We start from the raw sequence: 144179 nt of genomic DNA, 5'->3' as shown, positions 1-144179 counted from the left end.
CCTTAGAAGGAAAGATACGTAGTGAAACAGACTTACAGTAGCGTACAGTATAATTCATCCCATGTTGTTCTAAAACTGTGTGGATTTCTTTCAGGATGGCGAATGAAAACTGTGGTGCAGCTCTCAAGACATAAGCAAACTTGCTCTGTCATATTAAATAGTTTTTGGGATTTTTCAGAACTTAACATCCTATTTATACATACATACTCATTAAAGGTATATTCTTAAAGGGGACCTTTTATGCAAAATGCACTTGTTTTTGAACATAATCATGTGTCCACAGAGAACACAACCACCCTAATGTGGTAAGAATCCATCCACTCAGTTTGTTATTTTCCCCATGAATCTGAAAGTCTCTAAAAATGTTCAGTAATACACTCCAATGTAATGTCACATTGGAACAAGCCCCGCCCACTGCTGCCAGATTAGCATAGCTCCTCCCCACAGTGAGCTGTACACAGCCCGCCATGTTTATAATCCTCGTCTCAAGTAAAAAAGCAGTGAGTGATTTTCCGTTTTTCTCTTGTTTGATTCATATTAACAGCACATATAGCAATAGGTACTGTATATTACACTGCTGTCACTTTAATACACAGATCTAATACACACATGTGATTTCTTTCCCTGCTGTTTACGTTCAAGGACATAACCGACTGTGTTTATGTGAACTTTGTGTGTATTTGACAGTTTAAGCGCAATAAGACGTGAAAGAGAACTTAGTTTAATACTTGCTCCATCTGAACCAGCTTTCTTTGCGCGTGCTTCAAGTGTGTGTGTGTGTGCTCAGAAAACCATATATCAGAAGTTTAGACTGATATAACTTTAAAATACATGTAGATAATAAACGTTCATGATGATGAAGAATTGTAATGTCACGTGAGCGCGATAGAGATGATAATCAAAACCAAACAGATGTTTTAGTTTTTGCCAGAGTATAGGAGGCACAAGCTGTACAGGCTCCGCCCTCTTCTGGAAAGTGGGCGGGGCAGCAGATAATTTACATTTAAAGATACCTGCACAAAAACAGCATGTTTTTCCTTCAACTCAAAAATGGCAATCTACAGCATGGTTTTTTGGAGCTGAAACTTCACAGACACATTCTTGGGACACCTGAGACTTATATTACATCTTGTGAAAAATGGGCATAATAGGTCCCATTAAAAAAAAAACGGGTTTAGAACAACATGGAGGGGGGTAAATGATGACAGAATTTTTTATTTCTGGGTGAATGATTCCTTTAAAATTAAGAGAGCATGATTTTCAAAAGATGTGCATAAAGCCCTTTACAACAAAATCTGGCACCATGCACACACTTTGCATCAAAACAGAGAGCAGCAAGACAAGCAGATAGTTTAACACAACTCAGAAGAATGTGTAAAGAAAAAACATATGTGATGGTATGCAAGGAAACCTATGGCTCATACCAGCAGAAATACAAATGCCTTCACTTGTAAACATGCCATTCACCCACTGACACACACTCACAATTACACACACACACACACACACACACACCTGCATCAACATCCCACATTCAGAGCAAGAGACGGTCATCTGTGAAAACAGTCTCTCCTTTAACCCAGAGCCAGTTCTGCATTCTGGGAGCAAAAAACATGGGGTTTCATAACCCACAAACACACAAGATCACTTCATCATGCTCACAAACATTTGGCAAAGTGTGTTTCTGCAATGCTTACACATTAGTGTGTACAAAGTGTGTTTCTGCAATGCATAACACACAAATATATCCAATTCATAAACATATTTGAACACTTAGGTCCCACTTATGAATGTCATGGCATCAGATATTGCAGCTAAGTATCATTATTTTACAGAAAGACATCACAAAAACATTTCAAAGATATTCGTTTGCAAGCTCCTTATTGTTTTATTGTTAACGATAAAACAACAGATGCAAATGGTGTGATATCTTCTAATGCATTGACATTAAGTCAGTAAGCATGACATTAAGCGTCCAAAACTGTTTAGGGCTAGCGTGCATCGACAGAAGCATCACATATAACATAAATGCTCATAAATTCACAGCATACTGGCTAATTAATGCGAACACATGGATGTGCTCATTAACAGTTTGGTGTCGTTCACATGCTGATCGTGGCAGATCTCAGTGGAAAGACCCTCGGGGATGTCAGTGTGTTTTCTAGCAGATCTGAAGTGCCCTCTGACTGTGTCTTTAATGCGTTTGACAAAAAGAGATATTTATATATATGAGTCATTCCTTGCAGTGCATTTTCATATCCCCATCAAATATGATACTGAATAAAGGAAGAAAATCGTATTAGTTACTTTTCTTTTATTAGAATATAGTAAATAAGAAAACATAGGAGTACATTTAGATGACACGTTTTGTCATGTCTCTGGATGATAATTTTGTCATATAAAAAAGCTAGTTATTTATTAAGATATATTTCAGTATATCAATATTTTCACTGTATAGACAAGAATAGTAGGAACATTCTTCAAAACTTCTCATTTTGCTATGTACAAAAGAAGAGACAAAGGTTTGAAGTAAATATTAACAGAAATGCCATTTTGTTTGAATATTTCTCTAACAATTTCAGTAGAACCGCTCAACACTGTTCCATTTGAGCTAGGGCTGCATGATATTGGGGAAAAAACTGACATTGCGATATTATGTTTTTCTGCAATATATATTGCAATATGGAAAAAATACAGGAATTATCACCAGATGGCTTGAATAGCTCCCTAATAATGAATTAATCATTTGTAGAAGGATTGGGGTGCATTTGTTGGGGAGAGAAAATAATGAAAATGATTCGAAAACGGACTTTTTTGAGTGCAACCCATCCTTTTAAGGTTGAACGATTTGAGAAAAACCTGGAAAAGTTGGGTGTTCACATCTGGTGTTCTCTACAAGAACCAACTCAAACCATATACCATAGTTAGTAATCTTTAAGTGAAACGTTTGATGAAAAAACACTCTTTCCACTTGAGTTTTCATAGGCCACATTTCCACTGTTTTTGACCCATTCAATATGACTAGAAAATATGGATTTGCTTTAAAAAAACAAAACAATATAGTACACTGGTAAAATTGCAATACTAATATTTCCCTACTGAGCTTTTATTTTGGTGGTTTGCAGGCAAATAAATGAATGCACTGCCGGTTTCAGAGAGAAGAGGCACTGTGTTAATTTACACGCCTGCAGCTCATGATACAGTCTTTCGATTGTCTGTAAATGAACCGAGGCTGTCTGAGATGCTGAAACTCAATTGTCCGATTTCACAGAGAAGGCTTAAGCTAGTCCCAGACTAAAATGCATGTTTGAGCTGTCTTAACTGAAAGCAACTTGACAGATCTTAAAATACATTAGTGCATTGTTTTGTTTTTTTCTCAAGATGCACACCAGTAATGCATTTAAAATGCCCTAATTTATCTAAAGCCTAACCCTGGCTTAATCTAAACCTGTATCTGGTCAAATAAATTCTAAAGCAATTTGACTATTGAATAGTTTAACCAAAAAATAAAAATGTATTTACTCACCCTCATGATGTTCCAAACCCTTAAGACTTTGGGTAATCTTCGAAACACAAATTTGTTTGTTAATGAAACCTGAGAGGTTTCTGCTTCTCCATTGAAAGCAAAACTGTATACCTTATACGATGAACACATCTAATTTAAGCTTTTATTTACATCTAAACACATAGAGCACATCACGTATAAAATAGAAACTCAAACGAGAACCAATGAAGTTTGTTCTAGCATGTGACAAACACACAAGCCATGTTTACCATATGTGATGCACTATGAGTGTTTATATGTGAATAAAATCCTACAATAAATCTGTTCATATCTCTTTAAACCGATTCATTAAGCTCGATTCAACACCTTTATGACTTTTTGGATCTTCTAAGTTTTCATCTACTATCAATGAAGGGACAAAAAATCTTCAGGTTTCATTAAAAAATACCTTATCTTGTGTTTCGAAGATTAACCAAAGTTATATAGAGAGAGTAAATGATGCCAGGATTGTAGTTTTTAGGTGAAATGACTATTTGTGAGTGAACGTCCTGTTCAGCGGTTCATATGGCTTTATGCTCCAGCATGCAGAGCCCTGTGTCTCTCCTCCTCAGCCTCTTACACAAACACAATGCCACATTCAGCAGACGGGCACACTGTGCATTTAGGTTTTTTTTTTACTATAGATTCACACACACTTGTGGGCACACATCCACACACGTACGTTTACACGCAGCCACTCATGCATTTACTGTAATGCAGCGACACGCTTTCGCACACGTTTTTAAAACCGGTGCCAGTTCTTCTTTCAGCTCCATTCATGTGCAAATGTGCTTCCATGGGAGCATTCTGAATAGCCATTTCTACCTCATATTAACTAATGTTATGGTCAGCTCAACATAAAAACAGAGTCATTTCTGGTTTGACAAGATGACACAGGAAGTCATCAAGAGTTTCATTTGGATTAGGTAGCATTAGGCGTAAGTGGGGTCTATTAAGTATAACCCTATACCGTATAATCCACCTACAGTCAATTACACTAGGGCGATCTGGCTAGACTACAAATGCGATGAGAAACAAGCACTGAGAAAGGGAGAAAGACTCTAGAAACAAATACACAAGGAGATGCACGTACAGGAAAAACCCACAGGCGTGCGAGATGAGAGCCGTATTCGGTGCAAACACGGGGACCGGAGGGTCTGATAGCTTGGGCCCTCGATGGGGTAAAGACTGGGACCGTAACTGGATCCACGACCTGCGTGTCAGCACCAGGAACTGGGCTGCTTTGTGCTTCTAATGAGACGCTCTGGCACGCTCTCATACACGCATTCCAGCCAAAGAGAGAGAATGCATAAAAGAAAGAGGGATGGGGGATTGGTAAAGCTACTTCTGCAGAGAAAGTGAATGGGGGGAAAGAGGGAAAATGAGATGGAGGGAGGAAGAAAGAGACATGAGAAATACAGCTCATCTGCCAATAATAGAAACCCCAAGTTCCTGTAAACATGCCCCCCCCAACCTAAGTCATTATTAAATTTTCTACAACTCACACTAAAACTTTGTGTTTACTGCAGAGACCATGAAATCTGCTTCTGTCTTTTAACCTCCAGAAATTCAATTAAAATTTCTGCAGTGTTTCCCACAAATGATTTCTATCATTCTCAAACTCCAATCCTGACACCAGAGTTCCTTGCTGAAAGGAACCAGGAAAACATTCTGTTTGACCAGCAGTCAAAAGCCCAAAATACATTAAAAACCATCAAAACTGACCAACCTAGGCAGCTTGGACAGTCTCCCTGATTTTTTACACTCAAACCTGCAAAAACTGAATTTGCCGTTCACTTAGTTAATGGCTAAAATAACATCTTGTTTTATGATGCAGGGAGATCTGTTAGTAACCAGAACACCTGAGACATTTAGGGCCCTATCATACACCCGGCGCAATGCGGCGCCAGGCGCAACGCAAGTGTGTTTTGCTAGTTTCAGCCTGACGCAGTTATCATTTTCACGTCTAGCACCAAGTTGTTTAAACAGCAAATGCACTCGCGCCCATCTGTTCGCCCATGGGCGTCTGGTCTGAAAACCAGGTGTGTTCAGGTGTATTGTTGGAGCGCTGCTATTTTGAGGAACTGAAAACGACAAAAAGTCAATAGCGCAGTATTTTTGTGTTATTTAAAGGGTGCGTTAGTAATATTATAGGCGGTGCACAATGCGCGTACACTTATTATACACACAGGGATGCGAAGTAGCACACACATTTTCAAATATTAAAAATAAAAGGATTCCCCTATGTAAATAGCGAATCCGTCATGGGGCGAGCGCAACTGGCTTTTAAAGGGAAAGGGAGATGAGACTCTGGTTTATTGCACGTTACACCCAAAACACACCCATGACTCATTAAGAGAGGAGGTACAACCCTTTTGGACCATGTGCCTGGTGCGCAAACCGTTTTTTTTCCCGTTGTTAAACTTGCAAAAGTGGATTCGGACACAGCCTAAGTGCATCTGCGCCGTGAGCTTCAGACCATGCGCTCAGATCGTTAAAATAGGGCCCTTAGTTTCATTATCACTGGATTTGGAGGATTACCTCAATAAATCATTACAGTTGCATCAAAAAACAAGCTACACTGGCTGTTGCTTGGCTGATCAATTCTGATGCTGGTTGTTTCTGATTGCCAAAGTGTTATTATTATCGCTTAAACTTAGAGTCAAGCCATGTGCATACTATACATTATGGCCACAATTTGGCCCTCTGAGACAAATTTTACGAATGCTAAATTCCAATGATCCTAGGCCAAAATCTGAAGTCTTTGATCGCTAGTTTGGCCGATAAATGACTATTGCGATCAAATTTTTCCTCAGATGAAATTCTGGCAGTATCAGATTTGACGCATAGCCCTGCAGTGTTTTGACATCAAAGAAAGTGTTTCTCATTCACAGTTATGTGGTGTCGTTCATTTGTGTTCAACTCCTAAATAACACACAATTGTGAACACACAATAATGACTTGCCAAGAAGGAAAAACCCAGAACACCCAAGCAACCACTAAAATTCCCTAGAAACCACCTAGGCTTTCCTGTTGCTCAAACAGTAGAGCCATGGGTTCAATTCCCAGGGAAAGCAAGAACTGACAAAATGTAAAATGTGTACCTTGAATGCAATGTAAGTCGCTTTGGATAAAAGTCAAAAACATAAATGTCAATGCAGTGCACCTCAACTGCATAGCAACAACCTAGAATCGTGGCAGTAAGTTTTGCACAGGCAAACAGTAAATCTAGTTCACGTTTACCCTCATGATTAATCCAGTAGAGGCAAAGTGGAAACATAAATTGAGCCACTTTGGCCAGCCACGCGCACTTGATTCAGGTGTGAAGTGTCAGTGGAAACAGGGCACCAGCATGTGCTCAAAGTGGCAGAACTCCCTGAGCTTTCTGACTGCTGCGTGACCTCAGCACTGAAACAGAGCTTCTCTGGTGTCTTTGACACCTCTCCCCACACTGCTGTTTCACGTTTCTCTCGTGCAGCACTCTATCCTCAGAGAAACTCTGCTGGAGCCCAACCACGCTGTCCCTGATCTCAGGTGTATCCTACTGACAGTTTTCATCTGCCATCATAGCTAGTGCCACCTCTGCCCTCCCGCACAATCACAAAGAAGCTAAAATTAGTCGTACGTTTAAAAGTGCTAGGAGACGCTTTTAACAAAAGCAACTTCTCAGTTCATGCATACCCTGAATATCAAACCCATGCTCTACTTTCTAAGCTACAGGAATCTCTACACCAGTTGTTGGTGTAACCCCATGGAGTTTCCGGCATGGGAGGCAGGCGTGCTAACAAGGACGCTAAAGACTGCAGTCTCTAGTGTCTGTCACTAGGGGCTTCTCTTGAGGCCAGGGGAGTGAGGTTTACCTGCACAGCTCTTACTAGCTGGCCTCTGTTACACTCACCCCCCAAACATTACTCCCATCCAGGGTCAAGGCACCAATGTAACCCCTCCGGTTCTACGGCATGGGAGGCAGGCGTGCCAACAAGGACGCTAAAGACCGCAGTCTCTAGTGTTTGTCACTAGGGCCGCCTCTTGAGGCCAGGGGAGTGAGGTTTACCAGCACAGCTCTTACTAGCTGGCCTCTGTTACACTCGGGTGAGTGTAAACCTTACTCCCATCCCAGGTCACGGCACTAACGTCACCCCTCCAGTTCTACTCGCACCCCGACAAGGGGGATTTGAACCAGCGTTTCCAGCATGGGAGGCAGGAGTGTCAACAAGGACGCTAAAGACAGCAGTCTCAAGTGTCCGTCACCAGAGTGCCTCTTGAGGCCAGGGGAGTGAAGTTTAGGGTGCATTCACATTTGTCATGTTTGGTTCGATTAAAACGAACCCTGGTGCAATTGCTCGTTAGTGCGGTTCATTTGAACATATGTGAGTGCTGCCATCCGAACCCTGGTGCGCACCACACAAGCGGACCAAGAGCGCTAAAAAGATGGGTCTCTGTCCGCTTCCAAACCAACTCTGGTGCGGTTCGATTGATATATTTGAACATTTTGTAAGCTCTTCGTGAGTTCTCAACTGGTAAAAATAAAACCATATGTACACGCATAAAACGATCGTGTTTAATCCAGCACACAGCATTGTTTTGAATGTTCGGTAAGCAGCTCCGTCGTGAAATATACGTCATAAAAGCCGACCAATCAGGTTGTGACCGTATCCCTATGCCTTTGGTTCGGTAACTTTAGGTTCGCTGTTAAAAATGCCAGTGTGAACGCTAAGCGGACCAGGACTATATGTTTTGTTTTTTGGTCCGGACCAAACGAATCAAACGAACCGAACTACAAGTGTGAACGCACTCTTACACGCACAGCTCTTACAGGCCTACGTCACATTGGCAACGCCAACCCTTTTGACACCTAAGGTTGCACCAGCTGAAATGATGTCTCCTCTGCCTGACATTTACACAGTTGGCAGATGCATGACCCAAGACCTACTTGAGCTACAAAGATACCAGTTCAACTTCCATTAAAAAGTAAGGAATGTGTTTTCTGCATTTCATACTGCATACTGCATAATATTTTATTGTTCTAGTAACTCCTCTAGTTCTTGCGTACCTTTGGCGGCCCAGGCCCGCATTGGGCTGTTGTCATCTATCACGTGGTAGAAAGTGAGGGGCAGAATGAGGAAGGGACTGTCAGTGGACGTGTCCACTTGGAAGGCTACATTCCTCTGGTCTAGACGTACCGTCTCACCCTCTTTAGTCAGTGACGTCTGCAGGAGCTTACCTGTCACCTGAGAAATCAGAGATATGATGAGTGGCTCATACACTATGAATATGAGATTCAGCATTATTTAATCTGAATTTCACAGAGATGTGTTTACCTGGCAGCCCAGAAGGAGACTCTTACGCATGTTAGCAACACGGATCATGAGACAAGGCCGGCCCTCGTGGTTGGCGACCACAGCATGCTGACTGAACTTCACCGTCTCGCCACGTTTTTTCGGTCGAGCTACCTATACATCACAGGATACATGTACAATTTAAATAAGATATTGTTCCAGATGAAGTCATTTATTTAGTTCCAGTAGGGCTGCACGGTTAACTGCAACAAAACCTGAAATCACAGTATGGCTCAGTGCAATTATCAAATTGCAAAGGCTGCAATTAAACTAAAGACATATGTGCAGTGTGTGTTTTAGAATAAAGTACAGTTATAATAATTATATAATTATATACGAGACAAATTATATAATAATTATAATAAATAGTATTTATTATTACTATTAGATTTTCGTAAATAGCTATAATAATACAGCACTGCAAACTTGAAGCTTTTTTTATCAAAAATGTTGTTAAAAATATAACAAAAAAAAAAGTATTTTACGGTCTTAAAATATGGATATCCATATAAATACGGAAAAATCACATCCTTTTTAGAACGCTGTGTCATGCACAAGATGCTGCAAAAGATGTGAGACGTGAGCGCAGCAGTTAAACACACGTTTAAATTGAAAAATGTAGTAAAATTAGCGCAGTGAAATGAAAAAAAAAAATGTTGGGTGTGAACGGCGCCTTACAATTACAACCTAAATGCTGTGTTTACCCAAATTTCAAGGGTTGTACCTTGGCAAGGAAGGTTCCAGTGATGAAGATCTCCATCACCATGGTGATGACAAGCTGGACAATAAGCAGGATGATAGCAAGTGGGCATTCCTCAGTGATGCAGCGAAAGCCGTAACCGATCGTAGTTTGGGATTCCAGGGAGAAAAGGAACGCTCCCGTCAGAGTTTGGACCTGCATCACACACGGCGTGTGGTTGGATGGAGGGTCAAACTCTAGTGAGGAGGGACGAGACCCAGAAATAACAGGGTTGCAATTTCATCTGAATATTTATGAAAATAAATATAGTTCCGCCTGTGATTTAAGGCGCAATCGAAGAGCATCCTCACCTAGCAAATCTCCATGCACAAGCGCCACCAAGTACCACAGCACTCCAAAGACAAACCAGGTGCCAGCGAAGGTGGCGGAAAACAGGAAAAGCTTGTAGCGCCACTGCATGTCCAGAAAGGTCGTCCACAGGTCACGCAGGTAAAGCGCCCCTCGGCCGGTGACGTGTTCGATGCGTACGTTGCTCCGCCCATCTTTAGATAGCACCCGTCGACGACGTCTCAACGCCGCAGGTCCGTTTCCTGGTGAAGCCCCGCCTCCTCCACCCAGGAGTGGCTTTAGAACATCTGTCTGTGTTTGGGAGTGGCAGACCTTCTGTGGGGAGGGGCTGCGGGAAGAAGGGGGCGTGGCTGAGGTCATAGCTAGGAGGGAAGAGAGACATGCTTTAAAGTGTGCATGTTCACTGAAATTAAAGATATTTAATATAAAAGTCTGCAAAGTAATTCCTTAAAAAAAATATATATATATATATATTAGTATATATATATATATATATATATACAACAGTGGCTCTACAATAATTTTACGATGCGACGACAATAGTTTTTGTGCGCAAAAAAAATCAAAATAACACCTTTATCCAACTTGTTCTCGACTTCCGTGTATGCCTCCACGACGCATGCGCGAGAATATGACGCAGATCCGGCGTTCGGACACATGACCCAGAAGCGATTTGTTTACGAGCAGAGGAAGACGCGCGTTTCTAAGCTGTTGGATTCTACATTGATCGTGCTTTAGGTCTCGGCGTAGTGCTCAAAATGGGGTTAAGTGTGCATTTCATGGATTCCCGAACGCCGGATCTGCGTCATATTCTCGCGCATGCGTCGTGGAGGCACACACGGAAGTCGAGAACAAGTTGGATAAAGGTGTTATTTTGATTGTTTTTTGCGCACAAAAACTATTGTCGTCGCATCGTAAAATTATTGTAGAGCCACTGTGGTGAGATTTTGTAACGACGTTTTAAGTGCCTTTCATGGATCTTGGAAGTGTCAATGTACTGAATGCCAATGGAGGCCTATCTGAAGCCTTTCTCAGCATCAGCTTTCAACTAAAATATCTTCATTTGTGTTCCGAATATGAACGGAGGTCTTACGGGTGTCCAACGACATGAGGGTGAGTAATTAATGACAGAATTTTCATTTTTGGGTGAACTAACCCTTTAAAAACATTTATTTTACAGTTCAAAACCGTGTAATTGAATGGTTAATTACATGTACACTGTAAAAATGTATGGTAAAAACGTATTAATTGACTGAAATAATGTTAAATTACCAACCTATTGAAATACTAATATCTGTTATGTACCTTTGATATATACTGACAACCACCAATCACAGTGGTGATGAGAGTCACATGATGAATCAAAGCTCATCACAAGCAGCTTTTAGGAGGTCAAAACTAACAATAGAAGGTGTCATTCACACAAACACTAAACACCATCATGGTAACACACATGAAATTTTAAAAATGCAATAAACATTAATTTTATTCAGCATTAGATAGAAACATAGTTATTTAAATGAAAATACATTAAATATGAAGTGTCACGCAGGGAATGTCAATTTATGGTTTTTCACTGTAAATTACACAATGACTTTTTCACTTCCAAAAACTGTAAATGTAACGGTATTTTACTGTAAAATTAAATTAAATGTAAGGTTAGGTCTATTACAGTTATTCACCGTATATAGTACATAAACTGTTAAAACCTTTAAAATCACAATAATTTTTTACAGTTTGCACTTCAGTTCTAAGTCCTTCATACATCATCTCTGCACTAAAACATCCATTAAATCAGTTGTTTGTGTTCAACATGCAAGCAAACACAAATGCACAGGTTACAAGGCTTTCTCCGTCTAAAACTCTAGATAAAGATTGCTAAAGCTTAAAGCACACTGGTTGTGATGTGGAAAAGACAATTATTATACTTTCCAATTATGCAAGTAACATGTTTTTCTGTGACGAACACTGACGATCAGACAATGATCAACAGCTAATACTGTGCCTCATAAAAGTGACACAGTTAGAGTTCAATGGCATGAATTGTATAATATATCTGTAAAGACAACAGGAAATCAGTGTATTTTGTAAGTGATTGGCCATATAAAGCAGTTCACACAAACTTCACAGAGCACAATACTTACTGCCTTCAATACAAACAGTGCACTTTTTCCCCTCACAATTAAAGTGTAAAAAAGACAGTCAACATGGCAGGTTTTCATACAAAAGTCATATTTTGCGGAAAGAAAATCAACCCGTTTCCACCTTTACAATGTTTTGCATTGTGGCCTTATTTTCGAGACATGTTTTACCTCACAAATCTTACGAATGTGTCTGGTATTGCCACAGCCTCATTATCTTCAATGATTTTCTTTATAGCAAAATGTTTTTTAAAGATATTTTCAGTGTTAAATGTAAGCTAGACATCTCTTTGTTTGAGTGTTCAGGTTGATAACAAGTGCACTACAGCAATACTCTTGTGATCTGTCAGTTTCAGTTTTCATATTGCCATTTATATTTTGCCAATAATTCCATTTATTTCTCTCTTTTTTCTGGGCAGCATTGGACGTTATCAGATGGGACTCATACAAGCCACAGTAGGTTACAGAAACTACTAGTATCGAGTTACTCTGACATAAAAAGTAGTTTTTTTTAATGAAATAACCGTTAGGCCTTCCCTGTGAGAAAGCTGTCACCTTATCGTTATCTGTAAAAACTAGGTCGTCTCGCAGCATTATAGAAGAAATGGCACATGGGAAGAGCGAGGGCTTTATCTCTTTACTTTATCTCTTTATCTCTTTACATGCATCATCCGAGTAAAGAGAGACACATTAGGGACACATTAGCGACGCTCAGCCGTATCTAAAAAAACGGCTTCTCTAAGAGCCCAAATGGGTAAAGTAGCTTTCTCAGCGATCTTTATCATGGACACGTGAGCGCATCCCTCTCTCCCGAGGTTTATGTGTGCCAGGAAGGGGTACAGGGCCGGGTTTGGGGGGCCGACCCCGGTGGTCTACATTCAGACCCTCCAGCTGCCCAAGCGCATTAAATGCCCCTCATTCACACAGTGGAAGCAGCTGCCCTTTCTCATTTAAAGGCTGGTCGTCACCGCCGGCCGCCTCACATGCCGTGCTTGCTTGGCCCGGGTGAGCGATGAAAAGGGTGACTTATTATTCATCCGACAGCACAAAACCGCAGGAAGGAATCAGAGATGAAAAGAACACCACAATATTCTCTGCATTCCTCTGTTACACTGAGGATGACGTTCACCTTTATAAACTTTGTTTCAAAGTAGATGCTGCTTGGACAGTTTTTCCAAAGGTTCACTCACTTGTTCTGCGGCTTTAGCTCGGACGTTTTTTATGCAAGCCACACACTATCTATCTCGATGATGTTAGTGCAGATGTGCAGAAAATTTGTGAGCTCAACACAAATTACTTTTCTTTCTCTAATTCTTTAGAAATACATCTACGATGGCCTCAGTATTTGGATTTTTAGGGCCAGATTTACTAACAGCTTGTGCCAGCGCAAACCCTCTTTTGGTGTTAGAAAACTACTGTCAGGATTTACTAAAGACGAGCAGTGAAACATTAGCGCTGAAAAGGTGTGGACAGGGTTATTTTTGCGGCTGATCTTATTGCATATGCAGTTGTAAGAGTTTCCCTTTCAGACGCAAAACTTATGGGAGTATTGAAATGAATCACGCAAAGTGATTTACTGAGGTTTGCGCTCGTCAATTTACTGGTGTTTGCGCCATTATTTAACACACAAAAAAGAGCGTCTTAAACCAGATGCTAATTTGCGCTGCTCTTGATAGATGTGTTGGTCATTATGGAAATGATCCGGCTGCGTCTGTGTGCTTTGATTTGCTCATTGTCAGTAGATCACGCGCTGAACTTTACACTCCCATTGGCACTTTTTTGGAATTGCTAATTTGCCCTGTTTAGTAAATCCGACCCCTGAAGGGACAGTTCCCCCAAAAATGAAAATTCTGTCAAAACCTGAATGAGTTTCTTTCTTCTGCTGAACACAAAGGAAGATGCAGTATTTTGAAGATATTCTGTTTGTAATCAAACAGCTGATGGAAACCATTGATTTCCATAGTATTTTTTTCATCCTATGGGAGTCAATAGCTGCGTTTCCATTACACTTCAAATTGTGTAAATTGAAAATTGAAAATATGCCCAATGGAAACACGTACATTTCTCAAAAACTCCCATATATGGAAAAAAAAGTTTTTACGCTCACATGAGGTGTTTTTTCAGTCAATTCGAAAAAGGATTTTTTTCTTCACATTTACAGGTCGCCTGGCGTATGAAAAAGTCTATCATTCTTTAAAGATGGCACAGTATTAGGGATGTGACGGTGAGGACATTTTCCCACCGGTTTATCGACGTGTGACAACACCGGTAATACAGGTATCACCGGCGGGGGCTTTTAAATTGCTAATTCTAAACTGAAAGTAAAATGTTTAGAATGCCCAAACAATAAGGGCAACCATAATCAAAGTACTATCTCAATATTCAAAGTGCATATAGAGACCTTTTTTTTTCTTCAAGTATGATACAGAGCTAAGAGATGGTTACTACACAGCCCAGCCTAAGATAGTTTTCATATTGGGAGATATTCGCATGCCTCAGGGAGTCTCTTTGAAACAGCGGTAACTTATTGAAATCGCATTTGAGCGCACGCTCACGTTTACTTTCACTTTCAATTTCGCGATCGTGCGTACGCTGTGAATAGGGAGCGGTGGTACTGAACGCGCATTTTAAAATAAACATTTGTCTGACGCTTCTGTTGCGCAACGAATCCTCCGCCACTGTCCTGTCGCTCTTCTCGTCAAGTGATCAGTGCTGTGCACTACGTACGACTCGAACAGCTCGTATTGATGAGCTAATGGAATTGAAGCAACCGTTATCCACTGGAATCAAATAGTTTTTATTTCTATAAAAAGCAAAACGACAGTGGAGGCGTAATGCAAATGTTGCCGTGGCATATTCTATCCTAACTTCACCCTCACACTCCATCATGACAATATTACGCAAGACAGCTTTTCACCTCGACAAGAAATCTTGTGACACTTTAATCTCGCGAGATCTCGTGGCATCTCATCACAACCCTACTAATTAGAGCCTATTTGCATAAAGTGCCAAATAGCCCACCTTGCTGGCAGAGACTCCACCCACTGACATCTGATTGGGCCAGACATAATTACAAAAGACCTGGAATGTCAACAATAGCAATAGTGTAGGTGCGAAATAGGGCTGAAACGATAACAAATATCTTTGTTGTCAAGTAGTTATTTAATCTCACGTGACCTAATGTAAGGGCCTGCAATATCGCGATTTGACCGCTACGGCACTGTAGCGCTAGAGTGTAATGCAGCCCTTACAAATGCTATTGCGGTAGAAGAAAACACAGCGCAAATTATGACAAACGAGTGCAAACGAATCCAAACTAGCAAGATGTGGGAACGTTTCACAAAACTTCAAACTAAGAATGCTGTCCTGTGCAATACATGCAAGGTGCAACTTTTCACTGGAGCACAACGTGCATGTTGGAGCACTTAAAGAGGAAACAACTAACTTGTAACTAACTAGCAGTAAATCTCTTTATTAGAGAATGCAATACTACTAATAATTGTAATAATATTAACAAAAATAATATAATTACAGTAATTTGATGATTTATTTTGCTTGGAATAAAGCTTGATCGAGCTTAGGAGCCAGGACTGTTTTTATTATTGTAACACTATTAGGTATTATAGTCTTATCACTTGCCTGTATTTTGTTCCATATGCATGAAGACTTACAAAAGGTGATGTTAGGAAGAATATCATGTCAGTTACTTTTTCATACTGTTAATTAAAAGGTGACTGAGAATCTGTCAGCTCAATTGTCATGTAAAAATGATTGCAATTTTATTGTAATAATTATTTTACCATTCTTTGTGTCCTGTAAATGTCCTCTTTTTCTGTTTCAGTTCTAAGAAAAGCCTATTATTGATTACTTTTTTCTGAGGAGGAATTTGTGTACTCCTCAGTAAGCCGCTGCTCTTACAGAGTCCATTCTGAACATGATATTAGACTGTTAAAGACATGAGAGCTCTTTCCCTGGTGGATGGGGAAGGCTTTTTTAAATTCAGCACTTATTTGAAAATCCAAAAAAAGGCCTGTGCAGAAAGGACCCTGTTACTTACTGCTTTTCATTTAAACTGAACACTTGTTTTACAAATGAAGCTCTTAATACTGCTGCCAAGAGATGTTTACATTCAAACATTTTTTTTTTGTCTGTAATGCAGCTGATTAATTTTGTTTTTTTTTTGTTTTAATTGAAAGAGAACCGAATATTTAAACAATGCTTAGAGTGCATTTGTGTGTGATTTGAGTTGGACAGAAATTGAAAAGGCTGAATAATCTTTCAAAACGTACTGATTAGTCGCCAATGGCAATGGTAATAATCGATGATTAGTCGATTAATCGTTCCAATAATCGTTAGATTAATCGATTATCAAAATAATCGTTTGTTGCAGCCCTAGTGCGAAACAAAGTTTTGACGCAAATCGACCCGAGTTCGAATCTGCCTTTTGCAGAACTCGCTCTACTCCTGTTTCCCTGCACATATCAGATCAGAACAACATTTATTTTCATTAAAAACTAAGAAAATATTCAAAAAGTGGAAATAAAGTGTCTAACGTGTGTTTAATAATAAAGTGTTCATCGGTTATCGGCTTTATTGTCCCAATAAGGCGGCGTCCATTTAACAATTAATCCATTTTAATAAATATAATTATTTACACTATATGTTGTTATTGCATACCATTTAATGTACAACAACACTGAGGGTCAAATAGTATCTGCCACTATTTATAAGTATAAATAGCATCTAACTACTATTTACACTTATATATATATAGCAAAGAAAATACTGCTATTTTTACATATTTTCCATATATTTTTTGTGTATATCTATGCTATTTTCACTTAATTTTATTGCTCTATCTATACACTTGTTGGATGTCAAACAATTTAATAATTTGTGCTTCATCTGTGATCTTTAGGACAAACAGCAAAATCAAAGTTAAAACTCAAAGAAAAACATAAAATAAAATCTTATGCAACCTCTAAAATGGTCGATACGGAGAGCGGCGATATCTTAGGGAGGTTACACAAGGACTGACTTTTCCTTCATTGACACTGTCCGATCTCCCTCTCTGTGTTCTTGTTTAAATGTCTAAGTGGTAGTTTAGTCTCACTCAGCTTCTGCCTTCCGCAGCAAATAAAATAAATAAATGAAATGAATGAGTACCAGGGCGATCTGATACGCTCTCCCCTCTCTGACCTCTCTCTCTCTCACTGGACTCACACTGAGAGTATGAATAGGTATCTGTCTGGATCTCTGTGCTCTGAATACTAACGCCGGCCGAGAGGGAGGAGGCGGTTCCTCGCCAAGACACGTGTTAGAAGCAGAGTGTACACACAGCTGACCTTTGAACTCCGGCGAGTACGCGCCCACACGCGTGCACACAGATACAGTACATACAGCAGACGAGCGCTGACACTGGATGTGTGTTTCTCATGCTCTCAAAGACCTTTTGATCTAAAGGCTTGAAATGCATAAATATGCCTACGCGTGAATATTTCACAATGAATAAGGTGTTCAGAAAACATGCAAACTCCTTCAATACTCGACAGAGAATTCTGCAACCATTTACATGTTTCAATTTGTTATTGTATGACTAAGAATAAGGAGGCGTGTCCAGGCTCGTATTATACTCAGATATGCGCCGATGCCATGTCGTGGCGAGAGTTTCACGGCGCAGTTTACAAACTCTCTTCGACTTTTTTTGTCACTCTTCCTCTCCTCCCTCAATCTCTTTCTTTCTCACTCCCTGTCCTGTATACACAAGAATCCTTTTGTTTGGAGATGAGATGAAAGAGACAAAAGCCACCATTGAAAAATACAACACTGCATGTGTGTGAGAGAGAGAGAGAGAGAGAGAGAGAGAGAGAGAGAGAGAGAGAGAGAGAGAGAGAGAGAGAGAGAGAGAGAGAGAGAGAGAAAGGAAGGAAGGAATGACATAGAGAGATGGACAGACTGAAAAACAGACCGATATTAAAACTCTCATCAGTATTCAGTGGCTGTGCAAACTTTTACTTTCCTCTATTCACCAGATCCAATGCGATTCTCACGGTCACAGTCAAATGTACTTGACGTCTTTGATCCGGTACAAAGTGTTCTGGAAATCACTCTGCCAACAAATCGAGTCACTTAACAGATCAACATTTCCTTGACCTCTACTTAATCTATGCATGCCGTCTGGTCTATTTATTTAACTCGGTTTAAATCTCCAAAATAACCAGGTTGAAAAATGAACGAGGAAATCCAAAAGCTTTGCCAGTTCTGAGGTTTGCCAGAAAGAGCCATGGGGAGCGTATCAGATCAGTTGAAAGGAGCAAAAGAAAAAAGAAAAGACCCACGCAAAGCCTATGAGATGATTTGATAGTGGCAGATATGCCTCCTCTTCTATATCTCTGCATCAGTAAATGTTATTTCTCTACAGCTCATACTACATGAAACAGAAGCGGCGTTATTTAACCGAGCGAACTGTACATTGAATTTGAATGCTTTAAAACGCACTGAAAGTTCTCATTATAAATCAATCCACGTCTCTAAGAAAACACCATGATGTTTAAATGTCTAAAGTGTCGTGTCATTGCAGACAAATGCATTCGACAAGACCAAAACTAATACCAGGCGAACAAAAAACCAGCATTTGCATGTTCAATGTCACACGGTTTGTTTCATGTTCTTATTTTGCTCAATCAGCTCCCTAGTTCAGTAGCCAGGTCACTGATCAGGGAGTCGGCCATTTTAAGGGCTGTCTCAGTCGAACTGAAGAGTTCGCTCCCTAAAAAGTCCCACAATGCACCGCAAAACTGAGGGTGCATCGATGCTTCCCTTAACGGAAGTTCTGAAGCGCGAAACTCAAATCGCGTGAACTCACTACAAGGGCTGTACGATTAATCGAAAAATAACCGAAACCGACATTCAGAACCTCTAACCGACGTATTTTTCCAGTTATTTCGGTTTTCACGTGACTCCGCCCCGTCAGTCACATCAAGTGCAGTTTGCAGGCACACAGAGATGCAGGAGCGGTTATCTGTGTTTATAGATGCCCAGAATCACTATAGTAACTGCATGTTTTACACAGTTTATACAGGTCAGTTAATTGCTGTTCTTATAGTCTACGCGCTGACACACACACACACACACACACAGACGGCGCTCGCAAGCCCCGAAGCCGCTTTCACTTTCGTGCTCATAAAGTTTGTCAAGTATGCGTTTAAAGGCTTGCCAGTTTCAACATTTAAAGCGCTTGTGCACTATTCAAAAACAACAATACGGAAAACTTCTCCGTTCAGTGCTCAGCTTCTTTCTGTGACACAGAGCCGTGTCGCGTCTCTGATAACGCGCGCGCCCTGAAGGCAGATCTTTCACCTGCGTCCTCACAAAGCTTTGTCATTTGTATGTGGTTTAGGCCCTGCCAGTTTGAACATTAAAGCGAGTTTCGACCATCAGATGTGTATTATGTTGAACTAATGCCTGATATATTGTGACAAACGAACACTCAGACAGAAGCTTGCACATCACGTGAAGATCGCTCACAGAGAGGAGCGCAGAAACGCAGTGTCAACACTGACCTGTGACTAAAGTAAAGTCATTAAAGTAGCTCAGAAACACAACCGTTATAGGCATACATTTTAATACCTTTGCAGTAAGTACAAACCACAGCTTCATAATGAATAGAGACGGTATGAGTAATTCACACACAATCACTCTCTCATTGATGCATTCAAATAAATGTAATGTAGGCCTACTGTGCTAATGTATCTGTATCTGATGTACAACAGGCAGAAATCTGCCCCATAGACAATAACTGCTGAAAGTGAACCGTTTCCTTCAAGTATTTTAAAATCACAAAGAAATGCACTCTCTCATTAGAAAAAAAAAATTCCACCTTTAATAGTAGAAAATATTTACAGTACAAACCTTATCAGTGAACTTACTCAAAACCTTATGAGGGCAAAAAAAAACAAACAAGCAAAATAATCGTTCATTAATCGTAATCGAGGTCAAATGTTCAATTAATCGAGGTTTTTATTTTTGGTCAAATCGTTACAGCCCTACTCACTACACATAATTTCACAAGTTCGTTTACCCATATACTTTTTCGCTAATAAGGTTTAAGCGTATTTGGGACTACTAGTGCTAGGAAGAAGAGAATGGTAAACAAGATGCCTAAATGTAAGTAGGTGGAGATTGGGAGGTGGAGGGATGCAAAACAACTGATGCCTGAAGGAGGCTGCTTATACGCTTTGGTGGTTAATTGAAAGATTAGATGGGTTCACGCCTTCCGAAATGACGTTGTGAACTTCACTTATTTACCGCTGAAATGTTGCACGTATATGTAACAAGAAAGTATTTATCATAATGTATTTTAAATGACATTACAAGTAATGTCAGAAAGATATCAGCTCTGCTGTCGTTCATAAATACCAGTAATGATGTTGTACAATGTTGTCACGTCGCCGGAAATAGAGTCATCAGTGTCCAAATGTGTAGTGATCCAGCCTCCTTTACTGTCCTTACCAGTGCCCGAACTCGTGTACACGATATACTGATTCACGAGCTCGGGAGCTAGGGAACTGAATGAGACACACACATTGTGTCATTGCTTCATTATCTTGATTGTTCACAGGTGTCCCTTGTCTTTGTCATTAGTCTCTGTGTATTTAAGCCCTCATGTCGAGTATTGTTTCCTATAACCACTGTTGGCGAGTTCTTTGTTTAGTCAAGTCGGTTCAAGTCATCGTTTGTTTTGTATCTGTTCATGGTCTGCTCACTTTGGATTTATAAATAAACTGCACTTGGGTTTGTAAAGCTTGCCTCCAGTGGATTTCATACGTTACATTTCAGTCAAATTTTTCATAACAATAAGAAAAAGCATTGTTTTTAGGGTAGACATTTTGCATTAAATATGAGGTCACACTTCTCACTATTAACTAACTATGACTTATTAATAGTTAGGAAGGTTGTTAAGTTTAGGTGTTGAGGGATGTAGAATATGCTCATGCATTAATATGTGCTTTATAAGCACTAATAAACTAATGAATATCCTAGTAATATGCATGCTAATAAGCAACTAGTTAATAGTCAGAATTGGACCCTAAATTAAAGTGTTACCAAATATGAAATTTGAATAATAGAGATACAAACTCAAATACAAATAACTAAAACTATCTATTATTGACAATCAGTTTTTAATATAAAGAGAAAAATCCCAATTTTAGCAAATTAAATTACAAATTCGACATGTAACGGGACATTTGAACAATCAGACAGCAGGCAACTCAATATTCAACACATTATACTGTACATTATACATTTACATATTATACACAGTCACACATTTTCACCCTGATTCGTATCTGCAATGCACCGATATTATCAATCTTGTTGAGATGCACCTGTCTCGTATACAGTCTACCTGGCAAGATATTCTACTACATCTTGCCTTAGTTGAGGATGTGCATTGTTGCTGGATTCAAAAATGCACCTATTTCAAATAAAGTCATGCTCATGGCTTCTTAAAGATGGACACAATCTCAGCACGCACGCGCTAGGCCTCACAAGTGAAGCTTTACTTTCAGCACTTACCTTTTACTGAGGACTTGAACGCAGAGCTCTCTGTTTGTGATTTGCAAAAGTTTACTCCTGTTTTCCACTTTCAGGACACATCAGAGGACAATGTGAGGCGAAAGTAGTGAAAGAGCTCAGATGCGCGTTCCCGTCAACTTTGTCAACACCATCATCCGCGCCAGGACAGTGACAAGCTGCGGAGGTCTCATAATGCTACAAGTTAATCATTCAAATAAAATGTTTTAAAACAATTTCAAAAATACACTATACACCTACAATGTTATGCAATCGGTCAAGCTAAACAAAAAAATTATATATAGTCGTCTCGACCCAAATAATAAGTTAAGTGTCAGTCAGTGCCCGTCCCGGTCGAATGTTACCGATTTATTATGTAATGCCCTCCTCTATATGTCTCTCTCTCCCTCTCTCTCTCTCTCTCTCTCTCTCTCTCTCTCTCTCTCTCAATCCCCCTCTCTCTCTCTCTTTCTATCTCTTGTCTTGTCTTAAGTGGCACTGCTCAATAAGTTTTGTTAGCAGCTCTATCTGAAAACTTGGTCCTCTCGTCTCAGTCCTGCCTTTCATTGTTGATGAAAATACGTACTTTCAGCGCCTCAGCACTATTTAATTCATTAATTCAGTGGCCCTCCGCTCCTCCTCCCGCCCCCCGTGTCTCCGTCTGTAAATAGAGCCCTTGTTGAGCTCCTCCGCTGTTCAGCCTTTGTAAACTCTTCTGCTTGATTTAAATATGTCGAAATGAAGAAACTGTATGTTGCTATTGTTCGGAGGACACGTTCATTATTTATACATGCGACCTCGGATGTTGAATTAGTTCTGTGGCGATTTTTTCCCCTTTTATTTCTTTATCCAAGCGGAATTTGTGACTTTTAAAGTGACATGACTTTGAAGTCGATCCATGTCCGCATAAATAACTGCGCAGAAAAACAGGTGCAAACCTTTAAAATGAGATCTGAAGGGGACAGAGAAATAAAAAACGAATTATGTGTTTGATTCTGTTACACTATACTATTTGTTTACTAATACTACAACTGAATGAATAAAAAAGAAAATATTTTTTTATTAAAATTGTAAGTAAAAAATAGCCTACTATGCGAGGTATTTAATTTAAGCATAATGTGCATTTTGTAAAACGTTTTTGAAGAAGAAATACTAGGGTATAGATATTGCTTTTCTTTTCGTTTTTTCTAATTAAACTTTTCCTAATTGTCTATAGGCCTACAAATTATTATTATTATTATTATTATTATTATTATTATTATTATTATTATTATTATTATTATTATGCCTAAAAAATTGAAGTTGAATTGGTTGTAGGCAACACAAAAAAATCACACAATCCAAAGTTTGTGGGAGGAAAAAAATAAATATATTAGGTTAGATATATTCGTGTCACATTTATTTGTTTGTTTGTTTGTTTGAAAAAAAATTATTTAAATGTCGCATCAGCAGAATGTTTTCATTATCAAAAACGTAATGGAGTCGCACTTGATTTGACGTTGAGGCAGCAGACTTTTTTTGTTATAATTTTTTATTTAACAGTTTTTCTACACTAGGCCTATCCTAAATACGGTTATATCCATCACACATAAAAGCTCGTGTTGTGTTTTCATTTAGTTTGCACGGCTATTTGTTTTTGGCTCTACCGGTTTAGAAGTGTCTGTCATACCAACTAATGAAATTTAATGATTTACATTCTAAAGGTTATTTCTGAAGTCTGAACAACGTACAACTGAAGCTTCTTGTGGCGGAAATTAAATTTACCGCATGCCCTAGACGGAGCAGACACATAAATCCTGTCGCGGACTGCGGTACAATCCTGTTTGTGCCGCGAGACAGTTGCGGGACACTTTTTCACACGCGCATCAATCTAGAGTTCCCGCCCATCTGCCAAAACGCGCGATTTTCTTGGGCCGGAAGGTTGGGTAAGTTTTAATATTTCTTTTGAGAATCAAATATACGAAATCAAGATCTAGTTATTTAAGTACATAGTCTGCCCTTAGAGTATGAGACTGGATATAAATAAATAAATACATTTAAAAAATTTGAATTCAGGTTGATTGGCACACTTTTTGCCAATGAGGTAACTGAGTGTCCCAATCAACCTGAATTCACCCAGTCAGGGATGTAAGATGCAAATGAGAGGATGTAGATGAACAAGAGAAGAAAGGATGGATGGAAAAGAACAGAATGAGGCGCTAAAGGAAGCAGAGGTGATGTAAGTCGGCCAGGACTCCTTTTGGCTGGTCGGAAGAGACTTTTTTCTTCTTGTTCCCTCTCTTTGTTGACCCTTTTCTCTGGCATCACACTTCGTTTGTTTACTGAACACATGGTTCGCTTGCTTTTTCCTACTCAACTTCCGTCCCTCTCTCTCTGTTTCTCCCTCAAGTGTCCCCTTCTGATCTGTTGATATTCAATTCAGGATCATACCCTTTCTGTCAGTTCAGTTTATACTTCCTAAGCTGAACTTTTATAGGGAGTTTCAATGCTTTTTGTAGTACAGTCCACAAACACGCACACACTGAGCGATGAGACTTTCATTCAGGATATTTATTCAAAGGAAGAGAGGAAACCATTACGACCATGTCTGGGACAGCGGTGCCCATCTTCTGTCCTAGGGAGCCGCTCAGGGAAGTTTTATGCCTTCCCAGTGAAGGTTTAATTTGGACAATCAGCGAGAGAAGTTTTATTAGGGTAATCAGTGCTCTGACTGTGTTAACTCCTGTAACTCACAGCTGGCCTCATGGTTCAGCCAAGGGATTCTCCCTCGTGTTCTTCCATTCCTGCAATCAGCTCCATGGTCTCTTAGGAACCCTTCGCTCTAGAGCCCTCCTGTGGCTATTGAAGAGACCGTTCCAACCGGTAGGTGTGCATCCTCTGTACACTGTAAAATCGAATTGGCTAGACTTACAAGGGAAATAGGAATAGTATGTTCTACTGACAAATTCTTAGTATAGTTCACTTACACAAGAGTTCTAGTTACTAAAAACGAACTGAGAGTACTTGATAATTTGCTATAAATAAAATTTGATTGCTACCATTGTTATGTTTTGATGCTGAATGTTGAAGTCTGTGTGTGACTCAAATATGGCCAACTGCAAGATATTGTCACAAATATAGATGGACTATATCAACCCAATTAAAAGTTTCACAAGGTGTTTATGACACAAGGGTTTCATGATTTGACATGAAATATAGCTATGTATCATATATATTGCCTTCCTTTTGAAATCAAACATTTGTGATTTCTTGTTGTATCGCTGCATCAATAGGAAGATAATTATAATAATATAAATGAAGTTGCAAGTGCCCAACCAAAGGGAACACTGATCTCCACAATGGCGAGTTCAAACCAAAACATGTGAGGAAAATCAACATCAATTTATAAAGTCAGATTATGTGTTGTTCTCTCAAATTTTTCAGTTGTATTGACAATTCAACATTCAAGGTGACTTTGGGAGATGCGTGAAAGAACTGTGGAGAACATGAGTGAAGTCTAAGAATTGCCACGCCACAAAATTATTATTATTTTTTATTATTTTTTTGCTTGACAAAATGGTACACAAACCAATCAATTAATCTTAAATTGGGTTTTCTGAGTAAAAAAGACAAAGTATTTGAATAGTATAGATTACTAGATTTTTACAATTAAGTAAAGACATTAAGTAAAGTTAACTCAAAAGTGTTAGTTAGAATCACTTGGATTTTACAGTGTAATATTAATACTCTGACTATATGATTAATGTTGCATCATAATATTTTGTCATGCATTCTGTCTGTTTCTGACATTAGGGCAGTTGACAAATTGGCATTAACACACAAATGACATGCAATAGTAACAGCATTTTGCTCATTATTTCATAATTGTGCATGCTTTTATGACTTGCAAATGGTGAATAAAAGAACAACAGTGACAACACCTAAAATGTTCTTTCCCTTGGACATGGTTATGAATCTTCGGATTTCTCTTCTTGAAACAGATTCCCAAATCCTCTGTCTTTATTGAAAAGCTAAGCAAAGAGCTAAGAATGAATACCTCCAGTAAATGGTAAATGGACTGCATTTATATAGCGCTTTTTTAACAGACCTACAGCCACCCAAAGCGCTTTACATTTGCCTCATATTAACCCATTCATACACTCATTCACACACCGACGGTGGTGTCAGCCATGCAAGGCGCCATCCAGCTCGTCCTCCAGTAGAGGGCGGCACTGTACAAATAATCCCCAGGATGGACAGAATCTACTTGGACAACTCAACTACACTCTGAAAAAAAAAGGTCTATGGCACCAAAAATGGTTCTTGGCTCGTAATCATAGGGGAACCTTTTTAAGTGCTATATAGCACCAATTTTGGTTCTTCAGAGGTGCTTTATAGCACCTTAGTCAAAGAACCGGTGAAGAACCGCTGAAAAACCACTGAAGCACCAAAATTAGTGCTATATAGCATTTAAAAAGGTTCCCATATGATTACGAGCCAAGAACCATTTTTGGTGCCATATAGAACCTTCAATGGCTATGTTTGTATTAGTGCACTAACAAACTGCACTTATTTCTGCAATATGTATACAGTGCATTACAAACATTTTATCACACTGGAAAATTTGACACACTTTTTACACAAAATCTAATAAATGAGAAACTAATAATTGGTTATCAATCACTGAATTAAACATGCGACACAGTAAGGTGTGTCATGTTTATGTTGCATGTTGAACACCCTGCCTCATAAACAAGAGAATTGCATCTCAGGTCCTGTCTGCCTCTTCCCACCTAAACATTGTAAAAGGGTTTATCTTGTATGACTAGAATGACTGCATGTCAGATGGGACTTTGCTCTTATTTCACATTTTTTACCTGAATTGGAATCAGGTGGAACATTGAGGTACAAAATGTGCATAATATCTTATTATCAGTGTTGATGACTTCAATTTTCTGTCTGTTCTTCACATAAAAATAAGAATTTTGTTCTTCAATATGTTTACTTTTTTGTTCAGTTTTGAAATGTCATGAAGGTGAGTAACTTGCTTTTTTTTTATTCCATTACAAATTATCACAAATGCATGAGCTGAAAGATGTTATGATTTATGTGAAGATTAAGAATCTTGATATCTTCAATCCTGTCACATGAAACCCTGATAAAGATGGTCTTCATCCTGTGTTAAGAGTCTCCAACCCATGCAAAGCCTTGATTTTCCAAGTAAGCTGTATGTTAATTTTATAAAGATCTTTTTTACCGTCAGACAGCCTCATATTTGATCTGTCTTTTTAGGTTTGTTCTGCAGTTTCCTCCATGTTATTGATGACACGTGTTCACTCATCTAATTATGAGAACGAGGAGAATTCAATATTTATCTTCTTTTTCCTGAAGGCCTGCTGACCGTTTGAAAGGAAGCGGCAGATTTCTGATTTCTCTTCTGTGGGTTTTTATAAACAGATGATAGAGGTATTTTATCACAAGTCATCTCTTTCTGCTTTCCTCAATTGAACTGTCTTCCTCTCTTTCACGTGCAGGACACGGAGAGCCAGGTTTGCATTTTGTCCTCAACTTGTTACATCTAATATGAAACGGCACGTTCCCTCAAATAGCTCATCTAATTTGCAGTTTCAGGAGAAGCACGCTACTTAAAACAATAAAGGCCTTCAAGTTCACTCTTGTGAATGTCACTGGTTTCACACATGACACAGATTCTCCAGATCTATGTTCCCATAACTGACTCTGTTCTACAAAGATATGTCTGAGAGAAAAACGAGAGCATGAACAATCTCTGACATCACGAACAACGTCAAAGTCCCCTTCGTTATTGACAAATAGAGAAAACCACAGTGTTAAGTCCAAAGCATTTCCCATCATCCATATTACTTTCTTTGTCCAGTTAAGCACAAATGAAGAGATTTTGAAGTGTTTGCATGTCCAAGCTGCTGTTATCTATCCAATAACAGCTGAGGACCAGTGGTGTTCAGCATCATTGATGTTAAACATTGTATGTATTTTGATCACAATACCCACCATTCCATGCACAACAGTTGCTTGGATGAAAGAAAGCATTGACAAAGTCATTTTAGGCAAAGCATCTCTCTAATATGAATGAAGCCCTTTTAGATTTGAACACTGGGATTTCTGTCTTTGATTGTGTTCATTAGGCTACATCAGCAACCCAACTGATCTCTTAACTAGTATACAATGACTTGCAAAATGCATGGAGTGTTGTGCAATACTAATCGAAGAAAACCGGCATTCAGGACATTCACTTTTATTCTCAAAATGCCACTATCATCGCACCACCCCCTGAATGCACCAATTGCTGGCGTGTCACACAGTTCCTTCACTTTCCATCTGTATTATGCATTAACTGACCTGTACTAGGGCATTGGCCTAAATATTTGCTAAAATAAATAGTGTCTGCACACGATAATATGTCAACAACAGCCCATTATTCTTTCATCAGATGTCATATTTGGAATTAAGTAATGACGCCTGTGTTCTTTTGAAGGTCTGAGTTTTGTTGTTACTGAGGTTTGTTGCAAAACTGTAAATTCCAACTAGTTTCCATTGTTGACAAAGTCATAAGTGTGGAAAGTGTTTTATGGTGGACAGAAAAGAATGCCTTGTCAATAAACTGTATCTCTTATCGTGGCTTATCACCCATATCGCATCTTATTTTCCTCTTGTAATCCCACTGTTTCTTATGAGGGTGATAAGAGATTACATAAGGACTGACGGCATGTTCTAGAAGGGAAAGGCTGGCACAGTGTCCACATTCTGATAGTAGGTGATAGTCTAGACGACTCGTGAAATTTAATTTTCATAGGACTGATACGGCACAACATAATCATCTGGAAAACCTGATTGTCTTTGAATAAAGTTGAATAAGAAAGCTAGTACTTAATAATAGCAGTTAAAACCCACCCTTCCTTTCACATCACTTTGATAATTTCCTAAATTTCCTCAAATGTTTCTCAATGTTCTTCCTCTTCTACTTCTTATTCTAAATGTGTTGAAAAATCTGAAGTGTTTTTCAGTTCAAATATTCTAAATTCACAAAAATGCCAAAGAAAAGCAGTTCACGAATGACCTTTGGACCCTTCTGTATATTTACTAAAGCTCGGTGTGTTTGCTGCACAAGGAAGTTCAACATTTAAGAAAAAATCATTCATGAAGGAGAGAAAACTGAGGTAACGCCTACATACTTTGGTCTGAGTCCAAATATGTTTGGCTGTCAATGAATGCAGTCAAAGTGACCCAAACACACATTACATAACATTTTAAAACACATTCAACCGTGTTTCTCAGTCACACTATATCACTCTTAAAAGAGTTCTAAGAATGCTAGGGTTCTTGGTTCAATTTTAAAGAACCCTTGATTCCAAAAAGGTCCTATATAACGGGAAATGTCTTAAATGATATTCATGTTCAGGAGTTGATAAACTATGTATATGAGCTGCTTAAATGTTTATAAAATTCAATTTAAAACAAAATGTATGAATTAAAAATAAATCCATAAAATGATGGGAACCCCTAAAAAGTATGGAGCCTCTAAAGCGACATGGTTAAAGAAAATTACACACAGGTTGTTGTTGTTTTTTTCCGGTGACCGAATTCAAAGTTTCTCTGGGGAACGGGAAGGTTCTGCGAGCAAACGTAAAGTTTCTTGAGAGAATTCAAAGGTTCTGTGACCGAATTCAAGTTTCTCAGGGGAACGGAAAGGTTTTGCGAGCGATCGCAAAGTTTCTCAGGGGAACGCAAAGGTTTTGCGAGCGATCGCAAAGTTTCTCAGGGGAATGCAAAGGTTTTGTGACCGAATTCAAAGTTTCTCGGGGAAATTCAAAACGTTTTACGAGCGAACGCAAAGTTTCTCAGCGGAATGGGAAGGTTTTGAGAGCGAACGTTAAGTTTATCAGGGTAATGCAAAGTTTCTCAGGGGAAAGCAAAGTTTCTCAGGGGAACGCAAAGGTTTTGAGAGCGAACGTAAAGTTTCTCAGGGGAACGCAAAGGTTTTGAGAGCAAACGCAAAGTTTCTCGGGGGAACACAAAGGTTTTGAGAGCGAACGCAAAGTTTCTCGGGTGAACGCAAAGGTTTTGCAAGCGAACGCAAAGTTTATTGAGAGAATGCAAAGGTTTTACGAGCGAAATGCAAAGTTTCTCAGGGGAACGGAAAGGTTTTGAGAGTGAACGCAAAGTTTCTCAGGGGAACGCAAAACGTTTTACAACCGAATGCGAAGTCTCTCAGGGGAACGCAAAGGTTTTGAGAGCAAACACAAAGTTTCTCGGGGGAACGCAAAACGTTTTACAACCGAACGCAAAGTCTCTCAGGGGAACGCAAAGGTTTTGAGAGCGAACTCAAAGTTTCTCGGGGGAACGCAAAGGTTTTGTGACCAAAGTCAAAGTTTCTCGGGGAAATGCAAAGGTTTTGTGGCTGAATTCAAAGTTTCTCAGGGGAACGCAAAGGTTTTGAGAGCAAACGCAAAGTTTCTCAGGGGAACGCAAAGTTTTGAGACCAAATTCAAAGTTTCTCGGGGGAACGCAAAACGTTTTAAAACCGAACGCGAAGTCTCTCAGGGGAACGCAAAGGTTTTGAGAGCGAACTCAAAGTTTCTCGGGGGAACGCAAAGGTTTTGTGACCAAAGTCAAAGTTTCTCGGGGAAATGCAAAGGTTTTGTGGCTGAATTCAAAGTTTCTCAGGGGAACGCAAAGGTTTTGAGAGCAAACGCAAAGTTTCTCAGGGGAACGCAAAGTTTTTGAGAGTGAACGTAAAGTTTCTCGGGGGAATGCAAAGGTTTTGCGAGCGAACGTAAAGTTTCTCAGGGGAACGCAAAGGTTTTGAGAGCAAACGCAAAGTTTCTCGGGGGAACACAAAGGTTTCGAGAGCGAACGCAAAGTTTCTCGGGGGAACACAAAGGTTTCGAGAGCGAACGCAAAGTTTCTCGGGGGAACGCAAAGGTTTTGCAAGCGAACGCAAAGTTTATTGAGAGAATGCAAAGGTTTTGAGAGCGAATGCAAAGTTTCTCGGGTGAACGCAAAGGTTTTGCAAGCGAACGCAAAGTTTATTGAGAGAATGCAAAGGTTTTACGAGCGAATGCAAAGTTTCTCAGGGGAACGGAAAGGTTTTGAGAGCAAACGCAAAGTTTCTCAGGGGAACACAAAACGTTTTACAACCGAATGCGAAGTCTCTCAGGGGAACGCAAAGGTTTTGAGAGCAAACACAAAGTTTCTCGGGGGAACGCAAACCGTTTTACAACCGAACGCGAAGTCTCTCAGGGGAACGCAAAGGTTTTGAGAGCGAACGAAAAGTTTCTCGGGGGAACGCAAAGGTTTTGTGACCAAAGTCAAAGTTTCTCGGGGAAACGCAAAGGTTTTGTGACCGAATTCAAAGTTTCTCAGGGGAACGCAAAGGTTTTGAGAGCAAACGCAAAGTTTCTCAAGGGAACGCAAAGTTTTTGAGAGTGAACGTAAAGTTTCTCGGGGGAACGCAAAGGTTTTGAGAGCGAACATAAAGTTTCTCAGGGGAACACAAAGGTTTTGAGAGCGAATTCAAAGTTTCTCGGGGAACGCAAAACGTTTTAAAACCGAACGCGAAGTCTCTCAGGGGAACGCAAAGGTTTTGAGAGCGAACGCAAAGTTTCTCAGGGGAACGCAAAGGTTTTGTGACCGGAGTCAAAGTTTCTCGGGGAAACGCAAAGGTTTTGTGACCGAATTCAAAGTTTCTCAGGGGAACGCAAAGTTTTTGAGAGTGAACGTAAAGTTTCTCGGGGGAACACAAAGGTTTTGTGACCGAATTCAAAGTTTCTCGGGGGAACGCAAAGGTTTTGTGACCCAATTCAAAGTTTCTCATGGGAGCGGAAAGGTTTTGAGAGTGGACGCAAAGTTTCTCAGGGAAACGCAAAGTTTCTCAGGGGAACGCAAAGGTTTTGAAAGTGAACGTAAAGTTTCTCGGGGGAACGCAAAGGTTTTGCAAGCGAACGCAAAGTTTATTGAGAGAATGCAAAGGTTTTGAGAGCGAATGCAAAGATTCTCGGGTGAACGCAAAGGTTTTGCAAGTAAACGCAAAGTTTATTGAGAGAATGCAAAGGTTTTACGAGCGAATGCAAAGTTTCTCAGGGGAACGGAAAGGTTTTGAGAGCAAACGCAAAGTTTCTCAGGGGAACACAAAACGTTTTACAACCGAATGCGAAGTCTCTCAGGGGAACGCAAAGGTTTTGAGAGCAAACACAAAGTTTCTCGGGGGAACGCAAACCGTTTTACAACCGAACGCGAAGTCTCTCAGGGGAACGCAAAGGTTTTGAGAGCGAACGAAAAGTTTCTCGGGGGAACGCAAAGGTTTTGTGACCAAAGTCAAAGTTTCTCGGGGAAACGCAAAGGTTTTGTGACCGAATTCAAAGTTTCTCAGGGGAACGCAAAGGTTTTGAGAGCAAACGCAAAGTTTCTCAGGGGAACGCAAAGTTTTTGAGAGTGAACGTAAAGTTCTCTTACGAGAGGTTCTCTCGTATTGCGTAAGTTCCTTACGCTACGGGAAGTATTCTTTCTTCGAGATTTCTGAAAAACCCCAAATTATCCTTAATTTTGTAACATTGTCAACGCAGTGCGGCAGCCTGGCAGACCATAGCAGGCTATTCCAGCGTGCTATTGGCTGCTCTGCTGGCAACTGCAGCAGCCTATCGGTGAGCCCGCGTGACGTGGCGACCAATGAGGGCGCTTCGCGCCCACCTGGCTTCATTTGCCTACAGGTGGGGCGTGGCCACGTGTATATAAGCGGGGCTCACGGGCTGCATATTCGATTTTCTTTTCTTCAGCGAAGCCCTTCGCATCGCTGGATCTGGAACCCGCCGCCGTTGAACGTGCAGACGAGCAAGCAGAGGACAGCGCCTGAAGAAGCCGGCAGCATCGCGCCACCTTCAGCCATCCGTGCCTGCTCTGCTATCCGGCAGCATTATATCCTTTCATTGCACGTGTTCTCGCCGTTGCGTCACACGTTTCATAAAAGAGCACGAGCGTTTTTATCAAAACGCCTCGTTCCACCTGCGGCTCGTGCCACGTGCAGCTCAGCACCAGAGACCGCCATGTGTCTGCGCTCTCTGTCTGGGCCGTGACCACGCCGCCGCCGCACCCCTCGCGGGCGATTGCCCCGAGTGCGAGGAACTCTATATGTCGACCCTGCGGGCTCGACTCGAGCAGTTTTATGATGACATCACTCCGCTGTTCCCCCCCTCTGTTCAAGCCGCGCCACCGCGCCGCTTATAAGGGATGGTTGAAATGAACGGTCTCGGAGCGAGCCTCCTCCCCCTCTGTTCAAGCCGCGCCACCGCGCCGCTTGCGAGGGATGGTAGAAATGAACGGTCTCGGAGCGAGCCTCCTCCCCCTCTGTTCAAGCCGCGCCACCGCGCCGCTTGCAAGGGATGGTAGAAATGAACGGTCTCGGAGCGAGCCTCTTCCCCCTCTGTTCAAGCCGCGCCACCGCGCCGCTTGCAAGGGATGGTAGAAATGAACGGTCTCGGAGCGACCCTCCTCCCCCCTCTGTTCATGCCGCGCTAATGCGCCGCTTACATACAAGGGATGGCAGAAACGGACGGTCCTGCAGCTCTCTTTACGTTACAAGAGAGCTGTTCCACCCTCGCGCACATTTCTCAGTCCCCTCATGAGTTCAGGCGACTGGAATTGTTCATATTGCTGTACACGAGCCTGTTAAGACACGCACGCCAGCGAACAAACGCCGTCATGAGACATGACGCTGACATATGCTCTCCAACGAACCCGCACTCCCCCCTGTTGGACCGCGCAGATTGCGCCGTTCGCAAGGAATGAGAGTGCGCATGGTCACGAGCATGTTCAGCGCGCGTGTGCGCGCCGCACTCACCGGAAAATTAACAGAGGGTGTTTTCGTCCCGCTGTGGCCGGACGAACCGCCTTTCTCTAGCATTTCTCAGCCCCCTCTCCAGTTCAGGCGGCTGGAAATATTACTATTGCAGTAACGAGCCTGTCTTTTATGCACGCACGACTGCCAATAAGCACGAGGACGTACTGCCGTATGCTCGCGCTAACTGAACGCTATTGTGTCCCTCCCGGTAGCACAGCGGCAAAATCAGCGGCTGAAACGCCGGAGACCCGAGTTCGAGCCCAGCTCTCGCGGCAGATAAAAATGTTTACTGTCCGCTTCCCCGGGCTCGCGGACAGCTTTTCTTACATACAGAAAGCTAACTTGCACCACGTGGCGCTCGAGTATTTTTGGGCGTCTATACATAAGGAGAGAATAGACGGTTAAGTCCCGCTGCGGCCGGACCACCGTTAAAACTCTGTTTTCCTGTCAGTCCCCACTCCTGTGGCTACTGCAGATGTTTTCCACACAGCCTACGAGCCGGCGGACTCGCCCTCTCGCCTGTTTCCAACTGAAGCCCCTCCAAAGTCCTCCTAGCAGAAGGGGGAAGTGACGGTTAAGTCCCGCCGTGGCCGGACCACCGTCAAAACTCTTCTTCCTGTCAGCCCCCACTCCTGTGGCTGCTGCAGATGGCTCTCACGCAGCCAACGAGCCGGCAAAACTGCCCTCTCGCCTGTCTACAACCGCCGTTTTACGACGAACCAGAGAAATCACGAAGTTGCTTTTATTTCTGGTTGCACGGCTCACGCCGTATGTGTTTTCAAATGCAGTAAACGTGCCCACTTTTGTGTTCACCCCTGCACCCAAGCACCACAAATCCCGTGTCTCTCACTCACATAAAGCGGCCACCGGCCGCTCGAGTGCTAGAGTTAGGTCACGTGTCCGCTTATTTGCGCCCACGCCTAATCACCACACGCGCTGTCACACAGCCACTCTTAACCGGTCATGTTCCACGCGTAAGAGTTGTGCCCGCTCAAACGCGCTCACACATTTTCGCGAACATTCTGCCCCCGGCGCCATGCGCCGCGCCACACACCATTTGTTCTCCGCCCAAGGTGGCCGGAACGACGAGTGTAGGGCCACACACAAGCCACTCCCCGCTCGAAGCGGCAGAGATACAGTGTGTAAGGCGGCCAGCCATCGAGAGCGATCGGCTGGCCCACAGCACAGAGAGCGCGCGCACTGCGCCCGCCCCTCCTATACAGGCCGTCAAACCCGCGAAGCGCGGCGTTTTGAGCCCGGAGGCCGTTCTATCCCGTGTGGCACACGCGAGAGCGTGGGAAGCCATTCCAGGTGTATCAGAATGGGTGCTGAAAACAGTGAAGCACGGCTACACTCTGCAGTTCGCTCGCCACCCTCCGCGCTTCTGTGCGCGTACAGAGACGAGAGTGAGCGAGGAAGTAGCACATCTACTTCGAGCAGAAATAGCCACGCTGCTGTGCAAAGGGGCTATAGAACCGGTTCCCCATTCTATGAGCGAGTCAGGCTTTTACAGCCAGTATTTTCTCGTGCCAAAAAGGGATGGGTCGCTCAGACCGATTCTGGATCTGAGGCGTCTGAACAAAGCTCTTATGAGAAGATCGTTCAAGATGTTCACGACCAAGCAGATCCTCGCGCATACTCGCCCGAGAGACTGGCTAATCTCCCTAGATTTGAAAGATGCATATTTTCAAATCAAGATAACGCCACGTCACAGGCCATTCTTACGATTCGCCTTCGACGGCCAGGCTTATCAATACACCGTCCTTCCGTTCGGCCTGTCACTAGCACCCCGTACATTTACGAAGTGCATGGACGCGGCCCTCGCTCCTCTGAGAAAAAGAGGGATGCGAGTGTTGAACTATCTGGACGATTGGCTCATCCTGGTGCAGTCAGAGGCCGAGCTCCTCGCCCACAGGGCAATGCTGCTCAGCCATCTGGACAGCCTGGGGCTCACGGTCAATTGGACCAAGAGCTCATTAGTGCCCACGCAATCAACCTCATTTCTGGGTTTGAATCTGGACACTGTGGCAATGTCAGCCCGCCTGTCACCCCAACGCGCGCGCCAAGTTCAGCGCATGGCTGAGTACTTCCGGCCGGGCAAAATCGCACCTCTCAAGCTCTTTCAGAGGATGCTGGAACGTATGGCCTCAGCTGCAGCTGTGCTCCAGCTGGGCTTAATGCGCATGCGCCCGCTGCAATGCTGGTTAAACGCCCGAGTGCCTCACAGAGCCTGGGCGTCCGGAGGCTTCAGGATCAGAGTGACTCAGAGCTGTGTTTCAGCCTAGAGCCCTGGTTAGTAGCCGACTGGTACCAGAGGGGAGTGACGATGGGAGCCATCTCACACCGCAAGGTCATCTCGACGGACGCCTCCACCACGGGTTGGGGCGCCGTTTTCGAGGGCAGATCAGCCTCGGGCCTCTGGTCGAGCGAGGAAAAACTCCTACACATAAACTGTTTGGAGATGATAGCGGTAGAGAACGCGCTCAAGCAGTTTCTCCCGCTTATACGAGGACACCACGTGTTGGTCCGGTCGGACAATACCACAGTGGTGTCCTACGTGAACCGGCAGGGCGGTGTCAGGTCCAGGTGTCTGGGCAATCTGACAGAACGCCTGCTCGTGTGGGCAGACAGCTCGCTGCGCTCGCTGAGAGCTGCGCACATACCGGGCCACCTCAATGTGGGCCCGGACAAGCTGTCCAGGGGCCTCATTCTCTCAGGAGAATGGTCCCTGCACCCCCAGACAGTCCAGCTGGTATGGCGCCTATTCGGCAGAGCGGAGCTCGACCTCTTTGCAACAAAAGAGAACGCCCGCTGCCCGACGTTTCTGTCCAAAAGCGAGGATGCGCTGTCCCAACCTTGGCCCAGCCTCCCGCTGTATGCTTTCCCGCCGATTTCCCTATTGCCCCAGGTCATAACGAAAATCAGGGAGACGCGCCGCCCGGTGCTCCTTATAGCGCCGCGCTGGGAGAACCAGATTTGGTACCCAGAGCTGGTGAAGCTGTCGCACTCACCCCCCTGGCCAGTTCCGCTGAGAGCAGACCTCCTCTCTCAAGCAGGAGGGTCAGTTTGGCATCCCCATCCAGAGCGATGGTCTCTGCATGTATGGGTGACCAACGGATACCCGTTGACCTGCCCGAAGGGGTTATGAACACGATTTCACACTCTAGAGCCCCCTCGACGAGGCGGTTATATAGTTCTAAGTGGTCGGTGTTCACTGAGTGGTGTGTTTCCAAGGGATTGGACCCACAGCAATGTGGGGTCCAGCGGGTGCTCTCCTTCCTCCAAGAGCTTTTGGAACTGGGCAGGTCCCCTTCCACGCTCAAAGTGTATGTGGCGGCTATAGCAGCGTTCGCTCAGACGACGCTAGGTAGCACGCTAGGAAGGAACGAGCTCATCATCCGTTTCCTCAGAGGAGCCAGACGGATGAATCCCCCGCGGCCCCCTTTGGTTCCTATATGGGATCTGGCCATGGTCCTAGAGGCCCTGAAGGCTCATCCCTTTGAACCGCTCGAGACTGTGGAACCAAGGTTCCTTTCGCTAAAAACCGCGTTCCTGATAGCTCTGGTTTCAGTGAAACGTGTATGGAGTTCGGTCCTAATGACTCTAAGGTCATTCTCAGACCGAGGCATGGTTATGTCCCCAAAGCGATCGGCACTCCCTTCAGGGCGCAGATTATCTCCCTCTCGGCTCTGCCAGCATCCGACGAGGGGGACGGTGGCAATATCCTCTGCCCTGTCAGGGCATTGAGGGTTTATGTCACACGCTCCGCCGCCTTCAGGCGTTCTGAGCAGCTATTTGTTTCGTTTGGAGGGCACGCTAAAGGTCTCGCCTCCTCGAAACAGACCCTGTCCAGGTGGATAGTGGACGCGATTGCAACTGCATACGCTTCCAAACACCTGCAGTGCCCGCTAGGTGTCAGAGCACACTCCACCAGAGGCATAGCCTCTTCGTGGGCTTGGGCCAGAGGGATTTCCATCCACGATATCTGTATGGCGGCAGGCTGGGCCTCCCCGTCTACGTTCGTGAGATTTTACAATCTGGAAGTTCCTGCCTTACAGGCGAAAGTGTTATCAGTTCAATAGGGCTGTTGGTTCTGCCCAGTGATTCTGCGCAGACATAGCTCACATACTGGTAGTAAGTTCGGTACTAGGCTCATGTGAATTTGAAGGAGACCGGCGGTGCCGTTCCCTCATTTACGAGACGAGCTGTTGTGAGTTTGAAGGTGACCGGCGGTGCCGTTACCTCACTCATATAACAAGATATTGTGAATTTGAAGGCGACTGGCGTTGCCGTTCCCTCATTCATGAGACAAGGTGTGGTGAATTTGAAGGAGACCGGCAGGTGCCGTTCCCTCATTCATGGGACAGGGTGTTGTAACCACCTGTTGTAACCACCCGTCAGTTCAAATGAAGTGTCCGTATATGTGGTGGCCCGTTTCCTTTACCGGCCACCCTGCCCGAGCAGTGTTTTTTCCTCGGTTCCCTGGGATACATATGCTGTATGCGAGGCGCGCACGGCGTTGACAATATGTTCCCGTAGCGTAAGGAACTTACGCAATACGAGAGAACCTCTCGTAAGAGAACGATACTCGGTTACTTAACGTAACCTCGGTTCTCTCTAGAAGAGGGAACGAGTATTGCGTTCCTTGCCGTGCGCCCCGCGGGCTTTTACGCTTCAGAACTACGAAAACCGAATATGCAGCCCGTGAGCCCCGCTTATATACACGTGGCCACGCCCCACCTGTAGGCAAATGAAGCCAGGTGGGCGCGAAGCGCCCTCATTGGTCGCCACGTCACGCGGGCTCACCGATAGGCTGCTGCAGTTGCCAGCAGAGCAGCCAATAGCACGCTGGAATAGCCTGCTATGGTCTGCCAGGCTGCCGCACTGCGTTGACAATGTTACAAAATTAAGGATAATTTTGGGTTTTTCAGAAATCTCGAAGAAAGAATACTTTCCCGTAGCGTAAGGAACTTACGCAATACTCGTTCCCTCTTCTAGAGAGAACCGAGGTTACGTTAAGTAACCGAGTATCGTTTCTCGGGGGAACGCAAAGGTTTTGAGAGCGAACATAAAGTTTCTCAGGGGAACACAAAGGTTTTGAGAGCGAACGCAAAGTTTCTCGGGTGAACGCAAAGGTTTTGCAAGCGAACGCAAAGTTTCTCGGGGGAACGCAAAGGTTTTGCAAGCGAACGCAAAGTTTATTGAGAGAATGCAAAGGTTTTACGAGCGAATGCAAAGTTTCTCAGGGGAACGGAAAGGTTTTGAGAGCAAACGCAAAGTTTCTCAGGGGAACGCAAAACGTTTTACAACCGAATGCGAAGTCTCTCAGGGGAACGCAAAGGTTTTGAGAGAAAACACAAAGTTTCTCGGGGGAACGCAAACCGTTTTACAACCGAACGCGAAGTCTCTCAGGGGAACGCAAAAGTTTTGAGACCGAATTCAAAGTTACTCGGGGGAACGCAAAACGTTTTAAAACCGAACGCGAAGTCTCTCAGGGGAACGCAAAGGTTTTGAGAGCAAACGCAAAGTTTCTCGGGGGAACGCAAAGGTTTTGTGACCCAATTCAAAGTTTCTCGGGAGAACGCAAAGGTTTTGTGACCCAATTCAAAGTTTCTCATGGGAGCGGAAAGGTTTTGAAAGTGGACGCAAAGTTTCTCAGGGAAACGCAAAGTTTCTCAGGGGAACGCAAAGGTTTTGAGAGTGAACGTAAAGTTTCTCGGGGTAATGCAAAGGTTTTGAGAGCGAACGAAAGTTTCTCGGGTGAACGCAAAGGTTTTGCAAGCGAACGCAAAGTTTATTGAGAGAATGCAAAGGTTTTACGAGCGAATGCAAAGTTTCTCATGGGAGCGGAAAGGTTTTGAAAGTGGACGCAAAGTTTCTCAGGGAAACGCAAAGTTTCTCAGGGGAACGCAAAGGTTTTGAGAGTGAACGTAAAGTTTCTCGGGGGAACGCAAAGGTTTTGAGAGCGAACGCAAAGTTTCTAAGGGGAACGCAAAGTTTCTCAGGGGAACGCAAAGTTTTTGAGAGTGAACGTAAAGTTTCTCGGGGGAACGCAAAGGTTTTGAGAGCGAACATAAAGTTTCTCAGGGGAACACAAAGGTTTTGAGAGCGAACGCAAAGTTTCTCGGGTGAACGCAAAGGTTTTGCAAGCGAACGCAAAGTTTCTCGGGTGAACGCAAAGGTTTTGCAAGCGAATGCAAAGTTTATTGAGAGAATGCAAAGGTTTTACGAGCGAATGCAAAGTTTCTCAGGGGAACGGAAAGGTTTTGAGAGCAAACGCAAAGTTTCTCAGGGGAACGCAAAACGTTTTACAACCGAATGCGAAGTCTCTCAGGGGAACGCAAAGGTTTTGAGAGCAAACACAAAGTTTCTCGGGGGAACGCAAACCGTTTTACAACCGAACGCGAAGTCTCTCAGGGGAACGCAAAAGTTTTGAGACCGAATTCAAAGTTTCTCGGGGGAACGCAAAACGTTTTAAAACCGAACGCGAAGTCTCTCAGGGGAACGCAAAGGTTTTGAGAGCGAACGCAAAGTTTCTCATGGGAGCGGAAAGGTTTTGAAAGTGGACGCAAAGTTTCTCAGGGAAACGCAAAGTTTCTCAGGGGAACGCAAAGGTTTTGAGAGTGAACGTAAAGTTTCTCGGGGGAACGCAAAGGTTTTGAGAGCGAACGCAAAGTTTCTCGGGTGAACGCAAAGGTTTTGCAAGCGAACGCAAAGTTTCTCATGGGAGCGGAAAGGTTTTGAAAGTGGACGCAAAGTTTCTCAGGGAAACGCAAAGTTTCTCAGGGGAACGCAAAGGTTTTGAGAGTGAACGTAAAGTTTCTCGGGGGAACGCAAAGGTTCTCTTACGAGAGGTTCTCTCGTATTGCGTAAGTTCCTTACGCTACGGGAAAGTATTCTTTCTTCGAGATTTCTGAAAAACCCAAAATTATCCTTAATTTTGTAACATTGTCAACGCAGTGCGGCAGCCTGGCAGACCATAGCAGGCTATTCCAGCGTGCTATTGGCTGCTCTGCTGGCAACTGCAGCAGCCTATCGGTGAGCCCGCGTGACGTGGCGACCAATGAGCTTCATTTGCCTACAGGTGGGGCGTGGCCACGTGTATATAAGCAGGGCTCACGGGCTGCATATTCGATTTTCTTTTCTTCAGCGAAGCCCTTCGCATCGCTGGATCTGAAACCCGCCGCCGTTGAACGTGCAGACGAGCAAGCAGAGGACAGCGCCTGAAGAAGCCGGCAGCATCGCGCCACCTTCAGCCATCCGTGCCTGCTCTGCTATCCGGCAGCATTATATCCTTTTATTGCTCAGTGTTGTCGCCGCTGCGTCACACTTTCACAAAAAGAGCCGAGCGTTTTTCTAAAAATGTCTCGTTCCACCTGCGGCTCGTGTCACGCGCAGCTCAGTTCCGGGGACCGCCATGTGATCTGCGCTCTCTGCCTGGGCCGTGATCACGCCGCCGCCGCACTTCTCGCCGGCGGATGCCCGGAGTGCGAAGAACTAACGATGTCGACCCTGCGGGCTCGACTCGATCAGTTCGAAGATGACATCCCTCCAGTCTCTGCTAAGCCGCGCAGGAAAAAGCGCCGCTCGCAGCGGACTCCGGAGTTTGCAGAGAGAAGCTCGCCGGAACCCTTCCCGCCCGCTTCACTCTCGCCTTCCCCGCCCCCACCCCAGGCCGCCATTTCTGTTGCCGCCTCTGGGGATGAGGCGGATGCGGCCGCGGAACGCGCCGACAGCTGCTCCATCATGGCTTCCGACAGCGAGGAATGGTCTTCCGCGACCTCTTCAGTCCGAGCCTCCGGACGCTCTCGAGCGGGTGAGGACGCCGAACTGTTGCGCCTTCTCACCCGGGCTGTCGAGCAGCTAGGCCTCGAATGGGCCCCGCCTAAGGTGGCAGCGCCGAATCGGCTCGACGGATGCTTCCTGAACAGTCGCCGCCGTGCGCCCACCGCCAGGACTGCACCCTTTCTGCCAGAGCTTCACGAGGAGCTCGCGAAGTCCTGGAACGCGCCATTCTCCGCGAGGGTCTCGTCTCAGGCTTCTTCGACGCTCTCACAAGTTGACGGCGCGGCTGAGAAAGGCTACAACGCTATCCCTCCGGTGGAAGAGGCGGTCGCAGCGCACCTTTGCCCGCCTTCTGGTTGGCGCTCAAAGGCTGCCCTCCCGTCTAAGGCCTGCAGAGTGACGTCATCGCTGATCGGCCGCGCTTTCGCTGCCTCCGGTCAAGCTGCGTCTGCTCTGCACTCTATGGCCGTGCTGCAAATCCTCCAAGCCAATCTCCTCCGTGATCTGGACGAGAGGAGCTGTGACGCTGAGCTGATCACGGATTTGCGAAGCGCGACGGATCTCTCCCTCCGCGCTACCAAGACCGCAGCACAGGCCCTCGGACGCTCTATGGCCTCCCTCACGGTAGCTGAGCGCCACCTCTGGCTCACGCTCGCGGACATGCGAGAAACAGAGCGCGCGGCCTTCTTAAACGCCCCGCTCTCTCCATCTGGGCTCTTCGGACCAGCGGTCAAGGGGATCGTCGACCGTTTCTCCGAAGTACAGAAGACGACGCAGGCCATGAACCTCTTCCTGCCTCGACGCCCAGGCGCCAGCAGTAGCTCCGTTGCTCGCCGTCCTCGCGACCAGCCAGCACCGAGCTCCGCGCAGCGCCCAGCGCGGCCCCCTTCGTCTCAGCGAAGACCGAGCGGCCGCCCCAGATCGCGCTCTTCCAGCCACGGTAAGCCGCCTCCCCCTCGGGGCCCCCGGCCTAGGATCGTGCTGAAGTCCGAGCCTCCAAAGCCCTCCTAGCCAGAGGCAAGAAACGACGGTTAAGTCCCGCTGCGGCCGGACCACCGTCAAAACTCTTTTTCCTGTCAGCCCCCACCACTGTGGCTGCTGCAGAGGAATTTCACGCAGCCAACGAGCCGGCAAAAACGCCCTCTCGCCTGTCAACGACCGCCGTTTTTACGGCGAACCAGAGAAATCACAAAAGTTGCATTATTTCTGGTTGCACGGCTCACGCCGTATGTGTTTCAAATGCAGTAAATGTGCCCACTTTTCTGTGTTCACCCCTGCACATAAGCACTATAAACCCCGTGTCCCCCACTCACATAAAGCGGCCTCCGGCCGCTCGAGTGCTAGAGTTAGGTCACGTGTCTGCTTGTCTGCGTCCACGCCTAGCCACCACACGCGCTGTCACACAGCCACTCTTAACCGGTCATGTTCCACGCGTAAGAGTTGTGCCCGCTCAAACGCGCTCACACATTTTCGCGAACATTATGCCTCAGGCGCTACGCGCCGCGCCACACACCATTTGTTTTCCGCCCAAGGTGGCCGAAGCGATGAGTGTAGGGCCACACACAAGACATTCCCCGCTCAAAGCGGTAGAGACACAGTGTGTAAGGCGGCCAGCCACCGAAAGCGAGCGGCTGGCCCACAGCACAGAGAGCGCGCGCACCGCGCCCGCCCCTCTTATACGGGCCGTCAAACCCGCGAAACGCGGCGTTTCGAGCCCAGAGGCCGTTCTGTCCCGTTTGGCACACGCGAAAGCGTGGGAAGCCATTCCAGGTGTATCAGAATGGGTGCTGAGAACAGTGAAGCACGGCTACACTCTGCAGTTCGCTCGCCGCCCTCCGCGCTTCTGTGCGCGTATAGAGACGAGAGTGAGCGAAGAAGTAGCACATCTACTTCGAGCGGAGATAGCCACGCTGCTGTGCAAAGGGGCTATAGAACCGGTTCCCCATTCTATGAGCGAGTCAGGCTTTTACAGCCGATATTTTCTCGTGCCAAAAAGGGACGGGTCGCTCAGACCGATTCTGGATCTGAGGCGTCTGAACAAAGCTCTTTTGAGGAGATCGTTCAAGATGCTTACGACCAAGCAGATCCTCGCGCATATTCGCCCGAGAGACTGGCTAATTTCCCTAGATTTGAAAGACGCATATTTTCAAATCAAGATAACGCCGCGTCACAGGCCATTCTTACGATTCGCCTTCGACGGCCAGGCTTATCAATACACCGTCCTTCCGTTCGGCCTGTCACTAGCACCCCGTACATTTACGAAGTGCATGGACGCGGCCCTCGCTCCCCTGAGAAACCGGGGGATGCGAATATTGAACTACTTGGACGACTGGCTCATCCTGGCGCAGTCAGAGGCCGAGCTCCTCGCCCACAGGGCAATGCTGCTCAGCCATTTGGACAGCCTGGGGCTCACGGTCAACTGGACCAAGAGCTCATTAGTGCCCACGCAATCAACCTCATTTCTGGGTTTGAATCTGGACACTGTGGCTATGTCTGCCCGCCTGTCACCACAACGCACGCGCCAAGTTCGGCGCATGGCTGCGTACTTCCGGCCGGGCAAAATCGCACCTCTCAAGCTTTTTCAGAGGATGCTGGGACGTATGGCCTCAGCTGCAGCTGTGCTCCAGCTGGGCTTAATGCGCATGTGCCCGCTGCAACGCTGGTTAAACGCCCAAGTGCCTCACAGAGCCTGGGCTGCCGGAGGTATCAGGATCAGAGTGACTCAGGGCTGTGTTGCAGCCCTAGAGCCCTGGTTAGTAGCCGACTGGTACCAGCGGGGAGTGACAATGGGAGCCATCTCACACCGCAAAGTCATCTCGACGGACGCCTCCACCTCGGGTTGGGGCGCCGTTTTCGAGGGCAGACCGGCCTCGGGCCTCTGGTCGAGCGGAGAAAAACTCCTACACATAAACTGTTTGGAGATGATAGCGGTAGAGAACGCGCTCAAGCAGTTTCTCCCGTTTATACGAGGACACCATGTGTTGGTCCGGTCGGACAATACCACGGTGGTGTCCTACGTGAACCGGCAGGGCGGTGTCAGGTCCAGGTGTCTGGGCAATCTGACGGAACGCCTGCTCGTGTGGGCACACAGCTCGCTGCGCTCGCTGAGAGCGGCGCACGTTCCGGGCCACCTCAACGTGGGCCCGGACAAGCTGTCCAGGGGCCTCATTCTCCCAGGAGAATGGTCCCTGCACCCCCAGACAGTCCAGCTGGTATGGCGCCTATTCGGCAGAGCGGAGCTCGACCTCTTTGCAACAAAAGAGAACGCCCGCTGCTCGACGTTCTTGTCCAAAAGCGAGGATGCGCTGTCCCAACTTTGGCCCAGCCTCCCGCTGTATGCTTTCCCGCCGATTTCCCTATTGACCCAGGTTATAGCGAAAATCAGGGAAACGCGCCGCCCAGTGCTCCTTATAGCGCCACGCTGGGAGAACCAGATTTGGTACCCAGAGCTGGTGAAGCTGTCGCACTCACCCCCCTGGCCAGTTCCGCTGAGAGCAGACCTCCTCTCTCAAGCAGGAGGGTCAGTTTGGCATCCCCATCCAGAGCGATGGTCTCTGCATGTATGGGTGACCAACGGATACCCGTTGACCTGCCCGAAGGGGTTATGAACACGATCTCACACTCTAGAGCCCCCTCGACGAGGCGGTTATATAGTTCTAAGTGGTCGGTGTTCACTGAGTGGTGTGCTTCCAAGGGATTGGAACCGCAGCAATGTGGGGTCCAGCGGGTGCTCTCCTTCCTCCAGGAGCTCTTGGAACTGGGCAGGTCCCCTTCCACGCTCAAAGTGTATGTAGCGGCTATAGCAGCGTTCGCCCAGACGACGCTAGGCAGCACGCTAGGAAGGAACGAGCTCATCATCCGTTTCCTCAGAGGAGCTAGACGGATGAATCCCCCGCGGCTCCCATCGGTTCCTATTTGGGATCTGGCCTTGGTCCTAGAGGCCATGAAGGCTCATCCCTTTGAACCGCTCGAGACTGTGGAACCAAGGTTCCTTTCGCTAAAAACCGCGTTCCTGATAGCTCTGGCTTCAGTGAAACGCGTGGGGGATCTACACGCGCTCTCAGTGAGCCCGACGTGTATGGAGTTCGGTCCTAATGACTCTAAGGTCATTCTCAGACCGAGGCATGGTTATGTCCCCAAAGCGATCGGCACTCCTTTCAGGGCGCAGATTATCTCCCTCTCGGCTCTGCCAGCATCCGACGAGGGGGACGGTGGCAATATCCTCTGCCCTGTCAGGGCATTGAGGGTTTATGTCACACGCTCCGCCGCCTTCAGGCGTTCTGAGCAGCTATTTGTTTCGTTTGAAGGGCGCGCTAAAGGTCTCGCCTCCTCGAAACAGACCCTGTCCAGGTGGATAGTGGACGCGATTGCAACTGCATACGCTTCCAAACACCTGCAGTGCCCGCTAGGTGTCAGAGCACACTCCACCAGAGGCATGGCCTCTTCGTGGGCTTGGGCCAGAGGGATTTCCATCCACGATATTTGCGTGGCGGCAGGCTCTGCCTCCCCGTCTACGTTCTTGAGATTTTACAATCTGGAAGTTCCTGCCTTACAGGCGAAAGTGTTATCAGTTCAATAAGGCTGTTGGTTCTGCCCGGTGATTCTGCGCAGACATAGCTCACATACTGGTAGTAAGTTCGGTACAAGGCTTATGTAAATTTGAAGGAGACCGGCGGTACCGTTCCCTCATTTACGAAAAGAGCTATTGTGAGTTTGAAGGTGACCGGCGGTGCCGTTACCTCACTCATATGACAAGATATTGTGAATTTGAAGGCGACCGGCCTTGCCGTTCCCTCATTCATGAGACAAGGTGTGGTGAATTTGAAGGCGACCGGCAGGTGCCGTTCCCTCATTCATAAGGCAGGGTGTTGTAACCACCCGTTGTAACCACCCGTCAGTTCAAACGAAGTGTCCGTATATGTGGTGGCCCGTTTCCTTTACCGGCCACCCTGCCCGAGCAGTGTTATGGTCCCCGGTTCCCTGGGATACATATGCTGTATGCGAGGCGCGCACGGCGTTGACAATATGTTCCCGTAGCGTAAGGAACTTACGCAATACGAGAGAACCTCTCGTAAGAGAACGATACTCGGTTACTTAACGTAACCTCGGTTCTCTCTAGAAGAGGGAACGAGTATTGCGTTCCTTGCCGTGCACCCCGCGGGCTTTTACGCTTCAGAACTACGAAAACCGAATATGCAGCCCGTGAGCCCTGCTTATATACACGTGGCCACGCCCCACCTGTAGGCAAATGAAGCCAGGTGGGCGCGAAGCGCCCTCATTGGTCGCCACGTCACGCGGGCTCACCGATAGGCTGCTGCAGTTGCCAGCAGAGCAGCCAATAGCACGCTGGAATAGCCTGCTATGGTCTGCCAGGCTGCCGCACTGCGTTGACAATGTTACAAAATTAAGGATAATTTTGGGTTTTTCAGAAATCTCGAAGAAAGAATACTTTCCCGTAGCGTAAGGAACTTACGCAATACTCGTTCCCTCTTCTAGAGAGAACCGAGGTTACGTTAAGTAACCGAGTATCGTTTTGAGAGCGAACGCAAAGTTTCTCGGGTGAACGCAAAGGTTTTGCAAGCGAACGCAAAGTTTCTCGGGGGAACGCAAAGGTTTTGAGAGCGAATGCAAAGTTTCTCGGGTGAACGCAAAGGTTTTGCAAGCGAACGCAAAGTTTATTGAGAGAATGCAAAGGTTTTGAGAGCGAACGAAAGTTTCTCGGGTGAACGCAAAGGTTTTGCAAGCGAACGCAAAGTTTATTGAGAGAATGCAAAGGTTTTACGAGCGAATGCAAAGTTTCTCAGGGGAACGCAAAACGTTTTACAACCGAACGTGAAGTCTCTCAGGGGAACGCAAAGGTTTTGAGAGCGAATGCAAAGTTTCTCGGGGGAACGCAAAGGTTTTGTGACCGAATTCAAAGTTTCTCTGGGGAATGCAAAGGTTTTGTGACCGAATTCAAAGTTTCTCGGGGGAACGTAAAGGTTTTGTGACCAAATTCAAAGTTTCTCAGGGGAACGGAAAGGTTTTGAGAGTGAACGCAAAGTTTCTCAGGGAAACGCAAAGTTTCTCAGGGGAACGCAAAGGTTTTGAGAGCAAACGCAAAGTTTCTCGGGGGAACGCAAAGGTTTTGTGACCGAATTCAAAGTTTCTTGGGGGAGCACAAAGGTTTTGTGACCGAATTCAACGTTTCTCGGGGGAACGCAAAGGTTTTGTGACCCAATTCAAAGTTTCTCACGGAAGCGGAAAGGTTTTGAGAGTGAACGCAAAGTTTCTCAGGGGAACGCAAAGGTTTTGAGAGCAAACGCAAAGTTTCTCGGGTGAACGCAAAGGTTTTGTAAGCGAACGCAAAGTTTATTGAGAGAATGCAAAGGTTTTACGAGCGAATGCAAAGTTTCTCAGGGGAACGCAAAGGTTTTGAGAGTGAACGCAAAGTTTCTTAGGGGAACGCAAAACGTTTTACAACCGAACGTGAAGTCTCTCAGGGGAACGCAAAGGTTTTGAGAGCGAACGCAAAGTTTCTCGGGGGAACGCAAAGGTTTTGAGACCAAATTCAAAGTTTCTCAGGGGAACGGAAAGGTTTTGAGAGCGAACGCAAAGTTTCTCAGGGGAACGCAAAGGTTTTGAGAGCGAACGCAAAGTTTCTCAGGGGAACGCAAAGGTTTTGAGAGCGAACGCAAAATTTCTCGGGGGAACGCAAAGGTTTTGTGATCGAATTCAAAGTTTCTCGGGGGAACGCAAAGGTTTTGTGATCGAATTCAAAGTTTCTCGGGGGAACGCAAAGGTTTTGTGAACAAATTTAAAGTTTCTTAGGGGAACGGAAAGGTTTTGAGAGTGAACACAAAGTATAAATAGAGTAAAGATTATGCGTATTTGGCGTGCTGTCCGGGGGAGGGCTCTGAATTTTTGCCCGAACCCAGAGTATCCCCCCGTGAGGGAAATAGTCTAGGACTAGACTGCATGTATTTTATGATTGTGCTGATGTCTTATAGGAGTTTAATTAAGTAAGTGAAGAGAAGGGGTGGAGGGGGGAAGCTAAGAAACTGTCAACGACAGGAAGGTAAATCGGCTGTCTATATACACCTCGTTGATTAACTGATTAGTTTAATGTGCTCCTCTTGTGTTCAATTAGGTTTAATTATCTGAGGGTGCTCCACTTGTGTTTAGTTAGGTTTAATTATCTGAACGTGCTTCTCCCGAAATTTGTTGATAAAACATCAAAAAGTTTCTCAGGGGAATGCAAAGGTTTTGTGAGCGAACTAAAAGTTTCTCAGGGGAACGCAAACTTTCTCAGGGGAACGGAAAGGTTTTGTGAGCGAACGCAAAGTTTCTCAGGGGAACGCAAAGTTTCTCAGGGGAACGCAAAGGTTTTTTTGAGCGAACGCAAAGTTTCTCAGGGGAACGGGAAGGTTTTGTGTAAGCGAACGCAAAGTTTCTCAGGGGAACGCAAAGGTTTTGTGAGCGAACGCAAAGTTTCTCAGGGGAACGCAAAGTTTCTCAGGGGAACGGGAAGGTTTTGTGTAAGCGAACGCAAAGTTTCTCAGGGGAACGCAAAGGTTTTGTGAGCGAACGCAAAGTTTCTCAGGGGAACGCAAAGTTTCTCAGGGGAACGCAAAGGTTTTGTGAGCGAACGCAAAGTTTCTCAGGGGAACGCAAAGGTTTTGTGAGCGAACGCAAAGTTTCTCAGGGGAACGCAAAGGTTTTGTGAGCGAATGCAAAGAATTGGACTGTTTTATTTCCTAACATTGACGACACCTGGTTCTGCCATATAAGTCGCACTTCATCCATTAAATCAGGTGCTTTGGTGCAGGACAAAACAATTCTGCAGTCATGTGCTTGTGTATCAATCTGTAGATCCTAATCAGACAAAGTTGAAGCCCAGTGGCCCGTTACATAAACAGCTTAAACTAGTTGTCAAAAAAACATTTCTTCAAGATTGGTCATAACTTCTTAGAGTTAGTAACATATAGATCGGTATCATTTGAACTGGCTAGTTAACAGATAGTTGGTCGAACATAGTGGCTAAATTCATGCAACTGGCCACAGAACATTCTAGATCGGTGAGTCTCACACCGACTTATAGACATGGCGGTTTTGCTTGTGACCAGTCTTGACTGAGCTTGTGCTCAAATGATGCGTCCCATTGCGTTGGATTAGCAAAACCACATACTCTTGTCCGTGTGTGGCGGTTAGTCAGGCTCAGAGAAGTAAAGCTAAATCCATTAAAGTCACGCAGTCATTTCACACATACCACACACACACTCACTCGAGAATAATGGGATCATGGGTGCATGATGACGGCACATGTGACTTCATGCACACACTTAGTCTGAAGTGAGTATACTTTGCAATTATCCGGCATGGGTAATATTATTATCTGTCCAGTTTGTTGCATAAAGTTGCATGTTTTCATTCAAGGCTGAGCACTATAAAAGCAAAAAAATCCAAGTTGCAAGGCTTTCAGGTAAAGTTTAATTGCGTCAGATTATAAAGGTGAGAAATTAAGGGCCCCCTGACCTTGATCTACAGGACTTGTTGCACAATGAACTTGGCATCGTGACAGCTTTGGGAACATTTTTATTGATTCCTGCAAAGGCTCTGGAGGAAAAGGCTAAATTGTTTTGTGGCATCAGGAGCCAGAGGGGCCACGCCATTGGACAGGATGCAGGCGTGTCCGCATGTTCTAAGAAATACCACAAATACCATGTCATGAATACAGGTTGAGCTCCACAGGCATTTCTCTTTATATGTTTTTTGGGGTTGTTTATAGACAGCCAGATGCGAAAACAGGCCTTAAATTATAGGCTAGGTGAGGTTGTAAATATTATGCACATCCTGTTAACCATTTAGTCACGTGTACCTTGAACCACTGGACTGATCACAATAACACACATCAAAAGAACTGAAGCGCTTTTAGTGAATAAGTGATGTAGTTAATTGCGATGTTGGGTAATTTCCCTGTTTGTGTTGTGATGTTAAGACACACATTGCAGACCTCTGGCAGTTACAGGATGACAGAAAGAGGTGATGACATCAAATTAATCATTATCGAAGACATTTTTCTTCGTTGGTAGACTGTTTTGACGGACATGATCATGTGTGGGAAGTGCCAATATAAATAGGATTCTTGTACCTAATGTGACATGTTTGAAACGGGTAGTGGGTCAACAGCGGTCAGGACCTTTGTTCCTAAAGTGCCCTGGTAGGTCATGTTCTTAGATTAGGCCTAAAGTAAAGTGTGCGTGACTATTCTAACATGTCATGCTCAAAGTGCGGGGGGTAAATGAGGGGAATGTTGAAGAACTGAATTCCCTGACTTGTTTTGTACTTTTAGGCATTTCTGCAATGTTGACTCGGGAACGGTCTAAGTGGGTCAAAATATGTTAAATTCCACCAAAAATTCCAACAGAAAAAATATCCACACCCTAAAATTCGAAATATTAATATTAAAGGGTTAGTTCACCCAAAAATGAAAATTCTGTCATTAATGAGTTACCCTCATGTCGTTCGACACCCGTCAGACCTCCGTTCATCTTCAGAACACAAATGAAGATATTTTAGTTGTAATCTGATGGCTCTGAAAGGCCTCCATTGGCACAATGGTCTTTACAGTTATGATATATATGATATATACAGCGTTATGAATCAGTGAGTGGAATGAGCAGTTTGAATCGGCAAATTTCAGCAGTTTGGTGGTTTGACATGCGATCCGAATCATGAATCAACTCACTGATTCATAACGCTTCAAAGCTTCATGATGCCGTGTTTTGAAATCGTCATCACTATATAAGTCGTTATTTAGGGTTTTTTTGCGCACAAAAACTATTCTCGCCGATTCATAAAGTTATTGTAGAACCACTGTAGTGAGATGGACTTTGTAACGACGTCTTTAGTACCTTTTAAGGGTCTTGAGAGTGTAAAGGGCATTGTGCCAATGGAGGCCTTTCAGAGCCATCAGATTACAACTAAAATCAAGCGCCAGCGTTAGTTCTGGCAGGCCACGTAGTCAAGCTCCGCTATCAGCTGATTGGGAAATTCTAACTCCGCCCCTCTTTCAGCTGATCTGTTTCAGCTGATCTTATGCTCTCAATTGGCTTCTCTCAAACAGGGCGCCTTACTTAAGCATAGCTTCACTTCAATCTGCCTGCTTGGACGCTTCTGCTGCACGCTGCTTTGCAACCCACCTCCTCCCCAGCTCCTCCTTAAATTGCTAACTTAATCATGTCATTCTGTTGTCATTGATGCATGCTCTGTTCTAAATGGGGGATTTGCTCTGCCCTCCCAGTTAAATGGGAGGTCGTCCCCAGAATCTGCTGCTGTTCCCTGTCTTGGCTTTTCATGGAGCTCATGAAAGGATGGGGAATTTAGAACAGAGTCATACCGCCAAATCTAAATCTTTACAAAATATGCAATTAAAAAATTGTACTAAATGTTTGTCTATTGTGTTTTTTGACTTTAGTGGACCTGACAGAAATATCTTCATTTGTGTTCTGAAGATGAACGGAGGTCTTACGGGTGTCGAACGACATGAGGGTAAGTAATTAATGACAGAATTTTCATTTTTGGGTGAACTAACCCTTTAAGCGCCACATGCTTCTTCTATTTTGTTCATTCAAGGGCAAGGACAAAAGGTAAGATAAGGAAAGTTCACGATTTCCTTATCTAAATCAGGGGTGTTCAAAGGAGTGACAGGGAGTCCGTGGAAAAGTCCAGAGAACAAACAAGAAAAACATTTAAACAAATAAATAAGTATTAAATAAGCGATTAAATGTTAAATTAACATATAAAACATGTACAAAAATAAATTATAAAATTTAAATAAGTAAGCAAATACATTTGCTTAATTTATTATTTATAAAAGTGTAGAGATTTTTTTTTAAGTAAATAAACGAGTTAGATTAAAATAAATAAATAAATGATTGAATGGTTATTTATATGTAGCCTACATAAATAAATTAGATAAAAAATAAATAAGTGATTAAATGTACAAAGGAACATCATAAAAAGTAAAAAAAAAAGAATAAAAATGCGATTAAAATAAAAACATTTATTAATCTATTCAATTAACACTTATTACAGAATAAAATACATAATAAAGTAACTTAATAGAAACTAATGTTAGATATATATATATAATATTAATGTTTAGTGTTTATAAAAGACAGATGTCTTTTAAATTTCAGGATGGGGGTCCTTCACACGAGGAAGTCCATGGGGGTCCGTGGCATCTTAAAGTTTTAAAAGCCCAGGGGCCGGTTGCATACTAGTCTTAAAAGTTCGTCATCTATTTTTTTCTTCAAGACTGTTCTTAACTTTTTAAAGTCAGTCACATAAATTTAGATTGGTCTAATTTGAATCAGAAAATTAAGACTGATAACCTCTTGACTAATTACTATTGTGTCAAATTAGTTCTTAAGACACAGTCTAAACATAATGGCTAAGTTTATGCAACTGGCCCCTGATCTCTACATCATTGTGAATTAGACTGAATAAGCCAAATACACACGAACCCACGTGACGGTGTTGATATTTGGAGTCTTGTAGTCACATGGGTTTGTTTTGTTCAACCATCCATAAATCTAATCGCTGAAAACCAATTTCCAGTTTATCAGGTGCTTAATTTGTGACAGCTGTTAGGGTTTAAAGCCCCCGTGGGCCCGTCCGGGGGTGTGTTCCACGTTTCACGTGCGTCAGAAGGCGGGGAGGAGCGGAAACGGGGATCTATAAAAATACCGTCGACTTGAGCACCACTTCAGGAATTATTAAAGCGCTTTTATTATTGACTGTGGAGAGACTCGTTCGACGTGGTTTTGTTTTATGTGTATCTTTCTCCGTTGTTTGTTTCCTGCATACCTCCGTATCTAACGTTAACATCCGTCGCTATAGAAACGTCGATTTTTCCGTTCTGTATTTGTGAAGGATCTGACCAGCGATTTTAAACATGTTTCCTGAGAGCAGCACTGGGTAAACTATTAATATTAATTTTCAGATCTAACTTTCTAATTGTACTCTCTTTCCTTTGTCTTTATTTCGATGGTGAATGTAATGTAATGACTCCATAGTACAGGCGGTTGGTTCGTTAAAGCTGACCTATCATAACTGATCCATTCTTTCTTTCATTATCATCCGAATATTTAACCATATTTAACCGTCGCTGCCTGCGAGCGCGAGGAGCACGTGGTGACGCGCGGGCGCGTGTCTTGAACAGCTGCCAGCGAGCGGAACGAGTGCACGCGCTTCGGGACCGTTATATAAAGAGGGCGTTTTGGGTTAGAAACAAGAAGTTCGCTTTGAATACCATGAATTATTCATTCAAAACGGTCTCGTAAAAAAAATTTTAATTGGATATTTTAACTTTTTTATGCTATTTTGACGGATTATATTGACATTATTTTGAAAATATATATTTTTAACCATAACATTGTAAAATAAGTAACGCGCGCACACACGCACGCGCATATACAACATAAACACCATATAATCTGCCACCCTGGTCTATAGAAATGTTTAATTGATAAGCCATTAATATTGTTTGACCATTAGTCTCCCAGTTGTAAATGTATACCCTGTTCTGCCATTGGAAAAGGGACTTACTAGGTTCACTTAAACTTACATTTTGATTGGTTGTATTGAAAATGTATATATGTTACAGCTAAATTGTAAATCTAAACCTTTTTTAATCATAACTTTACTGTTTTCCAAACTGTAAAGGTAATAGTACTGATCATAAAGCTATTTCAGTAGTCAGCCACTCAGATTACAGTAGTGATGTGTCAAAAAGTGGCTCACGTTTCAGATCTGCCAGGATATTTTTATATGGCATCTGCAGGATTCAGAGCCATTCAAATCTGTTACAATATTTAGCATTTAATAGGGCATAATACATACGCAGATGCTATTCGACATGTCTTTGTCTAAGTAAATTCAATACAAGTTGAATGTGCGCGACAGAGAACGTGAACGTTTTGATGAATGTGAGACGGGTCTTGAAAGGGATTTATGGAAGATAAAAATGATGGTTTCATGGGTTTTTAATTATTATTATTCATCTATTCCTACTTTATGATTTAAAATATTGATGTTGAAATGTTACATTCCCTTCTTTTTGCAAAATTGCAGGCGTTGTAGGAGAGTAAAAACTATCTAATCTACAAATACAAACTCGCATGATATAAATCTTATTAATATGAAAATGCGTGCGGCTGCAAGTCAGGCCGTTTGGGTTAATTGCACCTGTGGAAGGAGTGCTTCGAGTGATAGTGCCTCGGGTCAGAGACGTCTCCACCGCAGGAATTTGACTTGTAGACGTGTGCTGTGAATGCAGTGAGCTGAGATGACACATGACTTTTACCTAAATTAGTCTCATCAATATTTCCACTCTCGCTTTGCAGGTACAACTTTGAGGATTGCCAGGCCACCGCTGACTGGCTCCTGTCCCAGACTGCAGTGCGTCCTGTGGTGGGCATTGTGTGTGGCTCTGGTATGGGTGGACTGGCGGATGCGTTGAAAGACCCAGTGGCCTTCAACTACAAGGACATCCCCAACTTCCCCCAAAGCACAGGTGAGCGCTCCTGTATAACGTGAGAGATCACCTTTGTTAAACCGTGCCTTATTGTTTTGCTGAATCTGTGCGTTTGGTTGTGTTCTGCAGTGCACGGTCACGCGGGGCGACTGGTGTTCGGCACTCTGAAGGGCAGACCATGTGTCTGCATGCAGGGCAGGTTTCATCTCTATGAGGGATATACCATCCAAAAGGTACAAACGCCCCACAATGCTTGCGTCCAACAATGTAAACATTATGGCTTCTTAAGCCGCGTTTCCACCGAAATTACCCGGAACAATTTGTACCAGGAACTTTTTTTACAGGAACCCCCCCCCCCCCCCCCCCCATGACTGCGCGCGACTGCTCCCAGTCAGCGACGGACAGGAATAATTTTTGCGCGATACTGTCTGCAACAATAACGAGGAGATGCAAGCACCGCTGCTTTTGCTAGTTATGTATTGGTTTACTAAAGAGGTAATTAAAGGGTTAGTTCACCCAAAAATGAAAATTCTGTCATTAATTACTCACCCTCATGTCGTTCGACACCCGTCAGACCTCCGTTCATCTTCAGAACACAAATGAAGATATTTTAGTGTAAATCTGATGGCTCTGAAAGGCCTCCATTGACACAATGCCCTTTACACTCTCAAGACCCTTAAAAGGCACTAAAGACGTCGTTACAAAGTCCATCTCACTACAGTGGTTCTACAATAACTTTATGAATCGGCGACAATAGTTTTTGTGTGCAAAAAAACCCTAAATAACGACTTATATAGTGATGACGATTTCAAAACAAGGCATCATGAAGCTTCGAAGCGTTATGAATCAGTGAGTTGAATCATGATTCGGATCGCATGTCAAACCGCCAAACTGCTGAAATTTGGCGATTCAAACTGCTCATTCGACTCACTGATTCATAACGCTTCGAAGCTTCATGAGGCCGTGTTTTGAAATGATGAAGATGAACGGAGGTCTTACGGGTGTCGAGCGACATGAGGGTAAGTAATTAATGACAGAATTTTCATTTTTGGGTGAACTAACCCTTTAACCAAACGGCGGAAAAGAGACGAGCACTGATACTAAAGAGTATTCTGAAAGCTTGTAAGGCTAGATTTAAAATAAGACAACGTATGTTATTATCAGCTATTACGGACATTGACCGTGAGATGGCTGAGACGAACGCGCGTCATCGGACAGAAAGAGCAAGACTGATATTTACTGAACGCAGAACGAACGAACCTCGCAAAAGACTTTTAAAAATGCCGGTTGAAATAAAATGCTGCGTGATATCAGCCAATCAGCATGTTCAGCGCCCAAGTCCCACCCCCGAAAGTTCCCGAACTTTGAAAAAGTTCTACCCCGGGAGCAGGGCCGTTTGCAGGGGGAAATATTTACCCGGAACTTCATTTAGACCCTGGTTCCTGCGGTGGAAACACACCGAGTACCAGCCCAAAGTTCCTAGTTCCTGGGGAAAGTTCCTGCGGTGGAAACACGGCTTTAGTTATTGATCCAGGCCTGAAGGTTTCTATGTATTTAAATATCACTAAGTTGCACAGAGTCTGACCTAAAGATTGTTCTTGACCAGGAACAAACCATATTAGCTAATTGCCATATGACCTTTATTTGAAAACCAAATTAGTTTTAACTGCTTGTGTTTCGTGAGTGATTGAAGCGTAAACTCTTCGACCCTGTGGAATGCAAAAACAGGAACGCGTTAAAAATGTAAAAACTTGCCACGTTGTGACAAGATGTCCATCTGATGTGTACTTGGGAGACGTTCTTGCGTTCAATTTGTGCCTTTTTTTCTTAAACTGTTGGTCCATTTGAACTGCTACTGATGTGATGTTGTTGTTCTGTTGCAGATTACGATGCCTATGCGGATATTCAAACTTCTGGGCGTGGAGACCGTGATTCTTACCAACGCTGCTGGCGGTCTGAACCAGGACTATAAAGTAGGAGACATCATGATCATCAAAGATCATCTCAACATGCCTGGATTTGCTGGAAACAACCCTCTGGCGGGACCCAATGACGACAGGCACGTGTTTCAGCACTGCCCTATAATCATCACTCTCACGCCATGTTTTGCTGTTATGACATGCAGAGATTTCACACATGCTCCTGTAGATCTCGTTCACTACACAAGCCTTAACTTGCATTGCTCTTTCAGGTTTGGTGTTCGCTTCCCCTGCATGTCTGACGCCTATGACCGAGAACTCCAGCAGCTGGCGCTGGACGTGGGTTCTGAGCTCGGCTACAGTGATTTCCTGCGGGAGGGCGTGTACTGCGTTCTGGGAGGACCTTCCTTTGAGACTATCGCCGAGTGTCGCATGCTACACAAGCTGGGAGCTGATGCTGTCGGTAAGAAGCCTCTCTTAAAGGGACAGTTCACCCAAAAATGAAAATACTCTCATTAAATCCTCACCCTCATGTCGTTCCAAATCCGTTAGACTTTCGTTCATCTTCAGAACACAAATGACGAACTTTTTAATGAAATCTGAGAGCTTTCTGTCCCTCTGTTGTCAGCACTTTGACGCTTCACAGTTCATAAAGAGATCATAAAACTTATCCATATTAGTCCACATTTTCTGAAGAGACACGATTGCTTTATATGATGAACAGATCGAATTTAAGCTTTTTTTCACATATAAACATACATCAACTCGCACATCAATTGTGGTAAACGGAAGTTGTTTGCTTAACGTGGGAGAACCAATGAGGTTCACTCTCGTGTTACGCATCACATATGAGCTTCTACAAGAACCAATGAGGTTCATTCTCGTGTTACGCATCATGTTTGAGCTTCTCAAGAACCAATGAGGTTAATTCTCGTGTTACGCATCACATATGAGCTTCAGCAAGAACCAATGAGGTTCATTCTCGTGTTACACATCATGTTTGAGCTTCTCAAGAACCAATGAGGTTCATTCTCGTGTTACGCATCACATATGAGCTTCAGCAAGAACCAATGAGGTTCATTCTCGTGTTACGCATCATGTTTGAGCTTCTCAAGAACCTATGAGGTTCATTCTCGTGTTACGCATCACATATGAGCTTCAGCAAGAACCAATGAGGTTCATTCTCGTGTTACGCATCACATATGAGCTTCAGCAAGAACCAATGAGGTTCATTCTCGTGTTACGCATCACATATGAGCTTCAGCAAGAACCAATGAGGTTCATTCTCGTGTTACGCATCACGTTTGAGCTTCAGCAAGAACCAATGAGGTTCATTCTCGCGTTACGCATCACGTTTGAGCTTCAGCAAGAACCAATGAGGCTTGTTGAAAGTCTTACGGTTTTGGAACAACATAAGGGTGAGTTATTAATGACAGAATTTTCATTTTTGGGTGAACCATCCCTTTAAGATCCAATTGGCTTTATGCACAGCTGCACTACTTCCTGAACTTCAGCCAGCTCCTTTGTTTCCTGTCTGCCATTATTGGACAAACTGATTAATCCAGGTGTGTCTGATTATTGTTGTTGCGACTACAGAGGTCAGGCACACCTGGATTAATCAGTTTGTCCAATAATGGCAGACAGGAAAAAAAGGAGCTGGCTGAAGTTCAGGAAGTAGTGCAGCTGTGCATAAAGCCAATTAGATAGCGTTATTATAGTGTAATTATGCAATTCTCTGACTGGCCAAAAGGGGCGTTCCCATTGACAACAAATTGCAGTAACTGGAAGTCATTCATTTTTGCACTTTTTCAATGTAACAAAGTTAAACTGAACTTTATGCAAAAGAGCAGTGAAGCAGTGACCAATGAGTGCAGACACTGCTCACGTGATCACCTGACAGCTGGATGACGTTGCTGTCATTGTTATAGTCAAATTTCTGTAAATTTTACTTACTAAACAGGTTTTCTTATGCGAGCTAGTTTAATAACCACACTTTGTCTGTTTTAGGCATGAGCACTGTTCACGAGGTGATCGTGGCACGTCACTGTGGCATGAGCGTCTTCGCTCTGTCTTTGATAACTAATAAAGCAGTTATGGACTACGACAGTGAGGAAAAGGCCAATCACGAGGAAGTTCTGCAGACGGGCAAACAGAGAGCGGAGCAGCTGGAGAGGCTGGTGTCCACCTTAGTCACCCGGATAGAACAAAACAACAACTACGCCTAAGACTGTTCTCAGATCAGATGCAACACCAGTCACAGACCCGAGACCGCTGATTCATCTGTGAACGAACGCAACAAATATGGTTTCAAAAACCATGCTATACAGGTCAATTCCATTTTGCTCACACTTATTTATGTTTATTGAATCTTATTTTAAAAAAAGGACATTTTGTAAAGCCTTCATTTATTTTTGGTCTGCCTGTTATTTGGCGCTTATGTATATAAACCTTGTGGGCATGAGAGTGCTTGGTGTTTTTTTTTTTCTCTCTCTCTCTTTACAAGAAAAAATTTAAAGTAGTTGCCACATTCCTCTGAATGATGAACTAATGTTTGTTATTTCTAACTTAAAAGTTTAGCATTTGATACTCTGTGTTAATTTTAAAATCTCTGTAATACTTTGATTGCTTTGTACTGTAGTATTTGTCAGTAGATGTACAGTAAAGGTCTATCTTGTGTATTTTTTTAACATTATTAGTAAATTGGCTATTTATTATTAGTCTCCCTCTTGTTTATGATGGAAAAGTAGATTGTGTACTGACTTTATATTACACATTCATGGGTGAACTGTCTGTCAAAAATGTTTCTATGTACTAATGTTTCTTACCTATTTCTATGTAAGGTACACAGATGGTAAAAAAAATGAGATGGAAGAGAAACTATTATATTTCAATGCTTTTGTGTCGTTGCGTTTGCTTATTAAACTTGTATGATGGAAATGAGTGTGGATAAAATGCCTTTGTGAGCGAATGCTAAGTTTCTCAAAGGAATGAAACAGTTTTGTGGGCAAACGTAAAAGCATTGAAAACTAATCCCCCCCCCCCCCCCCCCCCCCCCCCCCCCACCATCTCATATTTTTCCATTGCTGGCTTCCCTTTTACCCCAAAATCTAAAGGAAAAATAAATTATATTTTGCATTAAGAAAATGAAGGGTCATTATTTTGTCATTATCAATCATTATTTTGACTACATCTTGAGACTGTTGCATGACAATTAAATATTTTGCATTTCAAGTTGTATTTTTCTACTTATTTATTGAAGATATAACGGCTTTATTTCAGGGTGAAATGTGACATAGATGTTTCCACTAATTTGGACGGTCATGCTAAAACTGAGTGGTTTTAATAAATATAAATAATGTGCCATTGAGATGACTTGGAAAAAGTGTCCCAATCATCTTGAATTCACCCTAAATGGAGGCAAGGAATCGATTCCATAGACTCGGGAATCGGAGTCGACTCCAAAAACCTGTAATTGAACACCCCTAAAATATGACCTAGATGTTTCTTTGATTGGCCAATCCTGTTCCTGGAGATCTAACTTCCTGCAAAGTTCAGCTCCAATCAGAACTGAAACAGCTAATTAAGGGTGTGCTCACACTTGTAGTTTGGTTTGTTTGGTCCATACCAACAAAAAAACCCATTTAGTCCTGGGGCCCGTTCTTCGTACCTCGCTAACTCAGTTAGCCGGATTTGATTGTTGACGATTTGGCATGATCTTGGATTGTTTGGTTCTTCGACGCTCATCCTGGACTTGCTGTCATAGCAACAGGTCCGTTAGCTTAAACCTGCTCGAGCGGCTTATTTCATGTAAACAGGATTAGATTGCATCTTGAGGTAATACTTAAAATCTGTCCCAGCCACTGCTACTTTATTACAAGAGTTCATTACTATACAAATTTTAAATTGTATATGTATATTAGAGCCCGACCGATAAAGGATTTTTAAGGCCGATACCGATACAAATATTTGGTCACTTAAAAATCCGATATTCCGATATATCAGCCGATATATATAAAAAATAAAAAAATAAAATAACAGAAACGCGTAAAAAACACAAACAGATTTCCCTTATACATCAGTTATTTGTAGTTATTCATGATCCCTCAGCCTCTCTAAAATAATATGATAATACAGTTTAAAAATAAACTTGTTTGTTTTATTGTTACAACAGAACAGAGGAACATAAAATATATTAAAGTTCTGATAAATAAAATGTATAAAAATACAAACTTAAGATATGAAACTTAAAGTCGTTTGGACGAAAACACAATAGGCTAACAAAAACAAAAAATCAAAGTTACCAGTATTAATAGATGTGGTAAGCTTTATAAATATAACTTTTAGCAAGACTGGAAAAAAAAATATTCAGTTAAGTTCTAGAAGTTCTGATAAATAACAACAACAGCAAAACATAAACTATATACAGTATAAATATGAGCTACCTTATAATTACAATGTCAACTTGCTTATCCCTTAACATGCACTTTTAATTCTATCCATCAAGCTACCACAAACCATTTTCAATCATCATTTGCTGCCTGCCTTCTAAAATCTACTAACGTTACTGATGATGACTCGTGTAATCCATTATTTGACTCGTTAATGCGGCGTCTGAACGAAGTCACGCACTTTCGTTCACTCTTCACGAGCCTAACTTACGATTTACAATGCAGAGACTGGAACTACAAATATACTAGTTATAAATACAGTAATCATTACTTTATTTAGGCAGAATAAGTTTGTTGTGTTTTTCAAGGCGCATTAATGTTAGCGGTCTCCCACTGATAGCCATGGCATTAGCTAGCTTTGTGGTTAGCGTCTATGATAAGTTATAATTTAGAAATATGTATACTTTTTCAAAATAACGGGCAGGGGAGAGATGATACGTCTCATGATGTCAAACTGTCAGACTATTAAAGAAATACATTTTATTCAGTCACATTGTCCGAGGTAAAATAAGTCAGTCAACTGTAACCTAGCGTAATTACCAGCTCTCTTGGCTTACATGTAACAGCAAAACTGGACTTGGCAGTTACAAATTGTGTCATGTTATTTGAGTTAAGAGAACTGATGGGGATGTTCTTTTAACTGTTATTCAATTCAAGCAATGTATGTCTCGTTGCCAACTTACATGCATTTCGCGGATGATCTGTGTTGTGAATGCAGCGCTCAGAGCGCTGAAGCTCAGCATGACTCTGCTGGATCAGCTGGTGGTGTTGCCAGCCGGCACGTTGTAGAGCGCCCTCTGGTGGACAAACTATGAAACGCCAACACTCAATGTGTTTGTGAGGTGTTTCGTCCGGTTTTTTTATTTTAAAAAAAATATTCATTTATCGGCCATCATAAATGCCGATACCGATAGTTTGGAAAAAGCCTAATATCGGCCGATAATATCGGCCCGCCGATATATCGGTCGGGCTCTAATGTATATGAGAATGTATATAATATTATAATGTTGTGTATAATACTATAGACACAGCCACTTGATTAAGCGATTTATTTGTGATGGAATAATTACTTTATAATTTTATTGGAAGTTTGCACACATGTTGTACAGTTAATCTGAGCCGTACATTAATTTAAGTGACGGATATTATGGGATGGCTTGATGCAGCGCAGGAGATGCAGAGAATTTGATCTTGACCCTTAAGAAACTTTAATACTGTCACGTTACAAATCTGCTCCAAATTGAATTAAAAATTGAATTACAACATTGAAATAAAAATGTAAAGGGTGTACAAATACTGTATAAAATCGAAAATATAAATAATTGGTAATCATGTAAAAAAAACATTTATCATTGATCTATTATAACTTTTATGTTGGTTTGGTCGTTTAGCTGTTTCCTTATAAAGGTCCAGATATTCGTGGGTTTTTTTGTGTAATTTGCCAAGTTTTTTGCCAGGTGGCTTTTTTAATTATATGATGTCATTACGTTGCTCTCTTGACGCCAGCCAATCGCTGCATTGCTGATCATGGTTTCGAGTATCGATGCATCTGCCCTCTTCAGGGAAAACAAGAACGCGCAGTGATCTTAGATCATTTAATCCAGATATTTTAATCCAATCCGCAAATTCGTTTGAAGAATCAAATTAGCCAGACATCAGTTATCACGATTAAAAGATCTGGGATCTGTCAAATCATCTCAGATGTATTAAGCGAGGTATGAAGAACGGGCCCCTGGTCTGCTTAGTATTCACATTGGCATTTTAACACAGAACCTAAAGGCACAGCGACATGTTCACAACCTGATTGGTCGGCTTTTATTACATTATATTGGCTTATATTTTGCAACAGAACTTACGAATTGTGCTAGGATAAATGTGCTCGTATGTGCGTAGCTACATATGATGGTATTTTGACCATCTGAGAATTCATGAAGAGCTTTTAAAATGTGTAAAGGAGTCAAAACCGCAGCAGGACTCCCTCCATCACACACACAAGGCGTAGACATTCACGCGGAATCACACGCCGTAGACGTACACGCGGAATCACACTGCGTAGACATTCACGCGGAATCACACTGCGTAGACATTCACGCGGAATCACACGGCGTAGACGTACACGCGGAATCACACGGCGTAGACATACACGCGGAATCACACGGCGTAGACGTACACGCGGAATCACACGGCATAGACGTACACGCGGAATCACACGGCGTAGACGTACACGCAGAATCACACGGCGTAGACGTACACGCAGAATCACACGGCGTAGACGTACACGCGGAATCACACGGCATAGACGTACACGCGGAATCACGCGGCGTAGACGTACACGCAGAATCACACGTCGTAGACGTACACGCAGAATCACACGCAGAATCACACGTCGTAGACGTACACGCAGAATCACACGGCGTAGACGTACACGCAGAATCACACGGCGTAGATGTACACGCGGAATCACACGCCGTAGACGTACACGCGGAATCACACGGCGTAGACGTACACGCGGAATCACACGGCGTAGACGTACACGCGGATAGCTCAAAATGCGTACAGATAACACGCCATTTGGCTTTAGAAAGTGGCTTGTATGTTTACGCGAAGTCATGATGTCATGTTGCAGATTACGTTCCCCTCCAGTGGGTGTAGTTCTCAGTGTAATATAACGTGTCGCGCTCTGTCTCAATGGCCTGTATACACTTTTGTGTCCTTATAAGCTCGTTTTTTGGGTCAACAGCTTATAAAAACTTCTGGGTTTTGGGTTGTGGGTTTTGTTTAGCTTGTTTGCTGTACACTTTGTCACATATCCGCTTTTAGACATTGTTCTGTTTTTTAGTTATAAGTCCGAAATGATAAGGAGGCAGCCTCACGCAATACAAAGTCAATTGAGAGCGTTTGATTGTTCTAACCTAACCCTAACCCTAACCAGACTTTTGAGATCAGACTGATCTCATGAAATGGCGTATGTATGACACGCCAATTCGCTATACCATTTTGGCGTGCTATCAAGACGCATAATCGCTTTTTAGCGTGTTTATCAACGCCGTTTCATTCTATCCCCCTACACTGCCCCTACGCCTAAACCTACCCATCACACACACACACACACACACACACACACACACACACACACACACACACACACACACACACACACACACACTGCCCCTGCCCCTAAACCTACCCATCACACACACACACACACACGCACACACACACACACTGCCCCTGCCCCTAAACTTACCCATCACAAGAAACATTCTGCAATTTTACATTTTCAAAAAAATATAATTTAGTATGTTTATAAACCATTTACATACACGCAGAATCACACGGCGTAGACATTCACGCAGAATCACACGGCGTACACATACACTCGGAATCACACGGCGTAGACATACACTCGGAATCACACGGCGTAGACATACACTCGGAATCACACGGCGTACACATACACGCGGAATCACACGGCGTAGACATACACGCGGAATCAGACTTTGGGGGTCAAATGTCGGGCTGGGAATCGATTTCTCGATTCCAAGGTGTTGGGAATCGAGAGTCGATTCCATCGAGGGGAATCGACTCCTCTTTAAGAGCCCCTTTCAGTTCAACAGAGTTTAGCTTTAATTTGTCTCTCGCTCACTAATAATGATTGGAAGTCCGTTTAATTTCTGCAAAAGGTTCTTTCAGACAGTTGAAATGAACCAGTTAAAAATAAAGCAATTCAGTGGTTATTTTGCGTCCTCGCGTAATGACATTCCATAGTTTTATGCAATGCTGAAACATTCAAATAAAGCCATAGGATACGTGAACGCATATCGCTGATTATTAGCCTACCTTTCATTCACTTATGGTGTTTATTGTCATTGTTTCCTTCTGTGGTCCTGCATCTTGGACAAGTTCACTTCATTTTGCACCCAAAAACATAATTTTAGCTTAAATCGTGAAAAGGTTATGTTGTCCACAACAGTAGGTTTTGAGAGCTGCTTGATCTATGATAACAGATGGAGATGTGAGGGTCGTATTTTCATTTGAAATAAAATGCTGTTTTTTTCTTTCTATAATCCAATGATAATACTGAAAGAAAATGCACCTAGAGCACAGATTAATGGCAGAGAGCCTCGCGCATCTGATTGACAAATAAACTGATTGACAAATAAACTGCACGATCTTATATCATTGTTTTTGTTAATATTGTGGTTATTTTGCCTTGTACATTCTGTGCAAAAGCACTTAAACAAACGGTCATTTACCATGTAGTTTTAACCATGCAATAAATGCACATCCTTGAATAATGTGCTATCCTGTTTATTTATTAAATCGCATTTACTGCTGGGCTACTATGGGCCATTTCAGGAGCATCCATAATTAGGCTACTACTATTTAAAATCAGTCAGAGTTATTGAAATGTATCTTCATTTTACAAATAAAGTTTCAGAGAAGGATGCTTTCTACATCCTTATATCCCGTGGTCACCCCGGGACTAGGTTCCCCCATCAATATTGTAAAAAAAAAAACAAGAATCGAAAACAACCGTGAGGAATCGATTCTTGGAATCGACTCCAATCGATTCCAAAAATTTCGGAATCGACCAGCCCTAGTCAAATGTGCCCGGGCCAGTTCAGAGCGTCTAGTGTGAGTACACCCTTATTCAAATGAACCGCACTAACAGATCAACTGCACTAGGGTTCGTTTTAATCCAACGCCAAGTGTGAACACACTCTAAGATCTTCAGGAGCACTTGATAATTACAGAAAGGTGTCTATCTAGAACTTGAACAGCAAGTCTTGCAGTTCGTCTAAGAAAACTCTCACGAGTATTTTGAGCACAGTTAGGTCTAATCAAGAAAGGCACGACTGGTTAGTTCTCTTCCGCATTAGAGTGAGCTGAGCTTTTTGTCCCAGAGTGACAAACCTTCGAGTGGTAGCTAAGATGGCTGCTTTGAGAGAAAGACCTGCCACAGTTTCCGCAGCCGTGCGGCTTCTCTCCCGTGTGAACCCGCCTGTGTTTCGCTAGCGAGCTGGCCTGAGTAAACTCCTTACTGCAGATGTTACAAGCGTAACTCTTCTCTCCTGTATGAGTGAGCTTGTGTGTCTTCAGAGAGCCCTTGAGGGTGAAAGTCTTCTCACATATGTCGCACCTGAACGGTTTGTCTCCAGAATGCGTCAGTAGATGAGTCTTGAGATGCGTTCCTCGACGAAAGCCCTTCCCGCAGAGCTCACAGCAAAAGGCCTTGACTCCCGTGTGGAGCTGCTTGTGGGATTTGAAGGTGTTGGCGTGTACGAAGCTTTTGCCGCAGTCCTCGCATCTGAAGGGCTGTTCGCCCGTGTGCAGCCTTTCGTGTGCCTTGAGGTTGCCCTTTTGAGCGAAGCTCTTCCCGCAGTGTTTGCACGGGTAGGGCTTTTCCCCAGTGTGAACTCGCTGATGGTAGTCCAAGTAAGACTTGGTGAGAAACCGGGAGCCGCACTGCAGGCAGACGAAGTTCTTCTCGCCACTGTGCGTTCGCTCATGAGATCTGAGGATGCTCATCAATGTGAAGCTCTTGCCACACGTGGAGCAGGTGAACGATCTCTCCTTACCGTGACTCGTCATGTGATTCCTCAAGTGGTTTGGCAAGCGAAATGTCCTCAGACAGAGCGCGCATTTGTGAGGTTTTTCCACCTTGTGGACTCTCCGGTGGATTTGGAGTAGGCGTCTGCCGGCGAAACACTCGCCGCACTCTTGGCAAGCGTGAGGTGTTTCTCCGCCGTGGAACGTCTGCTGGTGTCTCCTGAGGTTATTGAGGTAAGTGAATGTCTTTCCACATGTTCTGCATGTATTCTGCTCATCTTTGGCATCCAGGTGCACTTCTTCAGTCGTGTCCGTAATTACATCCAATCCTGTTTCGAGTGCCTCCAGTGTGTCTGTGTTTGAATGGACTGAAATGTCATGTGATTCGTCTTTGGAGTTAGTTTGGTTTTGTTCTTCTCTTTGATGGTCTTCAGATTCTTCTGCACTGGGCTCTACTGATTCTGTAACATGAACATTGCATGTTTATAGATATGATATTGGATATTTAGGCCTCATATTAACATATTATATAATCTGCATTAATGTCCATGACATAAACTGTACCATCTTCAGCAGGAGACTGAGCCTCTACTTGTTCCTCTTCATGGCCAAATGCTTCTTCAAATCTCAACTCAGGCTCTTCCTGTAAAGACAGGACTATGTTAGTTTGATGTACAGCAAATTAAAGAGTTTGTATGTTTTTTTAAATCGCAAACAATTACAGCAGGATGTGGGTTACTTCAACAGTCTGAGGAAGATCTGTGGTGCAATCCTGGACTCCTGACACGTCTGAGGTGACGTCTTCCTGGTTTTCTTCTACAACAACGCATTTTTCTTATTTAATAACTTAAAACATAATTTAATACACGCTTTAATTATGAAAAAAGCACCTTTGGCATGTTCTTCATCTTTGACATTGGGGTATTGAGTGTTAAGTGGTCTTCCCGTCCCAGCTGACTGCTGTGCTATGATGTTGTTGAGCTTTTCTGCTTGTGTAAGATCTTTTCTTGGTCCAGTTGATGCTTTATGAAGGATTCTGCAGATGTGTTCAGCTGTTGAGTTTGTTATCTTGCTAATAGCAACTGTCAGATTCTTCTGAAACAAACAACAAATATCAGTATAACTGTGAGGTAAAGTTAAAAGTTCTGCTTACCTAGCATATAACAGATGTGTAACTACGTATTATGCAACAGCACACTTTAGGTCCACCGTTAAATATTAGAAACAAAATGTTACTAGTAGCTCAAACATTAACTGTGCCAGTTTAATATTAGCCGGACAAAATGCTTACTATAAGAAGAAAACAATAACACAAGAGATTCCATAATCATTTATACTTTTACAGCTGTGAAGATAACTATGATTTGTTTAGCAGTAACTATGGTTACCACGGTACATTTTTAGCAAAATCATACTCTTTGTTAAGACATCAATGACAATACATTTGAGCGGACTTACCAATTTAATATCAGTTTCTGTATCTCCATTTTGACGTTTTGACTGAAAAATATCAAGTTGACAAATTTCTGTCACTATAGATGAGACTAAACTGTCCATTATTGAGAACAGCTGTTTTTGGATGGAGAGTTCACACGACATACTTTAACACACGCCTTTGAAATATCACAAAAATGTTTAGTAAAACAGGTGAGTAAACCGTTTCATTCAGTCCCCTCAGTGAGTGACGTGAACGCGGATTCAACGGTTTCCGTCGTGATGCGTTTCAAAGTAAAAGTCACCCAGTAAACCTGTACAAAAACGATCAATAAATCAGCAGCAATGTTTAAAAATGTTTTATTTATATAAACACTCATACAAATATTTTAATATATATATATATATATATATATATATATATACAAAACAATTTGGTTTACAGAAACAGATCAGTCACAATGTTTGTATGGCATTATATTTCTTCAGCTGAATTATAAAGCCTGGGTTGGGCTGGATGGAAGGCCGGGCAGTTTTCACAGCGCTGAAGGCTTCATCAAACGACATCTTCTCCTGGGACATCAGGAACCCGATGACAACAGAAGCAGAGCGAGACACTCCGGCATTACAGTGGACCAGCACCACGCCATCCTGAAGAACATGCAGAACAGAGGTTATAGACACACACACACACACACACACACACACACACCTCAACATGTCATCACACACACACACCTGTTGACTGGCTTCCTTTATGAACTCAAAGCATTCAGGGAAGTATGAGGTGATGTCTGTCTCTGGAATATCCATCATGGTGACCGTCTTATACGTGAAGAGATCAGGAAACACGTTCTGAACCCCATACGACACATTCAGCACATGGGTCACCTAAAACACAACAGATACCATCTATATATATATATATATATATATATATGGTGTATAAAAGTTATATGCATGTATATATTTAAGAAAAAATTTGTTATATTTACATATAATATCAATTATATAATTATATATGCATACATGCAAATATTTCTTAATTGTATACATGTATGTGTGTGTATTCTTCAACATACACAGTACACACACATATATGGTGTAAATAGAAACTTTTATTTTGGATTAGATTAATCACGATGAATTGATTTGACAGAATATATATATATATATATATATATATATATATATATATATATATATATATATATATATATATATATATATATATATATATATAATTTTAACGTTATATAAATTAGCTGGTCTAGTTTTATACATTTTATAAGTGGGTATAGTAAGCTATATAAAATAAATATTCTTAAAATATATAAAACAACAATGATGACTACATTACCTTTAACTTCTTCAGTGTTTCTATGTCATGGGCTGCATCCTGGGATGCTAAAAATAGACAGTTCGAGGTTAATAAATGTGTCATATGTATGTGTATATATATATATATATATATATATATATATATATATATATATATATATATATATATATATATATATATATATATATATATATATAGTAGAATTATATTATTATAAAATTGTTCACCTCAGATTAACCTCGTTTTTACAAAAAGTAAAGGCCATATATTATTAAGACACTGTTGATACCTCGGAGTCCATAAATATAGTAGCCTAATAATTGCCATGGTAACGTACAGTGATATTAGATAGTTTTACTAACAGTGGGGTTGTGTCAGGTCAGGTGTTCACAGTAAATATTGCACATAGACATTAAAAGACTTAACGCACAGAGTAGGAGGAAGGGTCTTATGACGCCCACTTGCAGGTCCAGGTTCAAGTCCTGCACAAACCCGCACGCCGCGTCACTCTCGCGCTCTGTATCGCGCGTGACGTGGAAATCATCGCCGCTGCGCGTCTCCACGAGTTTCTGTCCCGTCACGGTCGTGACTCTCGTGATCTGCTTCCTCAGGCGCGCGGCGGAGAATCCCTCGATCTCCTGCGCGAGAGAGTTCATCTTTATTTATGCACGCGCGACACTGAAAACATGACCGCGGAACTAAAGAGAAAGGCTGTGAAACAAAGCGGGGAACACTAAGTTTGGTACACCCTCTAATTTCAAAATAAAAGCCCCTCTTACCGTTATTTCCACAAAATACAACGTTCGTTAGTAATACATTCTACATGACTTTATTTAGCTACTACTATTACTAATAAATCTGAAATGTGGCCCTACAAAGGTATACACACATCCAGAAACTCAGTGATTTTATTTAATAATTTGGTAGGCCTATTTTAAAATAAACAAAGTAAAACAAATAAAGTGTGTGTGTGTGTGTGTGTGTGTGTGTGTGTGTGTGTGTGTGTGTGTGTGTGTGTGTGTGTGTGTGTGTATATATATATATAATAAATAGTTTTGTTTTATTAACTAATACCAAGCTCATATGAAGCTGCCCCAGTTTCTATAGTGGAAAATCGTGTTATAAATCTCTAGTTGTCTATATTAAAATCTACTTTTTTAAGATATCAAACTGACTGGTTTGATCATTTTCATCTTTTTAAATGGGTGAGAGCCAAATAATAATAATAAAAAATGTGTTCCATATAATCTATGAGGTCATAATGTTGCATGCATAATAATGGTACAAATATTAATATGCTGTTTAATTTAATATGGCTATATTATTTTGTAGTATGTGGCAATACGGTGGCTTGATGTCAACATACAGATATTTGATATTAAGACCCCACCCCCAAAATGTCCCTAAAATAATAATAATTAAAATGAACTGAAAATCAGAGACAAGCACTGTTAAATCCATAATTGAGCACAGATTTTATTTTAAAAGAAAGCCCACAAAAATGAATCAACAGAGGAAAAAAATATCCTGTAAAAACAGTTGCTTGGCATTCAAAAAAAGAACAGAAGTTACCGCCACCTTTTCATAAACATCTTTGTTTTGTAAGAAAGGTTCGGTTCAATTCTGTTGCCCCTGTGTAGATTGTATAAAGGTTTTGAATTGCTCATATAAACAGAACTTAAGTAAATGTATAAAATGCGTGTCCCTTTAAGCTTGATAAAAGATCCTTTGGTTTGTCATAAAACAGCTGCACGTGTGCATGACATTCAGTCTAAACAAACACTTTCTGTGAGTAAAGCAAGGCTTAAACGTGCGATTCTAATACAGCATTCAGCATGTGTACAACATGACAAATATGCAGCTCACCATCATAAAATATGGATTAAAAACGGCTGAGAATGATTGAAATTGGCAATGATTCATTTGGCACATGAAGTGTAAACTAACTTTACCTGGCAAACATGCATCTCGATCCAGAAATGATTAAAACACTGTAAATGGCTTTCTCTTGGCTTCAGAAATACTCTCGATTGGCACAGTATTTCACATGTTCTGATTTAAGACTATGTAAACAGGGCTTCATTTCTAAGGCTGTTTGTCCAGTAGAAATGCATTAAAGATGTGTAGAAGGCACTCTTTAGATGTTCTCAGTGCAGACAAAGGGTGCAAATCTGTGTCCATTTCAGGCAAACATGGTCAGAGAGATCCACTGAGAGAGAGAGAAATGAGTGTATTAGAGCAAACAGAAGAACACAATGCTTGTTTCCTTCACATTATTCACATGTGTTGTTTTAGGGACTAATTCATTTAAAGGTGTTGGTTGTCCCTCTCGGTCAGTGTGTGTGCTGTGGCTGCTGATGTTGTAAAGCAGAAGAAGTGTGTGAGAAGTGTGTGAAAGTGAAACCTCACTTGAAAGAAATTGAGCGACATGAATCCATCTGCGTCCGTGTCCATCGTTTTGAAGGTCTCTGCAAAACACAGACATGGAGTCAGACTGTCCTCACAGCTCATGTCATGGCAGAATTACTGTATTATTAGACAAAGATTATGTTTAACTCGTGTTAAAAACTGAAGCCGACGCGCCTCAATCGCCCCAGGTGGTTGGTCCCAGTATAGCTCATAACCCCGCCCCTCCGTGTAAACTAAAGCAAACGGACGAGGCCTTTATACTCTACGCGCTCACCGCTGTGCTATTCTTTGAAACGACAGAGGGCAACTCTGAGTAACTATTCTTTAAACCACCAGGAAACAGCGGTGAGAAGAAGTAGAAGAATGTACACAGGTGATGATATTTATTTAAGTACACTTCACCGAAAACCACACTACAGAAGAATCGTGTAAAACTCAGTAAACCTTGATATTATTACTTGTGACATGAGAACAAAATATATGCACACATGTATACAACTAAATTAACAATCTCTTCAATATTTCCATTTAAACATTTTCATTTAGTTTCTTGAACATTTTTGATTAAACATGGATCTTTATTTTCAATAAAAGGGCTTATTTCTGCTTTTGCAGGCTCATTTTGTAAATATAAGCAGCTCATTTGTGTGTGCAAACTGTTTGCCGGTGTGATGAGACGTCATGCTCGGCTAGATTCGCCTAGAACTCGTGCATCTTCGGATGCGGAGCCGCACGAAAAATTACACAAAATACAAAAAAACTTGCGCACTCAACGCGCACTGCCGCCCACTCCGCGATGACGCCATTTTTGCTGAGCACATCATATCATTTTTTCCCAAAGTTGGTTTCTGTCATTGTAGACAGTTATCACGATGATTTCATTTCAAGTGTTTATTTTTTAAATAATTTTAGTTTTAGTGAGTTATTTGATGCTATAAAAACAGCAGCTGACAGCTGAGATTGACGGCTGAAGTTGTCACTGAGGCACTAACAGACTTTTTTCGGGATTTATGGGAGATTGGAGGTTTAGCTTTCATTTCTACATTTCTATATCTGTTTATTTCACACAAACATAATGAATTGTTCTGCATCTGCGAGAGTGTGGGCCGGCTTTTGATATCGCGCCTCTACTTCCTGCTCTCTACTGCGCAGATTCCGGTCCCAAATCTGCGCAAGATGTCAGTGCCGTATTCAGACCTCCGGCTCTTCACTTTTCTTCAGCGGAAGAGAATGAAGTCACGTCGTCCAGATATTTTTACGGTCTATGATTTAGATACGTTCATGTAATAATTATTCTGCTGTTTGTATAACAACAAAAGAATTACACAAATTCTCTATATACTACTGGTCTCTTCTGCTCACTAAACTGTAATGCTGTGAAATATCATTACTATTTAAAATAACAGTTTTCTACTATAATAAATAATAAAGTGTAATTTCTTCCTGTGATCAAAGCTGAATTTATCATCATTACATACTCCAGATGTGTAGAAGGCACTCTTTAGATGTTCATTTCTCCAGTCTTCAGTGTCACATGGTCCTTCAGAAATCATTATAATATGAGGATTTATTATCAATGATGAAAACCGTTCATATGTTGTGGAAATTGTACATTTCTTTTTGTCAGAATTTGATGAATAGAAATGTTTAATGCAGGGCTATTATTGTTAACTAAAACTATTAAAAACATTTCTGTCAATTTAAATAAAGCTAAAATAGTACAATTTAAAGAAAAACCTGAAAATATAAAAAAATAAAAGCTAGTTCAAAATATTAATAAAACTATAACTAAAATTATAAATTATTTGCTGTCACTTTTGATCAATTTAATGCGTCCTTGCTGAATAAAAGTATAAATATCTTTCAAAATAGACCTCAAACTTTTGAGCAGTTGTGTATTTATTTTCTTCACATAATCAATATTATCTTTGCGCATTATTGAATAACAAAAACAATACAAGTTTAATATTTAAGGGGCCTAAAAATGAATGTGTTTAGGCCGTTCATTTACACGACAACAGCTTTTGAAAATAGTACTGTTAACTACGTCTCCGTGTTAACTACAAAAATGCTAATTTGTGAAAACGTTGACGTCATGCGCATCACGTGTTCAGTCTACAGGCACGCAGTGTTTCTTTACAAAGTGACATCGCCATCTACTGGCCTGACTGCAGATTACAGCATTTTTTGTCGTTTTCGCGGAAAAACGTTTCTGTTTTTACTACATCATTGTCATGTAAACGTACCCTAAGACAAAACAAACCCATAACTCTACAATGTGACTCACTGAACATGGTCTCCAGCCGCACTAAACAGGTGACGAAGTTGTCGAAATCCACAGAGAGGTCCTCCTCCGTGTACCGCAGGATGATCAGCTGGAATAAATGGTTGTTCAGCTTAAACCCTGGAGAAAGAGAGAAACAGATGAGCGGACAGTAGAAACAGAACAGAGGAGAAGACGGGGTAAGTCAGTGCACCTGCTGCGTCCAGGGCTCTTCTCATCTCATACGAGCTCATAGTGCCCGATTTATCCAGGTCATGGTCTCTGAAGATTTGCTGAAATAAAGGTGGAAGACTTCATGAACTGAGCAATTGAAGTCGGCAGGCACTCATGTATGTGCCTGACATAAATGAATCATCTGAGCATTTGAGATTCTTCAAAGTTGCTCTTCCTGTGAAGGCTGCACTAGAGTTAGAGATGCGCTGAAACACATCACAATACACAAGTCAAATTGGTCGCAACTTCCATTATTCCATTCCTTTAATATCCTACATGTGTTCACTTGTGTAGATCAAGGTGTCCTGCACCAAACACAGTTGTAATTTAGTTGTTCTCATCTGATAGTGATGGAGAACCACATTACCGACACTAAATGACACTCGTGTAGAGTCAGTTCCTCAACATGAACTGACTTGAGCTGAATAATGACACTCTTGTCTTCTGTGGAGCTGCTTTACAGCTGAAATTTAATTTGTTTGGTTGGATTGATTAATTTTGTAACCTTAACAGTTATTTTCCTATTTATTTATCTGAAGCTGCTTTGAAACAATCTGTCTCGTATACAGGCTTGTGATTGGCTAAAAAAAAGCAATTATTAAGCAGTTATTATTACATTTTCTTTTATTAAATTAATAAATATAACAATAATGCATACTACTGTACTGTTAAATAAAAAAATCAAGTATTTAATAATGATAATAATATATTACAATATAATGCAATATTTTATACAATTATTAATAGAATTATTATTAATAACAACAACAATTATTTTTATCATTATTTTATTGTTATTTTATTCAACAGAAAAATTACAATACTAACATTTATGGTTGTGTTAATTTCTTTGCTTTCAAACGTTAACCCATTGAGCTTTTATTTTGGCGGAAAAACAACAGGGAGCCCTTAACGCGCCTCGTTTGCGTGTGGACGAACGGCCAAACCGCATAGAAAAAGCTGCGGTTTTGAAAATACCCGTGTTCGTGTGGACAGGGCCTTAGTTGGCAACAATAGATTTATAAACGATTCTCATGATGAATTTGGGGAGATAGTTGGCACATGTTGTGTTCCCAAATGAACATTACAAACGACACATCACAGGGTAGCATTTACTGTGAGTCAAACCTGAAAATGAACACAGGGCTGTGCTTTACTGTGAAACATGCAGCGTGCCAGACTATAGAGACAGAGCGCATTTAGGCCACGCCCACACCGGGGGGGGGGGGCAATCAAACCGTCTCCATTGACTTTGTATTGCGTGCGTGAAGCGCCTCCTTGTCATTTCTGACTTATAATTAAAGACAGAATGTCTAAAAGCTGCTATGTGACGGTGTACAGCAAAAAAGCTAAAGAAACACAGAAATAAGGTTTTATAAGCTGTTGACCCAAAAAACGAGCATTTAAGGAGACAAAAGTGGATACAGGCAATAAGATGTGAAGCATCAGCTGGAAGAATGGGTCAATTTTCGGATTGGATTGTTTTCCCCCCTGGTGGTCGTGGTTTTCATATTATGACGTGTCGCTCTGTCTCTATATATTTATATAATTACATCTCATCCGTTGCGATTTGATGATCATAAAAATGGCGAGTAACTCAGTTTCAACGCCGTTTTCTACTCGCATTTGGAGCTTTAAACCCTGATTTGTATTAGAAAATGTAAAAAAAAAAATTTATTTAGTAATTGTTTAAAGCCATTTCAAATTTCAATAAATCACACAGTAACCATTTTTTCTCCAAATTTACGCGATTCACGTGGGACATACTTTTCGGCTTGGAAAATACAGAAATATGTATAATCACATCCCTAAGTGTAGTGCTAAATAAATACAGGTGACCATTTTCCACTTCCTCTCTAACCCTGAGATTAAACGCTGCACCTTCAACACTTCCATATGTAAATGACCTCTGCTATGACTGGCTGGTCTGTTTGCATGTGATATAAGTAATAATGTCCCGGTGCAGCTTCTGAACACTGAAGAGCTGTTGATGTGTAAATGTGTTGCCTAACTCATCATAGAAGCCTTCACAAAGGACCATCTTTGAAAAACATCAATATTAACAACATCATCTCACCAGGTAGCGTTTAATCTTTTCCCACAACACGTGGAACTCTGTGAGTCCGAGCTTCCCACTGCCGTCCGTCTGAAGCATGTCAAGGACAATAACAGCAAGACGAGCAGAAATACAGTAAGAACTGGATAAGACAGAAAGGCCTTTGACATCAAAACACAAAGCAAACTGTGGAAAGGATACGTCCATGAGGTTGATCATGCTCCGACAGGACTCCTTACCGAAGCCGTCTGTCTTTAAATCTTTATCTGTGATCATAGACACAAACACAGACGAGTGCTCAGCTTTTCCTGATCTGTGATCTGCCTGATAGTTCATTTAAAGTGCCAATATTATACTATTTTAAAGGTTCCTAAATAGCAAGACTTGTGGCTTCTACAGAAGTATATGCTATCGATGTATTACCCTTTATTTAATTGTCTAAAGCTCTGCCTCTACAGACAGTGAATGGGTCCCTGAGGTTTGAAAAAAATCGAAGCTACATCTGTGCTTATAAAGAGCTCACGTTTGGCGATGATTCTGTTCAGGATGGTCTGCAGCTCTGTCACACTGATTTCCATGTCCTAGAAAACACAAAATCACACACAAATGAATCTGTAGCAATGCATCATAATATCCACCGTCTGCACACAGCAGTAGTTGATGCATCTCTCACCGCTCCAGCCAGCTGTCTGAAGAGACTCTTAAAGCCGGCATCTATCTGACTCTCATCCAGACGTTGCTAGAGAGAAAGAAAGAGAACACTGTGTCTGTAATGACCGAATGGCCGCTTGTACACCGTATCACGGCACCGACAACTATTAAATACTAATCAACTTTTTGATATTTTGAATGTTCTATAGCAGCAAAAATATACTGAAGCTTGAACTTTATTGTGAATACAGCTGCGTGTCGTGCCCACTACAGCCTTTAGCCAAGACTATATAGACAATGCAGTGCAATCGTGCTGATCTGATCTTCTCACCTCCTCAGGAACATCAGCCGTGACTTTATCATCCATTTCTCTGCCGGGTACAAAGACGAAATACAATATCAGCCCGTGAATAATCTTCTCCTTCACTTGATTAAACATGTTATCAAATGGCGCTTTTCCACTACACAGTACCAGCTCGCCTCGACTCGACTCGCCTTTGTTTGGTTTTCCACTGTGTAAAAGATGTACCTGTACCTGCTTCCAGGTACTTTTTTTCGTACCACCTCCGGCGAGGTTCTGAGCGTGCTGAGGCACATTTTTGAGATACTAAAATATGACATGAACACACGGCAGACTGCTTATTGGTCAGAGAGAATCGTCACTATTCACTGCGTCATCATTGCACGCAGCAGATGGAGTATCCTGAATATTTTTTTGTTTCTCAATATGTGTTCTTGTCTGTACTTGTGTTCTCGTCGTCTTGTGAAACGTCATCAGTCGCTGCCCAAGTACTGTTCCAATTCAAAGTTCACATCTAGCCATAGACAAGTACAGTTCAAATCTCCAGATGTGTCCTTGATCCGCCCCTTTTATCGAGGATGCATCGAGAGGAGACTTCAGACAGACCGGTATCCCAGAATGCATCTCGCACTAACGGACGCAACGCCCCCCGCATGATAAGCTGACGTATTTATTTATCATATTTATGTTTTATTTTTGTAATGTGTTTTTGTTAAGTCATGTTATAATATTGTTTTGAACTGCTTGTTGTTTACAATGGCAACTATTAACCGTTTTCATAGTTTTTTTGTTTTGTTTTTTGCGGGTGCGTTGAATTGTAGCTATTAAATCCACATAAAAATCCTAATAATCAAACTAAATCATAATAATTATTAATGTTAATAATAATAATATAGGGAGCCCACAACAACAACAACAAACAAACAAACAAACAAGTAAACAAAAACATTTAAAAATGTATTGTCCCGTTTTTTAATTAAAAGATAATAACAAATGAGATTTTAGTGATATTTTGACCACTCAAATAGGAAATGTCCCCGGTTTCCATTTCAGAAATCTGGTCACCTTACCTAAACCACATATTAATATTTAATATAGGCCTATATCTAAACGAAAAGAGGCAGGGTTGTGTTATTTTGTTATAAATATATAAGATAATCAATGTAGCTCCGTGTTGCCTGAACGACATTTGTGTGGCTAATATATTTAAGATTTTTTTGTAAAAAAAAAATGAAAAGAAGCAGTGGTGTTTTATGACATATTTCGTTTTATTGTAGCCTAAAATATACGTTTCTCTATATCAAGTACACGAACTTCTGACTTGCATCCGTGGTAGTTCAGACTTCCCAAGTTCAACTCCGGAGAACAAACTCCCGAGGACAATAGTCCGGTTCTCTGCTAATGGAACAGCAGCGTTCTTGATAGTGTTATTCAGTGTATATATGTATATTTTAGGCTACAATAAAACGAAATATATGATAAAACACCACTCTGCCTCTTTTCATTTTCATTAAAAAAAATTAAACATACTATAGCCACACAAATGTAGTGCAGGCAATGTATTATCTTGCATGTAGCCTATGTTTACAACAAAACAAAATATTAAAATCCCCTGCCTCTTTTAGTTTACATAAAAAAAAAACACATTAATATGTGGTTCAGACAAGTGTGCATATATATGATTATCATTGTAATAAAATGAAATATGACATAAAACACAACCCAGTCTATTTTTTGTCAGTTTATGTGTTTAATAGCCTAAACATATAAAGTTATGAAACTTCACTTTTCCCTCAGTCAAAACAATTTGCCAGGGAACAAATGATAGATTCATGAGACCAAAGATCGCCCGTTAGAAGACAAATTATATCTGAAGACATCAGAGCCAGCGGCAGACGTCAGAAGGACTGGCAGAGTTAAGGCTGCTCTCGAGCACTGAGCGCCGCTGATCGACTGGATCTCACAACTTTTTCAAAAAGGCACTCTCTTTATAAATAAACCACAGATTTGAGCTTTAAACAAGTACATTCTCGCCTGAAAAAGTCTTAAAACTTCATTTTGTGAAACATTAACAGTAGTATTTTTAAATGATGCGGGGTTTCTCGCTATTGACGCTTGCTGGTTGGTGCGAGATGCATTCTGGGATACCGGTCTGTCTGAAGTTCACACAAGTCACCTTCTGATGCATCCTCGATAAAAGGGGCGGATCAAGGACACATCCGGGGATTTGAACTGGACTTGGCTAGATGTGAACTTTGAATTGGAACAGTACTTGGGCATCAACTGATGACGTTTCACAATTGACGATTGATGGCGATTCCTCCCGTCCTCTGGAGTTCGTTCTCCCGAGTCGTACTTGGCAAGTCTGAACTACCAAGGACGCAAGTCAGAAGTTCGCGTACTTGGTATTGAGAATCGGCCACGGTCTATGGAATAACCCCGCCATTTTTAAAATAGTTTGGCCAGAGATCTCGTGATATAACCATTACTATTATGGCAACTCGGAAGAATACGCCGTGGTCAAACGAGGAGGATTCCTTTGTTTGGTTGCCGAAGAGAGGATCCAGCGAGAGGCAGCGATGAACGAAAAAGTTTCCTGCATTGTCGCCATGACGACCAGGTACTATTGTGGAGGTACTATCTGCAATGGAAAACGTAGCGAAAAGCGAGCCGAGCCGAGACGAGGCGAGTCGATCTGGTACTGGTAATGGAAAAGCGCCAAAAGTTCAGTGTTTTATAAATAAATATAAATAAATATATATATACACACACTATATTGGGACACCCCACCAAATCATTGAGTTCAATCACTTCCATGGCCACAGGTGTATAAATCAAGCACTAGGCCTGCAGACGCTTCTACACACGTGTCGCTCTCAGGAGCTCAGTGAAATCAAGCCTCCTGTGCAGTAAATCCATTCGGGAAATTTCCTCACTACTAAATATTCCACGCTCAACTGTTAGTGGAGTTATAACAAAGTGGAAGCAACAAAGTGGTTGTTTTATGGTGTTGGGTTTTGTCTTTTTAAAGAAAAGTATGCAAAATTGATGTGCATAGTCAGTGAAAATTTTTCATTTATCAACATATCAAATATGAAAAATATCCCTATATTACATTTTCTCAATTTCCTCATCATTAGCATGTGCAGAGTAAAAGTCAATTCTGGACCCCATTAACAAACCTTATTTTTAACGTTCTTCTAGCTGGAACAGGTGTTTTCTGCTGTAAAATGACGTGTTAGTCTCCGCTGGACTTACTCTGAGTTGGCTGGTTTCTCCGAGAAAACTCTGAGCACGAAGTCGCCCTCTTTGTTGGGCTCGAAGGTGGACGGTACGATGATGTACTCGCCGGCCGGCAGGCGGAAGCGCGAGCTCACCTCCCGCAGGTTGATGAAGAGCTCCGAGCGGGCGCTGGACGCGTGACCGAGGAAGAAATCCCGCTTCAGGTGCACGGCCGACTTACCCGTGTACTGAGCAGAGAAATACCCAGAAGAGTTTCAGCTGTGGGTTGGGTCTGGTTTAAGGTTTTAGATGTTGCTTTGTTTTTTGCTGATGAGGACAAACATTGGGTCTCGTACACTAATGAACTGGTGTGTGAAATCTGCGCACAAACGTTTTCACAAATCATGATTCATTAACAACTTTCTTAATGAAACGTATTCTAAATGTACAAACAGATAGAGTGGTGGAAAGCCCTTATGTGGAGACGTGTGGGCGCCTTATGCAAATGACTAACCTTGGGCATGAGGTCTCCAAGTTCATTAACATTACAACGAGAGAACATATTCACATGCGTATGCATGTTGTGAATTAGGCAGTTCTCCTGTGAGTAGGAATATGAATAATCCACGCAATTATTAGTGAAACAGACCCAGTGTCCTCAAGCTCCTGAAGATTATCTCATTTACCTTTACAGACTAAATGACTTATCTCTCCATGTTCTACAGTATTAGAAAGACTTACAAACTCATCTCACAATCTAATATTCACAGTCATTCAAAAGGCCACGGGCGGCTCTCATCGTACCTCAGTTGGCACCTGCAAAAATAAAGATGAAAAAAACAGCAATCAAAAACATGTGAACACACACTTCAAACAACTTCAGACAAAAGCGATCTGCTCTCGGACCTCGTAAATGGCGAATCCGATGGTCTCCATGTCCTGTCCTTCTCTTCGCTTCTTCCTGCGGTCCTTCTGCATCAGCGCCACCAGGAAGCTGCAATCTGATTGGCCGGGAGTATCCGGATGTTTTAAGGCCACCTTGAACTGAGGGTTGATCCAGAACGTGGCTATGGTTCATGGGAACAAAAGAGGATGATGAGGATTTTGTCTTTTTGCAGGCACAGACGAGGGTTGGGTATCGGTTGAATTTAAGTAATTCTGATTCTGCTTATCGATTCCGAAGGTAAAGATTTAGATATCAAACATAGTTACTCTGTGTCTTTTTGCTGAACATCGTTGCAGCTGAATACCATAAACAAAAATGATCAGCCTTAAGAACTAATAATAAACTAATAAACTAGACTGATATAAATATTAAACATTACTGAAGTATACAGTCAGTAATACAATAAGAGAAAATAAGCAATAGCACAAATAAATACTACTACACTTATTCTACTTTGAGATGTGCGTTCAGTGTCGGAATGTCTGTTTTGGTTTTGGTCTGTCTGATCCCGCCCACTGCCATTTTACCCAATAGTATTTCGACACCCAGGGTTGCCATTTGGCGGAAAACAACGCCTTTGTAGCCACAGAAACAAACTGGGTCAGAGATCGCAGGTTCGAACCGGACCTATAAAGCCTCGATATCCATCTAAAAAGCTATATGTCCAGAGGCAAACTAAAACGTGTATATTATTGTCAATTGCGCTCATTCTTATTGTGTGTCCTCAATCTGGCAACCAGCATGAGCGTTGAGTCTGAGAATATTGAGAATATTTTGAATTTGGACTGCAGCAGGTTTATTAGGCTGCAGTCACTGTTACACATTTGTTTTCTTAACTGTTTACTTTCACTTAAAACACAACTGACTGTGTTTACGAGGATATTTTGACATCATTTTGTGTGTATTTTTCCGTTCAAGCACAAGACGACTAGCCTGGATGCCAGCCGAACTTAGCCCCGCCCACAACATTTCAGGTCGGGCAGTTCTGTCTGGATTTGATCCGTTGTGGAGCAACTATGCCCGAACAGAAGCTGGTCGGACCAATGAAATTGTCAGGGCGGGCTTTAGACGATGATGCACAGATGATAAACAGTAACATAATCATCCACGTCACCAAAGAGCGCTTGGGTTGAATTTGTTCTAATCCTAAACGGAGAACTTGTTCGTATATGCATTCACCTTCACTATTTCTCTCACAAATGATGATCGAGTTGGTAAGTACTCCGTGTATCCTTAAATTATTTTTTACAACACAGGCAAATATTGTTTACACTCACTTCTTCCAGCGTGCATGCAGGCAAAACAGCTGGCGGGAAAACAGCGGACATGGCAACAATGTGTGCAGTTGAGTTCTGTTGACATTTGACAACTACGTTATGCGTTGCTCCGTTGCTCTGATTGGTTGTAGGTCTATCCAATTGAGGTCTTTCCTGGTTCAGTTGACACATGTCCCATAATCACAGCCCAACGGAGCAGGAGCAGACTCATATTCAGACTAGAATTGAGTATGACAACGTCAGGCTACAAGACGACGTAAATAGGCACAACAAACTTCCGTACTCTGTAAAACTCATCGCTTCTGGTTTGGGTCTTTTGTATGTGCTTCATTAAATAAAGAGCCGTTGTATAGAGCCTGCTTCAAAGGAGCGAGCAGAGATGAGCATAACCAATGTTCATCGCATATGCAGATTGATATCTAAAAGCTTTTTATTTTTCTTCTATCCACTAAAATGTAGATATTTAAATCGAATTAAACAGCAACAATAAAAATAACTAGCTCGGTTAGCTGATTACCTTAAAAGTCCATAGATATCGCCGTCAGTTCGTACTGCCGTTAACACTTTCTCCAACAAGCGGATGCAATGAGACCTGTTTTCCTGTTTGAACATGTGATGTCCCGCATAAAGCCTATTGAGTCCTTTTTGCGCCTTCTTGCGCTTGAATGGTTTAAAACCGAATTAAAATGTGTACATAGGAATCGATAAGCAAATTTTAATTTTAATTTTAATTTTATTTTAACAAGTATCCGATTCCAGATCCCAACCCAGAGATGTCCCTCAGCAGACGCTGTACCTGGGAAGTTCCTGCAGCCGCCAGCGGTGCTGCCTCTCCTCCACTCGCCCTGATAGAGCGACGTGCTCCACTTCTTCACCTGACTCGCCTGGAGAGCGTCCGGCGTCAGGTTACAGATCTCCAAGCGGGTGAACTCACGCAGGAAATCACTGAACGACATCCTGAGAGAGAGAGAGAGAGAGAGAGAGAGAGAGAGAGAGAGAGAGAGAGAGAGAGAGAGAGAGAGAGAGAGAGAGAGAGAGAGAGAGAGAGAGAGAGAGAGAGAGAGATCGGTACTGTCAAATCTTAAAAACATCCTTCATCTCTGAGCGAGAAGATCCAGACACAAATATTTTCACAGGTGCAGAAACAAAATTAGTACATTTAAAATGTGAGTAGTATTATGCTGGGTGGTTTCTAGGGCGTTGCTATGTGGTTACTAAGGTGTTCTGAACAGGGCATTTATAGGTCATTGATAGGGTGTTGTGTGTGGTTTCTAGTCAAGTCAAGCCATTATAGTGCTTTATACGATACAGTTTGTTTGAAAGCAGCTTTACAGTGATAACAGGAAAACGTGTCATTGTTCAGCTGAAGTCAGTTTAGTGTTGATTCAGCTCTAGGTCAAAAATATTGTTGAATATCAAATGGTTTCTAATGTGTTCTGGGCATTTATAGGTGTTCTGTGTGGTTACTGGTTTCTAGGGTGTTGCTAAGGTGTTCTGAACAGTTTGTATGGCATTTATAAATCATTGCTAGGGTGTTCTGTGTGGTTGCTGGTTTCTAGGGCATTGCTAAGGGGTTATGGACAGTGTGAAGGGCATTAATAAATCATTGCTAGGGTGTTCTGTGTGGTTGCTGGTTTCTAGGGCATTGCTAAGGGGTTATGGACAGTGTGAAGGGCATTAATAAATCATTGCTAGGGTGTTCTGTGTGGTTGCTGGTTTCTAGGGCATTGCTAAGGGGTTATGGACAGTGTGAAGGGCATTAATAAATCATTGCTAGGGTGTTCTGTGTGGTTGCTGGTTTCTAGGGCATTGCTAAGGGGTTATGGACAGTGTGAAGGGCATTTATAAATCATTGCTAGGGTGTTCTGTGTGGTTGCTGGTTTCTAGGGCATTGCTAAGGGGTTATGGACAGTGTGAAGGGCATTTATAAATCATTGCTAGGGTGTTCTGTGTGGTTGCTAAGGTGTTCTGAATGTTTATAGAGCATTTATAGGATGTTACCAAGTGGTTTCTAGAGTTGCCATGTAGTTGCTAAAGTGTTCTGAATGGTTGATAGGACATCTATAGGTATTCATTGCTAAGGTGTTCTGTGTTGTTGCTTGGTGGCTTCTAGGGTGTTGCTAAGGTGTTCTGAACAGTTCATAGGCATTTATAGGTTCTTGGTGGTCGATCTCAACCTTTTTGACTTCAAGCCCAGACTTTTGACTTTAGCTTATCTTAATGCTTGTTTTGTCTTATTTTAAATAATTTAAGTCATCTTGAAGCACCTTTGGCAGTTTGTTGAGGCCCCTGGCTGAGAACCACTAGGGTGTTTTGTGTGTTTGCTAGGTGGTTTCTAGGGTGTTGCTATGTTGAATGCAAAGGGATTTTTCCACTCACCAGAACTCTCCGTCCTCACTGCGGTTCTGTAATCTGCCCCGGACGGAGTGGTCCACATTGTCCCATTCCCGAGAGCTGAACACACACACACACACACGTCAGAACGGTCCTCAGAACAATAGCATCGCAGTAAAACAGACTGTCAAGTATCTATCAGTTCGCTTATGTGTTTCTCACTTGTCACTCCAGGCTCCCGTCCACTCCACCTCACCCCACGGGTTCCTGATGCGCACCAGTTTAGTCATGTTTCCCCTGTAGACCACCTGATCAACACATATTTCATATTTATTACAGACATCTATCTTTATGGAATTACATGCACTGATCAAATTTGAAACAATAAGCCCAGAAACATGTCCGATGTCCATTTTGATTTCATATTATTCTCTCTCACTCGGCTTGATTTCTGGGATATCGTATATAATATGCAGGAGACTCCCGGAGCAACATCTAAAACTCATTCACATTTATGAATTTGGCAGATGCTATTATCCAAAGCGACTTGCATGGCATTCAAAATAGGCTATACATGTTTTTGTAAGTTCATGCCTTGCCTGGGAACTTCATCTGACTTGAAAGCATGACAGGAACCTCAAAGAAAGACATTCTTCATCTAAAACCTGCTAGATTGTTGTGTGTAGCAAGTGTTTTAGTGTGTGTCTGGCTCACCTCTTCCACTCCAGTCACTGAATACGCATGACCTTTGACTAGCTTCTTAAAGGTCACCGCCTCCATGTCAAACTTACTGGTGATCTTGAGGACAAAAAGAAGCGCAATGCAATCAGACAATGAACTTGACCACCTTCAGCAATAACTTAGTTTCATATCAAAAATGTAACGAAGCACAAAGCTTATCATGATTGTATGGAAGGTGAGCTACAATGTCCTGTTCCTTCATCAACTGAAAATGGCATAGACTAAAAGATGGATTCCCGGGATTTAAGAATCGATATCGGTTCATAAAAATGAGACTCAATTAAAATCGAGAATTACATTTTTTACTCAGCCCTAGTGGAAATGCAGCCACGTCATTTCTGTGACTGTACAAAGCTCATGAATATTTAATGAGGCTGTTTCTGATTGGTTTATGTGACTACAAAGCTCATGAAAATTTAACGAGGCCGTTTCTGATTGGTGGTCTGTTGCTAAACAACTTGAAATGACATTCGAATGCCTCAGTGTTGCACTTCATCATTGGAAGGTTAAAAGCCTCTTTCAAACATTAAGAATCAGCGCTCACGTCTATAGAGCAGCCCAGCAGCGAGCCTCTCTCGACGGCACGGCCGATGATGCTGAAGAGGTCGGCGGGCGCTTTATTTAACTCGTACATCTCCGTGACCCCTCCTGTGAAATCCTCGAACCCCTCGGACGTGCTGCCGCCCGACAGAGCCTCATAACAGCCGTTCAGCCTGGAAAACAGAGCAATGACTGACCAGGGCAGTTTAGCTGTGTTTAATTTAAGCGTCCAGTTGGGGACTATCGTACTTGGCGTAGGCCTTCTCCAGCAGAGCGCTCCAGAACTCTCCACCCTCCGCCGAGTGCACGAACAACAGCTTCCCATCCTTCACCGGCAACCGGTCGTCAATCACCACGTCCACCCACTCGCCGAACTGCCAGAACTACAGAGAGAGCGGATCAGTCTCATGTGCACTCGGAAAAATAAAGGTTCTTTAGGAAAAGGATAATGCACATCATATGGAAGCTTGTTTTTACCACAGAATAATAAAGGAAATTGCACAAATCACAATTCTGTTTATGTCTCACAATTTTTACCAAAAATGGTTCTTCCATGGCATTGCTGTGATCCTTTTGGAAGCTTTAGTGTTAAAGGGATAGTTTGATAGTTCACCCAAAAATGAAAATTAGCCCATCATTTACTCACCCTCAAGTCAACCTAGGTGTGTATGACATTCTTCTTTCAGACGGTTATATTACAAAAGTCCAGGCTAATCCAAGCGTTGGAATTGAACCCTTTTGGAAGCTTTAGTGTTAAGAGTGATCGTCCAGCAGGTGGCGCACATACACACAAACAGCATATCTCTCCTAAATACAGCTTTCTCTCTGCTCTGTAATCACTTAATAAATCACATTATGATAACTTAACTATCTACTAGAGATAGTATTCTACACTTCCTAATAATTTATCACCAACCTGTCACATTAAAGATACTTTGCAATGATTGTTTTAAGGAATAGCAGAATCCACAGATCACTGAAAAAGGATATATTATGTTAAAAGCGCTATATAAATAAAGTTGACTTGACTTGACTTGACTGAAAAAGGTGGCTGCACAAAAATGATAAAATGGAGAGTTAAAGCATCAACTTTACAGATAATACACACCCCTTGCAGTTTGTTTTGTTTCTTTAGGGCTAAAAAGCCACACAGAAAGAACAAATTGGCTTGCGTGCACAATGCACATCATTAAATAATTACACAAAAAACTGATTTCAATTAAGTTGTAATTACTTTAAGGTACACTATGTAACTTTTTTGTTCAAAATTTACGAAATGTATATAATGAGCAAATCCATCCTCCACACTGTGTTTTTGTCTTACCCTGAGTCATCTATAATAAGTGTTTATATGTGGACTGTTTTAGACCGGCGGGTGACAGTATCCCAGCACCAGCGTGACTCGCAACACACAGTTTTATTTATTAACTGCTAGACGGCCAAAAGTTACATAGTGTACCATTCGTTTTAATTCAATCAATGCGTTACTTGCCATTTCTTTGTAATTATTTGTGAAATTTACTAGCAAATTCTGGTTACACTTTATTTTAAGGTGTCCTTGTTACAGTGTAAATATATATTTAAGTACTGAGCAATAATAATGAACAACATGAGTATACTATAGGGTTAGGGTAGGATTTGGTTGAGGGTTAGTTGTATGTAATTATGTACAATTTGTTATTACTACATGTGACGTGTAACAATGACGCTGTAAAATAAAGTGTTACCCAAATTCTCAGTGAAAACTGTTCCTACATCAAGGTTTTTTAGTGATATGACTGCAGAATTTTAGTGAACCTTCATTAATTATTCATGAATATGTTCTCCAGCATTTACTGGTGCAGAAGAAAACAGCTGTTATTTGTGTCCATCCACATTATCCACCAGAAATACACACACACACACACACACAAAAACACACGTCTGGTTCTCTATCTTTGTGGGGACTCTCCGTAGGCGTAATGTTTTTTTATACTGTACAAACTGTATATTCTCTCCCCTCACACTAACCATCTCACACAACTTTCTGCATTTTTACATTTTCAAAACTCATTCTGTATGATTTATAAGCGGTTTCATCATGGGGGCCTCAATTTAGTCCCCATGAGTCTGTGTGCATTCAGGTTGAAGTCCTCACCGGGATAGAAGGTCAGTGCAATAAGTCCATTTGTGAAATCTCCTCACAACTAAATCTTCCACGCTCAACTGTTAGTGGTGTTATAACAAAGTGGAAGCAATTGGGAACAACAGCAACTCAGCCACGAAGTGATAGGCCACATAAAATCACAGAGCGGGGTCAGCGCATGCTGAGGGTCACAGTGCGCAGAAGTCGCCAACTTTCTGCAGAGTCAACAGCTCCAGACCTCCAAACTTCATGTGGCCTTCAGATGAGCTCAAGATCAGTGTGTAGAGCTTCATGGAATGGGTTTCCATGTCCGAGCAGCTCATCCAAGCCTTACATCACCAAGTGCAATGCAAAGTGTGGGATGCAGTGGGGTAAAGCGCGCCACCACTGGACTCTAGAGCAGAGGAGACGTGTTCTCTGGAGTGACCAATCACGAGTCTGGGTTTGGGGGTTGCCAGGAGAACGGGACTTGCCTGACTGCATTGTGCCAAGTGTAAAGTTTGGTGGAGGGGGATTATGGTGTGGGTTGTTTTTCAGGGGTTGGGCGTGGCCCCTTAGTTCCAGTGAAAGGAACTCTTAATGCTTCAGCATACCAAGACATTTTGGACAATTTCATGCTCCCAACTTTGTGGGAGCAGTTTGGGGACGGCCCCTTCCTGTCCCAGCATGACTGCACACCAGTGACCAAAGCGTCGGCCCATAAACACACAGATGAGTGAGTTTGGTGAGGAGGAACTTGACTGGCCTGCACAGAGTCCTGACCTCAACCTGATTGAACAGCTTTGGGATGAATTAGAGCGGAGACTGAGAGCCAGGCCTTCTCATCCAACATCAGTACCTGACCTCACAAACACACTTCTAGAAGATTCCCCATAAACACACTCCTAAACCTGAGGAAAGCCTTCCCAGAAGAGCTGAAGCTGTTAGAGCTGCTAAGGGTGGGCCGACTCCATATTAAACCCTACGGATTAAGAATGGGATGGTCATGTGCATATAAAGACAGACGTCCCAAAACTTTTGGCAATATATTTTATATATACAAATATGTATAAATCTTGCATAAATAATATATTATGCATTTTATTTTAGTATCAATTTGATGGTTTTATATAAAAATGTGCTTAACTGCCATAAAAACAATGTCACGACGCAAAACATCTCAATGGTCCTGAATCAGCATTAATTTAGATTAAATATGACCAGGACAAGCGAGATTCACTCATAAAATGTTTAAAACACACTGTAGCATTCTCTCCCACTGTCCCTCTGTGATTTACTCCCTCTCATAATTAGCTTCGACACACACACACACACACACACACACACACACACACTCATACACAGCATTTCTGCTGCTAATTTAATCTAAATGAGTCCCAGATGAGACAGACAGGACTAGCAGAAAACACAAGTGTGTGTGTGTGTGTTGAGAGTTGAGACGCATTAGTGAACACATTTGTATCCTAAAACAGGCCAGTGTTTTTGTTCTCACGCTCACTCATGCACGATGCACATGTGCGGCTGTGTGATGGTGATATATTTAGCAGTTCGGGATCTTTTTGAACTTTTGTGTGTCCTGCTGAGTATTAAGTCTGACTGCAGTGTGTGTGTATTGTTCTGCACAGCATGCCTCCTACTAAGATGCATGATGAGGGTAATCATTCAGTGCTTTGGTATTTCTCCAGTTTGGATTGCGTTGTCATTTGCTGTCTGTACAAATTGTGAAAGGATTCTTGGCTTGCTGTGTCACCTCATTACCCATAATGCTACTTAACCCTTAAAGACCTAGAACATTTTTGGGGCGCCTGACTTGCCTCTACTTTTCTTGGATTTTCTCACCCATTCTAGCAGACTGCATCAAGTGTCATATATCATCATATATCTAAACAGGAGAACATGACGTTTCCATCTAGCTCCATCAGTCTGAGAATGGGTTAAATGAATAGAATTTTAAGAAAAACGGCAAAACGTTTGTGTTTTTACTGTGAACTCAAACAGAACTTCATGAAGTTTGGATTTTGTCCTTTAGAAAGTTAGACTTGGTTGTTTTAGACTTCCAGATTAAATGTTGTCTACATGTAACAATCCCTCAGCAAGTTATAGCCATTTATTATAATATTATTCTAGGCGTTTTTGAGTGAAAACAGGTGTATTTTATTTACTGACAATGTAGATGTGTCCAAAAAAGTCCAGGGAGTAAAATAAATAGAAATAGAAAGATTGTTATATAATAACAGAACACTGAAACTGACTTTTGTGTGCTGAGCTTTGTGAGAGAGTGCTCTGCATGCGCTTATTTTCATGCACGCAAATGCACACCCACTTTCACGTCGTGTCAGATAAACATGTGATTGGTGGTTCAAAAGACCAAACACTATGTTTATTGGTTGAGTTGATGAGGGTGCGGACTGGGACTAATGATCAACATTTGTTTCTGTTTGGCTCAACAACCCACATGCGTTTCCTTGACGAATCAATGCTGCGGATTTTGATGACGCATCTACGCTCACTACGGAGCCTCTGAATAATCAATCACCAGACTTCTTCTGAAAAACTGAGATTCTCCTCTTTACGGTGCATTTTACAGCATACAGATTGGATTTGCAGTTTCAAAGTTATTAAACATTTTAGAACGATAGTTATTTTTAGCCTATTCTATCCTGTCTAGGTCTTTAAGGGTTAACCTGCCCTTCCCCCTCCATCATCTCACACACACTCCGCACAAAATCTCCCTTTTGTGACACACTGAAATGTGATCACACCTACTGCTATTGTGAATGCACTAGCAATAAAGCACAAGAGGAACAGATTACCCATGTTGCCTTAATACACGTACACTGTTTCTAATCGGCACCATTGCTCATTCTAGTCTGTTTACAGAGCAAAGGTCATGAATGGTTTATGTCTACATTTGATTCATTCACTCTTAAAAATAAAGCTTCCAAAGGGGGTTTCACAGAAATGCCATAGAAGAACCAATTTATTTCTTAGTGTGAAGAACATTTTAATAAACTTGAAGATCCTTTTGTGCATTGGATAGATTCCATGGATGATGAATATTTAAGCGTGTGATGTACCTGGAAGTGGAAGATTCCCGCGTAACTGCCGTCGAAGTTCTGGCCGTGCGGCACGACGCGGTGCAGGAGGTTATCATTCAGAGTCAGAGACGCGATGGCCGCCAGCAGCCAACAGTCACCTGAGGAAAACACCACACACGGACTGATGAGCGTCGGTGCAGACAAGAGACGAGATGTAAACACTGTCATGATTGACTTTCATTTTGACGAGTCAAACTAAAAAAAAAAAAAAATCATAATGAGGAGTCAAAACCAACATCAGTCTATATTAGTGCTGGGAATCGATTACAAAAAATAACTAATTAATCAAAACATTTTCTGTAATTAATCGCAAGTTTTTAATATTTTACGTTTTTAATATTTTGATATTGTAATAATTTCAGTTACTCTCCAAATTAATGTAGAAACAATTTAAAGACAGTGTATTTTAAATATGTGTTGTAATGGCATCGTTTTATGAATGAAGGCCAGTATCACTGATACTAAAGTCTCTGTGAAACATTAATGACGTTACATTACAGTATCACTGAAAGCTACAAATTTCAACATTTATTAGGCTTTAAAAAAACAACTTTTAATTTAAGTGAACTTAAAACAATCTTTACATAAACCCATTATGTTATATAAACCCATAAATGTTATTTTTACCCATGGCCTTCCCTGTTAGACATATACAGAAATGTAATAGTTATCAAACACCTTTCTTAACTGCATAAATAATAAATGAAGTATAGATTAATCATCATTAAAGCTACACTTTTCTCTGTTCCCCTTTGTTCTGTGATGAACATTAAAGGGTTAGTTCACCCAAAAATGAAAATTCTGTCATTAATTACTCACCCTCATGTCGTTCGACACCCGTCAGACCTCCGTTCATCTTCAGAACACAAATGAAGATATTTTAGTTTAAATCTAATGCCTCTGAAAGGCCTCCATTTGCTCAATGGCACGGTTCACTATCAAGACCCTTAAAAGGCACTAAAGACGTCGTTACAAAGTCCATCTCACTACAGTGGTTCTACAATAACTTTATGGAGTGACGAGAATAGTTTTTGTGCACAAAAAAACCCTAAATAACGACTTATATTGTGATGACGATTTCAAAACACGGCATCATGAAGCTTCGAAGCGTTATGAATCAGTGAGTCGATTCAGCGGTTTTAATCGCCAAAGTCACGTGATTTCAGCAGTTTGACACGCGATCCAAATCATGATTTGACTCACTGATTCATAACGCTTCGAAGCTTCATGATGCCGTGTTTTGAAATCGGTCATCACTATGTAAGTTGTTATTTATGTTTTTTTTTGCGCACAAAAACTATTCTCGTTGATTCATGAAGTTATTGTAGAAGCACTGTAGTGAGATGGACTTTGTAACGACGAAAAGTACCTTTTATGGGTCTTGAGAGTGTAAAGGGCATTGTGCCAATGGAGGCCTTTCAGAGCCATCAGATTACAACTAAAGGTCTTACGGGTGTCGAACGACATGAGGGTAAGTAATTAATGACAGAATTTTCATTTTTGGGTGAACTAACCCTTTAATGACAGGCATCATCAGTGCTCCTGTCACTTTAAGAACGGCCGCTGACGAACATGACGCGGATCTGACCCGCTGTCCCGCGCATATCATTTCCTCACAACTCTTCAAGTTCATTTAAGACATTATTTAACTAATTTAAGACTCCTAATATGAGAATACTCAAAATTCTCTGTGTTGTTGTTATTGTTTGTTCAAGAGCAAAAGAGAACTCGATGTGAGCAGGAGACTGACGCAAGTCTGTCTATGCGTCGAGTGTGAGTGTGTGTGTGTGTGTGTGTGTGTGTGTGTGTGTGTGTGTGTGTGTCAGAGCTGACATGAGACGCAGCCACACAGACAGGACACACACACACACACACACACACACACACACACAAACAGGACATTGACATACAGCGTGTTCTCTTGTCTTGTCGCGCTTGGAAGCATTTACATGAATAGGAGCGTGATGATCATGTAACGCTAGGCAAAAATGAATATAAAAACGGACGCTGCGTTATTTGCGTTAAATATTTTTAATGTGTTAAGCTGAAAAAATGTATTGCCCGCGTTAATTTGCCCAGCCCTAGTCTAAATACGAATTTTGACTTAGTATCTCATAATTTTGACTTCTTGTGTCATTGCGGACCTCAGCTCAAGTGTTCCTCTCTGTATTTATTTCTGTTTACATTCCAGGAAATCTGATACAAAAGAGGGAGAGTCATGTTTATTGAAGCTTTTAAAAGCGCAAGACTAACAGCAGTCACCGTGCTCCGCAAACATCCTGACCATTCACAGCTCTTCCTCACAGTTTTCCATGTTTAAACAAGGTATCCATTTATGATGTGGCCATAATGCATTATCTGCTCTGCAGCAGCTCTTTATTTACGGTCCGCAGGGGTCAGAGCTTTAATCATGTACGAGGCTCTGTGTTTGGAGTAAACATTGAAGTACTTCACTATAGCCTTCCTCTGGGAAATACACCATGCTTCAAGGTACCAACGTTTACTTTTACCATCCCGTTTATTATCCTAGTTCATGGGCGTCGGAACCATTGTATATATGGGGGGGGGGGGGGGGTCAAGACACACCCACTTTTTAAGACCAATGATATTGGACCCATTTAAATATACCAGACACAAGTTTGGAAATTCAAACATTACTATTTTTTTGTTTTCAAAAGAAGTCTCTTATGTTCATTAAAGGGATAGTTCACCCAAAAATGAAAATTTGACATTTTTCTGCTTACCCCCAGGCCATCGAAGGTGTAGGTGTCTTTGGTTCTTGAGTAGAACACAAATGGAGATTTTTAACTTCAACCGTTGCTGTGTGTCACTCATATAATGCCCTGAAAGCGCAGCACTTCCGGAAAGGATGTACACGATCTAGTGTAGAGACCTCACACACAGGAAGTGATGTCTCTACACTAGATCGTGTACATTGACCTTCCTTTCCGGAAGTGCTGCGCTTTCAGGGCTGTTGGACATGGCGTTGTATTTGAGGTAAAAATGATATAAATACTGTTCGGTTTATCGCACAAACCGATCGTTTCGTGTCTTAAGACATCAATGGGTCGTCACGAGCCGCGGGGTTTAATTTGAAGTTGTCTGTGCATGTTTTTTTTACCCTAATAGAACTAGACCCCATTGACATGCATTATATGACTGACAGACGGCAACGGTTGAAGTTAAAAATCTCCATTTGTGTTCTACTGAGGAAACAAAGACACCTACACCTTGGATGGCCTGGGGGTAAGCAGATAAATGTCAAATTTTCATTTTTGGGTGAACTATCCCTTTAAGCCTGTATTTATCTGATTAAAAATACAGAAAAATACAGTAATATTGTGAAATATTATTACAATTTAAAAGAACAGTTTATTTTATTTTAAAATGTAATGTATTCCTGTGATCAAAGCTGAATTTATCATCATTACTCCAGTCAGTGTCACATGATCCTTCAGAAATCATTCTAAAATGAGGATTTATTATCAATGTTGGAAACAGTTGTGCTGCTTCATATTTTTTTTATAATCTGTGATACTTTTTTTCAGAATTCTTTGATGAATAAAAAAGTAAAGCAAAAAAAAAACAGCATTTATTTAAAATAGAAATATTTTCTTTCTATTTTGTTGGAAATTAATGAAATAATTATAGAAATTAATATTTTTATCCAGCAAGGATGAGTTAAATTGATAAAAATAAAAAAAAATAAAAAAAATAAAAATAAAACAAAATTATATATATATATATATATATATATATATATGCTAATATAGTACATATAGTGAAAGAGTTGATTTCTCTAGTGAATTAACAGCTGTGGACACTGAATGACTTCTGATTAGCTGTTTGACGTCTTTCCGCGATTGAAACACTGATTGAGCGATTACACAACATATGATACGTTTCAGTAGGTGTTATCCTCAACATACCTTTAAGATATTAATTCATGTTTATTCTTCTGGAAGAGATGATCGCGTTCACTCGTGCGCGCCGCGGCTGCTTGAATTGACGCGCCTATACAGAGATCAGTCGTCACAAAGAGCGTCAAAACGGCATTTATCGTTTGAATTTCGTGATAAAATGGACTGAAACTCAATATGTTTGAGTGGGAACTAGGATTGTAGTGTGTTCCGTGCTTTAAACAAGCCGACTGTTAACTGTTAAAAGATTGCATTCAGAACCGTTCGGTACACACGCGCACCGAACCGAAAGCCCTGTACAGAAACGGTTCAGTACGAATACGTGTACCGTTACACCCCTAATATACACTGTATATTACTGTACACACACATGTATATTGTTTATTATTTGTAACTTTTTATTTATCAATTAATCCTAAAATAAAGTGTCACAGAAAAAAAAGCAGCACAACTGTTTTCCACACTGATAATAATCATAAATGTGTCTTGAGCAGCAAATCCTCATATCAGAGTGATTTGTGAAGGATCATGTGACACTGAAGACTGGAGGAATGATGATAAATTCAGCTTTGATCACAGGAATAAATTACATAATAACATATTCAAATAGAAAAACTATGTTTTTTTCTGTATTTTTGATTAAATAAATGCAGGTTTTATGAGCAAAACATTACATAAAAAACGGTACTGTATGTATATATATACACATACAGGGCTTGACATAGGAACACTTTTGTACCTGCAGCTATAGAATTATTAAATAAAAAAAGCAGGAGGTGACATGCATGGTTACTTTATATATTTTAGGTGGGTGTCGAGGGTGTGTGTAGAAGCACATTGCCATGACTTTTTATATATTGTAATATGTATAGTTATTGTATGTTATTAGGTTTTATGTCTTAAGGATGGATTGCTGAATTGTTTGTCTGCGCAACAAATTTACCTTGACCTTGACCTTAACTTTTTTGCTCACCAGCCACAGTGACTAGTGGTTTTCCAAAGTTACTTGCCACTCAGCATTTTCGCTGGCCACAATTTTGTTGTCAGGAAATTTGTTGTAGGCTATTTGTAAATGACCACTGTAGACGTCCAAATCAAGTCTACATGAAAGGTCATCAACAGCTGTTTGTCTGAAAACAATAAGATTTGTATTTCTATCAGCTATGACGCATTTAAATCTAGCACATTTTGTGTCTGAGCCCATACAGTAGCCTAGTGAAATAAATATCCAGGTTCACGTGATTTGACAGTTTATTTCATTAAATCTACAAAATCTAAAAGGTGTGCATCACACCTGACACCTAGATGAACACTTTACAGTCGGGTTGATGACTAAGTCATTCTCTTCAAATGCTATTGAAGTTAGAAACGTGTATATCAAAGTTGTATGTAACTTTAGAGACGGTCCCTAAATTCGCAAATATCGAACGTCCAACGTCCAGCCAGCTTTACTCCAGTCACATCAGGTGCGCTGTGGTTCTATTGTAATACTTGTTTGAAACTATTTTCGCTGCTGAACTAGAACAAAACCAGTCAATCACTGTATGATTAATGAATCTCCAACGTACATTGCACGAACATCTCTGAACAAAACTCCAGCGTTTCAGCGATGACTAATCTGAACGCCTCTGATTATGACATTGCATTTATAAGCTCAACAGACTTGTGTGTGATTGGTTGTAATGCTCATCGCGATTATAACAGATGCCTTTTGAGAAAACTGTGTGACTGTGTTACACGCCACAGCTGTTGATGTCAAGCCCTGTATATACATTTATATTATTGTACCATATGTTTGATCAGCCATTGGTCTAGCTAATGTTGGTGTAAACAGCTGGTTGAGGTTGTGGTGTGGTGATATCAGGGTTGCTCGAGGTAAAGTCCTCGTGTCGAACGCTGATGCAGACAGACTCACCCAGAGCTCCCTGACAGATGTCAGTACGAGTCGCTCCGTCCATGATGAACTGGGGACGCATGCAAATCTCCTGAAGGCACACAGACACCCGCAAATTAGATTTGCATTTACACAAGGAAATGGAGCACAGCATTCAGCCTCTCACTAACACACACACACACACACACACACACACACACACACTCTGGCCTGTTTGTGAGCACATGCAGTGTGTGTTATTCAAATTCAAACTCATGTTTGGTTCATAAAGGCAGGAAGGAGAAACGAATGTATAATGAGTTGCCACTTTTCCTGACAAATCGTTTCAGCTCTTGAGGCGCACGAGACATGAGGTTATATAAAGCCATGCATTAACGTAATGAGAAGCCATGAAATCCTGCGGGACGACAACTGCAGAGCAGACCCATCACATGCAGAAGTGTTTCAGAAATGTGTTCAGAGAGTGTAAAAAGCAGAGAGAGAGACTGACAGGATAGATGAGGGGATGAATGAACGCATAGGATGGCAGAGGTGAAGGGTGCCTAAAATAATGCAGTTAGAAGAGAGGAACAGGAAGCAGTGGTGGAGTGTAACGGAAGTAGTGTGCTAAACCAACCCATTTGACCCCCAAGACCCTTGCGGTCGGCTCACCGTCGGCCTCTTCCATCGCAAGCCCTGCGTCTTGGAGGACCGTGGGCCCAACTCGTTGAAGCCCAGAGAAGAGCTGGTGGCTGGGAACGAAGGGTCTTCAAACAGGGTCCTGCTGTGTTGGCACTGGGCCCTCAGCGATTCGTAATCCTGTCCCAGGAACTTCACGGCATTGTGGTTCTGACCCAAACCTGCATCCCGGTCCCACTGACTCCGGAGCTTCGCAGCCATTCCGGTGGCATAAATGGGCTCCATGTTTCGGCCCGCTTTGCTTTGGCACTAGAGCGCTAACAGATGACCTTACCCCAGAGAGCCAATGAGAACAGAGGAAGGGGAAGGGATGAGCCAATCACAACCAAGGAAACGACGAGTGGAACGAATGTATTAACTTCGAATGAATGGGGCAGATGATGTTGGATGACATTTAATCAGAGCGCACAATGAATTCTGCTCCAAGATCTGGTTAAGACGTCCTGGAAAAAAGAAGAATTTGGTTTGAATAAATTAGCCAGTTCATATTTCATTGTGTCATTTTTCTTTTTTCACAAAGACAGGAATATTACCCCAAATGCAACAAAATAAAGCTAAATAAATATGACGCTTTATGTACACTATTACTCTTGAGAACTCACAGAGAATGATGGGAAATGTAGTTTATGATGTTTTCCAATAAACCAGCTAAATGAGTCATATTCAATGAGTCACTGTACTTAATCAACAGGACAGACTTACTTGAGCTTTTCATCTAAAGCAAAACTCATTTCCTCTCATCACTGTAAAGCTGCTCTGAAGCATCTGTGTGAAAAGAGCTGGAAAAATAAAGCTGACTTGACTTGATGTGAGAAGTATTAATATTAAAGTTGAACTGTTTTTACCTGAGTATATGTGTTTGTTTGTTAAAAGAATATTTGGTGAATTGAATTCAGTTCTGGTCCATTTAACCCCCGCCATAACGATTATGAACCTAAAGCTGGGCATGCGCTGTGCGATTTTCGTCCGATTTCGAGCCGAAGTCTGATTCGTGCGACTCTTTTTTGGGTTGGGCCGATTTTCAGCTTTATCGTGCGTCGTTTGTCGTGAGGTGTTCGTGCAGTGTACAGGGGGAAACGAGACGCGATAAACCTACGAACTGATTACCCAACGCTATCTCACGACCAATTCGTACATATTTTACGAGGTGGCTAATTCGTACAAATTTGTACGACCTCACTCGTACGAATTTGTACGTTTTGTCTAAACCCCAGTGACGGATAGGTTTAGGGGCGGGGTTTGAGCTAGGTCATTCGTAAGAATTCATACGAATTTGTCAACTCTTGGCAACTCGTCAAATACGTACAAATTAGCAAAAATCTTACACATTTGTACGAGTGAGGTCGTATAAATTCATACGAATTAGCCACCTCGTAAAATATGTACGAATTGCCGTGAGATCGGGTTGGATTGCCCCATTTCTCATCACTGCGCCTGAGCGAAACCACAGTGTAGCCTATCCAGTGCCTCTTTTATTCATTTAGCTACTTGATCATTAATTTACTTGTTTTACTTCCACAATTTATTTATTTACTTACTTGTATTTACTATTATTTAATATTTACTTAATTTTATTATCATGGGAAATGTGAACCGTTGTCCATCATTTGACACAAAATGTCACGTCACAATATAGTTTTTTTTTTTTTTTTCGTTTTAAATCATGAAGGCGAGTCAGTGGATATCGGTGAAGTCTCAAACCTAGTCAATTATTCACTACAGAAAATGAAAGTAAAATCTGACGAGCTTTCGGCGCATATTCTCACAGAGACAAGAGATCAATCTTCTTTAACATATGCTGATAACGTAGCCTATAACTGTCTTAATTTATAGGCTATTCTTAATATTTCTCTTCTGGCCCATATTGTGAAAAAAATTTGAAGAGAAGTATAGGCCCATTTCGTGTTAAACAAGTTGTTTTTGAAATAAAGCTGCTCTTACTTTTAATTGAGACTGATATTATTGCAGTGTTCTGACATATTATAGACTGGTAATCATTTTAATTATAGGCCTATATTCCTTGTTTAATTGAGCAAGATGTTTTTAAATAATGAGGAGTAAGCTAATCAATCTATTCTTTTACTATGCAGCGTGTCGGTTATGCATTGATGCGTTATGAAATTATCGCGGGGGCAAATTAAATGTAATACCAATTTAATAATAAAAGTAGGCCTACCCTAATAATAATAATAATATTAATTTTTATAGGCTACATAAATTGTAACTGCTAAATTCTCCTGATATCGATAGCTGATGCATTTGATAGGCTATCTCTCTATTATAGCCTACACCATGTCAATCGGTTTATCGCGCATATTTCACTCGTACAGTGTGAGCAGACAAGTCGCGCGCGACGATTGGACCACACAGTGTGAACACATAAATCGTGAGCTTTGGCTTTTACATCGCATGCGATCTACTCGTACAGTGAGTAGGTAACCTTGCTGAAATCGCACAGTGTATGCCCAGCTTAAGACAGTTTCCCACAGGACTACATGCTGAAATATGATCGTTCTGACATGCCTCTGAATGCAGAACAAACTAGCATTCATTTCAAACAAAGCCCGAGATCTGCTGTCACAACCTGCTATACGCCTGAACTCAAGGGCATTGTCCCTTACATTAATCAAAGTCACTTTACATTTTAAAAAAAGTGTTAAGTGGGCGATGCAGCCAAACATCCTTACATTCACACGGCTCCTACATGTCCAGCTTTAGCGTTCAGAAGAGTGACTCACTTGCTTAAAAGTTGTGAACACACACAGAGAACGGTTAATCCTACAGCAAACACGAGCGCTTACTGTCCTATATCTGTAACACCCAGTGGTCTCTCATTCTCCAGTGCAGTTTCTGTGCAAGTGTGTAAACACAATCGTCAGTGGCTGATGCAAGGGGCAAAATCCCCATTAAACGCAATGAATGAATTCAATAATCTCATTCTAACAAATGAGAGAAAGTAGAGCAGTGGCAGGGTGTGGTGCGTGAGATTCATGGAGCGCAATAAGGCGCTCTGCTGAGAGTGAATTAAACTGCAGGCGTGTGTGTGGATGTTTGCCAAGAGAACAAATGCAGCATTCAGAGCTTGAATAGTGACTTCGCATAAACACACTTTAAAGACGGGAAACCTTTTAATTTGGCCTCAGGGAGGCATTTCTCTAAAGTGAGTTATTGTATTTACAGTTTGTTTTGTGAAGATAAGATCTTGCTATTTGTCTCCTGCTCATCTCATGTCAGCAAATCTCCATTGTGCCATGAAACCTCCCTCAGGAAACGCATTCATGTGTCGTCGATTGGTGGTGATGGAAGTCTCAGGCCTGACTGAGCAGAAGCTCACAAAAATGAGCAAATAAATATTGAATTTTGTCTCTCGTGGGAACGGGAACCTCTTTATCTTAGCTCTCTGGGAAAGGATGGGTTGATGAGAGATGACAGAAGAAAGACAAGTAAAGACACATCATGAAACCTCAGTTTTTGAGCAGACGCCGTCACATAATCAGAGGCTGAAGACGTGCACCGACAGAGAAAAACCTTTGAGGAAAAACGTGTTCCACAAGACCTAAAACCGAGAAATGTTCATCATTTCCTAATAACATGTCACATGTCAAGATCTCAGTAGATTAAATGATTTGTGAAAGTAATTCCTCTGGTCAGTGTGTTGAATGCTGGGCAGGAGTACAGACCTGAGGGACTTTGACAAGGGCCAAATTATACCCAGGCGACTGGGTCAGAGCATCTCTGAAATGGCCAGGCTTGTGTGTTGCTCCCGTTCAGCTATGGGTTTTTTTTTATACACCTATCCTTCTCAAGGTTTCTTTTTATTATTTCCATAACCTGAATAATCAATCTATGCATCTCTTTCTCTGCTTTCATGTATTTAGTTTAAAGATGATTGTAATTCTGTGTGATTTTATACTTTTATATATTTAGTTTAAGGATGGTGATTTTGGAGTAGGGCTGTGCAATTAATCGAATTTCGATTTCGATTTCGCCTCCCAACGATCACCAAAATAGTACAATCGAGAAAAAACGATTATTTTGCCTTGCGTTCTGAATGAAACGCGCATGCGCTCATCCGCCCCTCCCGAAGCCACAAACTTTCTCAGATCGGGAGTCTCGTGTCTCGTGTGCATATCATCCGCTGGAATTTAAAAACTCGGCGCGAGTAAAGATGGCAGAAGGAGGGCAGTTACAGCAGCGTTTGGTGAGCAAAAAAGGCAAAACCAACTCCGTTGTCTGGGAACAGTTTGGCTTCGAGGAATCAGACGACGAGCAGAAACATGCTACGTGCAAGATTTGCTACATGGTAGTGGCTGCAACTCAAGGGAACATCACGAATTTGTTTAACCACTTGAAAATTAAACAGAGTGACCTATGACAATCTAATAAAGAAACAAAAACTGACGAGAGCAGGGGTGCCGTGTAAACGTCCTTTTTCCCCTCATATTTTTCAAATAATTCTCTCTTTGTAAACTTTGTTCAATGCATGCGAGTGCTGCCGTATGTTTGAATATGACCAGTCGTTTTCTCCGTCATCACCCGGGTTTAGTGCCAGAAGACGCGAATGAGAAGCCGCGCGCGCTGTGAGGAAATGTATCTCTGTGCGCTCATCCGAGAGCGCGCACACGTCTCTCAGCGCGCAAATATTGAGTTCTCTTTCAAGTCTTGCTCTTGAACGGACAAACTCACACAAAACGTATGTCAACATGTCCATCTTGATGAGTATCCTAGCAGACATAGTCTGTATATGCCTTAAGTGAACTTTATACAGTCGATAAAGACGACGCATATCCGATCCGGATTGAATAGCTTTTGTAAGTTTAATAGGATTCATCTTTAATTTATGCACTCAAATATGCAATGTTATTTTACATTTGAGACATTTCTGTACCTGAAAACTAAGGTTAGACGTACCTGAAAAGCATATCTAGCCGAACCATAGGCCTATTGTTGATCTTATTTATTTGTGATTATCATTTTTACATGAATACTTTTATACTTTGATTTGAATATGTTATATTATTTATTTTAATAGTTCAAAAAGTACAACAAATGTTACAATTTCAATTGAATTGTTGAAAGGTGTATTTTTAATAAATACAACACATTCCCAAAGTCATGTGAAATAATCGTGTTACATAATCGTGATTTCAATATTGACCAAAATAATCGTGATTATGATTTTTTCCATAATCGAGCAGCCCTATTTTGGAGTTTTAAATCTAGTCTCCTCAGCTGCCTGTTCTGACCTCCAGTCGGGATGTATGTCTCTCTCTGGCGAAGGAGAGCTATGGCTGTATCTTTGTTTGGGTATTAGGTGTTCCTCTGAAACGGGCTAGAGTTTGATGCCATAGTGCTTGTATGTGTGTGCGTTTCACATGTTCTGTGCAGGTTTGTTGGAGCTATCTGATCGGGGCCTGACCCCCCTCCCGACATGCAGGCGCCCTTTACGGCGTCCGAGGCCAATCTTACCCATCTGGGAGGGGTTTTGCGACAAGCATCCTGACTTAACTACGCCATTCCGGCATATCTATACATGTGTGACAAATGTTTAGGCTTTTAGGTCTCTGTAGGCAATCATGGCTCAGGCCATCTGATATTTTTGATGTAATCAAATGTCCTTGTAAACAGTATAACTGGTGGGCAAAATTCTCTGTAAGTTAGAGTCTGGCCTGCGATTCCACGAGAGACTCTGACGCTGGCTTCTGCTGATGAAACTGCAAACTATTCTTCAGTACATTTTTCTTTAATTAATCCAACTCCTGACTCTTGATCTTCATTTTTCACTACTGGTCCTGGGTCCACTCCTCCATGGACTGCCACCTTAACGTGGTGGAGGGGTTTGAGTACCCGAATGACCCTAGGAGCTATGTTGTCCGGGGCTATATGCCCCTGGTAGGGTCTCCCAAGGCAAACAGGTCCTAGGTGACGGGTCAGACTAAGAGCAGTTCACAAACCCCTTATGATGACAAAAAGAAGGAGGACCGTGACGTCGCCCGGTATGGCGCAGCCGGGGCCCCACCCTGGAGCCAGGCCTGGGGTTGGGGCTCGTATGCGAGCGTCTGGTGGCCGGGCCTTCCCCCACGGGGTCCGGCCGGGCTCAGCCCGAAGGAGCGACGTGGGGACACCTTCCCGTGGGCCCACCACTCACGGGAGGGACCGTAAGGGGCCGGTGCAAAGCGAATCGGGCAGCAGTCGGAGGCGGGGGCCTAGACGACCCGATCCCTGGACACGGAAACTGGCTCTTGGGACATGGAATGTCACCTCGCTGGCGGGGAAAGAGCCTGAGCTTGTGCGTGAGGTTGAGAGGTTCCGACTAGAGATAGTCGGAATCACCTCCACCCATGGCTTGGGCTCTGGAACCACACTCCTCGAGAGTCACGTCTTCCATTGAGGAAGCAGAGGCTGGGGGCTCAGAGGAGGACTCGTCCATCACCCAGGCTGAAGTCACCGAGGTGGTCAAGAAACTCCTCGGTGGCAAGGCACCGGGGGTGGATGAGATCCGCCCTGAGTACCTCAAGTCTCTGGATATTGTGGGGCTGTCTTGGCTGACACGCCTCTGCAGCATCGCGTGGCGGTCGGGGACAGTGCCTCTGGGATGGCAGACCGGGGTGGTGGTCCCTCTTTTTAAGAAGGGGGACCGGAGGGTGTGTTCCAACTATAGGGGGATCACACTTCTCAGCCTCCCCGGGAAAGTCTATGCCAGGGTACTGGAGAGGAGAATCCGGCCGATAGTGGAACCTCGGATTCAGGAGGAACAGTGTGGTTTTCGTCCTGGTCGCGGAACACTGGACCAGCTCTATACCCTCTACAGGGTGCTGGAGGGTTCATGGGAGTTTGCCCAACCAGTCCACATTTGTTTTGTGGATTTGGAGAAGGCATTCGACTGTGTCCCTCGCGGCATCCTGTGGAGGGTGCTGGGGGAATATGGGGTCCGGGGTCCTTTGCTGAGGGCTGTCCGGTCGCTGTATGACCGAAGCAGGAGTTTGGTCCGCATTGCCGGCAGTAAGTCAGACTTGTTCCCGGTGCATGTTGGACTCCGGCAGGGCTGCCCTTTGTCGCCGGTTCTGTTCATAATTTTTATGGACAGAATTTCTAGGCGCAGCCAAGGGCCGGAGGGTGTCAGGTTTGGGGACCACACGGTTTCATCTCTGCTCTTTGCGGATGACGTTGTCGTGTTGGCCCCTTCTAACCAGGACCTCCAGCATGCATTGGGACGGTTTGCAGCCGAGTGTGAAGCGGCTGGGATGGGGATCAGCACCTCCAAATCCGAGGCCATGGTCCTCAGTCGGAAAAGGGTGGCTTGCCCACTCCAGGTTGGTGGAGAGTTCCTGCCCCAAGTGGGGGAGTTTAAGTATCTAGGGGTCTTGTTCACGAGTGAGGGGAGGATGGAACGGGAGATTGACAGACGGATCGGTGCAGCTTCTGCAGTAATGCGGTCGATGTACCGGTCTGTCGTGGTGAAGAAAGAGCTAAGCCGTAAGGCGAAGCTCTCGATTTACCGGTCAATCTACGTTCCTACTCTCACCTATGGTCATGAGCTTTGGGTCATGACCGAAAGGACAAGATCCCGGATACAGGCGGCCGAAATGAGCTTTCTCCGCAGGGTGGCTGGGCGCTCCCTTAGAGATAGGGTGAGGAGCTCAGTCACTCGGTAGGAACTCGGAGTAGAGCCGCTGCTCCTCCACATCGAGAGGGGACAGCTGAGGTGGCTCGGGCATCTGTTCCGGATGCCTCCTGAACGCCTTCCCGGGAAGGTGTTTCGGGCATGTCCAACCGGGAGGAGGCCCCGGGGAAGACCGAGGACACGCTGGAGGGACTATGTCTCCCGGCTGGCCTTGGAACGCCTCGGTGTCCCCCCGGAAGAGCTAGAGGAAGTGTCTAGGGAGAGGGAAGTCTGGGCATCTCGGCTTAGACTGCTGCCCCCGCGACCCGGCCCCGGATAAGCGGAAGAAGATGGATGGTCCTGGGTCCTAAGCTGTTACCCCAACAGAATTTACCAACAGTGTCTGAGGAGGGAAAAACCACAAACCAGCGACAGGGAATTGGGCGTCAAAGGCTCATTGATGCACAAAGGTGATTTTGTTTTTGGGGTGTAGTAGATTAATTGTTCAAAAAACACATTATTTTACACATATTTTACATTATTAAAGCTCCTCTCTAGCCAGTCTGGCTCGAACGCGCCATATTATCCCTGTTTCGATGAAGCCCCTCCTTTTGAAAGATGAAATGTGTTGTGATTGGTTAGCTGGCCCAGTGCGTTGTGATTGGCAACTCTTAGCGCATGTTCAGGAAATGTCCTGCCCCTTCATTACTGCAAGACAAGTTCTTCTCTAGTGTAAAAATGAATAACGATGGCGTCCATTTCAAACCAATTCAGTCCCTGACAGTGCGTTCACACCAGACGCGACCTGCACAAATTAATCGTGCTATTCGTGCGTAGTTGGATGCTTGAACATTTTCAGTTTACTCGCTTCATTCGCGCGTGAAATTCATTTCAAAACAGACGCGAATTCGTGTCATGGGACGAGCTTCTGCCAGACGGCTTGTCTGCAAAATGGCTGACCTGGATTGTTTTAAAATACGGTGAATAAGCTCAATTTGCCGGCTTTAACTAGCTTGTAGTCTCAATAGGCTATGTATAGCTCAAATTGAGTAAAGAGCATTTTTTACAACTTACCAGACTGTCCTACCGCCTCACTCACTTTCTTCCAAGCAAGATCCTTTTTATTCCTGTTTTTATAAAGTATGAAGATGTATCGTACAGCTCCGGGTATCCACATATGATTTTGTCCTCATTGTTGTCACTACTAGAGCAAGCTCCTGATTGGTTAACACGGCGCGAATATACGCCAAAGTTCCGATTTTTCAACTTGTGCGAATCACGCGTCAAACACTACATTCGCGCTGTGTCATTCACAGATTAGGTTTTAATGTTTGGGAACAGTGTTTAAAATCAATTTGAACCACTAAGTTCATCAGCCTTAGGAAGGTCAAACAAATGAGTTTTGGGAACGTTGTGTGACCCCTGTCCACCATTGAAAGGGCCTACAATTGCATGTGAGTGTCAGAACTGGACCTTGGAGCAGTGGAAGAAGGTGGCCTGGTCCAATAAATCTTTCTTTTACATAACTCGGACGTCCGTGTACATATGTGCCGTTTACCTGGGGAAGTGATGCACCAGGATCCACCTACTAAACTACTTAATCCTGTTGGGTAAATCCACACCCGCAGAACTTAACAGAACACCCGACAACGTTATCTGACAACAGCACAAATTTAATTCCGTACCCAATTTGACAAAGACTGCGACCCGAAACTGCACCCGCATTAAATATACTACATCAGGTAGACAAAAATTGTTAAAATTGTCACTTTTTGAGGGTGTGCAAAAACGCCCTGTTTTTGCGTGTGTCCCTTTAAATGCAAATGAGCTGCTGCTCCCCGCCCCCTTTCAGGAAGCTTCAAGTACTCATGTAAGCAGCTCCGATCACCTCAAGCAGACATGCACTGAAAATGTCAGAAACTGTTCAGCTTCAGGACGTTTCTGAATGGGTAGTTGATGAATTTATGAAGCTGATGTGGAGTTAACTATCTTCAAAGTCATTGATTAACATGATAATCTATAAATCGCTGGTGTGGGAACTGTTGTAAGATGAGCCAGAGAATATCTGCTGCATGAAGACAGAACAGGTATAGTTCAGTTTAATTACTTGCTTTTATGACATGCTATTGCATTTGTGTGTTCGTACTGTATTCATAGACTGTAAAGAAAATATGGATGTAGTGTCCGTGACGTCACCCATAGGTTTCCAAAGAGCATTTTTGAAGCCTAAAAGCCAGCCGTTGCCATCTTGGCATTACCGCGCGTCACTCCCGGATAACTGAAAATGGGCAAAGAGGCGGGACGTGGGTGGAGCTGAGGTGCCTTGTTGCTGAAACCACACCCTCCTAGCTCAACCATAGTGGCAATCCACCGGTCACTGAAGTGGCCACGCCCTTAATTATGCAGAACTTTAATGCTTTATATAATGTAAATGAATGAGTTATAAAGAAATTCACCCCCCTCACAGTCGTCATGAAGGGCAAAATTAGCCGTATAGACTAAAACCACAATGTGTACCAGGCTGTAAACATGTGTTCTTCTGCTGTAAAGTTGGGCATTTTAACATGAGCTCAATGAGATTCTGCTCCTTCTGGAGTCTGCCTCTTGTGGCCAGTCCATGAACTGCAGTTTAAGTCACTTCCGTATCGGCTTCAAGAGAAACCGCGGGAGGTGCCGCTTGACTGTATTGCAATAAATGTGAAAGAGACGGATGCGACAGCTTGAGCAGACTCCTAAATGTGCTCTCCTACAACAACTCTTCCTATGTTTTATTGTTTGTTGTGGGTGGGGTTAATGTAAATTTTAAGGTTTGTGATGTCACTACCCCGTGAAGAAGCTCGTTGTAGTCCCTATCGGCCATTTGTTGTAGTCCTAAAGAAGCAAATATCTCCTTTTGCATTGAACTTTGAGCGTTGTAACTTTGCAGATGCTATTTATGCTCAAACCGCAACATTACACACTAACTAAGCTTAAAAATGTGAAATCATAATCAACCACCCCTTTAACATATCCACTATATTTCCAATGTGCTTGTTCTACCTCTCTGCACTCGTTTATAATCTGGGATCAAACAGCAGATGTTTTTCCCGAGGTCAGGTCAGTGTAGCTCACAGGTGGGATTGTGTCATGAGTGTTTGGGTGTGGCTGATCTGTCACTCAGTGTTCAAAGTGTTCACACTTCACACCACTGTGTGTGTGTACAAGGACAGTTTACCCTGTGGTTTGATTGTCAAATGGCATTAAACATCTGCACTGTTTCTAATGTAAATAGTGGCGCTGATTCCAACGTTTCACCTTTCCTGATATGATCGCATGTCAGTAGTGGCAGAACTCTACTACGATACTGACAACACTCAAGTTACATCCTATTTAAGACTTCATGCAATATTGGGTCTTTACACAAGAACCTATTAAACTTATGGATGGGGTCCCTCACACGAGGATGGTCATAATTTGGGAGTGCATGGCATCCAGTCTTAGTAAAGTGTGTGTAACTTGTTTCTACAATGGCATTATTCAATAACAAAGAGGCATGAGAGTGGATTTTAGACATTAAATAAAGGCTTTCATCACTTCCTGTGTCATTCAAGCCAAGAACCACAACAGCTGACCATGTGTGTGCCATTTAAAAGGCTTTTAATAGCCATGCCTTGCATGCATTCAGCCTCAAACTATTCACGTTATTATGGAGAAGTGACACAAATACTGTCCACAATCCCATCTGAATGGAAACAGAAACTCTCAGAACGTGACACAACTACACACATTCACAACCATTACACAGGATTATTGAACGTGTTACCAGTTTGTACCGTCAATGCATTCATGCAAACAGTAATGAGTTTATAGTGGCCATTACAAGGCGAAACTGCAAAACAAGGAAATGCAGTTCAAAAGTTCATACACATTTAGACGTGTTAAAGTCTAAAAGAATGCTGACTATTGGCTGGCAGACAATTATTTTATAACACAACCTTCACGAAAAAACATATTTCATGGCGACTAAAACAATAAAAGTGCAACAAAAAGTGTCAAAGTGTAATTTGCATGGATGGGTTCAGACTTACCTCGTGTCTTGATTTGCAGTCCACTTCCGAGTATGAGCAATTATTATATAATCCAGAAGTTTTGGTTATTGTTCGATCCTTCAAACATCTGGAGTTCATGCAGTTTAACGGCTTGCCTCGGATTTTACAGCACGAACGCCCTGCGGATCCGGAGCGCGTCTGCGCAATGAGTGATAATAACGCGACGCGGGTGGGTCGTGACGTAACATTGCGTCGACCAATCAAAGAGCGCGTTTAAGCGTTCAGCGCGACGCGACAAAAACGCACTCGCTCGATAAATGAGAACATAACACAAGAAACGTTGATATAGATACAATATAAATGTTCGTTTAAACCTAAAAAAGTCATCTATGAACTGTGAGATCAAGTTAGAATTGTTTGAATATACATAGCCTTTGATTTGGCCTAATGCACGCGCAATATCAAAATCTGGTAAGTTTGTTTTGAGCACTTTTTTTTCCAAACACGAGCCATTTCTTTTTCTTCTTTTTATTTTTTAGATGTTAGAAAGACCCCCACCTTGAGGCAGAACATGGTAAACGCATCGTAGAATAATGTAAATAAACATTTGCCAAATAGTTGCATCTGTGATATTCTTCTTAATCATTACAATGCTCAAGTTTATTGCTGCGTTATATTTAACTATAACGAAAACCACACAAATATGTACTTGAAATAAAACAAGCGTTAGGTGGAATAACATGAAGTATTTAAAAAACTGGTGCTGCGGGAGAAACGCCAACGCGTCATTTTCAAACTGCTCGAAAAAAGAACAACAAACCCCACAATGCAGTGCGTCACGTTCCCGTGAACCCTCTCGCCTGAACGCGTTTGTGCCGTAGTAGAGCTTCAACATGGCTAGCGACGGGCCGCCGGGCGCTGATTCAAATATAGATTTTAACACATGGAGTCACGGCGAGCTGCAGGCCAAACTGGCCGAGTTTGGTGCTCCTAATATGGGTGAGAGGAAAACGTTTCGATAAGAGCGCCGTGGCGGAGTTTCGCTCAGCTTTTCTTCCGTTAGCTAGCGTTAGCCGGTTAGCCTGTTATTTCCCTGTCTGATGCCCTGCAGGCCTGTAGTGCACGAAACTTCGCGCTAACGTGTGTAGTACGTGCACATATGTCTTATGGAAAGTTGTATTAGCGCTTATTCTGGTAGTTAAAACACCTTTGGCTGTTAAATGTCAGTTAAGTCACAGTGTGAATGTATGTGCGTAAGCAGGTTTATACACAAACACCGCAGTTACACACCAGCGCATATTCAACTAATGCAAACCCGTGTTTAATTCAGTCCAGTGTTATTTGCCATCTTCATTTATGCTTTTCTGTTCTGCAGGTCCCAGAGAGGAGCTCATAGACAGGCTAAAGTCATTTGCACAGGTAAGCTATCCAGAGACTTAATAACTGCAAATCTGATCATGACTTTGATTTCTTTGCCTGAGTGTAACATTTGTTTAATCTGCAGTCTGGGATGATCTTAAACAAGCCGGGCATGTCAGGAGAGGACAAGAGCATGACTACGGTACTTTTATTCTGTTTATGCATGTGTTTGTGTCCTAATTAGGACTAAACTTGACTAGGACTCGAGGATAAAGGTGTTAAAGGTTGTGTTGTGTGTGTGTCAGATGCCAGGTCTGCCGCCCATGCCCCCGATGCCTTCCATGCCCCTTCCGCCGGGCATGAACATGATGCAGGCCATGAATATGATGGGCGGCCCTCCTCCCATCCACATGGGCATGGAGCCGCCTGGCATGATGCCGCACGACGACAGAGCCACGCAGGTGAGAGACTGAACTCTGAACTGTTTTGCTAATATGTGTGACTTTACTGTCAAGTTCCACTGCTGTTGCTACTCGCCAGCTACTGCCCAAACTCCTATTAAAGGGATAGTTCACCCAAAAATAAAAAATGAGTCCATGATTTACTCGCCCTCAAGCCGTCCTAGGTGTAATGACTTTCTTCTTTCAGACGAATACAATCAGTTATATTAAAAATATCCTAGCTCTTCCAAGCTTTATAATGGGAGTGAATTAGATTTTGAAGCCCAAAAAAGTGCATCCATCATAAAAGTAAACCACACGGCTCCAGGGGGTAATAACGGCCTTCTGAAGCGAAGCCATGTGTGTAAGAAAAATGTGCATGCATATAATTGTATTAAGTATAATCATTGGCTTCCAGTAACGGCTGTACTCGAGTCTAGTTCCGGCGGAAGAGTGACCTCTGACCTGACACATGATGCATTGACGCGAAAGGATCGAGCAAAACAAAACACTGGTTATGAATTAGAAGTCTACAATTAGAATTTTTAAAGAGAAATGTGGGAGGAGCTTGAGTTTGATTGATGTGCGAGAGGCGTCTACTCTCACCTGAGCTTGCATTACTCCTACATCTTGTGTCGGGTCAGAGGTCACTCTTCTGCTGGAAGACAGTGATTTATAGTTTATAAAACTATAAATATGGATATTTTTCTAACACAAACGCTTCGCTTCAGAAGGCCTTTATTAACCCTCAGAGCCGTGTGGATTATTTTTATGATGGATGGAGGATTACCTCTATTCACTCACATTATAAAGCTGGGAAGAGCCAGGATATTTTTTATATAACTCTGATTGTGTTCGTCTGAACACCTAGGATGGCTTGAGGGATACGGGATAGTTTTAATTTTTGGGTGTATTATCCCTTTAATTCTTGCTATAATTTAGGCATGAATGATGACATGGGTTTCTTCAGCGTCAAAGCAAATCCTCGTGTTTAGCTTAAAACAGAGAAGCTTTTTTTTTATTCTGATATAAAGTAAATTCTGAACCACTTGCAGGATCAAATGCTATTAAGAATACAATGATATAAAGGTGTCACATGACTGCTCTTTATAACCTTTTGGCCAGGTCATGTTTGTAAATGAGAAGTGGTTCTCAAATAGTTTACCTGGATAAATGAAGGTTAAATAAATAAAAATAAATAACGTGTGTGTTTAGGGTGATTCTCGGGGGATGGACGAGCAGATGAAGGAACAGGAACTTCTAGAGCAGCAGAAACGGGTGAATACTTGCTTATTACATCTACAACGCAAACACCAACAGCCATATATGAATGAGAATAACTTGAAATGCACTACCGCTCAAACGTTTAGGGTCAGTTTGATATATTTTGGTTTTTAAAGAAATTAATCTTTAGCAAAGACATTTCAAATAAACGCTGTTCTTTTGAGCTTTCTATTCATCAAAGAATCATGAAAAAAAGGTTTCACGTTTTCCACAAAAATAATATGAAGCGGTTTTCCACATTGATAATAATCATAAATGTTTCTTGAGCATCAAATCCTCATATCAGAATGATTTCTGAATGATTTTCTTCAGTCATGTGACACTGAAGACTAGAGTAATGATGATAAATTCAGCTTTGATCAAAGGAATACATTACACTTCACTATATATTCACATAGAGAACACTTATATTAAATTGTAGTAATATTTCACTGTTTTACTGTGTTTTTGATCAAATAAATGCATCCTTGGTGAGCAGAAGAGTTTCAATATCAATAAAAATCATACCGACATAAACTTTTGAATGGTAGTGTATGTGTTTTGATCCGCATACTGTGATGTAGATTGTGCACCTGTAAAGTGCTTTGTTCATCAGATTGTTTGGTTTGCAGTTTTTGTGTGTGTGTATTCTATGCTCTCTGAAGCAAGTTTAAAGGTCTTATAGTGAGTGTGTGTGTGTCTGTCTCAGGCTGCTGTGCTTCTGGAACACGAGAGGCAGCAGGAACTTGCTAAAGTCCAGCAGGGGGCGCCACCAGGCCCCAGAGGACCTGAACTGGGACCCCGACCCAACCTCCTGCCCCCAATCCCCCCTCTCAGAGGTCAGCCGCCCCGTTGTGCTCATACTGGGGAAACACAGATTCACCATGATGCTTTCTTTAGTTCATGCACAAACATCTAATCATGGCAACCTAATATCAGATCATGATTGGATATATATAAGAATATATAATAGGCAAGACACTACAGGCGAGGAAAAAATTAATTTTTCATCCAAATTTTGGTAAATTCTGGTCTATTTCGCATCCAACACGTCGTCTTTCAGACTAGTGGAAAGAAAACATCCCAAATACATTTATTTTATTGCACTTTAAATTACCATACATCTATTTAAAGGCTTAGTTTTCTCCTGCACTAAGTCAGCACTCTATTTTAATGACAATTCAAATGAGAGGGCAAGTGAAATATCGAAATCGGCCAATAATTGTTTGGTAAAATCGGTATCGGTGCATCCCTAGTTTTTAAAGAGGGGTTTGTATATGTGACCCTTCGACCACAAAACTAGTCATAAGGGTCAATTTTTTTTTAAAATTGAGATTTATATATCATCTGAAAGCTAAATAAATAAGCTTTCTATTGATGTATGGTTTGTTAGGATGTATTTATTTGAAAATCTGGAATCTGAGGGTGCAAAATCACCCTTAAAGTTGTCCAAATTAAGTCCTTAGCCATTCATATTACTACTAATAAATGTTATACATTTATGGTAGGAAATTTACAAAATGTCTTCATGGAACATGATCTTAATATCCTAATGATTTTTGGCATAAAAGAAAAATCAATAATTGACCCATAAAATGTATTGTTGGCTATTGCTGCAAATATACCCGTGCGACTTATGACTGGTTTTGTGCTCCAGGTTCACACATAACATTTTATTCCTAAAAACATGTATATGTATATTTTTTCTGGCTATTGACAGTATTTTCTGATTTATGGAGGGATAGAGAAATCTGAAATCACCTCCGTATAAACCCTTGATTCTGGAAAAGCGTGCATATTTAAGTAGATGATGCCAAATTAGCGTATTTAAACAGAATGTTTCAGAAAACTTTTAATGCAAAAAATGTTTGCCATCCATCAACTGGAGAAGTGATGATATCTAAGGCTGTGTTCACACTGCAGGGCTTAATGCTCAATTCCGATTTTTTTGAAAAAATGCGATTTTTTTTTTTTTGCAAGGCCGTTCACATTTGCAATTAAATGCGACCTTTTGTGATCTCCTGTGTGAACGTGAAATGACCCAGAAGTGACCCGCATGCGCAGAAGAGTACTCAACGGTCAACGACGTCACTTGTTGTTTACGGAAGTAGCCAAATATGGGTGTCAGCATTGGAGTTCGTTTAGCTTTATTAAAGTTATTTTCGCAACGGAGCCAGCACCATTACAACCTTCTCATGTTAAGAAGAAAATTAAAAAAGAGGAGGAGAGCAAGGTTTTTGGCCATGGCGTTTTGTGGAGCAGTGGTAGCAACGTCGGTACAGAGAAACGTGTGTGTGCGGAGAAGCAGCCAGGAGTGGTGGGATACTGATGTGAGTGGCTTTACTGATACCCAATTCGTCAGTAACTTCAGAATGACCAGATCCACCTTCAATTATGTTTGCGAGCGCCTTCAACTAACTTTGTCACGGGAAGAGACACGTCTGCGGCGGCCCATAACAGTGCAGAAACGCGTTGGAGTGTATTGGCTAGCAACAGGTGCGTACTTCTTTTATTGGTGGTTAGCAACTATTTCTTGTGCATTACCGCCACCACTGGACTGGAGTAAGGAACGGGAGTTACAATGATGACGTTTGTCGCGTATCAACGACGTGCGGGTCGGATACATGTGACCTGGCAGTTCAGACTGAAGACGCATTTCAAAAGATCGGATATGTATCGGATTTGGACCACATACCCAAGTGGCCTGGGTCGCATTTGAAAAGATCGGATCTGTGTCGTTCAGACTGTCATGAAAAGATCAGATACAGGTCGCATAAGGGCAAAAAAATCGGAATTGGGTCGTTTCAGCCTGCAGTGTGAACGCAGCCTAAGTCACATTTTCACCCTATTCACCTGTGGTGTCTTGCCTTAAAGGGATGGTTCACCTGAGAATAAAAATTGTCATTTACTCGCCCTCAAGTTGTTCCAAACCTGTACGAGTTTCTTTCTTTTGCTGAACAAGATATTTGAAGAATGTTAGCAGCCAAGCCTTTTCTGGTCCCTATTGACTTCCATAGTATTTTAAGTCAATCAACTTCATGCACCCAACATTTTGGATATCCCTTTAAGAAGAAAAGACTAGATTGAAACAACTGCCTCCTCTAAATCTGTTGATTTCCCCCTGTAGTTGGGACACAAGGTGGCCCGATCCCTCCAGGTATTTCTTTGCTGTCCCAGGCTGCCAATCAACGGCAGAAAGTCCCGCCCCCTCCAGGAGAGGACGCCAGAGAGGTGCGAGACCCTGAAAGCCTCAATGCATGAACTGCTTGACTTAATCTCCTAACTGATCTTGACTTGTGTGATTGATTTCATTGTGTGTGTGCAGGCGTGGCAGGGTGAAGATGTCGGCATTGGGCCGAAGATTCCTCAGGCTCTGGAGAAGATCCTGCAGCTGAAGGAAATGAGGCAGGAGCAGCTCAGCGTCGCCCCTACAGGTCACTATGAGGAACTGATCGCTCATCCACAGGGTTGATTTTATGCTCAAACGCTGCCTTAATGTCGCTAATGATCGTGTTTGAGTTGAGAGCACTTGAGCACATCAAGTCTAATTACCAGTGGGAGAAACACTGAATTCACATTTGAGGCTTGAATTTGAAAGCTGGGGGCGTGTGAAGTAGTCAAGCGCTGTGGAAGTTAATGCTGCTTTACATTTAAACAATATTAAATCATTTCTCTTTTTGTCTTTAGAGGAGGATGATGATGACGAAGAGTCAGCTGAGCTGGACAGTTCCGCCCGCGGGTACTCGGATGAGGACGATGAAAGCGGTCTTTCTAAAAAAGACGTAGGTCTCCTCTCTGGTTTTCTCAGCATTTGCAAGCCTCTCATTGCCCCTAACACTTTTGCTTGACTCCTCCTCGATTGCTTGCAGAAAAACCGCAAGCGCAGGAACAGGAAGAAGAAGAACAAGAAGAAGAAGCGGGAGCAGGAGAAGGAGCAGGAGGAGGAGAGGAAGAAAGAGGAGAGCCGCGACAAGGAGACCGAGGTGGAGATTGAGTACGTGACGGAGGAGCCCGCCATCTACGACCCAAACTTCATCTTCTTCAAGAGGATCTTTGAGGCCTTCAAGGTCAGACCAACTCCAGACGCTTTAGTACAAGATGTCAGGAAATTGATGGAAAATGCTAAAATCCCTTGGTGTTTTGAGATAAACTGTTCATACTGTAACTTTCACAGCTGACAGATGATGTGAAAAAAGAGAAGGAAAAGGAGCCGGAGAGCCCCTTAAAGCCAGAAATCCTTTCCTTTAAGAAGAAGGGATTCGAGCTGGAGAAGAGAGACAGCGATGACAGTGATGAGGTGAGTTGAAGGCCACATGAAACTCTGGTCTCCCGATGATATTCCTGTCTAACCCCTCCACTTCCTGTTTGACAGGAAGCCAAGAAGGACTTGCCCAAGCTGTCCAAAAAGAAACTGCGGAGGATGAACAGGCTGACAGTGGCGGAGCTCAAACAGGTAATATTGTTTAGATGTGTATTAAAAGACTTACTGAAAATGTAATGTCAGTGCATCTTTACGTGGCACTCACACATGTTCCAGTCCTTTCAGAGTGTGAGTTGATGCTGTCTTCAGTACTAATGGCAGGTCACATTGATTTGTCTTTCAGCTTGTGGCCCGTCCTGACGTGGTGGAGATGCACGATGTGACGGCGCAGGAGCCCAAGCTGCTGGTTCACCTGAAGGCCACCAGGAACACGGTGCCCGTGCCCCGTCACTGGTGCTTCAAGAGGAAGTACCTGCAGGGGAAGAGAGGCATAGAGAAACCTCCGTTTGAGCTGCCCGAGTTCATCAGGAGAACCGGCATCCAGGAGATGAGAGAAGCCCTGCAGGAGAAGGTACCGCTCCGGTTCATCTACACACACTATTCAGTTTCTTTTAAGTGCTCTATTAGAATATTTTAAAGGTTCCTAATTTAGTTTTGGAGTCTCCTACCAGAGATGGAAACTCGAGTCTGCGACTTGGACTCGAGTCGCACTTAAGTGGAGCAATAAATGAGGAACAAAAGAAACAAACATCGATGTTAGAGATCATATCGCATTAATTATCGCAGGCGATACGTCCGTGATAATTAATGCGATATGGCTCAGCTTGTCAGTGAACTACGGCTCTGTGTAGTAAATGCCGCTCCATCTTAAAGCAGGTGATGGCGATTTACTACTAATCAAGGAACCGGCTTTACTGACGAGATGCGCCTAACAATGTCATGCGATATATCGCCCAGCCCTAATACGCAGTTTATGACACTGTCTGGCTCGTTTCCACAAACTAAATGTGCAGATGGAAATGTTTTTTTCGTTGTTGCTTACTGTAACGCTTGTCTATACACCGGTTATGTTACCGCCAGCACTCACTGGAAGACTACATTATCCAGCATTGCTTGAGATCTACAGCAAACTACAGCAACTCGTATAGCTCAAAATACACAGCACTTTTCTTCCTTGTGGTTCTAAATTGTATAATTTTGTACAAAGTTGGAAAGTAATAGTAATGATTTAAGTCACATTTTGTTTGCTTTATGCAATTTTAAAGTAAAAGAAGTCTGTTTTGATAGTTCAATACACTGTTAATTATTACAACGAGCTGGAAAAAAATATTGTTAAAAATGGAACAAAGACTTGACTTGAGACTTGAGACTTAGACCCTAAAGACTTGACTTGGACCCTAGAGACTTGAGACTTGGACCCTAGAGACTTGAGACGAGACTTGGACCCTAAAGACTTGACTTGGACCCTAGAGACTTGAGACTTGGACCCTAGAGACTTGAGACTAGACTTGGACCCTAAAGACTTGACTTGGACCCTAGAGACTTGAGACTTGGACCCTAGAGACTTGAGACTTGGACCCTAAAGACTTGAGACTAGACTTGGACCCTAAAGACTTGAGACTTGGACCCTAAAGACTTGAGACTTGACTTGAGACTTGGACCCTAAAGACTTGAGACTTGACTTGGACCCTAAAGACTTGACTTGGACCCTAGAGACTTGAGACTTGGACCCTAGAGACTTGAGACTAGACTTGGACCCTAAAGACTTGAGACTTGGACCCTAAAGACTTGAGACTTGGACCCTAAAGACTTGACTTGGACCCTAGAGACTTGAGACTTGGACCCTAGAGACTTGAGACTAGACTTGGACCCTAAAGACTTGAGACTTGGACCCTAAAGACTTGAGACTTGGACCCTAAAGACTTGAGACTTGGACCCTAAAGACTTGAGACTTGACTTGAGACTTGGACCCTAAAGACTTGAGACTTGACTTGGACCCTAAAGACTTGAGACTTGGACCCTAGAGACTTGAGACTAGACTTGGACCCTAAAGACTTGACTTGGACCCTTGAGACTTGGACCCTAAAGACTTGAGACTTGACTTGGACCCTAAAGACTTGAGACTTGGACCCTAAAGACTTGAGACTTGGACCCTAAAGACTTGAGACTTGACTTGGACCCTAAAAAAGACTTGAGACTTGGACCCTAAAGACTTGAGACTTGACTTGGACCCTAAAGACTTGAGACTTGACTTGGACCCTAAAAAAGACTTGAGACTTGGACACTAAAGACTTGAGACTTGGACACTAAAGACTTGACACTTGACTTGGACCGCTGGGACTTGTGAACATGTCTGTCTCCTACAATAGGTTTACTTGCATCAAAGGTCAAAAAACACTTTCATTTTCTCATAATTGCAAATCATCACAATGTTCAATGATTCTCAAACGACTCAATGGATGAATCAGTCTCTCTAAATCCCTCCTTTCCATGAGCTGCTCTGCTCTGATTGGCCAGATGGCCCAGTCTGTTACGACTGGCTTGTTGGAAGCGAACATCCATTACCATAACTTCAGCTCAGAGTGCTTTTAATGTACATGACTGTATAAATATGTATTGAACATGTTCCTTTTTGCTGCTGTGCAGCATTTTTGCTTTTTAGTGTGGTAATAATAATGCTGCTTCCTTTTATTATTATTATAATGACAATAATGATGCTTAATCATATTATGTTTCTGAACAAGGTCCTAGTGCATCTGTTTGGATAAAGATGATAAGGTTTGAAAGCAGTGTCAGTGTGCAGGACCTTTCCACTTTAATATTCAGTAATAAAGAGTTTATAGATCTGCAGACATTAAAAAGCTGCTTATGTCAAACATGAGCTCTGCAGTTGAGCAGATCATTGTGCATTTCTCTCCTGGCTTGAAATGTGGCACATGCGGCCGTCAGGAGTGACACTGATGTGCGATCGTTTGTTTGCTTCATCCGGCATGCTCTTGTGATGTTTCCATATGAGACCGCGCTTGAGTGACGCTTGTAATATTGTGAAGCGGGTGAATTGAAACTATAGCGCTCTGGGTTGATGTGTTTCCTGCTGCTGTCGGCTTTACTGACGTCTCCTTATCTCTGTAGGAAGACGCCAAAACCATGAAGACCAAAATGAGAGAGAAAGTTCGGCCCAAGATGGGGAAGATCGACATCGACTACCAGAAGCTGCACGACGCCTTCTTCAAATGGCAGATCAAACCCAAGCTCACGATACACGGCGACCTGTACTATGAGGTGCGCTTGCGTTACGCCAGCATTGTGTCAGTTTGTTTATTATGATGGCACTTTCTTAGAAACCTGTTGTTGTGTTTCAGGGAAAAGAGTTTGAGACGAGGCTGAAGGAGAAGAAGCCCGGCGATCTGTCCGATGAGCTGAGGGTTGCTCTCGGGATGCCCACCGGACCTGTGAGTGCTTGGCCCTGCGTTACACAACAGAGCTTTTCCTCTTTGAGCTGCTTGCACAAAGCAACTGTTGCTTTATGCTTATGTAATTTCTTCCGTCTACTTTTGTCTCTGCAGAACTCTCATAAAGTTCCTCCGCCCTGGCTGATCGCCATGCAGAGATACGGCCCTCCACCCTCCTACCCCAACCTGAAGATCCCCGGCCTCAACGCCCCTATCCCTGAGGTCAGACACACACACACACACACGTCTGGTTCTCTATCTTAGTAGGGACTCTCCATAGACAAAATGGTTTTTATACTGTACAAACTGTATATTCTCTGCCCTCACACTAACCCTACCCCTAAACTTACCCATCTCACACACTCACTCAGATACTCACACACACACACACACACACACACACACACACTAATCCTACCCAGCTCACACATTTCTGCATTTTTACATTTTCAAAAATACTCATTCCGTATGATTTATAAGCTTGTTTCCTCATGGGGACCTCAATTTAGTGTAATAAACATGAACACACACACGCAGGAAAAAGTGTTGAGGAATGTTACTTTTATAAGTAACTCTTTTTTCCTGTACATGCCTTAATCCTTGTAAAAACAAACCTTTCAGCTGCTGCCACACTGGGTTACAGAAGAATAAGACGCAGGAAAAGAAAGTTTAACACTCGTACAAAAGCCATTTTTGCTTATTTGTGTGGTTGAATTGAACCATTAAAGGGATAGTTCACCCAGAAATGAAAATTAGCCCATGATTTACTCTCCCTCAAGTCATCCTCGGTGTATATGACTTTCTTCTTTCAGATGAACACAATCAGTTATATTCAAAATATCGTAGTTTTTCTCGGCTTCATAGGCAGTGAATAGCAGCCCAAAATTTGAAGCCCAAAAAAGTGCATCCATCCATTATGAAAGTGCTCCACACGGCTCCAGGGGGTTAATAAAGGCCTTAAGCTACGTCTGACTTCATCATGCCAGTTGCGCTTTTTTCCTTAATACGGAAGGCGTAATCTACATATTTTACTTCATAAAGTTTTAAAAAATAGATAATTTTCTTACACAAACCCATTGATTTGCTTCAGAAGGCCTTTATTGTGGATTACTTGTATAGTGGATGGATGCACTTTTTCGGCTTCAAATTTTGGGCTGCCATTATAAAGCTTGGATTCTCCAGGACATTTTTAATATACCTGATTATATTTGTCTGAAAGAAGAGCGTCATATACACCTAGGATGAGTTGAGGGCGAGTAAATCATGGGGTCATTTTCCTTTTGGGGTGAACTATCCCTTTATGTATTTTATCTCACTTTATTAAAGTATGTTTAATTTAACATTTAATTATTGCAGGTGTACGTGATATTGTGAGTTTGCATTTTGCAGACTTAATTCATCTGGAGGAATACTCAATCTGTTTTTGTACACGTGAGATGAGTAAATGTCTAGAACTACAACAAGCATCATGTTCACACACACACACAGCGCCTCTGCACTTACTAAACATGAGGACAGGAGAGCCGTCAGTCAATACATGGGACAACCACTGTAACTTCCAGAACTTGTTTGAAAAAGTAACTCCGATATGTTACTTTACTAGTTACTTGTATATATTAAAACTGCAATGAACTGTTATGAACTAATATGTAGGGATTTTTAGTTTTTTTGTTATGCTCAGTTTGAAAGCATTTCTTTGGCTAGAAAACTCAGTTTGTGAGTGTGAGCTCTATTAAATGTTAAGGTTTATTAATTCAGCGTGTGGGACCGCTGTGTAGTTTGCCTGTGACACGCAATTGTTGTTTTTCACAATTAATGTTACATTATGTAAATACTTCCAGCAAAACTCTGAGCTGTCATGTTTGATTAGAGGAAGGGAGAGATTTTCCATTTGATTCAGTCAGTAATTAAATATAAAGTAACGCTTTGATCAAACGCATACACATCGCTCTACATTAGAGGATCTGATTTACACAAGACCTTCATGATAAACCGTTCCACAATCTAAATGTCATGGCCATCATAATGTTCATACTGAGGTGTGTGTGTCTCTTTCAGAGCTGTTCGTTCGGGTATCATGCCGGCGGGTGGGGAAAACCTCCTGTGGATGAGACGGGAAAACCGCTGTACGGAGACGTGTTCGGGACCAACTCCATAGACTTCCAGGTGAGGACACGCAATCAGTTACACATTTAAGCAGCTAAAAATATCTGTTCTTCAATGTTTAATAACTTTTGAACCGCATGCACTAAAGTCTCGTAAAGAGGAGGTTCCCGACTTCTGTGATATCACGTTTGTCTCAGTCGGACATTCAGAAGCTCCAGATTGGTTGAAGCTATCATCTACTCAACCAATAAACATAAGTTTTGATCGTTAAATTATTGAAATATTAACTTTCAAATCTCTGAATTTTTTTTACCTCAAAAGGGTTCAGCTGAGTTTACATTTTGCAACATTGACTGTTATTGAACTGATTTGAAACGACACTGAAATAAAACTAAAGTTTCACAGCTCAAGTTAAGTTAATAATTGATGAGTAGCACAACATTAACACTGTTATTTTCCTGTTTTATTAATGTGACGCTGCTCTGAAACAAGTCTAGACTGAATAAAGTGCTGTATGAATAAATGTGACGTGACTTCATTCTGTTATTTGGCTGAAAATGTCAACAGGCCAAAGCAGAGGAGGAGGAAGTGGACCGAACCCCGTGGGGCGAACTGGAGCCGTCTGACGAAGAGTCGTCTGAGGAGGAAGAGGAGGAGGAGAGCGACGAGGACAAACCAGACGAAACGGGTTTCTTCACACCTGCGGACAGGTGCCGCTTCATCTCAATGATTCAAACCCGTCTCTGATTCGCTGGCATGTGTTTAAGACACAACTGTTTCTTCTCTCTCTTGTGACAGTGGCTTGATCACTCCGGGCGGCTTCTCCTCCGTTCCTGCCGGCATGGAAACGCCAGAGCTCATTGAGCTCAGGAAGAAGAAGATCGAGGAGATCATGGACGGGTGAGTGTGTGTGTGAGGAGCAGAGACGCATTTAAAGCCTCGAAATCAATTGCTCTTCCAACTATTTAACCCTGTAAAGCCTGGCATATGAAATGCTCAGAAAAATCAGTTTTTTGAAATGGAGTGCAATTTAATTTGCAAGCACTGGTGATGCAGAACCACATTTTAAACTTAGGATTACAGTTGCACCTAATGTGTGGCGTAATGGTTAAAGAAGTGTGCTGTTCAGCAGAAGCTCTGCCAGTGCTGGTCCGTGAACTCTCAACTGTCTCCTCGAGCACTTAGGCAGAGATTTATCTCACACTTGTCGTCTTTAACGCGAGTGCTTGTGTGTGTTTTCAGGAACGAGACGCCTCAGCTGTTCACGGTGCTGCCGGAGAGGAGGACGGGGCCGGTCGGCGCTGCTATGATGGCGTCCACACACATCTACGACATGACCGCGGTACGACTGTGCAGGAGATGGTGTTGTGTGTCATAAGCTATGCTTCACTCCACCTAATTTTATGCACATTTCAGGGCATCGCATAAAAAAAAAACACTGGATGGAAACTCCAAGATGTGCATAACTTCTAAAAAAAAAAAAAAAAATGTGTCTGATAGGGCCCTATAAAATCCGTTTTTTTTCCCTGTTTAAAGAAAACGCCACTATTCCTGAAAATAGGCTCATTTCCCAGCTCCCCTGGAGTTAAACAGTTGAGTTTGACCATTTTTTTAATCCATTCAGCCGATCTCTATATCTGGCGGTAGCACTTTTAGCATAGCTTAGCATAGATCATTGACTCTGATTAGACCGTTAGCATCTCGCTCAAAAATGACCAAAGTTTCGATATTTTTCCTATTTAAAACTTGACTCTTCTGTAGTTACATCGTGTATTAGGACCGACGGAAAATGAGAAGTTGTGATTTTCTAGGCCGATATGGCAGGAACTATTCTCTCATTCCTGCGTAATAATCAAGGAGCATGTCTAATTATTTGAAATCATATCTTTTAATCGAATGAAATTAAGCAAACTTTTTTTTTTTGTCAAACAACGTGCTACACAATGAGCTTTACTGTTAAAATTAAAACTTTGAGGAAATATTTAGATTATTTCTTCAAATAAAGGATTAATAAATAATATTATTTTTAGTGTTATTGCATTGAGTCATAGCTAAATTCTACTGTACAACAGTAATATATTTGTTCAAGTTAAACTTTTATTTTGACGGGGAGCCATGGAGACCTTTCTGTGACGTTTCTGTTTATATGATGATGAATGAAATGGTAAAACGCTGAAGTGGCTCTGGAGATGAAGTTCATGCATCATGTCCTCATATAGTGAGACGCAGAGGCTGAAAACACTGGGTGGTGTAAACACACACACACACACACACAGAGAACATGCATGGTTCGTTTTTAAATAATCAAACTGCGATGTAGACTAGTGTCTGAATATTAAACCGCAAAAACACAAACGTGTACTGACCTGTTTGTGTTTATTCATCAAAAAAAATTGTAATTCTGCATTCTACAGTAAATTATTTTATTTTTTTTATGACTAGATTCTGCAATTCCATCCACATTTTCCACATCATGGAAATCGTTAGGCAATGGTCATTTTTTAATATGGTGAATTTATCCAATAAGAAGAAATGCGCATAAACTATGATGGAAACCCGTTTACAGAACATATCCCTCGATGCACAACAGAAAACTCACGTGACTTTGCCTCAACACTGGATGTGATTGGATAACTGGACTAACAAGTGAACCAATCACATCGCAGCATCTCAAATGTTAGGCCAACGTCGGTCATCAGAATGATTATGATTGTTCATCAGAATGATGGTTTAATTCCCTCCGGAAGTGTCTCACATGATTGCGTTCCCAAACACCGGCATCGGAACGCAAGATCACATGACTGCGTTATCGCCTTTCGTCTGCCGTTCTGAAAGCCACAGTTTCTTCCCCGATTCCAGCTACTTCCAATTTTATTATAGAGGTTTTTGCGCTATTTTCCCAGGAAATGACGCTTTTGTTCTCTTGAACACATGGGAAGGAAGCGGTGCTTTATTTGCAAATGTTTTGTGATATGCAAATTCACATCTTTGGATGGAAACTGCTATAGGGGCGTCACATTTCTCAGATCAGTCTGTAGTGTATTTTGTTTTGATAAATTCTTGGTACGTTCCTATACACTATTTTTCCCTACGCTCCAATTTTGCACCAGTTATAGGAGTAACGTCCATTTAAACTACTCAAATATCTGCCAATAAACTTCTCAAAATCCATGAATGCAACAGTAATTCAAATGGCTTGTAATGTAAACCGATGAGATCTTTATAACAGTATAACACACTTCTTAAAATCCATATAAATATCAGTCGTCACTCTGAGTCTCTCAATAATGTCTTCCTAAGAGATTTAAATGCTTAGTTTTATGATCAAAGATCTGTAGTTTTAGTGTATATATAATACAATGCAATACAATGATGATTGAGATATGAACGGCTGAACGTTCCTCAAAAGCCTGAAGATCATATTTGAGACTCGCATGTGATATTTAGTTATCTGTAAAATGTCCAAAATATACAAAAATATGCCAATAAACTTGCACCAAGCCTTTGCATTATACAATGAGCTGACTTTATTCTCCTCTTAAAACATTAATACAATAAGACATTATTTTCCAACTTAAGTGTAAAAGTGTGAACACATTTCTTTCATCAGACCCAACAGCCCAAACGAGCCATATTTTACAGATGTGTTAGATATGAATGTGTAGTATAAGTAAATTTCAAAGCGCCGTCCGTCATTTTGACAGATAACAGATTGTGTGTCCCTATTTTTCAGACTGAAAGAGCTCTTGTGATCGCGAGCGTTACATTGGTTGTGGCATCATGTTGGGAAATGTACAGATCATTTAGTCAAACTGAGATATAAATACTATTTGTAATGCAAAGTTATCATCTGAAAGGGTTTACTTCAGTCCTTTTGACTGGAAGCTCCCCAAACCAGCCATAATTTAAAACAGTAGGAAGAAGAGAGAAGTTGCAGGACCTAAAATGCACACTTTCCCTCGTACATTTGAAACTAAAATCTTGTTAATTTAAAATCAAATTGACTCATTCGCCGCATCTTCCCATTGATAGTCAAAAACAAACCCAGATGCTGCATGAGACGAGTCCGTGCTTAAACCATTTGTATTTCTACAGTAATCATTCTGCGTCTGTTGTTTTACTTGCTCTCATCCAGACGGCATCCGCCTCATATCCCAGAGTTCTCTCTGTCTAGATGGCAGATAACCTTTGATAACTGCACACGTCTCCATCAGGTCTGCGCCTCATCTCTGTCATCACATGCAGATGACTATCCATATGGGACTCATTTGCATTTAAAATAACAGCGAGAACATAAACGATGGGAAGTGTGTCAGAGAGACGAACAGCTGGGCGGATATGATGATGGCGGCGGCGGTGGAAATGTCAGCTATATAGTGTTAATGCCACTGCGGATATATTTGTGCGGCTGTTAGCAAATGTGAAACGAGTGAGAGTTTGATCGCCTGTGGCGTGATCAGCTGGAGTTTAAAAGACAATTAATATTCAGTACAGCAGTGGCCAAAAGTGCTGTCCGGAGGGGACGTTTGCTTTAAACGACCCTTACGACTGCACATCATTCGCCATGTTTCACTGCATTATCACAACTGACTTTTTAACAATGTTTAATAGGGGTGTAACGGTACACGTATTCGTACTGAACCGTTTCTGTACAGGGCTTTCGGTTCGGTGTGTACCGAACGGTTCTGAATGCAATCTTTAACAGTTAACAGTCGGCTTGTTTAAAGCGCGCAACACACTTCAATCCGAGTTCCCACACGTACATATTGAGTTTCATTCCATTTTATCACGAAATTCAAACGATAAATGCCGTTTTAACGCTCTATAATGTGACGTGACTGATAGACGCGTATCAGTTCAACTTCAAGATGATGCGAGTGAACACGATCATCTCTTCTAAAGAATTAAACATAAATTAATATCTTAAGGTATGTTGAGGATACATTACAACTTACTGAAACGTATCATATGTTGTGTAATCGCTCCATCGGCGTTTCAACCGCGGAAAGACAATAAAACAGCTTGTAAACAATGTCATGTAGAATCAGAAGTCATTCAGTGTCCACAGCTGTGAGTTCACGAGAGATTAACTCTTTCACTCAATACATGCACTATTTTAGCCTATATATTTGTTATATTAGCCTATATATATTCATTAAATACTACTTAGCCTCAATAGCCTGTTAGTGATGTCTTGTTTATTTAATGTATGTTTAAATAAACCTGTCATGAAAATTACAGCCACTAAATGATTATATTTCATTGATTACAACGAATTGGAGAAAAAATTATAATAATTAGATTTAGAAGTTAATGCAAAAACTGCCTTATGTGAAGCTTATGAGTGTTGATTATTATATCTAAAAAATAAATAGCAAATTAATTTAGGCTAATAGTTTGGGCTCTGTTTTTTAATCTTTAATAGCAACATTTAAGTAAGGGCTCCCTGTATAGTTTACAGCATTATCTTTAAGAAACTTTTAGTTATATCTGAATTTAAGGACAGACAAAATATTTTTTTCATTAAACCACTGTTGAATAAAAATTAATAAAAAGCAATTTTGTAAAACTGCTGTACCGAACTGTGACTTCAAAACCGAGGTACGTACCGAACCGTCAGTTTTGTGTACCGTTACACCCCTAATGTTTGAAGAAAGGGCGAGGATGTTAGCTTTTTACTTAATATTATCAATTCAACTGTTATTGTCCCGTGTTTTACTGTAAATGCATGTGACCTGACGTGTTTTCTTCATGTTCTCCACTGATGTAGACGGTGACGAGCCGTAAGGCCGGGGTGACGGCGCTGGGCGGAGACTCTCAGGCTGTGGAGGTGGCTCTGGCCCCTGAGGAGCTGGAGTTGGACCCCATGGCCATGACGCAGAAGTACGAGGAGCACGTCAGGGAGCAGCAGGCGCAGGTGGAGAAGGAGGACTTCAGCGACATGGTGGCCGAACACGCCGCCAAACAGAAGGTGAGTTCAGGTGGAGCCGTTCATCAAGGCGGAGCTGGTGCTGGTTCGGAGCCAGAGCCTAGTTTCAAATCGGTTCTTTGTCTTTCCACACCCAAAGCACCAGCTCTGAACCAGGAAAAGTGGTTCTTAAGTAGCATCGAAACATTGCTGGTCTGGAAGTAAGAACCGCTTGTGTCAGGGGCTGGGGTTACCGTCACCAACAAGACCAACACAAACTTGTGACCGCCATTTTTGAAATAGCAGCTAGAGCCCTGCATTTCTGCCCGACGGGCCCCCACTTTTTTACACCCGTAGGCCCGGGCTTAGGGCCAATTTTCACATCATACCTCAAACGCAGGCCGGGCTTTGAGCCTTTTTTAGGCTTGTCCTTCGTTTTATATTTTAGACATTAATTAAAAGAAACAATGAGATGTGCTGCGCTGGTGTCAGTGATTGGACGATCTAAATATACTGCAGCCAATCACAAGCGCTCCAGTTTAACTGCAGCAGAAGTGCGTTCGGCTCGTATATCACGGCTATAATCCTTCATTATTGCATTAAATGAAGCTTATTTTTAAGTCAGTTGGGGGACAATCTCATTTTGTCCTCAATTTCCATGGTCATTCTCATTAGAATTATTAAATTACCATCTTTACAGCAATATATAACCAATATTATTACAATATATGACTTTGCCGGAGATATTCCTCATTTGTAAGATGCTTTAGTCTAAATGAATAAATGTAAATGTAACATCGGCCTTGAATTTAATGGAAAAACATGTTAAATATTGCATTTTTATATTCACACTGAGGCTAAATGTGCTTAATTACACCAAAATCGCATTCCTTATTTTGTCTTTATGCCACATTTTCGTAACTTTCCACATTTTGATTTTTGGATAAATAGCATCCTCTGCAAAACTATTCAATATTTTGCACAGGTTATGTGTAATAAGATGTAATTTGTTCTAGGAGAGCCACTTTAAGTGCATCTGATTATAAATAAGCTTGATCTTGAATATAAAAGTTAAGTTTTATGAACAATCTGTGTCTTATTTGTAAATAGTAGTTAGTATTTCTAAAATAAGCTTTCAGCTTTTTGTCATAATTATGACTCTCAGTTTTGACATTTTATGTGTCATGATTGACTCATCATCTCAAAAGAAATCTTTCAATTATGAGAGTCAATCAGAAGTCAAAATTATGAGATACTAAAATGAAATTATGACAAGTCAAAATGTGGACATGTCGTCATGATTGACTTCTCATCATTTTGACTCATTATATTTTATTTAGATTGACGCGTCAAAATTAATGTCAATCATGACATAAATTCAAATTGTGATATGACCTCATAATTTTTCATAACTTAGTTGAGCAGATGCATTTCAATTCTGAGATACGAAGATGTTTAATGAGCCATCTTTGTTTGTAAATGGTTATTGTTTGTGAAATGTTTCTCTCCTGTCTTCCGCGCAGCAAAAGAAGCGCAAGGCTCAGCCGCAGGACACGCGCTCCGGAGCCAAGAAGTACAAAGAGTTCAAGTTCTAGCCCTGCCGAGAGCCGCGGGACCACAGACTCATCCTTCAGTTCTTCTTTTATCTGCTCGTGTTGTGTAGAAGCACTCGTGTTTGTGCCTAAGCTGACAGTGAGTGGCGTTTTTCATTTATGCTCAATGTTTTTGTAAATAAAATGGCAGCCCATGACAAGCTGATGTTACAGTGTTTTATTTATCATTTCATCCACATTCCTATTCCTATTGTCCTAAAAAAAAAACTGGATCTATCCGTTTAAAATTAATTCTAGGAGCAGAATCTTTTAAATGTAAAATTTAATTTTAAAATGTAACCATACATGTTGGTAGTTTTCTTGAAATGAGTGTAAATCCTTACATTTGAACAGCTGGATTCATTGTGGTATTTATTGTTCTGTGGGTGTGGGATCTCTGAATATGATTATTTGAGAGAAATGTAAATAAAATCTTAATGAACTGATGCATGAGGTGTGCAGTGCCCGGCTCAGGCCAGCAGGGGGCGAGCGAGAGCGGCCCGTCAGGAAGTCTGACCGTCACCTGATGTCTGGGATTCGGTTTGACCTACATTAAACTCTCACTGCCACTTGACCTCAGCCAAAGGCAAACAAACACTCAAATACACACACTCTCAGACAATAACACACTCCTTCCCCCCCGAACACGCCGCCTGCATGAGCTGAAGCACTGCATCATGGGCAGGACTCATGTTAGCGGCTCGTTCCCCTGCTCTTGTTCTGTGGAGGAGTGTGTTCAGGAAGGTGTGCTGTTGAGCCGGGTTTGCACTCTGCTTTCCGTACAGAAGGCCATTTCTGACACACAATGAACAAAAGGGGAAACGCTTTCAGGAAATCGCAATTACGACATAAAAAAAAATCGTAATCGACTTGTAAACTAGAAATTGAGCCAAGTCAGTTATGGCATAATCTCATCATTTCAGCTTTGTCCATTATGTGACAGTCTCTCATTATTGAGATTTTTATTCATGGTACGACATTAAAAAAAATCATTGCGATTTCCTCAAAGCATTTCCCCTTTTATAAATTATGATTTACTATCTCAATTTTGACATTGTCATGGTTGATGTATCTCATAATTTTGAGATATTGACATGAAAATTATGAGAAGTTAATCATGACCGTATAAATTTCAACATGTCTGAATTTCGACTTGTCAGTTATAACTTATGTTAAAATGAAATTGACAATCTCATAATTTTGACTGCTTATGCCATGACTGATCTAATCTCATAATTTTCACTTATCATAATTATATTGACTTTGTATCTAAATTTGTTATGTAATGGTTCTTTTTTATTTGATAATTTCAACCTTTTATCATATTTACGACTTAATTTCTCAATTTAAACTTCAACATTTTTGTCATATTTAGACTTATGTTGGTTCTGACTTGTATAATTTCAGCTTTGTATCATAATTATGACTTAGTATTTCATTTTTTACAATTTATGTAATATTTGACATGTCATTATTATATTTTTGAGATAATGACAAATGTCAAAATTATGAGATCCAAATGATCTCATAATTTTACATATTTAAGTCATAATTGATGTGTCGAGATTCTGACAATGTCGTAATTTCATATAAGTATCATAACTTTGACATCTCATTGATCAACTTTTTAGCATAACTACGACGTAGCATAAAATACGAAGATTTACATTTTATGTCATGGTTGACCTTTTTATCATAATTTTGATTAATTATGATTTTTTTTAGATCAGGACATTGAAAGTGCATATTATGAGAAGTATCTCCATAAAATTGAGATAAATATCTCATATTTTCAGCATGTCATAATTTTGACTTTTTTTAATAAATCTTAGTATTTGATGTTTTTGACATTGTCATAATTATGATTTACCAAAGAATGATTTATATTTCTTATGTGGCAGAAAAGGACTTCCATACATTTTAAATAAAATCTACTTGGTTTACATTTTTGTATTCTTAAACGTTAAAGAGCAGCAGTGACTGCACTTTTGCTCGACTAACATTATGAAGTAATATTTTTATAAAGGCAGCTTGTAATGACTCAACTAATTAGCGGCTTGATTTGAATACCCACAGGTGTGGGTGCTTACCTTCCGCTTCAATCGTACAGCATCAGTGGCCTTCAGGCTGCGCTCATTAAAAGATGAAGTCATAAACACACACACACACACACACACGTCTCTCAGGAGAAGCCTGGCTGGCTGTGTCATGCATTGGTCAGCATCCGTCGGGTGGTGTTTCTCTCCTTCACACCCACAGGGGTTAATGAGCTGATAAATATAGATGTGTTTTCATCACCAGCCTCCGCGTGGGTTTCCCACTGCCTGCTTACTGGACAAATTATATCCGTTTGCCTGAAACTGTGACTAAACTATTTCAAATGTGAGGAAAGATATTATACACTCTTAAAGGTGCAGTAAGCGATTTCTGAGAAACCCACACAAACACGCCCCTCCCTTCAATGCTGGAGCGAAGCAAGATAATGCTTCACGAAAAATAAAGCAAAGATGGTGAACGAACGGCCAGGAAGAACAGAGAATGAACATACAGTACACGAGTAAGTGCAAGCGTGAGTTTGTTAGTCGCCAGCAGCTCCAGACAAACGGCGATGCTCACCTGCTGTTCCTACAGCTACATCACAACCACACCATATCTTGGTTCTGTGAAACCAATGTCACTCACTTATGAAGCAGAACCTGTCTGTCTGTTTTCAGGCCTTCCCGCTTCTGACTCTCCAGCGCTGGAAAGCTTTTCTAATATTAACATGGGTCCTAAAGCTCTTGCCTTATCATAATACTTATTTTTCAGTGATATTCCGCTGAGATATTAGGCTTGTTCGACTTCACCCAGCGATGCGCAGACCGATCGGCGGCTGACTTGAAGCAGTGCATGCCGGTTAGAAATTTTGTCCGACTTGAGGCAGCGCCGACGCCACGTGACAGTGACGTATGTCAACAAAGTGCCGCGAGAGCGATTCGAGAGCAGCCGGCGATTACAGCCGTGCAGTTTCTCCACAGCAGCTGCACAAGGCTGCACGGGCTCTGATGACGACACAGCTGTTCCAGGATTGGCCAGATTCACCGCATGACAGCGATGACGTGTGTTTCGTGTTTATTCTAAAACCTTCAGCTCCACTAATGCGCACAAATCTGTTTTTTATAACAGTAAAACCTCATTTCATGTAGTCGCGATGTTATATTGTCATGTTTATCAAAATATAACTAATTAAAAACATAGACCCCACTTCATTGATAGTTTAGGCTTATATGTTGAACTTTATTCTTGTACAAACACACGCTGTATTAAGCAGTGCATAAAGTATTACATGACAATAATGTCTCTGAAACATCTGTGTATTGCCAAATATTGCATTTATTTCACTTCAGCTGATAAAGTGTGCAGACACAGCGCGAGCGTCACTGCGGGAAGCAGAAAGTGTCCGACTTCACGTCTCCGTTTGCAGCTCCTCCCCGCCTGCACGCGGCTACTCTCGCCGATCAGTTGCTTCCAGCCGCAGCCGATGTCGAACACACCTTTTGTCTTTTGTAATGTCTCTCTTTCTACAGTCTTTCTTCAAATCTCCCTCTTGCTTACTTTCTCTCCCCCATCATGAGTGGACACGCCCCCTTCTGCTGATTGGCTCAATCTCCTCCTCTATCATGAGTGGACACGCCCCCTTCTGCTGATTGGCTCAATCTCCTCCTCTATCATGAGTGGACACGCCCCCTTCTGCTGATTGGCTCAATCTCCTCCTCTATCATGAGTGGACACGCCCCCTACTGCTGATTGGCTCAATCTCCTCCTCTATCATGAGTGGACACGCCCCCTACTGCTGATTGGCTCACTCTCCTCTATCATGAGTGGACACGCCCCCTACTGCTGATTGGCTCACTCTCCTCTATCATGAGTGGACACGCCCCCTACTGCTGATTGGCTCACTCTCTCCTCCTCTATCATGAGTGGACACGCCCCCTACTGCTGATTGGCTCACTCTCCTCTATCATGAGTGACACGCCTCCTACTGCTGATTGGCTCACTCTCCTCTATCATGAGTGGACACGCCCCCTACTGCTGATTGGCTCACTCTCCTCTATCATGAGTGGACACGCCCCCTACTGCTGATTGGCTCACTCTCCTCTATCATGAGTGGACACGCCCCCTACTGCTGTTTGGCTCACTCTCTCCTCCTCTATCATGAGTGGACACGCCCCCTACTGCTGATTGGCTCACTCTCTCCTCCTCTATCATGAGTAGACACGCCCCTACTGCTGATTGCCTCACTCTCTCCTCCCCCATCATGAGTAGACACGCCCCCTACTGCTGATTGGCTCACTCTCTCCTCCTCTATCATGAGTAGACACGCCCCCTACTGCTGATTGGCTCACTCTCTCCTCCCCATCATGAGTAGACACGCCCCCTACTGCTGATTGGCTCACTCTCTCCTCCTCTATCATGAGTAGACACGCCCCCTACTGCTGATTGCCTCACTCTCTCCTCCCCCATCATGAGTAGACACGCCCCCTACTGCTGATTGGCTCACTCTCTCCTCCTCTATCATGAGTAGACACGCCCCCTACTGCTGATTGGCTCACTCTCTCCTCCCCCATCATGATTAGACACGCCCCCTACTGCTGATTGGCTCACTCTCTCCTCCTCTATCATGAGTGGACACGCCCCCTACTGCTGATTGGCTCACTCTCTCCTCCTCTATCATGAGTAGACACGCCCCCTACTGCTGATTGGCTCACTCTCTCAGATTCTTTACTGGCATTTATTGTCGTGAATAGGACCTTTCAAATCCATGGAACTGAAAGGTTTTAGTGGGAAAAGGTTCTTTACATTATTTATAAAGTTTTTAACTCTAATAAAAAAAGGTTATTTTAAGAACTGCTCACTGAAAGATTCTTTGGGTAACCTCTATGGCATTGCTGTGAAAAAGCCCATCCGTTTAGAAGCTTCATATTTAAGGGTGCATCTACTTATGTATACTTCCCAGCACATGCGACTTGGCCTTCATAATCCCGGCAGTGGCTTGTTATTATGACACGGGGGCCGTTTCTAAATGACCTTCTCGTCCCCTTCCTCTCTGTCCTGATGATGTGGACAGGAGAGGATCAGTGTCATATCTATAATCCGGGCTCATTATAATGTCGCTGACACGTGATCACATGACTAACAAAGTGCAGTGAAGTTAGCTTTGACCTCAGGTAAAACATGGTTTAACCTCAAATGTTGGTTGAGATGGGTTGTTTAATCAAATGCATTCAAATTGTGGACAGAGACTATCAAAGAGAGCAGTTCAGTGTCCCGTTGAAGGAATTTAATACTGTTCATAACCTAACCATTTGATATCAACACTGATGTTTAGAGAGCTGACCGACGGATATGTACTGTACATATAGAATTTAACTTGTTTTATTATTTTATTTAATAATGCAATTATTTAAGCTATTTCACTATATTTACTAAACCCCGCAAAAATATCTAAATATATCAAAATATTCAATGACAGTGTTTGAGACAGATGTGAATGAAACGTTTCTAAATGCCACAGCAGTGGACCGTTTAATGAGGATATATATATGATATCTACAAATCCATCAGACATTAACAAACTCTAAAACACGACACCGTGAAGTCCCGAAGATGAGCTGAAACCCTCCTGTCGTCCTGAGAAACTCACATGACCCACATTGAAAACCCTCAATAATTCATGAGTTCTTAATTACGGTTCAGTGGGTCTGAGGGGCCGTTTACACCACACCGCTTACAACTAAAAACAAAAGATCCATTTGTGCTCGTCAAATGATTGAATTTCCAACGTGTTTTCGCTTCGGCGAGTAATGTAGCCAATCGCAGACATGTTTGTTGATCTCTTGAACGCATTGGCCAATCAGGATCCACTCACCGCTCGAGTGTTTGTCCAGTGCTGAGTTCTGCACGTCTCATGATGTAAATAAGAGCTTCATTGTGTCGTCAGCTTCACTGATTAATATAACGGGACTGTGTGAGATTGCGGTCATTGAATGAGTGACAGATTTGAGTGATTATAAAAGGAGCGCTCTTTGCTCGCTGTCTATGATAGAAAAGAGTAAATAGGCCTATAATATATTCAGAATTTGAATAAAACTTTTGTTTTCCATTCTTGACAAGCGTCCACATACACGCTTCAACACATTGGCCCATCCGCATATAAATGCGGGATTCACTCTCGAAATTATGATGACTGACAGGGATAGATATTTATGTATTTATGGATTGAAATCAAGCTTATATAAATGTCAGGAAACATGATTCCTGGCTGCATGTCAATATCCACAAATCACTGGATCTTTGGTAAGTTGTAAGGAACACTATATCGAGTCCAGCCTTTAGTTTAAACTGACAACCGTTTGTTTTACTCGCGGTTTCCCCTATTAACTCCAGGGGGCGTGTTTTGGCGGGAAAGTGACAATGCACACCCTCTACACACATGCACATGACGTCACTGTTTACACAGATTTGTGTTTTTTGTAGTTTACACGGAGACGGTAACAGTATCGTTTTGAAAAACTTGCATTTTGAAACCCATTTTTTAAAGTTTCAGGCCCCCAAAACAATCATGTAAACAGTTTTCTGCTTTTAGTTGCAAATGGTGTTGGTAAACGGACCCTTTATGGAATATTGATGGAGTAACACAATTGGAGGTCAAGGCCATTTTATAGCCTAATATTTCACTTGTTTTTTAACAATGCATTATGGTATTTGTCAATGAATGTTAAACTTCTTACAGCTATAATTGAGTTCATGTTTAATTAATAAATAAATCTCCACTGTGACTGGAATAGCAAATATGGTCACGCTTTACACATCCATCGCAAATTCACTTACGCAAAACCATTTCCTGTGGAACCACAAGTGTTTCGAAAAAGTGCTGTTGTGGTTTTTGTCATGTAGTGTTTTAGGAGAAAACTGCATCCAGAAATAGGCCTTGTACACTGCGCTAAAACTTAATAATAAGTTGTTTGAGGGGAAATGTGTGCTAAATGTATAAAAATAAATTATCCCTGTTGTGTTATGTTGTACATTGTACTATATATATATATATATATATATATATATATATATATATATATATATATATATATATATATATATATACATATATATATATATATACATATATATATACATATATACATATATATATATATATATATATACATATATATATATATATACATATGTATATATATATATATATACATATATATATACATATATATATACATATATATATACATATATACATATATATATATATATATATATATACATATATATATATATATATATATATACATATATATATATATATATATATATATATATATATATATATATATAGGCCTATATTTATATATATATATATATATAGGCCTATATTTATATATATATATATATATATTTTATTTTTTTTTTATTTTTTTTTATCTGTAGCCTAAATACAAAGATTACTGGAGTATATTTCAAAAGTAAATGCTACTTCATAATGTAATGTGTTACTTTACATTTTCTTTATTCGGTTTCTGGAGCTAAATATGAGAAAAGTTAAATATTGTTGGATCACATTTTGCAAATTTAAACAATAAACAAACAAACACACACTCTAAAAATGCTAGGTTGTTTCAACCAATGTTTGGGTCAAATATGTGAACCTGGACCACAAAACCAGTCATAAGTCTCATGGGTATATTTGTGGGAATAGAGCCATCAAGTAAAGATCATGTTCCAGGAAGATATTTACTGTAAATATATCAAACATGTATTATAGATGCCTTGCTAAGGACTTCATTTTGACATCTTTAAAGGCGATTTGCTCAATATTTCGATTTGTTTGGCACCCTCAGATTCCAGATTTTCAAATAGTTGTATCTCGGCCAAATATTGTCCTATCCTAACAAGCCATAGGCCTACTCATTAAAAATAATAATAATAATAATAATAATTTCCCTTATGAGTTATGACTGGTTTTGTGGGGTCACATATGGACAAACCCAACCGTTAGGTTTAAAAATGTCATTTAAAAATGCAAACCAACGGTTCTGTTTTTCCATATATGGGTTGAAACAACAGCATTTTTAGAGAGCAAGCAAATAAATAAGGAAAAAGGACAAAATTTAAAGGTCATAACTTCTTCAAACACGGGTCAAATTTCGAGTCTGACCTGTAAGAACCACAAACTGACCAGATTTTTAAAATAGTTGAATACTGGCCGAGAAGCGCGAAAAATCGTTAAAATCGTTATTTTCAAAAAACGATTTGAAAATATAACATGGCAACAACCGCAAGCCGCTAAAATCTTAAATTATATTTATGTTTTTCTCATTTAGCACGATAAAAAAAAAACCGAAATCTCTCTCTCTCTCTCTCTCTCTCTCTCTCTCTCTCTCTCTCTCTCTCTCTCTCTCTCTCTCTCTCTCTCTCTCTCTCTCTCTCTCTCTCGGTTGGTTGTGAGGGCTCGTCTTTCACAAGAGGCGTTGCTCTTCGGCAGTGGCGCTTCTCTGCAAGGCAAAAAAGAAATTTCCGCTTCCTGCACCGATAAACAACTAACGCAACTTGAGAGACACAGGCAGCGAGTTTGACGGCGAACCGCGGGTCCGACTGTCGCGTTCGCTATCACCGAGCCTCGGTCCTCGTGGACGGATGTTAGTGGTGCAGTAGAGGATCGACGCTCCGACAACAACCGCGTTATTCGGGTTTTCTTTCATTGTTTTCAAACATAAGGTTCCTCCAGTATGTCGGATCGGGGAGGGCTCCCGAGGACTGGAGGCGTACCGTCTCCGCAGCCCTCCAAGCCGATGGCGATCACCTCCAATCGGCCGGTGCACATGAACCTGTACGCCACCTGGGAAGTGGACCGATCGTCCCCGAGCTGCGTACCGAGGTAAGGCGCCTGCACACCGGGGAGGGAAGCGGCGATGCACCGCCGGGTAATGCTTGAGCTTCAGGGCTTTTACTTGACACTTATCCACAAACCTGGAGGGGAAACGATTGGTGGACATAACTAGATGTGATTAATTAGTAAAATGAGTGTAGGCAGTTTTTTCAACACGATGTACGTGTCGCGGTTTGCAGCGAGAGCGATTGAAGAAGGACCGGCGGCTCAATCTGAACACGACAGTGCGGTAAAGACAACCAGAGCAACTTCTGCTCGACAAAGAGCTGGAAGGGAAATGTTCAGACATGTATTGTCTTCCAGCCTGTCAGTGGTCTGGATTATCTGTCTGCAATGCTGCCGTAGAGCTTCATGCTTTGTTTCCCAACCTGCTGCTCAGGAAAACATTGGAGCAATTGATAGCCATCGACCGATATTGCGTTCTTAGAGCCGTTGTTGTTCAGTTCAGATATTATTATTGTTCAGTTCAGTACCGTCCTATTGTCATTTATGGTTCTTATTTATTTATTTTTTTATATTATTTCCCCAAATTATGCCATTTATCGGCAGTCCCAATATTGACAAATGGAGAACCGATTAAGTTGGAAGCAAATATCGGGAAAATATACTCTTCCCATTTAATGTAGTAATCCTGGTTTATCCTATTCATGCATTGTATTTCATCCTGGGAATAGTCAGAAAATATGTGTTTGTAATGTTTATTGGTGTAAGCATGTGTAAAGATCCATGCATTGTTGTCATCAGAATTGGGAATGGAATAGGTTTGGGATTCTGGAGAGATGCGTTTTATTCCAACCTGATGTTCTGGAAAATATTGGAGACGCGATTGACTAATATTGTTTTTATATATATATATAACCCTATTCCATAACCCTAACCCTATTTATAATAATAATAATAAATAAAACTAATATTTTTTAAATAATATAATTAAAGGCACAATATTTAAGATTTTTGGATTAAAATATCCAAAAACCACTAGAACAGTGTTTACCTATTTATATTGTTGACTTGTGTACTTACAGTATCCCAAATATTTCCATGGACACGGTCCGTGCGTCGCCTATTAATGACATTATACCCGCGTTACCCTCGATTTCCGGGGGAAATTTTTTATTTCGTAGAAACCATGGAAACACCAAAAACGCTTTAATATATAATGTGTTTTCTTAGACAGGTGAGAAACTGTACATTCATCGACAGAAAACTAATCATTGCTATATAACATATTATTGTTATATTATATTATAACTAACTTATTGTTTAAATCATATTTTGGCCTTAAAGAGGCGATATTAGGATTATATTGATGTTGTTTTTGGGTGTGCTAGAAGAGGTTTTCATGTTCAAAAACACATTATTTTCCCAAATTCTCCATTGTTGCGGCTCCTCTCTTCCCAGTCTGCCAGTAACGCTCTGTTTAGTTCCTGTCTCTATGTAGCCCCGCCTTCTGAGAAGCACACTGTGCTCTGATTGGCCCCTTACCATAAGCACACTACTAACTAACTCAACCAGGCCCCGCCCCCTTTATTTAGTATGCCTTGGGCGGGAATTATTTAAATGAGGAATATATCGTTCTCAAGACCATAATTGAGCCGTTTTTATGCTCAAACCGAAGCTAAAGATCCCACTAGTGCATTGTTTTCCAGCCTGAAATACATGTTTGCTGGGAATACATTGATGTGGTTGATCCTAGAAATGCTGCAGGGATCCATATGGAAATATTCCTGTGTATATTGGCTTGGGATGCTGCCATGGTAACTAGAGCTTCATGCTTTGAATTCCAGCCTGGTGGTCTGGAATATGTTGCAGTCATGGGGTAATCCCAATGTGTGCAGATTCAGGCATTGTGTTCTAATTTGGGAATGGTATGGAACTGGTTTGGGATGCTGCCACGGTAACTAGAGCTTCAAGTGTTGCATGTGCCCATCAGGTGAACGTGTGTGTGTGTGTGTGTGTGTGTGTGTCAGCGTTCAAAACAAATGTCCTCTTGAAAACCAATACTCCCTGTTGTTTTCGCCCGGAGTTAATATCGGCTACGGATACAGACAACACAGACACGTGAAATGGCCGCCCATTGAAGCTAATTGGTTTATTTGTATTAAATGCGTATTGATGGAGCGATTGGGATGGATCTGGGTTACGCCGTGCGCGCTTGTTTTGCGTGGCGTCACGCTGATGTATTGACAGGGAACGCTAAAAATACCCGGAAATATTGATCGACTTGTTGATGTTTTGTGTTTGGCCGGAGCTGATGGCTGTATTCAAAATGTAATCCATTAGCAGAAGAGCATAGCGCTCTCCTTTCCTCTACTATCATCTTGCTCTGCTATTAAATATTAATGCAATCTTGTTTTATGTCTAATTCAGGTGGACAATAGCCTGTAACTCACCCCAGCTACTTAATTAGAGCTAAAGATGGCATAGTGGGCGGCACAGGGCACTCGTGTGGCGCGGGTCTGATTTCTGACGGTGGTGTGGCTTTGTGTTCGTCACTGTGTAAACGTGTGTGTGTGTGTGTGAACTGGGAATAGGAGTGATTGATGAGCATTAAAGGGATAGTTCACACGAAAATGACATTTCTGTCATTATTTACTCTCCCTCATGTCTGTATGAGTTTCTTCTGCTGAACGCAAATGAAGATATTTAGACGAATGTTGGCCACATTGACTTACTTTCCATACTCTAAAAAATGCTGGGTTAAAAACAACCCAAGTTGGGTTGAAAATAGACTAACCCAGCAATTGGGTTGTTTTAACCCAGTGAATGGGTCGTTTTAACCCAGCGGTTGGGTTAAATGTTTGCTTAAAACAACCTAATCGCTGGCTTAAAGCAACCCAATAGCTGGCTTAAAACAACCCAATCGCTGGCTTAAAGCAACCCAAACGCTGGCTTAAAACATCCCAAACGCTGGCTTAAAACATCCCAAACGCTGGCTTAAAGCAACCCAATCGCTGGCTTAAAGCGACCCTATCGATGGCTTAAAGCAACCCAATCGCTGGCTTAAAACAACCCAATCGCTGGCTTAAAACAACCCAATCGCTGGCTTAAAACAACCCAATCGCTGGTTTAAAACAACCCAATCGCTGGCTTAAAACAACCCAAACGCTGGCTTAAAACGACCCAATAGCTGGCTTAAAACAACCCAATCGCTGGCTTAAAACAACCCAATCGCTGGCTTAAAGCAACCCAAACGCTGGCTTAAAACATCCCAAACGCTGGCTTAAAGCAACCCAATCGCTGGCTTAAAACGACCCTATCGATGGCTTAAAGCAACCCAATCGCTGGCTTAAAACAACCCAATCGCTGGCTTAAAACAACCCAATCGCTGGCTTAAAGCAACCCAATCGCTGGCTTAAAACAACCCAAACGCTGGCTTAAAACGACCCAATAGCTGGCTTAAAACAACCCAATCGCTGGCTTAAAACAACCCAATCGCTGGCTTAAAGCAACCCAATCGCTGGTTTAAAACAACCCAATCGCTGGCTTAAAACAACCCAAACGCTGGCTTAAAACGACCCAATCGCTGGCTTAAAACGACCCAATCGCAACGACCCAATCGCTGGCTTAAAACAACCCAATCGCTGGCTTAAAACGACCCAATCGCAACGACCCAATCGCTGGCTTAAAACAACCCAATCGCTGGCTTAAAACAACCCAATCGCTGGCTTAAAGCAACCCAATCGCTGGCTTAAAGCAACCCAATCGCTGGCTTAAAACAACCCAATCGCTGGCTTAAAACAACCCAATCGCTGGCTTAAAACAACCCAATCGCTGGCTTAAAACGACCCAATCGCTGGCTTAAAACGACCCAATCGCTGGCTTAAAGCGACCCAATCGCTGGTTTAAAACGACCCAATCGCTGGCTTAAAACGACCCAATCGCTGGCTTAAAACGACCCAATCGCTGGCTTAAAACGACCCAATCGCTGGCTTAAAACGACCCAATCGCTGGCTTAAAGCGACCCAATCGCTGGTTTAAAACGACCCAATCACTGGCTTAAAACAACCCAATCGCTGGCTTAAAATGACCCAATCGCTGGCTTAAAACGACCCAATCACTAGCTTAAAACGACCCAATCGCTGGCTTAAAACAACCCAATCGCTCCGTTAAAACAACCCAATTGCTGGCTTAGTCCATTTTCAACCCAGTTTTAACCCAGCAATTAGGTTGTTTTAACCCAGCGATTAGGTTGTTTTAAGCAAACATTTAACCCAACCACTGGGTTAAAACAACCCAATTGCTGGGTTAGTCCATTTTCAACCCAACTTGGGTTGTTTTTAACCCAGCATTTTTTAGGGTCCATCAACTGTCTGGCTACTGACATTCTTCAAAACATCTTCTTTTGTGTTCAGCAGAAGGAAGAGCTCATACAGGTTTGGAAGAACTTGAGGGAGAGTATTAATTTTTGGGGGAACTGTCCCTTTAACAGCACGGTAACGGCCCTTGGCCCAATAATGACCCTGACTCACGGTTCAGTGAATAAGTCAAGAACCGCTCTGGGCTGCGTTTCCCAAAAGCATCATAAGATGGAGGAGATAATGGCCACCACTGGCATTAATGGCCTCTGCTTTTGGAAAGACAGATTGAAACCAGTCTTCAAGGCCCTGTTCTGGGCTGGTGTTCAGATGCGTCTTGTCGATCGGATCACCAGTAGACGAGGGAGACGCATTCCTGATCACACCAGGGCCCGTATTCTAGAAGAATCCTCTCAGAAACATCCTGATTTACCTTCTTAACTTCTGCATGGGAGTTTTAGCTGAAGAGTGATTCAGGACTGATCTGAGAGCAACTCTTATCTTCGTGAGGAGGCGGGGCTGAGCCCATGGCTGTGATTGGTTGGTTGTCCAAGAAGCAAAAAAAAGAGCTCTTTTAACCCTCTGGTGCTCTTCGTTTAGGGGTTGGTCATCTTCCCGGTCATAAGTGACCGGACACCTAAAAACTTAACTTCCTCCACCCCAGTAAAACCAATGCAATTTATTTTTCTTCAATAATATTTTTTCTTTTTAATTGTTTTTTTTTTAGATAATTTGATGGTATT

General features: G+C 42.0%; 7 protein-coding genes across 9 annotated transcripts in view; 3 read left to right on the top strand and 4 right to left on the bottom strand.

Moving 5' to 3' along the window:
- Positions 1–10291, bottom strand: part of kcnj10a (potassium inwardly rectifying channel subfamily J member 10a) — a gene marked incomplete at its 5' end in the record, with an annotated part of 11899 nt that extends 1608 nt beyond the window's left edge. The window contains 5 exons of the mRNA XM_079839300.1: position 1; positions 8565–8775; positions 8866–8997; positions 9608–9819; positions 9934–10291. The exon at position 1 is cut by the window's left edge and continues 1608 nt beyond it. Of these exons, the coding sequence (XP_079695426.1) occupies position 1; positions 8565–8775; positions 8866–8997; positions 9608–9819; positions 9934–10291 (914 nt within the window). The remainder of the gene's footprint in view (positions 2–8564; positions 8776–8865; positions 8998–9607; positions 9820–9933) is intronic.
- A 42536-nt stretch (positions 10292–52827) lies between these two features.
- pnp5a (purine nucleoside phosphorylase 5a) lies at positions 52828–59952 on the top strand. The gene is made up of 6 exons (XM_079810660.1): positions 52828–53245; positions 54673–54842; positions 54933–55036; positions 56687–56862; positions 56995–57185; positions 58730–59952. The coding sequence occupies exons 1-6, from the start codon at positions 53223–53225 to the stop codon at positions 58945–58947; spliced, it is 882 nt and encodes a 293-aa protein (XP_079666786.1). The 5' UTR covers positions 52828–53222; the 3' UTR covers positions 58948–59952.
- Positions 59953–65206: 5254 nt separating this feature from the next.
- Positions 65207–68378, bottom strand: LOC307143692 (uncharacterized protein). 2 transcript variants are annotated; one of them, XM_079845439.1, is made up of 5 exons: positions 68182–68378; positions 67614–67818; positions 67463–67539; positions 67288–67366; positions 65207–67184 (listed from the first exon to the last, which is right to left on the bottom strand). In XM_079845439.1, exons 1-5 carry the CDS (start codon positions 68320–68322, stop codon positions 66034–66036), a joined length of 1653 nt encoding a protein of 550 aa, XP_079701565.1. In that variant the 5' UTR covers positions 68323–68378; the 3' UTR covers positions 65207–66033. The 2 variants fall into 2 exon arrangements, with proteins under 2 accessions (XP_079701565.1, XP_079701566.1); XM_079845440.1 differs by having other exon boundaries at positions 67614–67815.
- A 221-nt stretch (positions 68379–68599) lies between these two features.
- Positions 68600–70179, bottom strand: dusp19b (dual specificity phosphatase 19b). The gene is made up of 4 exons (XM_079841057.1): positions 69930–70179; positions 69518–69564; positions 68896–69048; positions 68600–68808 (listed from the first exon to the last, which is right to left on the bottom strand). The coding sequence occupies exons 1-4, from the start codon at positions 70153–70155 to the stop codon at positions 68614–68616; spliced, it is 621 nt and encodes a 206-aa protein (XP_079697183.1). The 5' UTR covers positions 70156–70179; the 3' UTR covers positions 68600–68613.
- A 782-nt stretch (positions 70180–70961) lies between these two features.
- capn1 (calpain 1) lies at positions 70962–110026 on the bottom strand. Its single transcript, XM_079811072.1, has 22 exons — positions 109859–110026; positions 98162–98631; positions 97532–97601; positions 91676–91794; positions 86723–86856; positions 86478–86646; positions 85907–85990; positions 85415–85500; positions 85238–85312; positions 83655–83815; positions 81542–81702; positions 81440–81451; positions 80672–80883; positions 77444–77483; positions 77135–77200; positions 76985–77042; positions 76663–76727; positions 76483–76551; positions 74386–74464; positions 74196–74312; positions 71909–71967; positions 70962–71708 (listed from the first exon to the last, which is right to left on the bottom strand). Exons 2-22 carry the CDS (start codon positions 98411–98413, stop codon positions 71682–71684), a joined length of 2115 nt encoding a protein of 704 aa, XP_079667198.1. The 5' UTR covers positions 98414–98631; positions 109859–110026; the 3' UTR covers positions 70962–71681.
- A 614-nt stretch (positions 110027–110640) lies between these two features.
- Positions 110641–132039, top strand: sf3b2 (splicing factor 3b, subunit 2). Its single transcript, XM_079811071.1, has 22 exons — positions 110641–110818; positions 111195–111238; positions 111324–111380; positions 111484–111639; positions 112834–112896; positions 113591–113720; positions 116009–116112; positions 116207–116315; positions 116569–116663; positions 116751–116948; positions 117056–117178; positions 117254–117334; positions 117486–117713; positions 120275–120424; positions 120505–120594; positions 120709–120816; positions 122653–122760; positions 123268–123410; positions 123499–123600; positions 123943–124042; positions 128471–128671; positions 130132–132039. The coding sequence occupies exons 1-22, from the start codon at positions 110713–110715 to the stop codon at positions 130201–130203; spliced, it is 2568 nt and encodes an 855-aa protein (XP_079667197.1). The 5' UTR covers positions 110641–110712; the 3' UTR covers positions 130204–132039.
- A 6663-nt stretch (positions 132040–138702) lies between these two features.
- Positions 138703–144179, top strand: part of pacs1 (phosphofurin acidic cluster sorting protein 1) — a 63462-nt gene continuing 57985 nt past the window's right edge. For both annotated transcript variants that reach the window (XM_079810848.1, XM_079810847.1), the window contains exon 1: positions 138703–139126. In XM_079810848.1, coding sequence (XP_079666974.1) covers positions 138978–139126 — 149 coding nt within the window. In that variant the 5' untranslated portion in view covers positions 138703–138977. The remainder of the gene's footprint in view (positions 139127–144179) is intronic.

Source organism: Gobio gobio (genome assembly GCF_949357685.1).
Source record: "Gobio gobio genome assembly, chromosome: 2".
Lineage (NCBI taxonomy): Eukaryota > Metazoa > Chordata > Actinopteri > Cypriniformes > Gobionidae > Gobio > Gobio gobio.
Note: the sequence above shows the minus strand (reverse complement) of the source record. Positions and strands in the feature narration are given on the sequence as shown.

What these genes read in the sequence shown, in the direction of transcription:
- pnp5a (XM_079810660.1), top strand. Translation starts at nt 53,223, where the DNA reads ATGTTTCCTGAGAGCAGCACTGG. An exon ending in TTTCCTGAGAGCAGCACTGG is followed by an intron (nt 53,246 to 54,672) that starts GTAAACTATTAA and finishes CTCGCTTTGCAG; the next exon opens with GTACAACTTTGAGGATTGCC. An exon ending in GCTGGGAGCTGATGCTGTCG is followed by an intron (nt 57,186 to 58,729) that starts GTAAGAAGCCTC and finishes TGTCTGTTTTAG; the next exon opens with GCATGAGCACTGTTCACGAG.
- LOC307143692 (XM_079845439.1), bottom strand. Translation starts at nt 68,322, where the DNA reads ATGTCGTGTGAACTCTCCATCCAAAAACAGCTGTTCTCAATAATGGAC. An exon ending in CAGAAACTGATATTAAATTG is followed by an intron (nt 67,819 to 68,181) that starts GTAAGTCCGCTC and finishes TGTTTGTTTCAG; the next exon opens with AAGAATCTGACAGTTGCTAT. An exon ending in TCAGTCTCCTGCTGAAGATG is followed by an intron (nt 67,185 to 67,287) that starts GTACAGTTTATG and finishes TTCATGTTACAG; the next exon opens with AATCAGTAGAGCCCAGTGCA.
- dusp19b (XM_079841057.1), bottom strand. Translation starts at nt 70,155, where the DNA reads ATGAACTCTCTCGCGCAGGAGATCGAGGGATTCTCCGCCGCGCGCCTG. An exon ending in AAGACCCTTCCTCCTACTCT is followed by an intron (nt 69,565 to 69,929) that starts GTGCGTTAAGTC and finishes GTCTATTTTTAG; the next exon opens with CATCCCAGGATGCAGCCCAT. An exon ending in AAACACTGAAGAAGTTAAAG is followed by an intron (nt 69,049 to 69,517) that starts GTAATGTAGTCA and finishes GTTGTGTTTTAG; the next exon opens with GTGACCCATGTGCTGAATGT.
- capn1 (XM_079811072.1), bottom strand. Translation starts at nt 98,413, where the DNA reads ATGGAGCCCATTTATGCCACCGGAATGGCTGCGAAGCTCCGGAGTCAG. An exon ending in CGGCTGCAGGAACTTCCCAG is followed by an intron (nt 81,703 to 83,654) that starts GTACAGCGTCTG and finishes CATGAACCATAG; the next exon opens with CCACGTTCTGGATCAACCCT. An exon ending in GAACAGAATCATCGCCAAAC is followed by an intron (nt 76,728 to 76,984) that starts GTGAGCTCTTTA and finishes CTATGATCACAG; the next exon opens with ATAAAGATTTAAAGACAGAC.
- sf3b2 (XM_079811071.1), top strand. Translation starts at nt 110,713, where the DNA reads ATGGCTAGCGACGGGCCGCCGGGCGCTGATTCAAATATAGATTTTAAC. An exon ending in GGCTAAAGTCATTTGCACAG is followed by an intron (nt 111,239 to 111,323) that starts GTAAGCTATCCA and finishes TTTAATCTGCAG; the next exon opens with TCTGGGATGATCTTAAACAA. An exon ending in CAGTGGCGGAGCTCAAACAG is followed by an intron (nt 117,335 to 117,485) that starts GTAATATTGTTT and finishes TTTGTCTTTCAG; the next exon opens with CTTGTGGCCCGTCCTGACGT.